We start from the raw sequence: 140,437 nt of genomic DNA, 5'->3' as shown, positions 1-140,437 counted from the left end.
AAAATCAGACACGATTCTGCTTCATAGAGTTGATTCTGATAAAGTGGTGAATCAAGAACATTCAGTCCCACTGGTGTGAAAATATGTAATCCTGTTCTATGTATATTTATATCATCTTTAGAAGTGTAATTTGCACAAAGGAATCTTTTAAGACATGCAGACAGACATCACAGAAGATTGCTGTATGACCAATACAATGTAATTTGTAAACCTTAAAAGTCAGCAACTCTGGTTGGCCGTTGATAACTTATTAGTCTGAAAATAATACTTAATTAATTAATTTTTTTAAAGAGAGAGAGAGAGCACGCATAAGAGAGAGAGAGCGCGTGCACAAAAGCGGGGATGGGGGGGTGGCAGAGGGAGAGAGGGAGAGAGAGAATCCCAAGCAGGCTCCATGTCCAGCACAGAGCTGGAGGCGGGGCTCAATCCCACGACCCTGAGATCATGACCTGAGCTGAAACCAAGAGTCAGGTACTTAACTGACTGAACCACCCAGGTGCCCCTGAAAAAAATCTCTTCAATTTCAAAAAAGGCATAAAGACTTATGAGATTGTTGTTTGTTTGTTTGTTAGGCCAGAGGAATACCTTTGGGACCGTCTTATCCTTTCAAGCATAAAGGTAAAATCTCATTCCTCTGTTTGTCTTTTTCAAAGAGTTTAAGAGTCTGTGATAATTTGAATTAACAGGGGGAATCCTTGCCATTTGATCTACCAGGAAAGCTGGGAATCAGCCTCATGGGAAGAGCTGGAAAAGGAGGAAGGGAAGCAGCAAAATCCCAAATCCAATTAACTGGAGGGGATCTGGAACGTGTGGCCCATAGCCACCCCGCCCTGGCAGTGACAGAAGGAAGACAAATGCCCTGACCATGATATTTGGGGTCACCATCTCCACCGTACCCCTATTACTTGAAGACCGTAAAAATTCTCAAGTTCAGTAGGCAGCGGCCTTCTCAAGCCAGAGACTCTCCAGGAAGAGGGGGTGACATGAGGCTTGGAGGAGAGGAAGCTGTCGGAGCTGAGGCTTGGATCAGGGAGGAGGAGGAAAGCAAGAACACAAAGGCCTGGAGAAAGGGAGGAAAGCAGTGGGGGTGTGGGACAAATAAAGGAAGAAGTAACAAAAAGGAGGAAAACAGACGACCAGGGACCTGAGCAGTGTATGGGCCCAGAGTAGAGGTTACTTCTGGAACGGGGGTGAGAGGACTTGCCTACTGAGCTCTCCCTTGGACTAAGGATGGAGGCAGGATGCTCTAGGGTAGAACAGAACGCAGAGGGATGGTGCTTGAGAAGGAGCCTGGTCATTTGGGGTGACCCAGGGAGAGCCTGGAAGGAGCTGCTTATTGCCATTACCGGGTTATACAGTATTACAGGAGTATACCATTTTTAGTATATTTTGTATCTTTAGATTTTTCTCACTCTGGTATTAGAGAGCTGTACTACAAGGGTATGTGTTTTGTTGCCTCTGCGGGGTAGGGGAGGTATCCTGCAGAAGAAGGGGAAGCAGCAGAAGTCAGGTCCCAGAAAGTGGTAGCAGGAAAGTACTTAGCAAAGTGATAGCGGGGCTGGAGGAAGGGGGATTTGAGGGTCAGTATGGGAGGGAAAGAAAAGAAGCCAACTAAGAGGCTTTCTACCCATATAGTCAAGATCCAACCACATGTGTTTCAAGGTCATGTCCATGCGCTAGGCACGGTGTTAGCGATCATTGATGGCGGGCCAGGTAGCCACAGTCCTGGTCTTAATGGAGCCTGCTAGCTGGCCTGGGGCACTGCTTGGAAGTGTCCCTAAGGGTTTCCGGAGAGCCTCTTGAACGAAGAGTGGACCAAGAGCACTGGAGTGGGTGAGGAGCCATTCTTAGCATACGGCAGCCTTTGTGGTGCGCGGAACTGGGAGAGAGACAAAGCCATCACATGTTATAATTCTGAGCCCCAGAGGTGTGCAAACCTTCTAGACGGAGCTGGAGTCCACAACAGGACGTGACCCTGTGCCAACCAATGCTGCAGATTTACCCCACATCTGCGGGCTTCCCCCCATCCCCTCCCCTTTCAGATCACAGCCAGGGAAGCTGCTTGGAGCTGGTGTCCCCACTGGCCTCCTTCTCTGGGCAGATCATGTCCTCAGGGAGCAGGCTGTTGCTGACTTTCCGCATACCTGCCTCCTTTGAGGACGGAACCATTGGCCTCCACAAGGGCTTCCCGCCCCTTACCAAGCCAGGGGTGAGTGTCTCTCCTGGGGGTGCAGAAAGGGCAGCCTCTGCCCCCTGCCATGGCCTCTGGTATCTGTCTAAAGAAGTCTGGGCAACCAGCTTCCAGGGGCTGTGGGCAGGATTTAAAAGGCTACCTAAGCGAGTGCTCCCCACCCATACTTGATGACAGAGGAGGAAGGAGCAGCTCAAGTTCATGGGTCACAAACTTCACTTTCTACAAGAGGCAGTCTGGTAACAAAATGAGGGGAAAGGTATGGCCCATTAAAGGTGACAGCCTTCACGCAGGAGCCACCCTCCCGTGTGATACATGCACGAGGTAAAAAATTAGTTTTAAACAGTACAAGAGTCAAGAGTTGGTGCTTTCCCGGCCCCCTGATACTTTCTGAGGGTAAATGGGGTTTGGGAGGTGTTTTTCCTGTGTATTGTGGTGGGCAAACTATTCCTGAATCAGACAGCAGGTGGCGCTCAACCCAGAGAATTAGGAAAAAGGGAACAGTGGAGAATTACTTAACTCATTTCCAGTAACTTCTTCCTCCTCCCCCGCAGGGCCTTCCCCAGCCCCACCTCCTGTTCCCTGGTGTGGGCCAAGTCCTCTCGCTGGTTCCAGATGTCCAGTTCCAGATGCCTGGTCTCAGAGTGGGGAAATGCCCACTGGAGAAGCCCCCACTCCACAAGCTGCCCAGGCAAGATGTGAGTGTGCCCACGGAAAGGCCTGGAGGAGAGGAAAATGGCGGGCAGAGGGAACGGTGGGACCCAGGGACGTGCACACACACGCACACACATGCACGCGCACACACACAGAACCAGTTACTGCTGGGGAACTGGAAAGTTGCCTGTAGCCTCTAGCAGCCTTCCCTGGAGTTGGTCAGGCTCAGAGCCAGGAGGACTAACATATTTAAACGTCCCTCCCTCCTACCACCATTGCTCCCCCAGATCCCAGGGTGGGATTGGGATTTGCCGAAGCAGAAAACAGCGCCCTACTTTGACTGAGACTGTCCTGGGACACGAGCAGTGGTGGAAAACTCAAGAGTCCAAGCTTAGGTGGGCTGGGAGGCGGAAGGAATCAGGGTGAGGAGGGGCATTAAGGGAGGAGCCAGCAGGTGCCCAGACCTCAGGGGCGGAGGCCACAGCGGCAGATGCCTTTGCGGGCCTCTCTATTTCTCAGCTTCGCCTGCCCCTGTTCCTCATATTTCCACAGGCCCCAGGCCATAGGCGTGTGGCCATATCTTGCTCTCACCCACTCACAGGTGGTGGCTACTCCTCTGGGGAGTCCTCCAGTCTTGCCCCACGCAGGGCTCCATGCTCTTGGCCAAGCAGCTACCCGAGCAGCTGACATCCCCTGGGTATCCGGAGCCATATCTCAAAGGCCAAGAAAGCTCCACTGACATCGAGGCTCCAGAGGGCTTTGCCGTGAGGCTGGTCTTCCAGGACTTCGACCTGGAGCCGTCCCAGGACTGTGAGCAGGACTCTGTCACAGTGAGCTATGGTGGGGGTCCTGAAGGGACTCTGGGAGGGAGCCTCCTGGCCTGGAACCCAGAGGCAGGGGGACGTGGCTGTGCCCTGAATGGCAAAGAATGGATGAAGAGCCCAAGTCAGGAGCCCAGGCAGCCTAGTTGGGAGGCCAGGTCTGCCCCAGGGCGCTGCCTTCCGCCAGCAGCCCTGCCTGCGCCCCTGCTACCATCTGGGCCCCACAGAGCAAGAGAGAAGGCGGCGGGGCAGGCCCTGCCTTTGGAAGTTGTACCAAGGGACACACACATACTGCAAAACCCTGGCGTCAAAGAGCAAGGACTCACACATCAGTCAGTAAAGATCCACCAAGTATCTGTGGAGTGCAGGCTCCGTCTGATCAGGAAGCTGGGCCTAAATAATAACAAAAGTTTAGGTGACTCTTCAAGCTGCAGGATAAGGACACTGTAAAAACAGCACTTTACATTATCTTTTGGGTTTAATTTCCTTCGTATCAAAATAATCCATGCACGGAGTTCTTGTAAAAAGTAAGTATACGACAAGGCTTATAATGAAAACAGCAGCCTCCAGCCTTCTTCCCAGCCCCAGCGCCTGTCCCAGCGGCAGCGCCTACGAGCCACGCAGCTGCTCCATCTGGCGTTTACTTCCATGTGTATAAATAGCATGCTTATTGTGTTACTTTTTTGCATATGATCACTTAATTTCCCACTATAGAAGATGAGGACTCGCTTTACGTCTCTTAGACCTTCACCGCATTGCCCCACCCCATCCTCCCAAGCTACCATTATTAGCATTTTTTGTTATTTTCATTGTCGTGACTTTAAAATATTCCCTTCTGAGCACATGGTGTACAATAATTATATGTCCTTGCTTCTCCGGCTTTTGGGTCTCCCAGGAGTCAGTAATCGCATAGAGTTTTTTTGGGTTTTCTGTTTGTTTTTGTTTTGATTTTTAGTTTGCTCAGTTCTGTCTGTAACTAAGCTCCCCCAACTCTTAATCTCCTCTTGACATAATCAACTACAGATCCCAAGCTCTTGGTCCTCCTTTGTATTGGTGACCTCCCACCCAAAGAGGTGGTGATGATTTATCTCCTCGATCTGAGTTCCTTGCTCTCTAGAGCCTGATGCGTTCTGGAAGTTCCCTTTTCTTTCCTTCTGGGCATTTCCTGTACCTGTCCGTGCTGGAACTAAACCCTGGTTTAGTCCCTCATTTTGGAGGAGCACATTCTGCTCCAGAAAGGGTATGAGGGAATAAGCTGTAAAGGATCTCACATTACCCCCAAATGCCTTAGTTCTACCCTCACAGTTGATGGATAATGGGTTGGGGATGCATTCTGGATTACAAGCCATTCTCTCTCAGAATTTTGATGAGACGGTCGGCTTGCTCTAGTGTTGTTAAGTCTGGTACAAGTATGATTCCTGGTCCTTAGTTTTTTCTGTCTAGAACTTTTGGAACATTTTCCTTATTGCCACTATTCTAAGTTTTCATTCCCAGGTACCTTGATGCAAATCTTTTTGTACTCATTGTACAGGGTTTTTTAATCTAGAGACCTTTTTTTAAGATTTTATGTAGTTATTTGAGGGAGAGAGAGTGAGAGAGAGAGAGAGAAACCATGAGAGGGAGGAGGGTCAGAGGGAGAAACAGACTCCCTGCTGAGCAGGGAGCCCCATGCGGGACTGGATCCCAGGACTGGATCCCAGGACTCAATCCTGGGCCTCCGGGATCATGACCTGAGCTGAAGGCAGACACTTAACCAACTGAGCCACCCAGGTGCCCCTGATCTAGAGACTTTTTAAATATAGTCCTTCAATTCTGGGAATGCTCTTGTTTTGTTTTGGTTTTTGGGTTTTTTTTGGTTTTTTTTAGGCTTCTGAGCCTATGTCTGTTTATTTTTTATTTTATTTTACTGAAGTATAGTTGACATACAGTGTTATCTTAGTTTCAATTGTGCAACATATTGACAACACAATTCTATACATTGCTCTGTGCTTACCCCAAGGAGTGTAGTCGCCATCTGTTATTATAATATTATTGATTATATTCCTTATGCTGTACTTTTCTTCTCATTTACTCATTTGTTTAAGTTCTTATTTAAATTCCAGTTAGCTAACACACAGTGTCATATTAGTCTCAGGTGTACAATATAGTGATTCAACACTTCCGTACAACCCCTGGTGCTTGTCATGACATGTGAACTCCTTAATCCCCATCACCTATTTCACGCATTTCCCCACCCACTGCTCTTGTATTATTTTTTAAATAAGTTCCAGATGTCTGCTTTCTTTATTTTCTCTTTCTGGAGAAAGAAAGTAAATTTAGCTCTTGTAAATTCAGGACTGATTCTCCAGTTTTATTAATCCATTCTGTTCTGTTTTCCATCTCTTTTTGCTCCACTTTCTGGGAGATTTCCTCGTTTTAAATACCAACTTTTTTTTTAAGATTTTGTTTATTTATTTGAGAGAGAGAGCAAGCGTACAAACAGGGGTAGGGGCAGAGGGAGAGGGAAAAGCAGACTCCCCACTGAGCAGGGAGCCCTACATGGGGCTCGATCCCAGGCCCCTGAGATCATGACCTGAGCTGAAGGCAGATGCTTAACCAACTGAGCCACCCAGGGGCCCCTTAAATACGAACTTTTTATTAATTATTTTCTGCTAATGTATTTTTTCATATCTAAAAGCTCATTCTTATCTTCCAAACATACCTTTGTATAGAATATTGTTCTCGTTTCATAGAGGCAATATCCTTTCCCTCCCCAGGGATTATTTTTAAATGTTTCTTCTGTTCCTTGTATTATCTCTACTTCATCCAGTTTCCCTTTTATTGTTCATTTGTTTTGGTCTCTGCTTATCATGTTAGAAACTTTCGTACAGTGTCTGAGAATCTTTGGCCGTCCATATTTAAGAGTGAAATACTCAGACGGCACTGGGTGCTCCATGTGGATACCTACAATTTGTGAAGTGATGGGTTTGAAAATAGAGTTCTCAACAAGGTGACCTATTTGTGCTGTTGGGGAACCTCCCAAATATTAGCTTGTAGCTGAACTCAGATCGGAATCCTCTGGTCTCCTGCTCAGGCTAGCCAACATTCTGGTAAACAAGCAGAGGAGGGAATCTCACTGCTTGATAATGTAGACTTTCACCTAAGCCCTCTGTTTCCCTCACTGGTCTTCACCTCCTCTGTTGAGTGTGCTGGGGGACCCCAAGTCCAGGGTCTGGCTCGTGCTCAGGTCATCTGCTAGCGTGAGCTGAGGGAGTTGCCTGGACGCACAGGGTGGGCAAAGGGACCTAGAGTTCTGAGGTCTCCCCACGCCGGCTTTCCATCAGCCTTTCCTCCATCTTCATCCTCGGGGGTGCCTGGTTACCCCAATTTCTGAAAATCCTTGGGTTCTGTGCTGAGAACCTGCTTGCTTTCTGGTGGCCTCCACCTTTGCAGGCTCATTGCCTTTTGTCCATCTCTGTCCCATCTTCCAAAATGTCGACACCCCTGTTCTGCTGTCACGTCCTCTCACTTCCTTGCCCTCGATTACGTGCACTGCTTTATCCCTTTGCTGTTGTGTGTGGGGGCTTTGAGGTGGGAAAGGAGATAAATGCATGTGTTTACTGCTTCAGATTTTCCTGGAAGTCGGGACTATGCTTCGTTTAATTCAGCCAATGTCTGTTGAGCACCTGGCTTGAGGCCCTGCTCTTCTCAGTCGTGGGCAGTTTCCATCCAGGCCTGACTCTTCCCTGTCATGGAGGGAGTTCAAGCCCAGGAAGAGGAGCCTTCCCTCCTCTCTGCTTCCAGAGCAAATCACACAGACACCATAAATGCAGAACTTAAAACCCTGGAGTCCAGTTCCATTTTTACTTTTCAATATACTCCACTGGCCTGTGGGCTCCTCGGTAGCAGAACTGTGTGTTCTTCATATCTGTACCCCCAGCACCTATCACAGTGTCTCACACATGGAACATACTCAGTACCTGTTGAAGGGATGAATGAATGAATGAATGAATGAATGAATGAATGAAATCCAAGCTTCTGGAACACACAACAGAATGAATTTGGGATGAGCAAGTGTTTAGCGTCCTCCTCACCACTGTTTCTTATGCAGACTCTGGACAACTGTCATGGGGCCTGATATTGTCCTGGCTAGAAGAGGCCTCATGGACCATTTTATAGGAGGAAACTGAGAGCTGGGGTTAAGAAATCCCCCCCCCCAATCGTGTCACACAGGGAGGTGGGGCAAAGTCTGGAATTTAACATAGGTCTGAGGACTGGGAGTCGGGTGTTCATTGTACTTTGCTTAGTTAGACTCCTAAGTCGTTTTAGTTAGCCAACAACTCATGCGGAAGGGTAAGAAGAAAACTGGAGCATTTAACAACCAAGTCTGTCAATAAAGGACAGTTTCCTAGAGTAAAATGCTTCTTCCCCATGAGGTAGGTCTCTTAAGTAGGGACATTAAATATGTTAATGTCCTAAGGGAGGAAAAGTATTGAGACATGCCCAAGCAAGACATTCTAGGTGATTGAAAACTTTTCTTTGTGCCAACTTTCCCCAGTTACTGTACTCATGGAGCTGGAGGGAGCCTTAAAGGAATTTGAGATTTGGGGAGAATGAGAGAACAAAGAGCTAGCAAGAACCCAGGATATGTAGGTCATTATGAAAGTCAGAAATCAAATGAGCTGACCAGTGAGCTGTGTGCCCAGAGAAGAGATTAGGCATGAAGCATGGGCCAGGGGAACTCCTTCCAAGCTGCCCTTCCTTGGGTTGGGGGACCCACAAGAAGGGATTTGAGCAGGAGGGAGGCAGGCAGAAGGAACAGAAGCAGAGACACCCTGCTTCAAGCATGTAGTAAAGCGACCCTAGCCAGGGTACACACACCGTGTACATTTTGTGTCCGTAGATTTCATACCTTGTCGGGGGCTTCACTTAAAGTTTCTGGGGTGAGAGGAGGAACATTCCAAAAGGAGAAGAGAAAAAGCTAGGAACCCAAGGGGCTCGAGTCTTTGCAGAGTCTTGCTGCTTCACAGATGTTGGCCACTGCAAGTTCTTTGGACGAGTGGAAGGTGATAGGGGTGGAGGAGGTGAGACGGGAAGGACTTACGTCTGCATATTTGTCAATTCAAGGCTGTTGTGCCATAGGCCCCATTTGGAGCATCAGGGAGTCCGTGGAGAGCAAAATAGACGTGGTTCCTACCTTCTTAGAATTTATAATCCAGCAGGCAGTTTGGAGAAACCCTGGAGCTTCTTGAAAGTAGGAAGCCCCGGTGGGCTTTACGAGATACTTACGGTAAGCTAAAGAAATACACTAGGTATCCGGTCACGGATAAAAGATACCTGGGGGTCAGTAATGGGACAGGATGCTCCTTGAGGAAAGCTCCCCGAGGGACAGCTTCTGAGCCCCAGAGGTGTGCAGACCTTCTAGAGGATGTGGCCCTGTGGTGCAGATTCACCCCACACCTGCCTGCCCCCCCTCCCTTTCAGATCACAGCCAGTGGGATGGATCCAAGCCGGTTCTGTGGGCAGCAGGGCTCCCCGCTGGGCAGCCCCCCTGGTCAGAGGGAGTTTGTGTCCCCCGGGAACCGACTGCGGCTGACTTTCCGAGCCCCCGCCTCCTCTCAGGATGGGACCACTGGCCTCCACAAGGGCTTCCTGGCCCTCTACCAAGCTGTGGGTGAGTGTCCCTCCTGGGTGTGCAGCCTCTGCCTATAGCCATGGCCCCTTGTCTCCTGAAGGGACAAGTGGAAGTTTGAGTGACCCCACCGCCCACCCCTGCTGTGCCCCTGCTGCTGAGCAGCCCAGTTAAAGGGGCAGCCGTGGCTCAGCTCCAGCAGTTGTTTCCATGCGGATGTACAGGCCTGATGCTTGCACATCATCTCTTCTTTCAAGAGAAGCCGCGAGTCCAGATTTTTTAAGTGAAATTCTGGATTTTCAAATGGTAACTCAGGTTTTTTTGAAAGATAATGCATGCACATGATAAATTTTTTTTTAAATAAAATAATACGGTAAATAAAAATAATATAATATGGGAATAGTGTAAGAAGTAAGTCTTTCTCTGATCTCTGGCCCTTAGTCCCTGGCTACCCTGTCTGGAAGCAACCCTGTTGTCCACTTCCTGGGTGTGCTTCCAAAGACATTCCATGCCATTCAAATATACATATTGTTGCATGAGGGGTGGGGGAGGGGTGCATAATATTCACAATGTCTTAAATTGAGCATTTTTTACTCAATAATATATCTTTTTTAAAAGATTTTATTCATTTATTAGAGAGAGAGCACGAGCAGGGAGAAGGGCAGAGGGAAAGAGAGAAGCAGACTTCCCACAGAGCAGGGAGCCCAGCTCAGGGCTCGATCCCAGGACCCTGAGATCATGACCTGAGCTGAAGGCAGACGCTTCACCGACTGAGCCATCCAGGCACCCGTCAATAATATGTCTTAACGATCATCCCATATACACGTGGCTAGCATTGCCTAATTCTTTTTAAGGACCACGTCGTGTCCATTTGCTGCGCGTCCTGTATTTCGCTGGTCCTCCGCTCCTACTCTGCAGCCACAAGCAGTCCTGCTGCGGATATCCCTGTATATACATCCTTGCGCCTGCGTAGGACGGCAAATTCTTAGAAATGGAAATGTTAGGCAAAAAAGCATTTGCAATTTAAGTTTTGGCATTGCTAAATTTCCCTGCAAAGAGGTTTTGCTGATAGGTACTGATTAGCCATGTATGAAAATGCCTGTTTCCCCATACCCTCTTTATCACAGTTATTTTCCATTTCTTTAATCATTTTTTGTCATGGATGATCTGATCAGTGAAAAATAGTTCAAATGTTCTAAATGAAAGACTGTGCAAATCACACTGAATATGGCCCTGGGCCAGAATCAATCCCTGGGCTGCCAGTTTGGGGTCCTCCTGACTACTGGTTTCCGACAGGTGTGACCCACAGTCGGCCCATCGGCCAGGCCAGGGGAGCCTCTGAGGCCACCAGCGCACCTGGAGACCACCCCTCCAGGATCCAGAATGCCTGCCGGGAGCCCTATTATCAGGCAGTGCCAACAGGTGAGTCCCCGCCTGCGTCTGCGGGAGATCCGGCTCCTATTGCCTCCCTCCCACCAAGAGGCCGAGGCGCTCTGGGCACCTCCCACCCCCACCTCCCAATTCTGAACCTGTTTCTCTGCCTCCCCTCATTTCACTCCTCAGGGACACTCACCTGCACACCCCAGGGCCCCTGGAAGGGGACACAGGATGGGGAGGAGCTTCCTCACTGCGCGCCTGGTGAGTAGTGACCTCTCAGCGCCGACCCAGTGGCCACTTCCTGAAGAAACCTCAGCTGTATGTGGGGCCCGTGGGAGCGGCACACGGAGGGTTAAAGGAAAGCCTTAGGGTAGACAGGGAGAGATAAAGGCAGAAGGGGCAGAAGAAGAGGGGAACCAAGAAGGTCCAGAAAAGGAGAGGCAAGAATCTTGTCCCTTATTCAGGATCAAGAGATAACTGAGAAAGTAAAAGCATAAAGGAAGTTCATCAGAGGGGACAGTAAAGGAGAAGAGGGTCAGAAGAGCAGAAGGAAGAGAAACCCCTCTCTCGGGATGGTCTGCGTTAAGGATACACAGGCTCTCTGTCCCCAAAATATCTCCCTACCTACACGCCGCAGGGCCAGGAAGTCGGCCATGTTCTTAAGACTTTTTATTAAGATAAAATGTATGTAACATAAAATGCACCATCTTAGCCATTTTAAAGTACACCATGCAGTCATTTTTCAGTATATTCACAAGGTCGCGCCACCATTACCACTAATTCCAGAACGTTCCCATCACCCCAGAAAGAAACCCAGCACCTCCAAGTCCCCCTCCCCCACCCCCTGGCAACCAGGAATCTACTTTCTGTCTCTGTAGATTTGCGTGTTCTGAACATTTTCTATAAAGGGAATTGTGCAGCATGTGGCCTTTTGTGTCTGGCTTCTTTCATTTAGCCTGTTTTCAAGGTTCATCCATGTTGTAGCAGGTGTCAGGATTCCATTCCTTCCCATGGATATACCACCTTTTGTTCATCCATTCATCAATTAAAGGACATTTGGATTGTTTCCACGTTTTGTCTTTTATGGATAAGGCCGCTATGAGCGTTCGTGTACGAGTTTCTGTGCGAACATATATTTTCTGTTCCCCTGGGCATATCCCTAGGAGTGGCATTGCTAGGTCACGTCGCACCTGCAGGCTTCACTTTTTGAGGACTTGCCAGGCTGTTTTCCACTGGGGCTGCATCCTTTTACATTCCCACCAGCAAGATACGAGGGTTCAAGTTCACCGTTTTTGAAATCCATTTTTTTGAGGTGAAGCACTGCCTTTCTAACCCAATCTGAATAAATTTCTCAGATCTCGCTCCTGACCCTCAGAAAGCTCTCAGGCCAGGCTGATGCAGTGTTTGGGGAGTGGGTTGGGGGGCAGGTGATGGCGGAAGACGTCAATGAGGAAGGAAGGACACAGAAAACAGAGGCAACAGGCACTGAGGACAAACTGCCTGCTGCATGATTTAGCTCAGGATGGCCCCACCAAGAGTCTGAAGAAGAGGCCTTACAATGTCCGAGGGATGGGGAAACAGGTGAGGGGACCAAGAGCACACTTACTGTGATGAGCACCGAGAAACGTGTAGAGCTGTCTGATCACTATATTGTGCACCTGAAACTAACATAACGCTGCATGTTAATGACACTGGAATTAAATTTTTAAGTCCTATTATTAAGGTAAAATAAATAAGAGTGATTCTTTTTTAAAAAGAAAATGTCTGGGGGCGCCTGGGTGGCGCAGTCGTTAAGTGTCTGCCTTCGGCTCAGGGCGTGATCCCAGCGTTCCGGGATCGAGTCCCATATCGGGCTCTTCTGCTGGGAGCCTGCTTCTTCCTCTCCCACTCCCCCTGCTGTGTTCCCTCTCTCGCTGGCTGTCTCTCTGTTACATAAATAAATAAATTTTAAAAGTCTTAATAAAAAAAATTTAAAAAGAAAATGTCTGGGGCAGGACGGGGGAAGAGACAGCTTCACAGAAGCAAGTCTTTAACAAATGCATCTTAATACAGCTGCTGATGTCCCCTGTACCTCTCTCTTCTCTCGCAGTCTGCGGCCGGCCCGTCACCCCCATCGCCCAGAACCAGGAGGCCCTGGGTTCCTCCAGAGCCAAGTTGGGCAACTTCCCCTGGCAAGCTTTCACCAACATCTACGGTCGCGGAGGCGGGGCCCTGCTGGGCGACAGGTGGATCCTCACGGCCGCCCACACCATCTATCCCAAGGACGGCATCTTTCTCGGGAGGAACCGGAGCGTGGATGTGTTCCTGGGCCACACAAGCATCGACGAGATGTTGCGGCTGGGGAGCCACCCAGTGCGCCGCGTGGTGGTGCACCCGGACTACCGCCAGCACGAGTCCCACAACTTCGACGGGGACATCGCGCTCCTGGAACTGCAGCGCGCCGCGCCGCTGGGCCCCAGCCTGCTCCCGGTCTGTCTGCCCGAGCGCCAGGCCCTCTACCGCAGCGGCGTGTGGGGCTACGTCAGTGGGTTCGGCGTGGACAGGGGCTGGTTAACCACCGAGCTGAAATACTCACGGCTGCCCGTGGCCCCGCGGGCGGCCTGCCAGGCCTGGCTGCTGGAGAAGCAGAGGTCTGAGGTGTTTTCTGCCAACATGTTCTGCGCTGGGGATAAGATGAGGCAGCAGAGTGTCTGCCAGGGGGACAGCGGTGGTGTCTATGTGGTATGGGATGAGCGCGCCCATCACTGGGTGGCCACGGGCATCGTCTCCTGGGGCGTCGGCTGTGGCAAGGGCTATGGCTTCTACACCAAAGTGCTCAACTACCTGGACTGGATCAAGGGAGTGATGGACGGGAAGGACTGACCCTGGGGGCGCTTGAGCAATGCCACTCAGCGGTGGAGCTGCTTAGGAGGGAGGGCTGGGCTCAGGGATGGGGACGGGGACAGGGAATCCCTATTCAAGTGACTGCTGCCCTGTCCCCTGTGCGAGAGAACTCCTCCTCCTTCCCAGCTCCCCTGCCGCTGCCGAGGACTCCTCATCTTCCTCCTCTTCCTCCTCCTCCTCTTCCTCCTCTTCCTCCTCTTCCTCCTCCTCCTCTTCCTCCTCTTCCTCCTCTTCCTCCTCCTCCTCTTCCACCTTCCTTCCGTTTTGCGCTTGGCCCACATCTCAGCCAGTTTCGCTTTAAACTTCATCTCCTGCGGACACGGCTTCTTCCCTACTCTCCCGGGAGACTGTCACCTTCTCATCCCCTGTTCAAGTGGGGTTATGGGGGATGTGGTCTTAAGTGCTTTCATTTCCGAAACATTCCAAAGCCCCTCTAGTTGGCCTTCACACATTCAAACTATTGGCTTCAGCCCGCACCATATCTCCTAGCTGCAATCCTAGTAAATAGCCCATTTTGACTTACATGTTCTGCATACCAGGCTCTTCACGGGTAATTTCATTGACTCCTCACAGCAAGTTTGCAATGGAGGTGTTATTATCCACATTTCACAAATGAGGAAACTGAAGCCCAGGGAGATAAAGTGACTTGCCCAAAACCCACAGCTGGGATGGGACCGCCACGGGCTTCCCAGGACACCATGATAGCTCCCGATTGTCTTCGAGACCTACTGTGCTTCCCCTTCCCAATCCCCGCATCCTTACAGGTCCTCCCTGAGAATTCCTGCTTCGGTGAAGATGACAACAACTGGCTCACACTTTCCTGCTGGCCCCATCTCCTGCAGACCCCAAGCTGAGCCCAGCCCTGGGCTCGATATTGGAGCTGACACCCACTAACGCTGCTGGACACCCGGGTCTGGGCTTCACCTGAGAAGACCAGCTCTTTGACTTTTAATAAGGCCTTAAGGTGATTTACAGTGAAAGACACAAGTAAAATACAATTGTTCAAATGGAAATAGAAAATTAATACCATAAAGCAGAAGAGAGCAAATTTGCTAGCATTGAAGGTCAAGTTAGCTACCTCGTTAAAGGTTAAATTGATCTTTGAAATACGGCAGGATTCGAAGTTGTACATACATGTGGTTCCTTCGATGTTTTAAACTGTTTTTAAACCTAGGTATAAAAGGCTATTAAAAACACCCTAGGGGCGCCTGGGTAGCTCAGTCAGTTAAGTGTCTGACTTTTGGTGTTGGTCAGGTCGTAGTCTCAGGGACGTGGGACTGAGCCTGTAGTAGGGCTCTGTGATCAGTGCAGAGTCTGCCGGGAATTCTCTCTCCCTCTGCCCCTCCCGCTTGTGTTTGCTCTTTCTTTCTCTCTCTAAAATGAAATAAATAAATCTTGGGGCACATGCGTGGCTCAGTAGGTTAAGCATCTGCCTTTGGCTCTGGTCATAATCCTGGGGTCCTGGGATTGAGCCCTGAGTCGGGCTCCCTGCTCAGTGGGGAGCCTGCTTCTCCTGTTCCCTCTGCTTGTATTCTCTCTCTCTCTCTCTGTGTCAAATTAATTAATCAATTAATTAATTAATCTTTTTTTAAAACACTTTAAAATACCCTATTTTTCTGCAATTACTAAACTTTGCTAAATTGTATTTAATGAACATGTACTTGTTTTATTTTATTTGTTTTTATAATTGAAAAAAATGATGTTTCTCCCTGCCAGGGCAGAAAAACACATACCTGTATCTATAGAGCTATATAGATCCAGCTGTCTGGATCTACCCACAGAAAGTAACATACCGTTACTTTAGTAGAGAAACTTTTTCCCCCAGAACCCAAACCTAAGAGGAATAAACAATAAAACAGACAATCTCTTCAATACTGGTCTTTAAACCAGTGCAGGAGTAATCTTCGTATGGCTGTTTCTTCTTTCTGTCCTTGGTGTAAGTCAAGGGTACACGACAAATGTGCAAGTCAAGGTTCTTTGAGTGGCCGGGCAGAGGGGAGGCAGGCCGGGACTGAGCTGATGAAGCCCAGGTTTGTCACTTTGCAGCCATGGTATATGATGCCAGGACAGAACTCAGAATCCCTGGGATGGACAGGAGAACTTCAGTGAAGACTTACCTTCTGGGACCACCTGCTCCTCACCTGTGGTCTCTGCCATTCTTTCTCCACTATGAACACAACACACACAGACACACACACACACACACACACACACACACAGTGCTGTCAAAATGCTAATGCGCAGTATTCCCCTTCTTGGGACGCCTGGGTGACTCAGTCAGTTAAGCGTCTGCCTTCAGTTCAGGTCATGATCCCAGGGTCCTGGGATCGAGTCCAACATTGGGCTGCTTGCTCAGCAGGGAGCCTGCTTCTCCCTCTGCCTGCCACTCCCCCTCCTTGTGCGCTCGCTGTCTCTCTCTCTCACACACACATTCTGACAAATAAATAAATAAAATCTTAAAAAAAAAAAAGAATCCCCTTCTCTCTTGTCTCCTCATCTAGTCCTTACCCTTCTCTATCTTTTGTCTTTTCTGACCTGACAAGGTGATGGGTCATATCAGGGAGTATGTCATGGATCAGCCCTGCCATCAGGTTCATTCCTCAGCTCTGACATTTAGGCCTGCTGGAGGAGCCCTCCACACCCTGGTTGACCTCACCCATTCCTGTACCTGCTCTCTAACCACATGCAGTGATGACTTGGTCACTGCCTAATGGTGAACTGCCCCATCTTCGTGAGTCCTTGCAATCCATTGCTTGGGAAAGTGCCTGGCGTATTAGATAGGTAGTCCATACATGGGTGAATGAGTGGGTAGGTGGGTGGGGGGAAGGAGGGATGAATCCAATTGGAGAAACAAGCAGGATAGACTATCAAGGCCTCCAAGTCGGAGGCCAGCTCTGCCTGAGCCTCCCTCTGGAATCCAGTGGCATTGGGTATTTGAGCCATGGAGACTTGAGCAAGAAAGGCTTCCACAGAGAGCAAACTTTTCAATTAGGAGACTATGGCCTGATGCACAGCAGAGACAAGAGCGCCCCCCCTCCCGGAGGCCTGGCTTTCTCTCAGAAAAGACCAAGTCACCGTTGGTCCACAGCCACACTGTCTGCCTAGCCGTAGGCAGCCATGACTCTCAGGGGTTCACACACCTGAGCAGATGCCCAGACGAAGAGGATGTCTCTACCCTCACTCAGCTTCCCTTGCCTCTCTAACAGCCAAGTTCACTGGCAAGTCTGAGTTCACTGAAGTGAGGAGGAAGGGTCTTAAAAGAGCCCCTAGTGCAGCTGCAGGGTCACCCTGACATAGCAATCTGTGTTCCATGTTTAAGTGTCATTCATGGGGAAAGCAGGCTGGGGCTCTTCCATTCTCTTCCGTCCGCTCCTGCCGTGCCCTCTCTGCCTCGTGCTTCCCGTCACACCATCCTGGACTTTAAAACGCTGGCCATTCCTGGGTGACTAAGGGCAGGAAGAACCAGATTCGTGGACCAGGGCAATGTAGAAAAGAGAGTCCCTCCTCAACTGCGATTTCCGTTGCCTTTGGCGTCAGAACCTTGTAAACACAGCAGCAGTTCCTGAAGAAAGGGAGAATTCAGATCAGATTTAGAAAACGAGAAGTCTGGGCTTCCGACCAAAGGCTTTCTCCATTCTGAAAACTCGGGCGCATCTCCTTGGCCCTTCCCCAGGCCGGCCAGCAGGTGGCACCACCATCAGGGATTTCAAAACCAAAACTACATTAAACTGCAAACAGATTTTTTTTTTTCGTTTTGTTTATGCAAATAGTCCATTCCCTACAACATTCCTCCCGGAATGGTCCCCTCCTTCCCCTCCACAGTCATTCCCTCCCCCTTGCCTCCCCTGCATGACCGCTCTCTCCCTCAACACAGAGTGGATGAAGACGCTGTCAGGAGAGTCCTGGATCCAAAAACTGGCCTTGAGAAATGTGAGTAAGGCTGATGGGGCCCTGGGAGGGAGGGAGGGAGAAGCCAGAGGAGAGAATCCTGGGCATGGGACGCAACCCTGCTCCCAAATTCATTCAGGGAGACAGGAACACCCCTCCTTCCCACATACCTTACCTATTCCCGTAGGCACACGCATGCACAGGCAAACACATACCCCCCCATCCCTCCTCCTGAGGAGGAGACCTTACACCCATGAGGCAATGGCCATCTTCCCTGCTTCCTCCCAGCTCATGGCAGGGGAGCAGCAAGATGAAGGGACCCACTGTGCCCACGAGGGGTGTGCTCAGTACATGACTCCATATTCCATAGGACCTTTCTCCCAGAGGCCTTTGCCTCTGGATAGGAGCCTTTGGAAGCCCCATCAGAGAGCCATGACTGGAAACCCTCGCCCTCCATTAACTGGTCCCAAGCCAGCCCTATTCCGGGAAGGGGAGGGGAGTGGTGGGAGAGGGCAGGGGAGGAGGATGGGGAGGGAGGTACAGGGCGTATGATGACCTCTAGACTGGACATTGCCCGAGGGGAGGACACCCAATGCCGCGGCTGCAGAGACCAGCCTCGCCACTTCACCACCCCCACCTAGAACATCTCTGCAAGGTCTAAAATGGCCAGAGAGGAAAATACCGAGTGGTATGACCATCCCAGCCCCCACCCCAGGCACTGCCCAAATGGCAGGGGTGCCGCACCCCTCCAGCACCAGACACCCACTTTCTTGTCGGCAGGTGGCTCTTATATCTCCTGGTGCTGATCCTGTTCTGCCGAGTGGGAGACTCCATCCCCGTTTCGCAGAAGCTCTTTGGGGAGGTGACTTCTCCTCTGTACCCCAAGCCTTACCCCAGCAACTTTGAGAAAACCACTGTGATCACAGTGCCCACAGGATTCAGGGTGAAGCTCATCTTCTGGCAGTTTGACCTGGAGCCTTCTGAAGGCTGCTTGTATGACTATGTCAAGGTAGGGGATCAGGTTGGGAGGCAGAGGGAGAGCTGGGTGTCTCTGGAAACTGAGGACTTGTGCTCTTATCAGCCTGGATAGCATTCCCCACCCACGGACATAGCCCCAGCCCTGCAAGAGCTGATGGCCAAGTGGAGTTCGGAGAGTCTGGTGACAGCATGGATGGGGCGTCCCCTGAACTTAGAGGCCCTTAGTGAGCACTGAAGGGAGAAACACAGGGGAGGGAACGCACAGGCCTCACTTCCAGGAAATGTACTGTCTATAGGAGTCAGAAAAACCTTCCCCATCGGCTGACTTGCTGGGGGTCTTTGGAAAACTGCTGTGCCTCGGTTTCCCTGTTTCCGTGTAGAATATCACCATGGCTGCCTTCCTAAACAGGAACATGGGGAAGAGAACCGTGTGAGGTGGTAGCTCAACAGAAGCCTCAGCAAGGTCCATGGGCTCAGTCTCCTCACCTCTGTAACAGCCAAGTGTGCTTTCCCAGTCTCAACTTTCCATATCAATAAAAAGGAGATTCTAGATTCGGGATTCAAGTAGAGTCTACACACATGCAGTAAATACCATTCCCAGGAGACCCTCTGGAGGTTACGAGAGAATAACATGAAAACGATACGTCTTCTACCCCAGAGGACTGGAGAAGTTTGCAGGGTTGGGGGGAGGGGTCTTGGTGGCGGGGATGGTGAGGGATGGGGTGGGGGCAGGATGTCTTCCACTTTTGAGGGGTTAAGGAACCTGTGAAGAAAGTGGGAAGCTAGGTGATGCTAGCCCATGCAGAGGCTGGAGAGGCTCCCACTTAGCTGAGCGTATCAGGAGGCACGGCTGGACGTGAATGGTTCGCACAAGGTGAGGTGGAGTAACTGGACAGAAAACACAGCAGACCACTCCGGTCCCCAGGAATGAATGGGTGCTAAGGGCTGTGTGGAGACAACCAGATTCCAGTGGAAGATGAGCATGGCAGGTGGTGGAAATGAAGAAAGGTCTGAAACATGCCAGGGGACAGAGAACAGGGAAGGGGTGATGTACCAACACAGGATAATATGCCAGGAGTTAGCCACTGAAGACTCAGATGAACGGATGAAAGTCACTGGGGGAACAAAAAGAAAGCAAGTCACCAAGGGGAGGTTTACAACAGCCAGAGCCCCGCGGGGAGAGACCAGGTGGAAGCTGGTCCAGCCGGGGGGTCACCACTCACTCCTCGGGACAGGAGGAGGACTTTGCTGACCTTCCACGTGGGACGGGTCTCCTCAGCTGCTCTTCTTCCCACCCCTGTCTTGCTCCACCAGATCTCTGCTGACAAAAAAACGCTGGGGAGGTTCTGTGGGCAACTGGGTTCTCCACTGGGCAACCCCCCAGAAGAAAAGGAATTTATGTCTCAAGGGAACAAGATGCTGCTGACCTTCCACACGGATTTCTCCAATGAGGAGAATGGCACCATTATGTTCTATAAGGGCTTCCTGGCCTACTACCAAGCTGTGGGTGAGTGGCCCCTAGGTGTCTTTTTTTCTGGCTGTAGGCATGATGCATGGGGACCAAAAAAAGGGGAATCTTGAATCCACTGAAGCAGGAAGCCTGTCCTTCCTTATTTTTCCCCTCAAGAGAGCTTTTTCCAGGAGAGGCCTGCCAACTTGGATTCTGTCACCATGGGCCAGTTCCCAGAAAGCATTAGAGTGGCCTGAAGCTGGGGCTCCTGGGTGGCTCAGGCAGTTAAATGTTCAACTCTTGGTTTTGGCTTGGGTCATGATCTCAGGGTCATGAGATTGAGCCCTGGGTCAGGCTCTACACTGGGCATGGAGCCTGCTTAAGATTCTCTCTCTCCTTCCCCCTCGGTCCCTTCCCCCACCCCCCAAAAAAAGAGAGAGAGAAAGAGAAAGGCCTGGAGTTCCAGGTAGCCAGGAGACGATTTTGTCTTTAGTGCGTGTCTCTGGTGCATGACCTTTCTGAGAGCAGAGCCATGGCAGAAGTCCCCCACAGGCAGGAATTTAACCCTTCCTTCTGGAATGTCTTCCAGACCTCGATGAATGTGCTTCCCAGCGCAACTCAGTTGAAGAGAATCTCCAGCCCCAGTGCCAGCACCTGTGTCACAACTATGTTGGTGGCTACTTCTGTTCCTGCCGTCCAGGCTATGAGCTTCAGAAGGATGGGCATTCCTGCCAGGGTAAGGTTGGGGCACTGTGGGAGGGAGGCAGGGGCCAAGCAAGGACTGCGGGGCCATCCAGAGAGTCCGTGGTGACCCCCACCCTCTCTGCTCTCACAGCCGAGTGCGCCAGTGAGCTGTACACAGAGCCATCCGGCTACATCACCAGCCTGGAGTACCCCCGGCCCTACCCCCCTGACCTGCGCTGCAACTACAGCATCCGAGTGGAGCGCGGCCTCACCCTCCACCTCAAGTTCCTGGAGCCTTTCGAGATCGATGACCACCAGCAAGTACACTGCCCCTATGACCAGCTACAGGTACAGCCATCCTACTCCCTGAGGTTCTCCCTTCCTCCCATCCCTGCTTCCCGCTAGATCCTCTGGCCAACTGGGACAGGAATGACCAACGTCGCACACGGGCTAGGCAAGTGGGTCCCGGGGATCCCTTTCCTCCTCCAGCTGAAAACATACACACAAAGCAGAGTTCCCACCACCACCACCATCCTGGCCCAGTGGGAAAATGTCTGAACTGGAGAGACGGCCCTCCCCTCTTCCCCACCAGATCTATGCCAGTGGGAGGAACATCGGCGAGTTCTGTGGGAAGCAGAGACCCGCTGACTTTGACAGCAACAGCAATGCGGTGGATCTGCTGTTCTTCACAGATGAGTCGGGGGACAGCCGAGGCTGGAAGCTGCATTATACCACCGAAAGTAAGGTTGCCTAGGGGCCTCTCTCACTGGCCAGCAACAGGGCAGAATCAGACGGGACAAAAGAAGGACAGTGGTTCTGAAATAAATATGTCCTCTGGTCTCCCCGACAGTCATCAAGTGCCCCCAGCCCCAGACCCTAGACAAGTTCACCATCATCCAGGACCTACAGCCTCAATACCAGTTCCGTGACTACTTCATTGTCACCTGCCAACAAGGCTACCAGCTTGTGGAGGTAAGAGCCTAGGGCCGACAGAGAGAGCGGACCCAGCCCTCCAGGAGCAGTTCAGGTGGGTAGGTTCCTACCAGATTTAGGCTGAGCCCCAGCTGGCTTCACACATGTTTGGGCTGGAAGATCACCTGGTCTACCTGCTCTCAAACTTGACCTCACATTGAAAACCCTTCGAATTTTAAAACACTGATGTCTGAGCCCCTGCAGAGACTGATTCCATTGGTCCTCCGAGGGCAGCTAGGAGTACTTACAGCTACCCAGGTGATTCTAATGTACAGAGAAGTTTATGACCTACTGGCCTAGCGTGATAACGGTAGGATTTAGGGACTGAAAAGGCAGGGTGGAGTGCAAGGAGTGACTCACTCAACATCACAATGATTTTGTACAGGAGGACTGGAACCAAATCTCCTAGTACATGCCCAGGGCTTTTTTATGCACAATGGTGTTCTCACCCTGGGCCCCCCACCCTGTCCTCAGCTTTGCAGGCTCAGGAAAGACCATGGTTTTATTGGTTAATTTCACGAAAGCTGGTAAACTAAAATACTATTTTAAAAAACATACAATTGGAGTGACCCTTGGGTCTACCAAGCTCGTGTTTTGTTTTTTTTTTTTAATTTAAAGTTGTGGGGTTCAGGGGCACCTGGCTGGTTCAGTCCATAGAGCATTCGACTCTAGATCTCAGGGTCGTGAGATCAAGCCCCACGTTGGGCCTGGAGCCTACATAAAATGAAATAAAACAAAATAAAATAATATAAAATAAAATAATAAAATAAAATAAAATAAAATAGTGGGCATCAACTGGACTGTAGTGGAAGCAGACAAGAGTCTGGAGAGAGAATTATCGGGTCTGACAATCAGCCCCTGCTCTGACTTTCCCCTGCGTGACTCAGTGCTCCCATCTGCAACTCTGGTTCGAGGAAAACAAAGGAGCCACATCCATGGGGGTGCAGAGGTCTGAGAGCCTGAGAATGTCTGACATTCCCCGCTACTCCAGTGTGGGAAAGGCAGGAAGGGAACCACAGTGCCTCCTTGTGCTAACAGCACCTCTACCTCTGTCTGCCTCTTCTCAAACAGGGAAACCAAGTGCTGCTCTCCTTCACAGCTGTCTGTCAGGATGATGGCACCTGGCATCGTGCCATGCCCAGGTGCAAGAGTAAGTCACAACTCAGCAAGTGCCTGCCCCTGGGGAGCTCCCACCCCCCAGCCATGGAGACCTAGGCTCTGAAAGGAAGAGCCCCCCAAAACACCCTCCCCCCTCACTTGTCCCTTGAAGCCTATGGCCCACCTCAGGAACCAGTCAGCAGCGCTGGTGGGCTCTACCTAGAACTAAATTTCACTCCATCTAGTTCCTATCCTTCACAAGCGCCCCCGACTGACCATATTTCCCTAAGGTTCTCAGCCTGTTCTGCGGGCAGAAAACTCAGGTTCTTCCCACAGACTTTCCAGTACCATCCCTCTCAGCTCTCATACTGCCCTGTGTTCTCTCCAAGTCAAGGACTGTGGGCCACCCCAAAGCCTGGCTAACGGGGCCTTCAATTACATCACCACAAAGGGGGTGAACACCTACCAGTCCCGTATCCAGTACTACTGCCAGGAGCCATATTACAAGATGCACACCAGAGGCGGCATCAGCGAGACCGCACGAGGTAGGGACCCATGCACATGGCAGCCTTCTCCCTTCCATCTTCTCAGGACGTCTTCTGAGATTTTCCCAACATAATCCCTAGGGGATGTATATTGAGGTATCTGCCCTGGACACTGGCTTCAGGGGCCTAAAGTACAGTGCCAAGGAGCATCTAATAGGGTTGAAGGAGGCAACTGAGCTGATACAAAGAAAGTCCTAAGTCTCATAAACAGTCGGCTCCCTCCCACCACCACCATGACCATTACTACTGCCACCCTCGCAAGCACCATCATCATCCCCACCTCCACCTCCACCAACACCACCTCACCATGATCACCAGCATCACCACCAGCATCACCACCATCATGACCAACCCCCACCTCTACCACCACCAGCAACACCACCACCCCACCACCATCATCACCACCATCATCACCATCATCACCACTGCCCAACCCCCCACCATCACCACCACCCCTACTATCACCACCATCACCACCACAACCACACTACAGCTAGATCACTGGACTTCCCCCAGCATTCTCCCCACATAGCCCCCAGACTACTATGTTGTGATTTTTTTGCGTTTAGGCTTACAAAATGACTCTCAAACTCATCTTCAAAACTTTTCTTTAAAATGAACTAAATCACATGCTTTGTAGGTTTGAAACATCCAAAGGAAAAAAAAATCTTATATATAGATTATATGGTATTATTTAAGAGCTTGGCTCTGAAGTTAGACAATCTGCAGTTTGCATCTTGGTTCTGGAACTTAGAAGTTCTGTGACCTTATGCAAATTATCTAAGTTCAGTTTCCTCCTCCAAAAAATGAAGATAATAATGCATCCCTGAAAGTGTCACTGCAGTGCCTAAATGAGATAACGTAGATAAAGTGCTTAGCAACATGCATGGTGCACTGTCAGCAATCAGAACATGGAGCTACCGCTACCGTCTACTATCCCACTACCAAGATGCAATCACTGATAAGATTTTCCTACGTTCCTTCCAGTTTTTATGTCTACTTTCCATAAATAGGGATCACATCAGAGTTAAGTGCTCTGATTTTTTCACTGGACATTAAAACAAAAATATATGTAGAGAGCCTCTCAACACTTTTGATATTCCATCCGTATGTATTTGAACCTTTTCCTTTGTCCTTGTCCATGTCGTTCCGAATCTCCTGCCTCCCTGTCCTGCACACTCAGTGCCCATTGGCCTCTGAGACCTGGTTTCCCTGTCCACAACCTCCCATCCTGATCATAGCCCCCTCTTCCCGCAGGGGCCTATACCTGCACCGCTGAGGGCATTTGGAAGAATGAATGGGAAGGATCGAAGATTCCTCGCTGTTTGCCAGGTGAGTGGAAGCCCTCTGGGGCCATCCCCAGTGCCTTTTGCAGCCCTGCAGGGCCTCAGGAAAAGAGTGGAGACAAAGTGAATGGAGAGACACTCCAGCTTGAGGTCAAAAATAGACAAAAGGAGTAAGGGAAAGAGGGGAGGAGATATTCCAGGAGAAAGGGAGAAAGGAATCCAGAGAATCAGACTCCGTCCTGACATTCCTTTTTCACTGAGCAGATGGGAAGTCTGGGAATAAAAAGAGCAAGAAAACCCCCAGGAAGAAATAAACAAGAACAAGGAGAAGAGGCTGACAAAAGGCCAAAGACAGAGGGTGTGTGGGAATGGGAGGAGAAAGAGGAAAGAGCCCGGAGCCGAAAGAGGGGCCCTAGGGGGAACTGACTGACCACAGAAGGGAAGAAGGCGGGCCAGGCCTGACTTGTCTTGCCTTCCCTGTCTCTCCTCTCCAGTGTGTGGAAAACCCGTCCACCCTGTGGAACAGAAGCAGCGCATCATTGGAGGGCAAAAAGCCAAGCTGGGCAACTTCCCCTGGCAGGCCTTCACCAACATCTATGGGCGAGGGGGTGGAGCCCTGCTGGGCGACCGCTGGATCCTCACAGCTGCCCACACCCTCTACCCCAAGGATCACGACGCACAAAGCAACGCCACTGTGGATGTGTTCCTGGGCCATGTAAGCGTGGAAGAGATCACAAAACTAGCAAACCACCCTGTCCGCAGGGTCAGCATCCACCCAGACTACCGCCAGGATGAGTCCCACAATTTTGAGGGGGACATCGCCCTCTTGGAGCTGGAAAATAGTGTCACCCTGGGCCCCAACCTCCTCCCCATCTGCCTCCCTGACAACGAGACCTTCTATGACAGGGGCCTCATGGGCTATGTCAGTGGCTTTGGGATCATGGAGGAGAGGCTTTCTTATGACCTCAAGTTTATCCGTCTGCCCGTAGCTAAGCGAGAGGCGTGTGAGAGCTGGCTCCGGAAAAATAAGAGGAACGATGTGTTTTCTCAAAACATGTTCTGCGCTGGGGACCCGTCTCTAAAGCAGGATGCCTGTCAGGGGGATAGTGGAGGGGTCTTTGCAGTGAAGGATGAGAACAATGATCGCTGGGTGGCCACGGGCATTGTCTCCTGGGGCATCGGGTGCAGCAGGGGCTATGGCTTCTACACCAAATTACTCAACTATGTGGACTGGATCAAGAAGGAGATGGAGGGGGAGGGATGAGCCCAGAATTTACTAGGTCAGAATCCAGAGAGCAGCGCATAAAAAAAATTATCTCACCAGTTATTGATAACCACTTAGAATCCATATTAAAATCACTGATGCAGAAAGATACCGTGTGAAATAAATGCTCTTTTCTATAACCCCATCCCTGCTCATCACCTAAAACAACCCAAAAGTCACCTTTCTTTCCTCCAAGGATTACAGAAGATATATTCCACAATCTCTACTTATCATTGTTCTCTTCCATTTTTGTACCTTTGGATAATTGAAACTCTTTCCAAATAAAATTTTATGAGAAATTCCAGTGTGAAAAATGAGTTAAAAGCAGTATTTAATCAATATAAAAATATTTAGTGAGATCATACTTAAAATACTTAGGAAGGTAGGGGCACCTGGGTGGCACAGTCAGTTAAGAATCTGATTCTTTATTTTTTTTTTTAAGATTTTATTTATTTATTTGACAGAAAGAGAGGGAACACAAGCAGGGGGAGTGGGAGAGGAAGAAGCAGGATCCCAGTGGAGGAGCCTGATGTGGGGCTCGATCCCAGAATGCTGGGATCACGCCTTGAGCCGAAGGCAGACACTTAACAACTGATCCACCCAGGCGCCCCAAACATCTGAATCTTGATCTCCGCTCAGGTCTTGACCTCAGGGTTGTGAGTTCAAGCCCTGTGCTGGGCTCCACATTGGGTGTGGAGTCTACTTAAAAAAAAAAAAAAAACAACTCAGGAAGGCAATGAGAACAAAAAAGTTTATGCACACATTTACAATTAGGATTATAGATTCAATATTTTCCTTTTTTTTTTAAGATTTTGTTTAGTTATTTGAGAGACAGAGCACAAGAGCCGGGGGAGGGGCAGAGGGAGAAGCAGACTCCCCGCTGAACAGGGAGCCCGATGAGGGACTCAGTCCCAGGACTCTGGGATCATGACCTGAGCTGAAGGCAGACGCTTAACGACTGAGCCACCCAGGCACCCCAATAACAATTTATTTCTAATTTTGTTTTGATTGTACAATGTGAAGAAAATCCTGATTTTCCCATGCAGGTAGTTGCAAATACAACAGGTTTTTTTTAAAAGCTTACTTTCTGATGTCTAAATATTCCTCTCTTTTTTTTTAAAGATTTTATTTACATAATCTCTACACCCAGTGTGGGGCTCGAACTCACAACTCTGAGATCAAGAGTCACACGTTCCACTGACTGAGCCACTCAGGGGCCCCTCTAAATATTTCGTAAGAGAAGGAGTGGTGTGAAATTTTTGTTTCCAAGTTGAAAGATTAACAATATTTTCACATAACTTGTATTACTTAAGACACATTTAAAGGTCAGAGAAGGACCTGAAACTTGGGATAAGCATTGTAGGTATTTATAATAGGAAATGGTCATGATGTTATTGCACAACTGACTCTTCTGGACTTGTTTGAACAACTTTACATGAACTGACATACACAGGCCTGAATTTTAAAAAACTAATGCAGGGGCACCTGGTAGCTCAGTCATTTGACCATCTGACTCTTGGTTTCGGCGCAGGTCATAATCTTGGGGTCTTGAGATTGAGCCCCACATTGGGCTTCGTGCTCGGCACAGAGTCTGCTGGAGATTCTGTGCCTCCCTCTGCCCCTCCCCCCGTTCATGCTCTCTCTCTAAACAAACAAACAAATAAATAAATAAAATCTTTTTAAAATAATAAAAAATAAAAAGACCAGTGCAGAGTTAAAGCCTTCCCAAGGAATGAGAATTTTTAAGTCCAAATGCAGGTCTGCAAACCCTTATCTGACACTCTCAGGGCCAAGTGCCTTTCAGTGCTCAAGATCTTACAGGTTTCAGAAACATAACATACTGTCTATTCTGTAATGTCCCCAGCAGGGTCTAGGGCAGCACTCTAGGGCGACAAAACAGAGGAATAATTTTTTGAAAAACATCTGAATATTCACAGTATATGAGAGAAATAAAGACTCTAAATAGCTACCCATCAGGTCAGGTTTTGCCACTAAATAACTTTTGGTGCCAAACTATTAAAACACTCTTAGTTTTTGGGGCGCCTGGGTGGCACAGCGGTTAAGCGTCTACCTTCGGCTCAGGGCGTGATCCCGGCATTATGGGATCGAGCCCCACATCAGGCTCCTCCGCTATGAGCCTACTTCTTCCTCTCCCACTCCCCCTGCTTGTGTTCCCTCTCTTGCTGGCTGTCTCTCTCTCTGTCAAATAAATAAATTTTAAAAAATCTTTAAAAAAAAAACACTCTCAGTTTTTAAGAGCACTTTAGATGTCAGGACTGTAGACTTCAGGATTGCGGACACGGCAGAAATGACAGGAAAATGTTTTCTTGTATCGTCTACACAGAAACATCTGCAAGTGGTGTGCAGCGTGTTTGAAGAGCACATGCTGATTTCAGTAATTTAGTATTTTTCAGAAGTGAAGCACCTCCCATCTAATGGAGATGGGAATGGAGTGGGTGGAGGAAGTGATGAGAACAAAAACTGAAACGAAATGAAAATATTCAACTATTTCTAAGTTCCTGGCAAAGTTAAGATTCTGAGTCCTTTGTCCTTATAGTCATCATCAAAGGTGATCCCAGCAGAGCCCAGTGATGGCTCTGATCCCCCTGGTTCCCACTCCCCTCCTCCAAAGTCTTATGCGGCTTATCCTTCAAGGGCACCGGAATAAAAAAAATAAGGCTAAAACCAATGTCCTATGAATAGACATCGGAAAAGAAAACACAAATTAAGGTTAAGGTTTGGGGCTTAAGCTAACTCATAGAAAAGAAAATACTTAAATTAAGACACCATCTTTTTAGCTGTAGGATTGGCAATGACACTATACTAGCTGGTGAGGATGTAGAGAAAACAGTCACTCATGCATTCCTTGTTGGAATGTGAGTGATACAAACTCTGTAAGGAGCAATTTGGCAACATGCAATCAAAACCACAAATGCACATGCCTCTGACCCAGCAATTCCACTTCTAGGAATTTTTCTCGCAGATCTTCTCACATGTGAGATAAATGATATAGGTACAAGGTTAGTCATCGAAGCATTGCATATGATAGCAAAGCATTAGAACCCTGAATTCTGAAAGGTCTGGTACCAAAGTTTCAAGTATACTATGGAATATCCACATAATGAAATACAATGTAGCTATTCAATCTTAAATGAAAAACATAAAAAGCAGGGCAGTGTGTATAAAATACTACTATTTGTATAAAAAGAGGAGTGGGTATACATTGCTTTTATAGGTATAAAATATTGCTGGAAAGATATACAAGACACAATGGTGGTTTCTAGGGAAGGGCAGGAGTAAGAAGAAAAGTTATCACTCTATACTCTTTCGGTCTTTCAAGTTTTAAGTCATGTAGATGCTTTATCTAGTCAAAAAATAGATGGAGCTCAATTAAAATATTCTTTAATTTAAAAAATTTTCAAAGGGGTGGGGTGCCTAGGTGGCGCAGTCGTTAAGCGTCTGCCTTCGGCTCAGGGCATGATCCTGGCGTTCTGGGATCGAGCCCCACATCAGGCTCCTCCGCTGGGAGCCTGCTTCTTCCTCTCCCACTCCCCCTGCTTGTGTTCCCTCTTTCGCTGGCTGTCTCTCTCTGTCAAATAAATAAATGAAATCTTAAAAAAAAATTTTTTTTCAAAGGGGTAACTTCATTGAGAAAGTGGGCATTTGGCAAAGATTGAAGGAACTTAGATATTCAGAGATCTAGGAAAAGGAATTCCAGGAAGAGAAAACAACCAGTGCAAAGATCCTGAGGCAAGAATATGCTTGATCCATTAGAGAATTGCAGAGACAGCCAATGCAGAATAATGTGAATTTACATTTTCAAAGGCTCACTCTGGCTGCTGAATTGAGGTCAGATTGCAGGTGTGAAAGGCATAAAGAAGACCAGTTAGGAAGCAATTATGGTAATCCAGGCAAGAGGTGATGGTAGCTCAGACCAAGAGGTAGCAGTGGAATTGATGTAAAGTGGTCATATTATGGATAAAATTTGCAGGAGGAACCAGTAGGTTTCCTGATGGAATAAATATTGGAGAGAGCTGAATGAGAGAAAGAGAGAAGTCAACTAGATGCAGAAGATTACAAGAGGAGCAGATCTCATGAAAAACAGAAGGAGGTCCCTTTTGCACATGTTGAATTTCAGATGCCTATTAGATTAAGGCCAAAATGGAGTAACAGGGATTAGATTTACCCGCCCTCCTGTAACAAACAAGCAACAGCAACAACAAAAACATCAAATATATGAAACAATAGTTCTCGAAACATTAAATTCCAAGTAACCATGGACAATGATGGCTCTATGATTGCCCCAGCTTACTGCCTTGAGAGAGTTTCCAAGATGAGGTACTGGAAGGAGAAACCCAGGTAGCACTCAGCTGACTCCCTAGTTGAGCCAAAAATGCAGGGAGACCAAGGCTACTGAAGTTCACAGAACTGAGGATCAGAGAGAGGAAAGCCACAGAGAGAATTCCAGAGATCTGCAGAAGAGCCCTACAATTTTCTCACCCATACGTGAGAAAATTATTCAAGGATAGAGAAAAAAAGCTTTATGACATGATCGTATGGAACAGTAGCGGGCAATCAGTAAGGCTGGGCAAAGTGCCTGATCCCACCAGCCTGACTGAATTCATGGGGCATTAGGTAGGGGATGCAGAAGGGTCTTGCCTCAGTGGTAAGGAACAATTAGCCCTAGATTAAACGCTGCTCCGGTCCTATCTAACAAATGTTAAAAGCAAGACCCAAAAGGATCAAACTGTTTCCAAGTAACTTAACTGAGTCCCAGAACAACACTCCAGAATATTTATAGAATTACAAAAATATCCAGCACCCAACAAGATAAAATTTACAAAGTCTGGCAACCAATCAAAGAATATGAGGCATACAAAGAAGCAGGGAAATATGATCCATAATGAGAAGAAAAATGCATCAAAACCAAGCAAAAACTCACAGGCGTAAGAATTAGAAGACTGAACATTAAAACAATTGCTATAACTTCATCCCGTGTGTTCAGAAAATTAAATAAATATCCACTAGACACCCAACAAGAGATGCTGAATACGCTGTTTGATGTATAAATTTGGAGTTGAGGGAACAGGTCTAAGATAAAAATGCAAAGTTTGGAGTCATTGGTGCGTATATAGATGGGTGTTTAAAGCCACAAGTTTGAATGAAGCCACCAAGGGAGTACAGATGGATAGAGAAGAGAAAAAAAATCAATGCCTATGCCCTGAGGCATGTCATTATAAAAGTCTGGGAGAACAGGAACGATCAGCCTAAGGAGGCTCAGAAATTGTGACTGTTACGGAATAAATGTGACTCCCAGTATGATGGAATTCAGAGTTGGAGTCCTTAGGAGGTAATTACGTTTAGATGAGGTCATGAGGGTGGGATAAGAAAAGGAACATCTCTCTCCACACTTAGGCACCAATAAAAGGCCATGTGAGCACACAGTGCAGCAGCTGTCTGCAAGCCAGGAGGAGGGACCTCACCAAAACAGAATCTGCCAGCACCTTCGTCTTGGACTTCCCAGCTTCCAGAACTGTGAGATATTGTTTAAGCCACTTAGTCTATAATATTTCATCACAACAGCCTGAGCTAAGACAGTGACCCCTGAAGTAGGAGGAAAACCTGTAGAGTTCAGAATTTTGAAGCAAGGAAAGAAAATGCATCAAGGCAAAAGCGTGATCAATTGATTGAGCAAATGTCACTGATGGGTCAAGATGAAGACTGAGGATTGATCCTGGGATAGAGCAATGCCTAGGTCACTGGAGAGCCAGAAAAGCAGTTTGGTGCAATGATGGGGGCAAAGCCAGACTGGAGTTGGAGAGAGAGTGGGAGAAGAAGAACCAGAGACAAAAAGTATAACCCATTATTTTAAGGAATTTGCTGCAAGAAGGAACAAAGAAACAGGGCAAGCTATTGGAAGAACTGGAGTCAAAAGAAGGGTTTTTATTTAATTAGAGAAGTAACAACATGTCTATAGGCTGATGGGAATTACATGATAGAGAGGGGAAATGATGATGGTCGGTGGAAGTGGGGGAGAGATAGAACCCAGTTGGAAGCACGGATGCATTATCTCTGCTAACAGAGAGGCAAGTAGAGTTTAAGATGCTGGTATTTCCATAGGTGTTCTTCTCTAATTCTTCATTTGTCTAATTCTTCATCTAATTCTTATCTTGTTGGGTGCTGGATATTTTTGTATTCTATAAATATTCTGGAGCGTTGTTCTGGGACTCAGTTAAGTTACTTTGTCTTGGTGAAGTAGAAAATAAGCTTATTGGCTAAGAGTGTGGATGAAGGATTTGGGGGTTTGAGGAGAGAGAAGAAGGAATGAAATAATCACCAAGGAGAGTGGGAGAAAGAATGGATTGGGGAATTTTGATTGCCTGGGAGCATTAGGATCCACTGGGGATTCATGGTCACGAATTAAAATGAGATGGTTGTTCTCACCTTCGTGAGACCGTTATATGAGTTAGCTTGTATGGTTTCCACCAGCCACTATCAGCTGCACCAATACAGGCATAGAGGAGGCGGGTTTCGTTCTGCCAGGTGAATATACTGAAGCCACAGAAGGGGACAGGAGTCCAAGTTGTATGCAAGAGAGTTATTATATTGAATTTAAGCTGGGTAAAGAGGAGACCAAGTACAGAGAGGGTACTGGACAGTAAATATGCAGTAGGATTGATGTATTAGGGTTTCTGGTATTGTAGAATATAGGAAGTGTAGACCTATAGGAATTGACTTGGAAAAATAGGAGGTGGTGCAAAAGAATGGGATATGCAAAGCCGGGATAATAGAAGAGGTTACAGTTACCGGGAATGAGAAGGTCTATCGAAGCATGACCACGAGAGTGTGTGGCTGAGATAAAGTGGAAGGTTAAAAGTGTTGAAGATTTGTGGAACTATAAGGCCAAAGCTTTAGAAGGATCGCCTATCTGTATTTTGAAATTGCCAAAAATTATGACAGGAATAGTGTTAGAAAGACAGTGAATCAGGAACCAAGATCATTGAGAAATGAGGGGAATGACCCAGGTTCCAGGAGAGGACGACAACACTGAGTAGATGTAGATGATACAGTCTGATGCCATGACCTTCAACACTGAGCGGCCGGGGAAACAAGAGAATGGTCTGTACATGGTAATGAGGCTGGAGGAGTCACACACTGCCAGGCCCTGTAGAAAGCCGGCCTGGGGAGGAAAAGACAGTCACCCACTGAGTGAGCTGCAAGAGGGTATGGTCGTTCAGGGAATTCGCTCTTGGGTCAAGGGGCCTAGTCTCTTTCTACCCATGGTAACTTAGCAAGCTGCTTAACCTCTCTGAGCCTCAGTTTGTCTATAATAGTATCTCACACCAATTTCATTCAATAGTATCTCATACAAATATTGAAGTTAAATGAACAAATACATGAAACAGGCTTAATGAAGTGCCAGGCATTATTGTGGGCTACGCTGGGGAGATGTCCTTCTGGTATCTTGCAGCTTTAACTTCTATAACCAGAGGGCAAAGTCTTTCTCTGTGACTGTGATCTTAGAATCATACTTTTTATCCCTTGACCCTCTCAACACACCTTTCACTCAGTCTGATGTAATGCAATAAAAATTACTATTATCATTAAAGGGATAGGAGTAGGGAAGTGGTATGATTTCCAGGGTCTCAGGAAAATTTTGAGCCCCCCCCCCCCCGCCAAGAAATCCCTCCCATTTCTGGCTAATGATTGAAATGTCATTAACAAGGAGCAGAAGTCCCTCAAACCTTTAGATATAGGTCAACCTGATGAGTTGATTTATATCTATTTGCACTGAAGGATAAAGGATGGTAGCGAGGACAGTACAGGATGCCCAAAGGGGCTCCAGCAGTAAAGGACCAGGAAAGGTGGTCAGGGCCGCCTAAGACAAACTAACACAACATCGTAAATTGCTGGGGGGAAAATGTTTGTCATTAAATTGTGTCACAAGTAGAGACCTCCAATCACACACTCCCAAAGTGGAAGTAGAGTTCGCCTAGGCCCAACCGAAATGATTATTGTTTTCTGAAATCTCTCTCAGGGTTTCTCTGGCCAGCCTCTAGGGTTCAGCTTTTCCCCACACTCATCGCCTGTGCTTCGTTCCACGAGAAGACCAGAGTCTCTCCTTTGGGAGTTCTTTGGGACATTGGCATCTAGTGATGGCAGGATTTTTTGTTTCTTTTGTCCTGGGTTTTTCAACCATTACTCAGGGACTTTTTGCTTCTTTTTTCCTGGCTTCTATAAATTTTTATTCTAAACATTCTCTCTCTCTCTCTCTCTTCCTGTTGGAAACCTTAGTTCTTCTTGCTTTTTATCTAAAAGAGATCAAGAAACATTTTTATTTTACCCATGAATAGAAGGATACCCAGAAAAACCTGAGCATATTATGCCAAAAATATTTCACAGTCAGTCCCAAGCAGTGAGGACAAAAAAAAAATAATTTGCTTCCACGCTAAACATAAAGGGAGACAGAGATTGCAAACAGCCTATTTAGAGGTCAGACAGAATAAAGTGACTAAAATTAGAACTAGAGCCTTACTGGCATTGTTGGTATCTTATGTTCTTCCTTTTCCCTTGTAGTAAAATAAGAGATTTTAAAAACAGAACCTGCACTCCAGGAAACAAGACCCATTATGGGACTCTCACTTTAAGTTTATGCTCTCCGCTTTGGGATTCCCCCACTGTGGTTCCTGTTACCACAATTTAATTGCCCTCCATCATTTATCTTGTTGCCCTCTTTCTCTAGCTGAAGGGTGGGCACACCAGAAGTCCTATTCCCTCAGCTCCTTAGCACAACTGAGAAAGGTTGGATCTTTCAAAATTGTCTTTTTTTAACTGAAAAAGAAAATTAAGAAGAAAAGAGTGTGACTATAAAGGGGTAGCCTAAAAGAATTCTTTGCAGTGATGAAACAGTTCTGTATCTTGATTGCAGGGGTGATTATGAGTCTCCACAAGTGATCATTTCAGTATGTTACAATCTCTCACAAAACTATACACACACATTGTGCCAATTTAAGTTTTTGTTATTGTGCTGGAGTTAACACAGGATGTAGCCATTAGAAGAAACTGATGGAGGCTACACAGGACCTCTCTGTGCTATCTTTGCAACTTCCTGTGAATCTATATTTCAAAAGGAAATAATTTTTTAAGCCATCATTAAAATATAATGGCAGAGTTCATGAGTTTGATCAAGATAAATCAAGTTTCTCTACCCCTTTTCAACAACAGATCATCCCTACAGAAAATCAATAAGGAAACGTTAGATCAGACATTTACAGAACAACCCATCCAACAGCAGCAGAATACACACTCTTCTCAAGCACACATGGAACATTCTGCAGCGTAGATCACATGTAAAGTCACAAAAGACCTCTTAATTGAATTTAAGAAGATTGAAATCATAGCAAGCATCTTTCCTGACCACAATGGTATGAAACTATAAATTCGTGACAAGAAGAAAACTGGACAATTCACAAATATGTGGAGATTAAACAACATGCTTCCGAATTACCAGTGGGTCAAAAAAATAAATCAAAAGAGAAATCAAAAAATACCGTGAGACAAATGAAAATGGAAATACACCATGGCAAATTTTATGGGATGCAATAAAAGCACGTCTAAGGGGGAAGTTCATAGTGACAAATGCCTACATTAAGAAACAAAACAAACAACCTAACATCAAGGAACTAGAAAAAGAAGAATAGACTAAGCCTGAAGTTAGTTGAAGGGAGAAAATAACAAAGATCCAAGCAGAAATAAATAAAGTAGAGACTAAAAAGGCAATAGAAAATGAAACTAGGAGCTGATTTTTTGAAAAGATAACCAAAACAGATAAACCTTTAGCTAGCTTTACCAAGAAACTAGGAGCTAGTTTTTTTAAAAGAAGCAAAACAGACAAAACTTTAACGAGACTTACCAAGAAAAAAAGAGAGAGGACGCAAATAAATAAAATGTTCAGTGAAAGGAGACATTACAGCTGATACCATACAAACACAAAGGATCATAATAGACTACTGGGAACAATATATGGCAACAAATTGGACAACCTAAGAACAAATGGATACATTCCTACAAACATACAATCTACCAAGACTGAATCATGAAGAAATAGAAAATGTGAATATACCAATTACTAGTAAAGAGATTGAATTGGTAATAAAAAACCTTCCAACAAACGAAAGTCCCAGGACCAGAAGTCTTCACTGACAAATTCTACCAAACATTTAAAGAAAATTAACACCAATCCTTCTCAAATTCTTCCAAAAATAGAAGAGGAGGGAACAGTTCCAAACTCATTTTATGAAGCCAGCTTTTACCCTGATACTAAAGCCAGACAAGACAGTACAAAAAAAGTTCAGACCAATATCCCTGATGAAGAGATGATGCAAAAATCCTCAGCAAAATATCAACAAACCGAATTCAACAGTACATTAAAAGGATTATACACCATGATCAAGTGGGATTTATTCCAGGGTTGCTAGGATAGGTCAACACGCACAAATCAGTGGAATACACCACATTAACAAAATGAAGGATAAAAATCGTATAATCATCTCCATAGATGCAGAAAAAGCATTGACAAAATTCAACATGATTTCATGATAAAAACTCTCAAACTGGGTATAGAAGGAATGTACCTCAAAATAACAAAGGCCATACATGACATGTCCACAGCTAACATCATACTAAACAGTGAAAATCTGAATGCTTTTCCTCTAAAATCAGGAACAAGACAAAGATGCCCACTCTCATCACTTTTATTCAGCATAGTACTAGAAGTCCTAGCCAGAGCAATTAGGTAAGAAAAAGAAATAAAGGGAATTCATATTGGAAAGGAAGAAGTAAAACTATCTCTATTTACAGATGACATGAAATTATATTTAAAAACCCTAAAAATCCCACCAAAATAAAATCGTTAGAACTAATCAATAAATTCAGTAAGGTTGCAGGATATAAAATCAATATACAAAAATCAGTTGTGCTTCTATACACTAACAACAAACTATCAGAAATTAAGAAAACAATCTTATTTACAATAGCATCAAAAAGAATAAAATACATAGGAATAAATCTAAGCACGAAGGTGAAAGATCTATACGCTGAAAACTATAAAACATTGATGAAAGAAAATAAAGAAGATACAAATAAATAGAAAGCTATTCCATGCTCATGGACTAGAATTAATATTGTTAAAATGTTCTTACTGCCCAAAACCATCTACAGATTCAATGTAATCCCTATCAAAATTCCAATGGCATTTTTCACAGAATAGAAAAAACAATCCTAAAATTTATATGAGACCGTGAAAGATCCTGAATATCCAAAGTAATCTTGAGAAAGGAGAACAAAGTTGCAACACAACACTCCCTGATTTCAAACTATATTATAAAGCTGTAGTGATTAAAACAGTATGGTATTGACATAAACACAGATGCATAGATCAATGGCACAAAATAGAGAACCCAGAAATAAACCAGGAGCCAAGGGGCGCCTGGGTGGCACAGCGGTTAAGCGTCTGCCTTCAGCTCAGGGAGTGATCCTGGCATTATAGGATCGAGCCCCACAACAGGCTCCTCCGCTAGGAGCCTGCTTCTTCCTCTCCCACTCCCCCTGCTTGTGTTCCCTCTCTCGCCAGCGGTCTCTATCTCTGTTGAATAAATAAATAAAATCTTTGAAAAAAAAAAAAACCAGGAGCCAAAAACATACAATGGGAAAAGGAAAGTCTGTTCTATAGATGATGTTGGGAAAACTGGATTGCCACATACAAAACAATAAAATTAGACCATTATTTTACACCATACACAAAAATCAACTGAAAAAAGGTCTTTAATCCTAAAGACTTGAACAGAAGACCTAAAACCATAAACCACCTAGAAGAAAATATAGGGGATAAGCTCCTTGACATTGGTCTGGCAAGGACTTTTTTGAATTGCCACTGAAAGCCAAGGCAACAAAAGCAAATATTAGCAAGTGGCACTACCTCAAACTAAAAATCTTCTCAGCAAAAGTAAGCATAAAGAAAATGAAAAGGCAAACTACAGAATGGAAGAAAATATTTGCAAACCACATATCCAATAAGGGGTTAGTATCCAAAATATACAGGGAACTCGTACAACTCAATAGCAAAAAGGGAAATAACCTAATTTTGAAATGGGCAAAGGACCTGAATAGACATTTTTCCAGAGAAGAGATACAAGTGACTCTCAGGTCCATTGAAAGGTCCTCGGCATCACTAATCACCAGGGAGATGCAAACCAAAACCACAATTAAATGTCACCTCACATCTGTTAGGGTGGCTATGAAAAAAAAAGACAAAAGATAACGAATACTGGCAAGGATGTGGAGAAAAGGGAACACTTGTACACTGTTTTTGGGGATGTAAACTGGTACAGCCACTATGAAAAACAGTATGGAGGTTTTTCAAGTAATTAAAAAGAAAAATACGTATGATCCAGCAGTACCCCTTTGGGGTATATATTCAAAAGAAGCTAAACCATATCTCAAAGAGGTATCTGTACTCCAATGTTCCTTGCAGCATTATTCACAATAGCCAAGGTATGGAAACAAGCCTAGTGTCTGTCAAGAGATGAATGGATCAAGAAAATATGGTATATATTACACATAATGGAGTATTATTCAGCTTTTAACTTTTTTTTAAAGATTTTGTTTATATTTTTGACAGAGCAAGAGAGCACAAGCAGGGGGAGCAGTAGAAGGAAAGGGAGAAGCAGGCTCCCTGCCGAGCAGAGAGCCCCATGCAGGGTTCAATCCCAGGACCCTGGGATCATGACCTGAACTGAGGCAGATGCTTAACCATCTGGGCCATGCAGGCGCCCCTTATTCAGCTTCTTAAAAAAAAGAAATCTTGTCATTTGTGACAACATGGACAAATCTGGTGGACATTATGCTAAGTGAAATAAGCCAGACAGAAAAAGGCAAATACTACATGGTATTGCTTATATGTGGAAACTTTTTAAAAAGTTTTTTTCAAGTCAAACTTATAGAAAGAGAGTAGAAAAGCGGTTGCCAGGGGGTGAGGTGTAGGGGAAATAGGGAGAGGTCGGTAAAAAGGTAAAAGCTTTCAGTTATAAGATAAATAAAGTCTGAGGGTCTGATGCATAATGTGGTGACTATAGTTGATAATACTATATCATATAATTGAAATTTGCTAAGAGAGTAGAACTTAATGTGTTCTTGCCCAAAAAAATATTTTTAAGGGTAAATATGTGAGGTGATTAATTAATTAATGTGATGGGGGAATCCTTTCACAATATATATGTATATGAAATCATCACATTACATGTTTTAAATATTTTACAATTTTATCAATTATACCTCAATAAAGCTAAAAAAAACAGCTTTCTCTTATTTTTAGTTAAAAAATATTTTTAGTTAAAAAAAATACAGGTATGCGGAAAGTGTAATGTCACATTTCTATGGAATATGTTGCTGATTCTAGGTATCACACTAAAAGCAATTTTAGAGGGTCCCGAAATCCTGCCAGAACCTTCTGTCTTAGTCCACTTTCAACTAGGTTCCTTCCATTAAGTCCTCTTGGCCCCTGGGTACCATCTTTTCTCCCTGGCATGAGAAACGGATCCACCAGTCCATTTTCTTCTGACCAAAGAAATGTGACAATTCACCTGCTTTTAAAAGTTGTCTTTTCCCAAGTTTCAGGTGAAGCAGACACACATTGTTCCCAAGTGACGCATGAGGCAATATGATTGATACCCTTTAAGTCACAATGAATAATTCCTTAGCCCTTCCAGGCCTTGGCAATGAGTCCTTCCTGGCTCTGAAGTCTCTGATGGTGATTCATTTAGAACCCCTCTCTGCCATTCACTCAGGGAAAGGATCTTGTAGTAAAGTTAACCATAACCATCCTACTGCATAAGGCAGTAACAGTGAGGGGATTCTGTCACTAATACCCCAGGTCACCTGCAAATGAATAAACCAAATAGACTGAAGACCCTGGCATAAATGGATTTCCTTTGTCTGATTTCAGGTTATTTTTTTTCTATTATCTCAATTATTTAAAAAGGACAGTTTCTGCATCATGAGGAAATTTCTTAATATTTTTCCAATTCTTTTTTTCTCCCACCCAAAACATTGTAGTCCAGGTTATACTGTCAATTCCATTGATTTGTAATGACAGGCAGGTAGGCAAAGGTGGTTATGAGGTACACGGTCAAGGAATAATGTAAATGGCTTTATGCTGCTTGGTTGACTTGACACGGTGCTTCCAAGGTTCCTTATTATAATTCTCCTTTAATTCTTCAGAATTTCAGTTACAGTTCTGTTTATTTCATCATGTGCTAACCTCCAACCTAAGGTCAACTGTTGAATTTAGCCCTTTTGGTCTATGAAAAATCAAAGTCCTTTCCTGATGGGCCCCAAATACACACCTTTTGGCTTCTGATAAAAACTGCTCTCCTGAAACCTCATGTCCCATCCAACAGACCAGAGTCTTCCTGAACTCCAACTCTTACTCTTAGTCCACGGCTTTCATAAGACACCCTGTTGGGGTAACTGCCACCCTAAAGAGGCTTCCTGTCCACAGTTTAAAAAATAATTAGTCTCAATTGTGTGGTCATTTTTCATTACTAATCAATTTGTGGTGAGGAAGAAGATTTTGTTTTTTTGGTTTTTTTTAAATTTCCATTCCCTTGAGAAAAAAAATAGAGGGGAGAGGCTTTGGGTGCATCCTCACCAGAATTTTCAGCTGCAATGTCTTGCCACAGAGTTTAACCCAGAGAAGACATTGTTGCCTGACTGACAAATTGATCAAAACCACAAGGAAAGCAGATGAGAGCATGTTCGATTTCTTTTTTTTTTCCTTTTTACAAAGTTGTAATATTGTACTATACAAAAAAATATTGTGTTATACAAATGTATTAAAAGAAAATTAATTTTCAGAAGACACTGAAACAACTTATACCTCAAAATTTTATGCTTAAAGATCTTAAACAGCCAATTCTGTATGTGGACTTCCGAAGGAGGTTCAGGTTTATTTCATAAGTTTCAAAAGCAAACTATGGTACCTTGTGTTGATGATGTTCGTGCCGATCCACAAGAAATCTCAATTGGAAGAGAGGAGAAAATCTGAATTCCCTGTTTTCATAACAATTCAACACGAGCTGCTAGCTGCCTGAATCTCCATGACACGACAGCCTTTTATCAACCTTCTCTGGGGCTCAGGTCTTGGTGTGGAATAAGACAAGTCAGCCAGAACTGGGTTATAACCATGATTTATTACAAGTAGATAGTAGACACTGAGTATGATAAAGCAAAGGGAACTTCAAACAGGGAAAGGGGAAACAAAAAATCAAGGGGATGCCCAACAATAAATTTCAGAGTCAGAACTGTAACACCAGACATCATCAGGAAAGGGAACTCCCTACGGAATATTGTAAGATAGGAGCACCTTTCTCATGTTGTTATTCATAGTTGGAATTCAGGGGAGAGGACCCCACGATTCAGACCACACCAAATGACCAATACGATGTAATGATCAAACACTACTTCCGGCTAGGTATCCCAATAATCAAGTTCTATTTAAATCATATTCCCAAGTCTTCTCTCAATCACGGTGAAATAACGGGAATATTGAGAAGAACAGAAAGCAAAAGATTGGTCATAGCCCTTAGAGAGACCGGTGGTGTATGTATGGATTAGTCCATTCTGGGGGTACTATTTTCCTGTATTGTCTTCATTATCCAGTCAACGTAGTTCTGCACTCGTGTGTAGATTCCATACGTTCCACACTGGGGGCCCCAGGACACCAGACCAGCTACATAGTATTTGAGGGTCTCTTCATTGGGAACCCGTAGAGCAAAGGCCCCACCACTGTCCCCTTCACAGCTATCAACACCCTTCTCTCCTCCAGCACAGATCATGTTATTAGTAAAAACATAGGAATTTATATCCACATTGACATTTTTCCCTTTCACCTCCCGGCATTTTTCTAAGGGAGCAACAGGTAACATTGCCCCTCGGAGCAGGATCACATGATCTCTTACCATGGTTCGGCCCCAGCCTGAGATCAGTCCCAGGTCTCCCACTGAGGGGTTGTATTCTGAGGAGGTGCTTGGCAGGCAGATGGGGGAGACAGTGGGTCCCATTTTCACTGGCTCTTTAAGCTGCACAAGAGCAATGTCATTGTCGAAATTCTTCCGTGTTTCTGGGGCATCCAGGAATTCCCAACCCGGATGAATAATCACACGCTCAGCAGTGAGCATCTGGGCTTTTGCCCGTTGTGAGGCGACCACTGAGGTGGACCCAACGTACATTACTGGGTCACGGTTTCCCTCCACGACGTGGGCAGCTGTCAGCACCCAGTACTCATCGATGAGAGCCCCACCAGCCCATGGGTCCAAAAAGAAGACTTGCCAGGGGAAATTTTGAATCTCTGCAACGATTCCTCCAAATATCCTCTGTGTTCCTCTAAAGGGCTTGCTGGGAACACCACAGACTAGGGAGGAAAAAGAACAAGGTGGAGAGAGAGCAAGAAATAAATTGCCGGCCTCCTGCAAATCCTCCAATGACTCAAAAACTTGCCAGGCTTCAGAATTCTCTAGCACAGGGCGCCTGGGTGGCACAGCGGTTGAGCGTCTGCCTTCGGCTCAGGGCGTGATCCCGGCGTTATGGGATCGAGCCCCACATCAGGCTCCTCCGCTATGAGCCTGCTTCTTCCTCTCCCACTCCCCCTGCTTGTGTTCCCTCTCTCACTGGCTGTCTCTATCTCTGTCAAATAAATAAATAAAATCTTTAAAAAAAAAAAAAAGAATTCTCTAGCACAATAGAGCTAACCCTGTATTTGGTCAACCACCTCAGTACCAGATTCATCCTGAAGGTAATCACCAAACATCTTGCTTTTCCAAAGCCACAGGCAGGCTTGTGGGAGAGACTGGTTAAACTGAAGAGGTGTGTGACTTCCTGAGTCCAAATGAGCTAGGGCCTCACACCATGAACAGCCCCTCTAGAGGTGCTCTTCATCCTAGGTTCAGCCCATGGGGACAGGGCCCAACTGAAAACAGTGTTGGGAAACTCTTTCCTCAAACAGATGGTGGAGGAGGCAAGCATTCCACCTTCTTCTGATACCCAGATGGAGTGTTTATCACCTTCTTTACTGAAGTCCTAATTGCAGCTGAGTCCCTCCTAGCAATCCAAAGGAAGTAGGACAAAGAGAGCGTTCTCTTTTTTCGTCTTTCATCTCATTCCCCACAGATTCCAAGTTTGATCACTTTGCTATTACCAAATACAACTAAAACTGAATTATATTCCAGATGAAGTCAGCTTACCTAAATCTCTCAGTAGTCAGCCTGAATAGACTCTGAGGTAAGCATAAAAGGATTTGGACTCAGACAGACCTCGGTTCAAGGTCTACTTCTCCCTCTTACTAACTCTATGACCTTGTACTCAGTTCATTCATCTGTGAAATGGGACTAATCATATCTCAAAGGGTTGTTGCAAGAACTTGAATGAGATAATAAATGCAGTTAACTGGCTGAGCCCCTAGCTCTCAATAACAGTGTTGTTACTACCAGGATTATTATTATTATTATTATTATTATTATTATTATTATTACTATCATTATGGCTTTGCCTGAAAGCCTTCTTCTATCCAATTCTGATCTGTCTGAAACTCCTCATTTCTTTCATTGCTCTATATCTTGTTGCCAGACAGACTTTTACATAATAAGAGGGCTGGTCAACTGGTCTTGTTTCTGTGTGTGGACTCCTCACTCTCAATTTTCAGGTCCTGTTTTTAGCAATTCTACATCCCCTTACTACTACAGCTACGTTACCAAACCTAACTGGCCCCGAATCTGATACCAACTGTCACTGGCTGATTTTCTATTTCCTGTCAGTTGGCCTGACTCAGTGCGTTGGAGGAATTCCCCCAAGGTCCTGGCAGGCCCACAACCCAGTGTTGACTCCACCTTACCAAGCTAGACTCTGCTAGGCCAGACTGTTAAGTCCTTTCCCAAAAGGACTGCACCTACTTTCAGAGAGTGGCCCCACACACCAGCACCTGCATCTATGGTCTCTCCCCAAGACTGAGCCCTGATTACCTGGAACACATTTTGGCAGCTCCGTGCCCAGCAATTTGTTCACCCAGCTCCCATTGCCTGCGCAGTGATACTCTCCTGGAACGGCATAAGAGACACAGGACACACTCACCACCACATCTCCTCTTTTCCATTCCCCCTTTCATGCAGAGCCTCAGCTCCTCTAGGATTTGAGGAGGGGATCAAATCAAATCAACTAGAAAAGAATCTTGAGAACACCTTCTACACAATCCCTCTAGCCTCTGTCCTGCCAAGGGAGGGGAAGGAACAGTCTCCGAAGCAGAAGAGGGTTACAGAAAAAATTAGAAAAATGCTTCAGGTGGGAAAATACATTAAATTAAAAGTGGGGTGCCTGGGTGGTGAAATCAGTTAAGCGTCTGACTCTTGGTTTCGGTTCAGATCATGATCTCAGGGTCGTGAGATCGAGCCCCGCAACAGGCTCTGTGCTCAGCTTCACATTCTCTCTCCCTCTCCCTCTGGCCCTCCCATTCATGCTCTCTCTGTCTAAAATAAATAAATAAATCTTTAAAAAGTAAAAACAAATTAAAATCAGTGAAATGGTACATATTGTGCCTTATGCAATCCTTCATCTAGTACGACCAAGACCTCTCCATTGAGAAAGCCAGTCATATAGTATAGTGACTTGACACCGGAAGCATTACTCCTGTAGGTTCTACATTAAATAATTGGTCAAAAACTGGGTAACCACATGAAAATGGATATTGTAGGGAGAATTCCTGCCATAGTTGTGAAGCTGAGCTCGGTGATCTCTATAATTCCCTATGCATGATCCTATATCCCCATAGGAACATCTTATCTTTAGACTAAGCCAAGAGGATAAACAAAGTCCATCTCATCACCTTCATTTCTCTCCAAACTCTCTTCAAACCCAGAAAGACTGTTCTATTCCCTCTCCAGCACTCTTATTCTTTCTCCTCTTTTCTCTAGTCAAAGAAACCTACCGCTTTCTTCATCTTCCATGTAGTAATATGGCTCCTCACAAGTGTAATGAATGACAGAACCAAATAAAGTATGTTCTGGATCTTCGACTTTACCATTCGGAATGGGTTCAGGAGAGCCACAGTCCACAGCTACAAGAAGAAGACAGGTGAATGATGATCAGGATAGCCACTCCCTTCTAGGAAGAGTCACTGAACCAGTTCCATCCTCCCAGCCGTGTCCCTCACTCCTTCCCACCCCTCACATCCATAAGCGCATCTGAGATGAATCTCCCCAGACCACTGACCAATTCAGATAGCCCCTTCAAAGCTACAAGGAGGAACCTGCTTTTCAGTGGTTGGTGGAGGCCTCTGCAGAAGCCAGCAATGGACATCTATGGTGCTACTAACTCTACCAATCCCACAGCCTCTTTCTTTGAAAGAAACCTGCTGATCTGGCCAGTCTGGGACCAGATCTGGGCTGGCACTTCATGGATGGATTCCCTTCAAAAAAAAAAAAATCCATGGGGCGCCTGGGTGGCTCAGTCGGTTAAGCATCTGCCTTTAGCCCAGGTCATGAGCCCAGGGTTCTGGGATCAAGCCCTGCATCGGGCTCCCTGCTCAACAGGGAGCCTGCATCTCCCTCTCCTTTCCCCATGCTTGTGCTCTCTCTCTCTCTCTCTCTCTGTCAAATAAATAAATAAAATCTTTAAAAAAAATCCAACCCACTCTCTCACAAGTCTAAGAGGAAAACATTAATTTGAATCTTGATGAACTGATCTTTTAAATTCCATCAAAGGGGGGGAAAGAGTCCCATTAAAAAAAATACATACGTTGACATTTCAGTTTGGAATTACTCCACTTTCCATTACTTTGACAAGTAGAATAGAAAGATGTCGAGCCAACACTTCCCTGGAGAATAATACACATCACCATTAAATTATAAGGAGAGATATGGGAAATCAAAATCAAAAATGAAATCGATCTCTGGCCTTGGATCAAGGAGGAGTCCTGACCACAAGAAGCTTGGGGACATCTTAGTAGAATGACCCAAAGCACCCAGGAGTTGAGGCTAAAAGACAACATAGCCCCAGCATATCAGATCCCCTTCCCCAGGAAGACTAAAGGCAGAAGGAGAGTGTCAATCTGGCCAAGAAGCTCCATGACTCACAAGGAAGGACTGACAATCCTGAGGTGTTCTGTTTATGGAAAAGGTGTTAGACCTTGCTCAAACAAGGACATTCAGTGAACCATTAGACAATTCCACTATGCTCATCCTGATGTAGAGATTGGGGAGAAGACCCTAATGGTACTTTACCTGTACAACTTCAAACCCTTCCACACAGGTTATCTTTACCACATCTTTGAACACATATTTTGCTTTCTCGGGCTCCCAAACAGAATTGGCAGTGACTTCTTTGGGACAAGGGATTGCTTGGAAAGGACAGGAAAAAAAATTACCAAAGAGCTGGAGAATCTCTATTCTATATATATCATCCTCACACTTTCTGAAATCATTCAGTAGTCCTTAATCCTGATGCCTACCATTCCAATGGAGATGTCTAAAATAATATGGCACTCCAGGAAGAGTCATTGAGCCAGCTCCATTCTCCCAGCCATGTTAGTACATACTAACCAACCACCCCAAATTGTCTGCACCTGCAGGCCCAGTTGAAGGATTCCTAGAGGTTCAGGCATTTTACAACTACTGACAGGTTTAGATCTTGCTGAAGAAGTGAAGTCTCTCAGGATACCTAGCCATATAACAATCTACCTGTTGGCATTTTACATTGTACGAGAAGCAACTTCTAGGATACTCACGATCTCCACGGTAACGAAGTTTCCAGCCCTTTTTTTGCCCTGTTTGGTCAGTTTGGAAGATGACATTAACAGTGTTACTCTTGGTTTCAATATTCAGTGGCGCAGCAAGTCCATTACCACAGTAAGGACCAAATTGCTTGTCTCTTGCAACGAACTGAAAAGAAACGAAATGATGGAATCAGAAGAGAGAAAAAACTAAGAGAAAGAGGTAAAATGGAGGGGATAAAAGTAAAGGAGGTAATAAAAGAAACATAAAATAAGAAGGAGGGGAGGAAAAGAGAGGACAGAAAGAAAGATAATTTGTCTTTGAGGAGAAATCTCTCTGTGTGGGTTGAGAGGAAAACTAATCATTCATCACGCACAACTAAACTGTCAGGGCAGTGGCCCTTTGAATCAGCTGGTTCCACATCAAAATCTTCTCTCCGCATAGTCACTACCACTTGGTATCCCTCCTCCAACAGGATCTGATATTCACACCTTGAGTTCTCTGGGTATGGATTGGGATAATTGGGACTTGCAATTTCCCCAAGCAGTGTAGTGAATACATCCCCACTGCAATTGACTAAGGGAGAAAAAGAAGAAAAGAAAAAAAAAAGTATCAAATATAGGGTCAAGCAAAGGAGATCCTGCCCCATTCTGTGACTCTTCTCATGAACTGACCATTCCTGACTGGAGCCCACATGCCACAATTACACATCGCATACAAATCAACAGAGATACCCAGTGCCTATTGGGTTTCCATCACATGGCTTATGATGGAGCCCTCGTGGTAATGAACAGTCCCAGGTAGACTCTTCACAGGCATCTATCTCTCCTCTCCTTTAACTTGACCCTGCAGCTTGTCTTCCTCCACTCTTGTGGCTCCTCTGCAGCTTATGGGTAACTAAAGAGATGTGCCAAAGCAAGGCTGAAGCTAGTCAAAATTGGAAGGGTCAACAAAGCTCTAATTGAAGCCTTAAGCCATTCCAAATCCCAGGGAACATGCACTCCACTTGATGCCAAGCTCACCTCCGCAATTCTTCATATCATCATGGAGGAAGTGTTCTGGGGGGCAGGAGCAGAAGTAACCACCAATGAAGTTGTTGCAGAAGTGGCTACAAGGGGCATCTGCAAAGTCTGTGCACTCATTTATATCTAGAAAAAGTAGAGAAAGATTGAGGTCAAGAACAAAGACCTAGAAGGAAGAACGAGTTTAAACCCAAAACTGCAAGGGTAAGAAAAAGTAGGAAAGGCCTGTTGCTAACGTGAATAAATGCATCACATTTCAGGATGGTATTATTCTATATTACTCTCCTAAAATATGATTCTGGAGTTGTGCCCTGCCATTGCATGGCTCTAAGGGAGCTCTCAATGCCAGAGACTCTTGGCCTTCCTCACAAACAGAGCATTTCAGGATTTGGGCATTTCTGTCAAATCTAAACAATAGTTTGGCTTTATGAGATGTTCTAACTTCACTTTAACCTGGAGTTAGGTGTGGAAGCACACAGAATTTGAAGGTTTGTTTGCCATTGGATGGTTTTGAATATCATGCATTTTTAGTGTGATTCTTGGCAAATTACTTATCTTCCCTAGCCCTCACTTTCCTTATCTTTAAGTATCTTTAAGTAAGGAGATCATTATACCTACCTGGAAGAGCTGAGGTGAAGATTAAGTTAATAGAGGTAAAATTCCTAATACAGTGTCCTGTTTATAGTGGTTCTCAATAAATTACTATTTCTTACCTATTTTTACCATTATCATCATCACCACTGAGATACAACCTTGTGTTTGAATTTCACAAAGGCAATTCATGGATAGACCCAAGTCCAGTCAACACTTCGTAAGAGTTTTAATTATAAACGGAATCCTCATTCACAGAATCACTCAGTGTTTATTCTGCTTCTAATCTTTTGGCTGGATCACTAAGGCACATAGAGAAGGGTGAGCCTTACCTACAGCAACATAGTATGCAGCAAACCCAGTGAAACGCTCTTCATTGGAGAAGTCTGACTTAAAGATCACCTGGAGTTTATTGTATGGGACTTGGAACTCTTCCACAATTTGGGAGTTGGGATTCTTGCTGGTCCTCTGTCCACAGAGTTTCCCTTCTTCAAAGTCTCCTGACATTATCTAAGAGAAGAGTCGAAAGGAAGCTAAGAAAGGGTAATATTTTGGCATGGAGGTCAGAGAAGGGGACAGAAAAAATAGAACATTCCACCACCACCCCAACCCTATCCTGTATGTGCTTATTCTAATATACCTGCACCGAGTCATATGCACAGTTCTCTGACAGCTCTATGTCCAGATGGGTGAAGTAGAGATGGATCCCGTACCCTTCAGGAACTTCTATATCCCAAGATTTCTCTATCTCATTGGGGTATGCCTGAGGATAGTTAGGGGACAGGATCTCTCCATACATAGTAGGCTCAGCATAAACAGATGCCAAAAGGGAAAACAGGACAATGCACCTGAAAAAAATAAAAAAAAAGACATATGGAGACGGGGGTGACCCAGCTACTGGCAGACTAGTATAGTGCCCTAGCATTTGTCATGAGTAAAAGGGAGGGGAAAGAGAGGGAAACAGGTAGAAGGGAGGAGGGCAACAGCACATGGAGGAGAATCTTAGGCTGGAATAAAGCAAAAAGGCTTAGGTCAAACCAAAACCTGGGCTTCAGATCTGAGCTGTTTTCTTGAGAAGATAAAGGGAATAGAGTCCACGTACATCTCTGCAGACTCATGATCACTTACCACATCTCTGGAAATTTGTTCATCCCTGGTGAACAGCACACCTCAAGGTCCTGGCTCGCAGCACCTCTGGACTTTGGAGCAAAGGGGTGGCAGGGCTGGCTGTATTTGTCAAACAAACACAAGCACCTGCTTTGGTGGTGGGGGTCACCTGGCGTTCAGTGTCACCTCCATAACAGTAACACACAGGTTAAACAAAGCCATACACTGGTCACCACAGGATGCCTGTCCTCTCACACCATCCCTGGTTCTACTTCAATTCATTTTCTAGACTAAAACTAGATCTTACCCTTCTCCCATTGCGCCTCTGGATTGTCGCCTAGTTTTTCTCCCAGAAAATGAGCGCTTTCTCCCAGTTTTCTTCCTCTTCCCTCACCCCCACCCGTATGACCCCTGCCCCCTCTCTATCAGTCTCTCTCCTGCCCTCACAAAACAATATCCCGATTTCCACTCAGGTTTTCAGGAGTCTTTCCCCATCACGACTATCCATCTAGGACATTTCTCCCCCTCTTTTGGCAAAGATCCCCTTTATCACTTCACACCAGCTCTCTTTACTAAGTTTATTATTGTGCATATTTCTGTTGGTGCTCCCAATGACCACCAATGGAGGGATGAGCTTCTTTTACTAGGGGAAGGCGGTGACCTTGGGAGAAGTGGTCTGAGACAGGGTTGGGTGGGGAATGAGACAAAGGGCAGCTGAATGACAAGAAACACAAAAGGAAAGGAAAGGTATCCCTTCAATTTCCTATGTGAATTTTCCAGGGTTTGGGGTTTTTTCCTTTACTAAAAAGATGAGCTATCTTTCCACAGTTCCTCAAAAAGTCTTGCCAAAAATGTGTCTAACCCTGCAAACAATGGTAAGTAGTGAGGTAAAGAGGTTGCCTGTATTCTGCCTTCTTTTATTTTGCTCCTTCCAGCCCTCCATCTTTGCCCTAAACCTTCCCATGTGAAGTTCTCTGCCTTTCTCTCTTCCTCCATCAAAGCTCTGCTCTTCAATTTTTAAGTTTTTTTACCTTCAGAAGCGGATGGGAACAAGTGGGTCAGTCCCTTCTCTGGTGCCAGTGGGCATGCTGGGCCACCCTGCCAGCTCCCCGGGAGAGCAGCACCGGGCCTGGACGCTCCCTCTGCAAGAACCTCCGCTGGCCTCCCTGTCCTGGTTCTGTTTCATATGATTCTCTATCCCAGTGTGCATGTCTGAAATTCCCTGATCTAAACAAAGAGGGGGCTGGGAGACCATGACAAGGGAAGGGGTAACTCAGCCTTGATCTTGGAGCTCCCTCTGCTTTTGAAACAAGAACTGCATACTTCTGTCGTGCCTGAAGTCCTTCCATCCAGGGCTCCAGGGGGAGAAAGGAGTGGGGAATTCCACCGATTGCCTAATGTTCTTTTCCAGCCAAAGGGTGTGTTAAGTTTTCAGGGAAGTCAGGTGATTTGTGGGAAAAGGAGAAGATTAATACTGTGGGGGGGGGGAGCCAAACCCAGAAAGTCCAACCCTCCAACTGTGTATGAATCATGACTTAAGGGAGAGTACTTATCAAAAATGCAGATCCTTTCTGTTCTTAAAGTAAATTTAATGGTTGGATAATGACTTAGACCTAGACCCAAGCTGGTGTGGGATGATGCTCTTCCTCTTCCTAAAATCCCCTCCACATCTCCAAACATCTAAATTCTATCCACCAATCAAGCCCCAGTTCAGATACAATCCAGAGTCCCTTACCCATAACCATTGGGTCTAAATGGGTTTCAAAATTCAGAATTTTACATATTTTAAAAAGACAGTGCAGTAAATGGACCCAATATTAGGTAACACCTCCCCCTCTCCCTCCCCTCGAGGGGCTGGAATAATGCTTCATTATCAAACATTAATATTTCTGCAGCTACACATATTGATCTTCACAGTAAGTAGAATAATTAAAATTATAACTTGGTTATAATTATATATTATATTTATGTATCCCTTATAGTTATAAATTACTTCACATCAGGTTAGGTTTTGCTGACAAATGAGTTTTGGTGCCAAACTTGGAAAAAAAAAAAGCCTTTTGGAATTCAGAGTTGCAGATAAGGGCCCAAGGGATGGTGGGCTGTACGATTCCCCAGTCTTCCCTGATCTCTTGCATCACCTTTATGTCCCTTATTACTTTACTTCCTACCCCTATCTAATGACTGCATTCCAATGAAGCTACACCTTATCAACTGAAGATGCTCCCTTAGTTTACATATCACTAGGAATAAAGGGCTGCCAATTAAACTATAATATACCATTAATTATAAAATGCTTCCTGATTTCGGGAGTATTAAAATGTGGGGGAAGGGTGCCTGGGTGGCTCACTGGGTTAGGGATCAGCCTTCAGCTCCTGATCCAGCCCCCTTCTCTAATCCTCCCCCTGCCTGCTCTCTCGCTCTCAGATAAATAAATAGAATCTTTAAAACAAAATGGGGAAACCACATGCCTTGGAATTAATTGCTGGTTGACTCACTCAGCACTGAGCCTGGAGTCAGAGGACTGGCTCATTACCTAACTTTGTAGCTTCTTCAAGTATAAAATGGAGGTAACATCAGTTCTGTGCTGTCAGAAGGATCTAATGAAATAACGAGAGTGAAAGAGCTTTGCAAACTATGGGGCTGAATAATGCACACATTAAAAGGAAGAGAATTATGGGTCTATAAGGTCTCTGAAGGCAGGTTCAGGGTCTGATTCATCTCTGCGTTCTCCACCATGTCTAGCAGTGCCATTCGTACAGTAGATGTACATATGACTGATGTTCCTTTGGCTGCCCAGCTTTTGAATGTCCTTACCATATTTGGGGAGTTCCTGGTCATATGAGTCTTGGAAATAGAGTCCACCTCCCAGGGGAGAAGATGGAAGCGCAGGAAGTGTATTGCTCCCCACTCCAGCAGCTCTGGACCGGGCCCATGCAGTCCACTTCACTCATCAGAGGCATCTGCCTAGGCTTTGAATCCAGAGGTTGTCATACCAAGAAGCAGGGACTACGGAGCCTCTAAGGACAATGATGGCTGCAGTAAGATGAAGGGGTGCCTGGGTGGCTCAGTCGGTTGGGCAGCCACCTCTTGATTTCAGCCCAGGTCATGATCTCAGGGTCCTGGGATTGAGCCCCTCAAAGGGCTCTGTGCTCAGCGGGGAGTGCGCCTCAGGATTCTCTCTCCCCCTGCCCCTCCCCCCACTGACACGCATGTACTCTCTCTCTCTCAAATAAATAAATAAATCAAAGATGAGGGAGGAAGCAGTGCTCACAGGCTGCTTCCAGTGTCCAGCCCCAGTGGATGAGCATCACAAACTGAAGTGTCTAGGGCCTGGCAAAGACAGCGGCCTCAGAGGCAGCCATATTCTTTTTTCTTTCTTTTTTTTTTTTTTTTTTTTTGTCAGAGAAAGCAAGCACAAGCAGGGCGAGTGGCAGGCAGAGGGAGAGGAAGAAGAAGGCTCCCCACTGAGCAAGGAGCGGTATGCAGGGCTTGATCTAAAGACCATGAGATCACGACCTGAGCTGAAGGCAGATGCTTAACCAACTGAGCCACCCAGGTGCCCCAAGGCAGCCATATTCTGACCATTTTGCTGCTGTGAAGCTTCCACACTTGGTACTCCCGTGCTCCCGGCATTTCTGTGAGCAATCAATCCAGGATCCCTTTAATAAATTTCACTTCTGCTCAGATCTACCAGAGTTGGCTTCCACTGCCTGCAACTAGGAATAACTGCTGATACAACATGCTCAGTGAGTACCTGAGAAATGACTGACTGAATGAGCCAATGAGTTCAGACCATTTACTAGCTGCTTTTGGGAGTGTGACCTTGGAAAAGTTACTTGATCCGTCTGAGCTCCAGCTTCATCATGTGTAAAATGGGGATGATATCATCTCCCTCAGGGACACCTGGGTGGCTTAGTCAGTTAAGCGTCTGCCTTGGGCTCAGGTCATGATCCCAGGGTCCTGGGATCGAGCCCCACATCAGGCACCATGTTTAGGGGGGAGCCTGCTTCTCCCTCTGCCTGCCGCTCCCCCTACTTGTGCTCTCTCTCTCTGACAAGTAAATAAATATTATATATATATATATATATAAATCTCACTTCTCTCAGAAACAGCAATCATTGTCAGTGAGTAAGGGAAGAGTTAAGGTCTAGGCAGGGAGAGATAGGAGGCCATGATTCCCCTGACCAGGCTCACAGAAATCCCAAATATGGAGAAATGCTGAGGCATACAAAACCAGAAATAAGGGAACAAAACAGACCACCTGGACCTGGGTGTTAAGGAGGGTGGTGTGGTTTTTTTTGGCAGCTACACTGTAATCATGGAAAATGACCAGACCTCAGAGAAGTGAGCCATTAAGGATGTTATCAGCAGTCCTTGCTCAAACAAAGATGGCACAAGAATTTCAAGGCCACAATCTTCCCCGTCAGTTCTCAATAAAAGACTCCAGTGACAGCCCACAGTGGTAACCCATTCAGGACCCCTTTCACTCTAGGGAGCTTTTCTCTTTCCTTTCTGCTCTCACTTTCACTTAACAAACTTTCACTTTACTTCACCCTTTTGTGTCCATGAAATTCATTGTTTGACTCCATGAGACAAGAACCCTGCAATCCTGTAACATCAGGACCTACAGTAGCCATGAATAGACGAGATAGCTAATATCTAGCATATAGATATATATCAGCATATATCTGGTGCTTAGTAAGCCCTTCATCAATAAACAGCAACAGCGTCATCTCCAAACACCAGCAGCAATAGCAGCATCGGTCTCCTCAAGAGCTTCCCAGCATGCATCGGTACACAGCACAAAAAAAGAGCATCTTACTCAATTGTCCAAGCTTGCTTCTCCTTTGCCTTCTGAATTCAACACTCACGGGAAAAGTTAGTGGCTCTCCTACCCTCACGTGTGTTTTGACTTCACCATCTCCAATTTTGCCATCCAACTACAATATTTTATTTTTCTCTCTAAATCTCAAGAAGACAACACATGTAATGGCATCTCTAGGCCCTGCCACCTTCCCCAGTTCACCAAGAACTCAAGCCAAGACCTCTCACAGTGACAGCTTTGAAACTGCTACATAATCTGCTCAGTATCATGGGGAGTCATAAAAATGATGTTGCTTATTGTCACCCTCAGGGTCATCCGAACCCCAGCTGATGTGATAATGCTAATACACAAACCAGAAATTAGAACCTTACATTTAGTATTAAATGTAATTAACACATGTGTGTATAAACATGAAAAGGACATTTTTTTTAGATTTTTTTTATTTATTTATTTATTTATTTTAGAGAGATTGAGCAGGGGAAGGAGCAGAGGGAGAGGGTCAAGCAGACTCTGCACTGATCATGGATCCCAGTGCTGGGCTCGATCCCACAACCCTGAGATGATGACCTGAGCCAAAATCAAGAGTTGGATGCTTCACCAACTGAACCACCCAGGCACCCTAGATTTTCTTTTCTTTTTTTTTTTTCAAGTAGGCTACACACCCGGCCGGTATGGAACCCAGTGCAGGGCTTGAACCCTGGGATCAAGACCTGAGATGAGATCAGAGTAGAACGCTTAACCAACTGAGCCACCCAGGTGCCCTAAGGACATTTTAGAAAATAATCACGAGTGTTACTTAGAATCATAAGTATCATATTCACAATTGTCAGTTACCATCCTTCTTTCTGTTCCAAGGTCTAGAGTAATTGAGAAATCAAACAAAAGCAACAAATGGAGCTCAAAATATTATCTTTAATAGCAGTAAAGCCAAGATAGAGTAAGTAGCCTAGTGTAAAAGCTAAATGGTGGCTAATTAAACCCCAGAATTAGAATAACCCTTCTAGACACAGACAATATTAGACCAGGGAAGGCTTTCTCAAGCAGAGAATATACACTCCCTGTGGGCAGCTCACTCCCAAGAGGAAGAAGGGCCAAGGTAAGGGCAGCGCGCCCATTTGTTCTTCCCATCTTTACCAGTTAGATAGTCACTCTTCCTCCCCAGCGCTAAGTGAGAGATGGAATGGAGAGGCCACAAGAGTCATATGAGGCTCTCTCCATCAGGAAGCATCTATCAGAGGTGGTACAAACATCCCCCCCACCCTGACATTCCCACGGCTTTTTCTCTTTAACCTGTTAGATTTAACAATTAAGCATATCATCAACTAAGGATGTGGCAGTCCACGTGGGAGAAAAGATCAGGAATCTGATTAGGGCTCCATTCACCCGAGGTCAACCACTGCTCCTCTTTTGAGCTCTCCAGCACTACTGGCCCCAGAAACCCCCAAAATGATTCTGAGCAATACATTAACGTTAAATATATTCTGCACCCAAGATTGGAAATTCACCTCTTCCATTCCCATCCCAGATTACATTCAGCCTTGTTAACCACGATAGCTATCTGAGCTCAGCAATGAGATTAAATGAGGGTGTTAAATCCTAACAATAGACACTGGGCCCTACAGCCAGCCCGGCCGTGGCCCCCACGCCTCGGTGTAGGCCTTCTCTGCTAGCGTCCTGGCCGGCGGGGAGCGGGGGAGCCTGGCGTCCCTGCGGGACAAGATGCTGTCATGGAGAATGTGGCCTCGCTCTGAGGCCCAAAGGTCTGGGACTCCGCCCAGATGAACGAGCTAGCTGCGGCAGGGCCTCGGGCTCTAGGGACTGGTCGTTGCTCGGCTTCCCGAGCAACCAGTTCCTGCATCAGGAGAACGCCAGAAACCAAGAGATCCTGAATCCCCTCAAGTACGTCGGACCCGGCAGCTGGTTCGAGCCCACCTTGACGCTTTTTGACAAGTGCGAGGTGAACGGCGCGCAGGCGCACCCCTCTTCGCCTTCCTGCGGGGGCTTTGCCTGCTCCCGGTGACACCGCCACTGCGGTCAGGACCGACCTCAGGTTCATCACCTGGTCTCCCGTGTGCCGCAACAACGTCGCCTGGAATTTAGAGAAGTTCCAGGTGGCCCAGTTGGTGTGCCTGTGCGGAAGTACAGCTGCTGATTCTAACCAACAGAAGGCGAGCCTGACATCCAAGGGATCAGGGGCTGTCCCAGGAGCCCAGCTGTGCCTTCGGGCGCCCTTCCTTTCCCTAGTGCTAGGCGGTCACAGCATTGCCCTCTGGAGATTTCAACCACGACCGAGTGAAATCTGCATGAGTTAGTTCCTGCAAGATTTCGGAGACCGTGCTAGCTCCCAGGCCAAACTTTCCTGAGCCCCGTTTTGAAAAGTCCGAAGAGTTCATGAAACACAAGAATATCACACCAGCCCCACAACCACAAAATTTCTAAAACCAGCCATCCCCAGACCCCAAAGCAGACATCCCAGGAAAAATTAAAATTTTATTTCCAAAGCCCAGTACTTAATGTTGCCAAAGACTGAATAAGAAATTCAGTAGTATTAAGGGATGGAGAAAATGTTCGTTTTTGACCTCACCTTAAGGCCCCTAGGTTTATGCCAACCGTTTGGAATGCATGGCTCGTGAACTTAAGCACAAGTAAAAGAAATCATTTAGAAAAAGGTAAATTTGAGCATTGTGTACTTAACATCTGGGGGTCCCTCTGTATGGAACATTTCATTTCCAGTTCAGCCCTTGGTGCCAAGCTTCTGGCGCCCAGTGCCGCCTTGACAGGTGAGCTCTGCCTACAATCCAGACTCCACAATGTAGAGGACAGATGGTTTCCAATCAGCGGCTTTTGCCGCTTGTATAGAATCTCTAAGATCTGAAGGCTTTCTCTTGGTCCCTGCATTTGTTTCAGCTGGAGAAAGGACCCTCAGTAGATTCTTGAAACTGCGGTTCCTCCTGAAGTTTCAAACCCTGTGCACTTAGCTTAAGGACCAATACCTCTGCCAGACAGACCCTCTGATGCCAGTTTTTCTTCCCCTTTTTAATTTCACTAACAGATTACAGTGACCACAAATTAGGGCACAGGCAATGCCAGCAAGCCTACCCACAATACGTATTATCACCTTGAAACCCACCCAGCAATTTTTTGAGACTTTGCCACTCTCCAGCCTGTGAACAAGCCGCTTGAATTCCAGATCAGTGTTAACAATTTCCTCCTTGGCCCTGAATGTAGAATGGCATTGGCCAAATTAGCACTGCCTCCCTTAGCCAGCCACTCCAATAGGAAAGCTACAATCGCCCCAGGGCTCTGTAGCCTGTGTAGAACTCCGCTTCCTTACAGGAGGATTCCTATAAGGAAACGCCAGGAGTCATGAAAAGAATCCCACCACTACAGCATACAGGGTATCTGCATTATTGTCAAAAACTCTAATATAAACAGTGCTTGCCAAAATACCAATTCGTTTATTGTTCAGTAAAACCAAATAGTGAAAAATCCCGACATAGAAAAATCCTAAGAAGGGGCATGTGGGTGGCTCAGTCGGTTAAGCGGCTGCCTTGGGCTCAGGTCATGATCCTGGGGTCCTGGGATCGAGTCCTACATCAGGCTCCCAGCTCAGCACAGAGTCTGCTTCTCCCTCTCCCTCTGCCCCTCCTCCCTGCTCATGCTTTCTCTCTCTCAAATAAATAAATTAAAACTTATTAAAAAAAGAAAAATCCTAAGAAAAAAAGTGTAGCTATATCAGAACAAATAAAGTGTAACTGAGGGAGAGGGTTAAAAGAAAGTAAATGTGGACAAGAAGCAGTAACTAGTCTGATTATGTCCCGCCAAATTCACAGGTTGGAATCCTAATGCCCAATGTGCTGGTGTTAGAAGGTGGGGTCTTTGGAAGGTGATCAGGTCATGAGGGTCAAGAATGGGTTTAGTGGGGGCGCCTGGGGGGCTCAGTCTGTTAAGTGTCTGCCTTCAGCTCAGGTCATGATCCCAGGCTCCTGGGATCGGGTCCCACATTGGGCTCCTTTCTCAGCTGGGAGCCTGCTTCTCCCTCTGCCTGCCGCTTCCCCTGCTTGTGCTCTCTCTCTCTCTCTCTCTCTCTCACTCTCTGTATCTGACAAATAAATAAATAAAACCTTTAAAAAAAAAAAAAGAATGGGCTTAGTACTCTTTTAAAAGAGACCCCAGGGGGCAAAAAAGGAGAGAGAGAGACCCCAGATAGTTCCCTAGGCCTATGTGAGAACAACGAAAATTCTGTGACTCCAAAGAGGGTCCCCGCCCAACCATGCTGGCTTATAAAGTACAAAGTGCTGTATTAGTTCTGTCAAGATAAACTGACCAGAAAGAACTCTAATATGAGCAGAAAAGAGAGAGTTTTTTCCGAGTCCATATTAGGACAGCTGCCCGGGAAACACAGTCTTCACAGGGAAGAAAGAGTTCCAGGGAATGAACAGTTTTTATGGAGTTATATTCTTCTTTACATAAAGAGCCATAAATCAATATGTCAGAGGTACCGTCTCTCAAAAAAGTTCTAGATTAATACGTAGGCAGGAATCACGAGTTTTAACATCATAGAACAGAGGGGGTAGGAGCATTGATCAACATCTTAAGGGCAGGAGGACTTCCTTCAGGCTGCTCCTTTGTAAAGCCGATGCTTGGCAGGCCTTAGGTCAGGCTTTTGGTTTAAACAAAGTTTGTGTCGTCATGTTGACTCCGGAAGAAATCTAAAATGGCGTCTCTCATATCAGGGCTTTTAGAGAGTCTTTTTCTCGTTGCTTCCCCGCGCCCGCCCCACCCGCCGCCTTTGATCAGTAATCTTCTGGCAGAAAGCACTGATGATCATTAATTTGTCCCTTGATGTCAGGGTGATTCCTTATCTGCCATGGGTCCATTCTGTCCCTTGATGCTAGGCCTGATTTAGGGGGCCTAGGAGTCTATGTGGGAATAGGGATGGGGGTCAACAGTATGGCTTTTAATAAGGAATATTACCGCTAAATTTTCTCTTCAATGTGATCAAACCGTCGTGCAAACATTGTAGCTGTGCTTTGTGGTGAGTTTTTCCCTTTGCCTTTTTTGTAACATTCATAACATAAATACATAAATAGCAATAAAAATCCAGTTAATAGCATCGGAAGCAACCAATGCAGAGTAGGTACAGAATTAGAAAGACAAGAGATGAATCAAAAAAATCCATTACAGATATTTGGATAATCTTGAATTGAGTATCTTCTTTATCTATGGTTATTTGTGCTTTGTGGTATGTTTGAGCTGATTGGTTTAAAATAGTAATTAAATTTTCTGGTTATCTGTAATGATTTCTCTGGCCAGTTCGTTTCCATAGATATTACATCTTGTGGTGGTTGTAATTCTCTCTCCCAAAACATTTGGTCATCAGTATCAATATTAGTAGAATTTTTGTTAGCATCAGGCAACTCTATTTGGGTTGCAAAGCCAGTATTACACCGTATAGCAGTGACGTTATGATGAAAAGTACTCCCATTACAAAATAAATCAAGGAGTACTACAGAAGTGTTTTACAAATCTTCCCAGCAAAGTCTTCTTTTCCCATACACCACGTTAGTGTGTATAGGTATAGCCCTTATAGGCCAAGTTGGAGTGAATTCAGGGTTCCCTTGTTGTTCAGGGCATAACTGTGTACTTTGCCTGAATTCACAGATATCAGTAGTATTGGAATCCAGTAAGAATCATTGGCTATTAAGGTCCATCTTCATCCAGTGGGAAGAATTCTGGTGGTATTTACAACAGTTCCTGTTCCTACTAATTAAACAACATCGTAAGTCTGGTCGGCCATAAGCTTGAGTACTAACGCAGTAACTGAACATTTATATAAGTTACAAGAGACTTTAATGATTTTCCACAGATTAGGAGAGCTATATAATTTGCATAAACATATATTTTCAGTTTCTGCAGTTAAGAAGGCCATTGGCCCATAGATATCTCTGCTTCCATTTGGATTAGCATGGCTAGGAACCCTTCAGTCAAAGTACATGCTTTTCCCTATCATTGGGTACGAGCATTTTTGGTCATAGTATGCTGTTTGATTTAGCCATTTAATTAATGCTAGATTAGCAACCCAAGCAGATTTCCATCCTTTACCTTCTTTCTGAGATAAAATCTTTCTAATTTTCCTTTTCGGGCAAGAGTGTTTTTTCTTTGGCATATCTTTATTAAAGGCAAATTCAGCTTGACCGAGGATACCCAGACCTGATCATATGACACCCAGAGCTCACTTTCTTCACGGGGGCCGATGTTGAGTTATCCACCAGATGTGTTGTTGCCATTGTAAACTAACAGCTTTAGTACAATTGGGATGAACATTTTGAACCCAAAAGTGTTGGGTTCCCAGACTAGTGTTAAATGAGTAATAGGAGCTCCTAAATGTAATGTAGTCTAAGTATGCCGTAAGGCTTCTCCTAATCTTCTGGGTCATGTGGTGAAGTTTGAAGTTAGATTTAGAAGGTGGATGAATCCACCTAGTCACTCCTAAAACAGCATCTTTGATAGATACGCTTTTTTATTTTTCTATTTTTTATTTTTATTTTTTTGGTCTTAGGCCATTCCATCCACAAAAACATGGTTTGTGAATACCTTGGGTATTTTGGCATGTTGGACAAGCTGCCCTAAGTTTCTCCCATTGTACCCAGGAGACTTTCTTAATAAATCATCATCTAAGTTTATAGAGACACAATGGTCAGTCTGTTAAGTGTCATAAACAATGCAGGTTAAATTTGAGTTAGGTAGTACTTTTTGAAAGCCTTTTCCTAACAGAAGTCCTTTATAATATATATATCCTAAAAAAACAAGCATCAGAAGCTAAAGGAATATTAGAGTCTGTCCAAGGAATCACGAACATTTTTTGTAAGTTATCATCATAGTAAAGCACAGGGTTGTATTTGAAGTTATATTAGTTAAATCCACAGGTAACTATGATATTTTATCAGGATGTAATAAAGAGGGAAGTGAATGAAAACAAATAGGTTTATTATATTCAGTGCTACAAATCAAAAAAGAAAGAAGAGTAGAAATATAGGCCTGGTCCCAAGTCTTGGGAAAAGTAGTCTACCCTGATGTCATCTACTTTCATCCTGGTCTGGCAACCATTGCTTAGTTAGTTGGAGCCAAGTATAAGAGACAGAGTTGAAGTTCACTCTGGTGAAGGGGATTTATGAGAAATGTGGGTTATGAGTTTACACCTTTTAACATAACAACACAAGGATTAGTTAGTAATACTTGATAAGGTCCCTTCCAGCAAGGTTACAAAGACTTTTATTTGATGTCTTTTCCAATAAACAAAATCCCCTGGTTGCAATCCATGGTCTTTGAAATCTTCATCTCCCCAGAGCTCACTATAAAAGAAACTGTTAACCAAATTTTCATTTTGTTTAAGAGCTATAATGAGACCTTGAGAGTAATGTCAATAATTTTAATAAAGTTGGTTCATACATTCCTTCATCTAACCTCATGGGTTGTCCAGTTGTGATTTCAAAAGGGGATAATTAATACTTTAGAAAAGTAGTAGATCCCAGACCTAGAAGTACTAGTGGGAGAGATTTTGGCTATGGAAGTTTAAATGCTTTTGAAAATTTTACCAATTAATTCTTAATGGTACCATTTTTTTCTTCCCACCAGTCCAGAGGATTGCAGATGGTAAGCACAACAAAAATGTTGCATTATCAGCTAAGTATTACAAATGGTTTTAATTATGTGTCCAGTAAAATGGGAACCTTGATCACGATATAGTTCAGGGGGAAATTCCCCAAACAGGAATTATTCTTTCTAATAATAATTCGCCTACTGTTAATGCCATAGCTCTCTTTTGCAAGGAAAAGATTCAAACCAATGTGAAAACATGCCAATCATAACCAAAACATATTAATATCCTTGAGATGGTGGCATCTGGACAAAATCCAACTGCCATACTTCAAATAGTCCTTTGGGAAGAGAGAAATGGCCTTGTGATCCACGTAATAGCTTTTCAGGATTATATGTTGGGCAAATAGTACAACAAGCATACCCTTGATAGACTACTGTAGGAGAAAGTTTCCATATATATTGTTTACCCCATAAAATCCTTTTTTCAGGTCTCCAATGAGTCAACTCATGAGTATGTGAAAGTAAAGGTATTTGTGCTCCAAAGGGAACAACAGGTTTTTTGTTAGACCCAACCCATATCTGAGTGATGAGGTTGAATTTTCCCCCTTTAAGTCTGTAAAAGAAGATCTTTTTTTTAAAGATTTTATTTATTTATTTGACAGAGAGAGACAGCCAGAGAGAGAGGGAACACAAGCAGGGGGAGTGGGAGAGGAAGAAGCAGACTTCTAGCAGAGCAGGGAGCCCAATGCAGGGCTCGATCCCAGGAGCATGGGATCACACCCTGAGCTGAAGGCAGACACTTAACGACTGAGCCACCCAGGCGCCCTAAAAGAAAACCTTTTAATAGAATTAGTATCAAGGATCAATGAACATTCTTGATGCTGGACAAAATTTTTGTCTAGAGGGGCGCCTGGGTAGCGCAGTCGTTAAAGCGTCTGCCTTCGGCTCAGGGCGTGATCCTGGCGTACCGGGATCGAGTCCCACATCGGGCTCCTCTGCTGGGAGCCTGCTTCTTCCTCTCCCACTCCCCCTGCTGTGTTCCCTCTCTCGCTGGCTGTCTCTCTGTCACATAAATAAATAAAATCTTTAAAAAAAAAAATTTTTGTCTAGAGCTGCTTATTTGTCAGTTACATCAATCAAATTATTTCCTCTTGCTTCTATGGTATCAAATTTAGAATGTCCAGGCATCTTAATAATGGCAAGTTGTTTTGATTGTTGTATCACATCTAACAGCTCTGCAACCTGCTTTCCGTTTTTATAGGTTGTCCTGAGGAATTAAAAATCCTCCTTGTTTCCATAACATTCCAAAGTCATGTGCTACTCCAAAGGCATAATGACTATCAGTATAGATATTTGCTATTTGATTTTTAGCCAATTGACAAGCTCAAGTTAGTGCAATTAATCCAGAGTATGAAGATGTTATTTTGGATAATAAGAACTTTCTATTATATCTGTTACAGAAGTAATTGCATATCCAGCTCAATAATGTTCATCTTTAAGATATGATCATCTGTAGGGGCACCTGGGTGGCTCAATTGGTTAAGTATCTGCCTTCAGCTCAGGTCATGATCCCAGGGTCCTAGGATCCAGTCCCTCATCGGGCTCCCTGCTCACAGGGAGTCTGCTTCTCCTTCTCCTTCTGCCCCTACCCCCCCCCCCAATTTGTGCTTTCTCTCTTGTTCACTCTCTCTCTCTCAAATAAATAAATAAAATCTTTTTTTTTTTAAAGATGTGATCATCTGTAAACCAAATTAAGTCAGCATTACCAATGCGAGTCTTACACGAGTCATTTCTAAGGGTAAGAAGATAATTGGTTAATGAAGTACAATCATGATCAAGGTCTTCCATGTAGATCTGGAAATAAAGTTGCAGGGTTAAGGTTATTTCATCAAGCTAGAGTACTATTAGGTGTGGAGAGTAACATTACTTTTTAAGGGGCTATCTGACTTACAGAATAATGTTGAATAAGATGAGAATATAGAAGAGATTCAACTGAATGTGGAACATAAACAGTTAAAGGGAGCCCATTATTATTTCCTCAGTGGCCTTGCATAAGAGTATGATTGCCAAAATTGCTCTCATACAAGGTGGGAGTCCTTTAGCCACGGAACCTAGTTGTTAGCTATAATATCCTATAGGTCGAAGATGATCACTACATTTCTGTGTTAACACACTTAGAGCATTTCCTTTGTTGTCATGTACAAAAATGAAAAAGGCAGGACATAATTGGGGTGTCTTTGGGCAGCAGCTTGAGTTAATATGAATTTTAATACATCTACAGGACTACTGAAGAAGGAGCTACACAAATCTATCACATGAAAAGTAATGAATTTGTTTGGAATCGAGGAGAACAAAGTATATGGATTTGCAACCACTGAATGCCAAGGCACCACAATACAACTTATACCTCTCAGATGTTGAACAAATCTCCAACTTTTTCCATTTGGTTTTTTATTGGGAAAGAGATGTGTTACAAGGGCTAGAACAAGGAATTATAATATGCTGGCTAATGAACATAATTTTAAAAAAAAGGAATTATAAGCCCACCTTTTAAGATCTGCTTGGATAATTGTCCTGTTTTGTTTAATGCTTCTGATTTGAGTGAATATTATCAAATATTAGGTAATGGCTTAGTGTTATTGACAGTCACCTTAATAGGAGTTGCTGATTTAATTTTTCCAATATCAGAAGGAAAAGATGACCATAATTTGGGGGAGAATTTGTAATAACAAATGGTTATCTTCCTGCTGGTTTGTTTGTTCTATTTGTTTCGGTAATCATTCAGTTTTCAGACACCAGATTGTGGTCTGTCATCTACGTCTTCTAAACCTAAAAACATTTCACCTTTTTGAGAAAAGATGATATAACTATCATATGTTTCTAAAAGGTCTTGTCCCATAAGATGAATTAGGACACAATTGGCCAGGAAAAAGACATGATTTCCTGTAATATTTCCTAACTATAAAGTTACTGGTTCTGATTTAAATACTCGAATTGGCAGTTTTGAAATCCCTGTCACTTGAATTGAATTTTTACTCTGAGAACAGATGAAGAAAGGTAGGGTTGAGATATCCCATTTAAATTTGCAACAGTCTCACTTGAAATGTCCAGGGTTTGTGTTTTTTTACAATAATAGCAGAGACAGTCATTTTGCTTCTGATTGGGTCTTTGGAAAGGCAGTTTAGTGGAACCATTAAGCTGTTGTGATTGTAAATTCACAACTTTAGCTGTGTTTTTCTTTTCTTTCTTTTGTAAAGCCTTAGAAAGTTGATCCTCAAGGGAAACAATTGCATTAACAGGTAATGTTGCCCATACTAAGTCATATTGCTTTACTAATAAAGCCAATTCTTCATCTAGACCTTCTAGAAAGACTGAATTTAAGATAGGATTGCTTTAATGATTCCGAAGACTCTCAGGATTCATTCCAGAGTATTGTTTAAATGTTTTTTTGAATCTTTCAAAGTAGTCAAAAATAGCTTCTCCAGGCTTTTGTTTACATTGCTGGATTTTTGTCCAATTTACTTTTTGTGGGAAAATCTCAGGGATTGCCTGATACACACTATGGGCAGTTCTACAATTTTCAAGATCAATCACTTCATGTCTACGGAAATCTCCCATCGGTGTTTTCCATTCTGCCTAATTTATCCATCCCTTTGCTTTATTCTCAGATAGGAGTATATGCGCAAGCTGGTATAAGTCAGAATATCCAGGCTCATATGCCCTAACTGTTAAATTGAATTCTCCATGGGGCGCCTGGGTGGCACAGCGGTTAAGCGTCTGCCTTCGGCTCAGGGCGTGATCCCAGCGTTACGGGATCGAGCCCCACATCAGGCTCTTCTGCTATGAGCCTGCTTCTTCCTCTCCCACTCCTCCTGTTTGTGTTCCCTCTCTCGCTGGCTGTCTCTATGTCTGTCGAATAAAAAAAAAATCTTAAATTGAATTTTTCAGCAAAGCTATGGCATCTTATAAAGCGTCTAGGAAATCTTCATTTTTTTTTTTAAGAGATTGTATTGATTGGGCACGTGGGTGGCTCAGTTGGTTAAGTGTCTGCCTTCAGCTTGCGTCATGATCCCAGGGTCCTGGAATCAAGCCCCATGTCAGGCTCCCTCAGCCAGGAGCCTGCTTCTTCCTCTCCTCCCTCCTTGTGTTCTCTCTCGTTATCTCTGTCACTACTTGTCTCTCTCTCTCAAATAAACAAATAAAATCTTAAAAAAAAAAAAAACCCACGGTGTTGTTAAAAAAAAAAGATTGTATTTATTTGAGAGAGAGAGTGCATGAGCAGGGGGGAGGGGCAGAGGGAGAGGGAGAAGCAGATTCATCCCCCCCCCATGAGCTTAATGGGGAGCCCAACACGGAGCTCATCCCAGGAAGCAGATTCATCCCCCCCCATGAGCTTAATGGGGAGCCCAACACGGAGCTCATCCCAGGAACCTGATCCCAGATCAAGACCTGAGCTGAAGGCAGAAGCTTAACTGACTGAGCTGTCCAGGCATCCCAGGAAATCTTTAGTTAAATTTTTAAGCTCTGTTGTGGTCCAGGGGGTATAAGTAAGTGCTGGCTCAACTCTCCCTGACACATGTTTTTCCTTAAAGGGAGCCACAGTAATTGCTAATCCCCTGAGTTTTGGGGGGTTCTTCCTTTGGGAAAGGAAGTAGAGGCAAAGCAGGTAAATCGGGGCAGGGAAATTCAAAAAGAAGGGGGTGTAAAGGAGCAGAAGAGGGTGAAGGTGGGAAAGAGAAGCTGGCAGTTGTTTCCGAAGTTTTCTCTAGCAATAGAGTATAAAAGTTTTCTGTTAGTTTCCTGTAAGGAAGACATCTTATCCTTACCATGTTTTGAAGCTTCTAAATACCACCTAAAATAAGCTTCCCATTCGTTTTATAGTCAGCTTTTTCCGATTGTGCTCACAAGAAAACTATTTTTGGTAACTCAAACGAACCTCATTTTGACCATCTAAGACTTAGATTATCTTTTGTTAAGTTCTCCCATTTAGTCAAATACTTGCGAGTAGAAGTCCTGTATGTATGCTACATAAACCGGCAGGAGTTCCTGTGGGTGGCTGTTGTGCATTCCGGAGGAGTTTAGCTTTAATAGTATGATTTCCCATCTTCTTTTGGCTTTAGTTTCTCTCTCCTGGGAGAGAAGAATATAGTGATTGAAGTGTATAATTTATGAGCGACACTTCCAGGAGGCTGTGAAACATTCTGAGGGGTCTCAGGGTTTCCCACTCGTAAGCCAAAACTGCCATGGGGGCTCCAGCACGGAAGAGCAATCCTCATGTGTGCATCTCCAGGCAAGCCAAACTTTATTCACTCTGTGAAGAAGATGGAATTCCCTGTGGGACCACTTCTCATCTTGAGGAATAGCCTCAGATACTTCCATTAGGTCCTCGGTCGCATGAGAATAACTTTTGGTTAAAAGGAGCTAGTGTCCCTTCTCTTTAGAGCGAAATAATTCAGTGTCTCATTTTCTGACTAGTTAGCGTTACCCAGTCTTCAAAGTTTTATTGCCAAATCAAAACAAAATATGAAATAGGCAACCCAAGTTTTATGCCTTTGTCCATAGGTTTCCTACCCAGAAAAATCTTACTGGTATAAACAAAATCAGTCTAAAAACAGCTTGAATAAAAGTCAGGATTGTCAACTTCAAATAAGGAGGTCTGGATATCAGAACTCACTGATCCCCTCAAAGGTTGCTGAGAAGCCACAGGGGTACAAAGGGCCCATGCTGGTACCAAGTGCCAGGTTCTAGCAGACCTCAGGTGGCCTCAGGTGGATTTCTCTGATGTCCTACCAGCTAAGCCAAGAAATGTCCATGAAAGTTGACCAGAAAGAACTCTAATATGATTTTTTTTTTTAAAAATAGAGAGAATTTCATTCTAACACAGATTAGGACAGCTGCCCAGGAAACACAATATTCACAAGTGCTCCAGGGAATGAATAGTTTTTACAGGGTTATATACTTTTTTACATACAAATTTGTAAATTGGTATGCCAAAGGTAAATGCTTTCAAAGAGATTAGATTAACATGGAGGCAGGAACCACTAGTTTTAATGTCATGTAATGTGGGGAGTAGGAGCGTTGATCAATATCTTAAGGACAAGATGTTTTCCTATAAGCTACTCATTTATAAAGCAGATGCACAATGCATACTTGATGGGCCATAAATCAGTCTTCTGGTTGAAACAAAGTTTATGTACAGTCATGTTGACTTAGAAAGAAATCTAAAATGGCCTTCCTTATATCAGGCCTTTATTATTTTTTTAATAATATTTTATTATGTTATGTTAGTCACCATATAGTATATCCTTAGTTTTTGATGCAATGTTCCATGATTCATTGTTTATGCATAACACCCAGTGCACCATGCAATATGTGCCCTCCTAATACCCGCCGCTGGCCTATCCCAGTCCCCCACCTCCCTCCCCTCTGAAGCCCTGTTTGTTTGCTAGAGTCCATAGTCTCTCATGGTTCATTCCCCCTTCTGTTTACCCCCCCCCCCCGTTCATTCTTCCCTTCCTTCTCCTACCGATCTTCCTGCTATTTATGTTCCATAAATGAGTGAAACCATATGATAATTGTCTTTCTCTGCTTGACTTATTTCACTTAGCATTATCTCCTCCAGTCCCGTCCATGTTGCTGCAAATGTTGGGTAATCATTCTTTCTGATAGCTGAGTAATATTCCATTGTATATATGGACCACATCTTCTTAATCCAGTCATCTGTTGAAGGGGATCTCTGCTCTTTAAGAGTTTTTCTCTCATCAATTCTACATGGGACTCAAAGGTGATAGGGTCAGAATCCTCATACAAGGTAGAGGTCGTTAAGCAACATGACAGAATATAACCAAGTGACAAGGAGTAAGATACTCCATCTGGCTAAGGAGAAATCAGAAAAGCTCCACAGAAGAATTGAGATTTCAAATGGTACTTGACGGGCTAGCATTTCAATTATGGTCCTACTCTGCCTTCCCTTTGCCTGTTAATGACCCTACAATTTTCCCAGCCATCGAGATTCAAATTTTAATTATCTTTCATTCTTCCTTGCCTCACCCCCAGTTCTTGCTGAGGCTTGTTTCTGTCTTTTCACTGCCATTCACCCACTCCCCTAGTCCAAGTCAGAGCCTCTACATCTCATGTGGATAGATGCCTTCAAACTTCCCCGGTCCTCTTGCTCACCATCCCTAAATCTGTATTACACAAACTAAAAAATTAATCTTCCTTAATGACAAGTCTAATTACATTTTTTAAAACTTTAATGGCTTCCCTGTGTCTTCAGAATTCAATGACAGAAGGCAGTTCCTCTAAATGTTTTACTTCTCACAAACAGAACATCTTCTCTCTAATGATAGCTTATTGAAACCTCCAATATTGCTATGCTAATTCATTCATCCATCCAGCAAACAGCTGTTGAATGCCTAATATTTGTTGAGAAATCTGAACACTAATGAGAATCCCAGTGCCTTCAAGGAACTTACTTTCTAGTAGGAGAGGAAGACAAGAAAATTGCCTCAAAGTCCTATGATCCCAGTTGTAGTGGTTTTTCAATGTGTCCCCAAATTCTTTGACATTCTACGTCTCCTCCGCCCCAAATGTGGCTGAGGGCTTGTGACTACTACAACAATAGAGAGTCCAGTGGGATTGATCCGATATGACTTCTAAAGCTAGGTTAGAAAAGGCCATCCTGAACCCACCTGGTCCTCATGGCATACTCACTCCTGGAACCCAGAGGCCATGCTGTGGGAAAGCCCAGGCCATATGGAGGCCACAAGTATGTGTTTCGGCTGAGCTTACTGAGGTTGCAGCTGTCAATCAGCATCAACCGCAGCACCAGACATGTAAAGCGACAAAGCTTTCAAGATGACTCTAGTCCCATCTGACTGTAATCACATGAGACACCCTGGTGCAAACTGCTTAGCTGAGACAAGTGAACATCCAGAGCTATGAAAGATAATAAAGAAAAAAAGCATTTTTTGGTTGATATTTTCGTTTATGTTAATAAAGCAGAAGTAAAAACAAACAGAAGTAAGACATAATTCAGAACTTCATTCATCAAAAATGTAAGCACTTACTTGTTTAATCAGATAATAGTTTTCAAATACTGGAAGAATATGTCATCACTTTTTTTCTCCTGTATACAATGTAACAGCTATAGTTTATTCTGTATTATTAATATTTTTCCATCACTCTCTTAAGTCTAGATAATCAACAAAGCAATAAGTCAAGCCCTGATATGTAGTGTTTGCCAATTTCTAGGATGTAAGGCTCTCCACCACAGCCAATTTCAAGGTACCAACATGATATTACAGAACATAGAGTTGAGAAGGATTGTGCATAGCACACCATTACATACTTTCATACTTTCACCATATACTTCCAATAGATGGAAAAACTTCAAGAGCATAGATAATAGTGAAAGTAAAACAGTGATTTTAATATAATTTATTAAACTATAAGTTCATATGCATTAATTTTATATAATAATTGCATTTAGAAAAAAAAAGTATTTTTATTAGTTTTAAGTCACCGAGTTTTGGAGTGCTTTAATTTTTCTTTTTTTTTTTTTAAGATTTATTTATTTATTTATTAGACAGAGAGAGACAGCCAGCAAGAGAGGGAACACAAGCAGGGGGAGTGGGAGAGGAAGAAGCAGGCTCCTAGTGGAGAAGCCTGATGTGGGGCTCGATCCCAGAACGCCGGGATACACCCTGAGCCGAAGGCAGACGCTTAACGACTGAGCCACCCAGGCGCCCCAAGGAGTGCTTTAATTTTTCTGCAATAGCTAATTGGAACAGCAGTAGAAATGAGATGTTACACAAGTGCATGGAAAGGATTTCTATCCCAGATTTGAGTGCGGGAAGAAAATAACTCCTGAGTCCCAGCATCTCTGAGTCAGGGCACCCATCCTCAGAGAATGCCCACAACTTCATCATTTCCACAGTAAGTTGAGCAGCCTTCCCCACTGCCCAACGACCCAATATGCAGCCTGTCTTCCTGGTGAAACACTCAAGTACAGGACTCTGGTCTTGATCCCAAATTCACACTTTGCTCCATCTAACACTTTGTAAGTCTTTTTCTAGGAAGATCTTTGCTCTTTTTTGAAATTCATTGTCTGAGTTAGAGCCCTTTTGATCACTTTATAGGAAGCCCCATTTCCTGCTGCTATTCATCGGAAGCTCTATAAACTGCATCCATATTTTCTTTCCTTTTGAAAATCTTGCCAAGCTCCCTACACCAGCCCAGGGCATCTCTTCAACCTTAGGTTCTTTACAGCTAACAAGTATTCTCAAAATCTGTAGTGATCTCTGAGCCTCCATTTCCATTCCAAACACCCATGTTGCAGGTATATACAGTGGCAGGACATACACAAATATTAGATGAACCCCTCTATTAATTAGGTAGGCTAATGCAATAACAAATCTAAAAAACTATATTTGCTCAAACACAATGGAAATGTATTGTTTAACCACATAAACAGTCCAAAAGGGTCCCAGGTCAGCAAGACAGCTTTAAAGGCCAGGCCATCTTCAGTACATTCTTTCCAGAGCCATTGCAAGAAAGAACATGGAGCATCACACAGTGGGAGATTTCTATGGGCCAGGCCTGGGTGTGGTCCACATAATTGCTACTCATGTTCCATTGGCTAGAACTCAACCACGAGGTCACACCTAACTGTGGGTTGTGTGCCCAGAAGGATGAAGAGATTGGAATTTGGAGAGCAGCCAGTAGTTTCTGCCAGTGCCTCCATATACAATGCATATTTCCCCAAGCTATGGATATAGATGAGGTCCCAGTAACATTTTTCTGGTTCTTGCCCTCTACCCACTTATGTTGGATCTCCAGCGCCATGTTCATAAACACTCTTATCTGCTCTCACCTGGCAACTTCGTCCCTATATACTATAGGGACCGTAACATCTCATGGAAGGAGCCTCCTGCTATCACACAGAAACCCATTAAAGGCTAAATCTGCACAGTAATGTAAAGTGAGGAAAGTGAAAAAGTTAATTCATATTAGTGAGACCCACAAAATGGGAGCTGCCCCTGTGGCCGGGCCCAGATCACAAAACTACACCTAAGTCAGCCTTCACTTACAGAAATGCCTCACTGTTGGAGCACCTGGTGGCTCAGTCAGTTAAGTATCTGCCCTCAGCTCAGGTCATGGTCCCAGGGTCCTGGGATTGAACCTTGCGTAGTCAGGCTCCCTGTTCAGCTGGGAGCCTGCTTCTCCCGCTCCCTCTACCCCTCTTCCCACCTCCCCCCCACCCCACCCATTTTGTGCTCCCTCTCTCTCTCTCAAATAAATAAATAAAATCTTTTTAAAAGAGAGAGAGAGAGAGTTTCCAATGGAGATATTTTGTGTATCTCTATCGTCAGATCACACCATGGGCTGTCAGTGCTGTCTCTTCTACTGGAGTCATTTCTCCCTCTTCATTGGCAATGGTTTTTGTTCATAGGTATCATTTCAGATTTGTTTGTGTATTTCTTTTTTTTTTTAAAGATTTTATTTATTTATTTGACAGAGATAGAGACAGCCAGCGAGAGAGGGAACACAAGCAGGGGGAGTGGGAGAGGAAGAAGCAGGCTCATAGCAGAGGAGCCTGATGTGGGGCTCGATCCCATAATGCCGGGATCACGCCCTGAGCCGAAGGCAGACGCTTAACCACTGTGCCACCCAGGCGCCCCTGTTTGTGTATTTCTTATCTTGGCTCTCAAATAACGTTGGAGAAGGAGTGAGGGATGTTCTTGGAGGGAACTGACAGTTTCAATGCAATCTTGTTGCACCAAGACATTTTCTAACCAATTTTGATATATTATCTGCTCTATCACATCTCTTATTACATCTCTCTTCCTCTTTTTTTGCATCTCCCCCCACCCCACCTTCCTCCGCCTTACTTTTGGAAAAGCACATCATTTGGCAGTGCTCCATATGGTGGTTCTGCATATAGCTTTCAGAGTTTACAGGTATATTTTATTTAGATATTTGCTGTTTGGTTATCTCTGTTCAGCTGTCTAAAATCAACAGCTCATAAAATTGGCTGATGCAGGCCTTCCTTATTCCTGCCTCGCTTCCAGGCAATTTTTTCCCAGTGAGAGTCTGGGAAACAGCAGACAAAATAAAGATGGCACCCGCATTGCCTCCCCAGCTGTGGTGCATGCTGGGACTTTGTTGAAGAGTGTTCTCTGCTTCAACCATGACACACCTGTGCTCCTAATCCTCATTGTCCTAGCAAAGGATGCTTAAGTAGGTCTCTTAGGGCCTTCTCACTTACTTTTAGAGAAATGTATGACTCTTGATATTTGGGAGTATCTGTTTTAGGTGTCCTTTCTCGTTTTAGTTCAACTTTTTGCTGTACTTAGCAGATATTCCTTATAATCAATGATTTGGGCTGTAGCCACATTCTAATTTTGTTGCAGATGGAATGTTCTTTTCTAATATTCATCTTATTGTTAATTGTGGTGTTTTAGGAAGTAAGTGAGGAAATCTTTACTTTATCATCTTTTATTAGAACTCACCTATCCTTGGGGCGCCTGGGTGGCACAGCGGTTAAGCGTCTGCCTTCGGCTCAGGCCGTGATCCCGGCGTTATGGGATCGAGCCCCACATCAGGCTCTTCCACTATGAGCCTGCTTCTTTCTCTCCCACTCCCCCTGCTTGTGTTCCCTCTCTCGCTGGCTGTCTGTATCTCTGTCAAATAAATAAATAAAATCTTTAAAAAATAAAAAAGAACTCACCTATCCTTAAGCCCTGTCTTCTTTTGACCTTCCTGGTATTACTGTGTCTTGATTTCCTGCTTACTGCTTGTGCTCTTGCTTGGGCTCCATCTCAAGCTCTTCTACCTGCCCTGTACATTTTTATGTTCTCCAGGATTCTCTCCTTGGTCCTTCTCCATGCCTTCAATGTAATACCACCAGGCAATTCTCCAATTCTCAGTGGACGCTGATTGGGTGTCCTACAAAACTTAACTCAATTCTAACATCATCTATCTGGAGATAGTGTCAGATCCCATAGGTGAAGGCTCAGTCCCGAAGGACTGCCCCATTAATTGCAACCTGTGCTTCTGACTGACTGACTATAAATCAGAGGTTCCCAAAACCCCTTCTTAGATTTGATTAATTTTCTAGAGTGCTTCACAGAACTCAGAGAAACATTTACTTCTGTTTACCAGCATTTAAAAAACAAGTCAAAAACCAAGTAAGTTTGAAGATCTAATCGGCTTTATTAAATAACTCATGAATTGGGCAGCATCCCATATAGCGAGTAGAGGGGAGCTCCACTGACAAAAGAAAGGTTTTAAAGGCAGAGAGAGTGGGGCGCCTGGGTGCCGGGATTGAGCCCCATATCAGGATCCCTGCTCGTCAGGGAGTCTGCTTCTCCCTCTGCCCCTCACCCCACTCGAGTGCTCTCTTTTTCTCTCAAATAAACAAACAAAATCTTTTTAAAAATAAATAAATACAGAGAGAGGGCATTTTAAAAAGAAGAAGAAGAAGGGATTTTATTAGCAAGGAATGCATTGGTTAGTAAAAGTTGCCCTCCTAAGGGGAGTGGTAAGGGTCTATCAGTGAATTTCCTAGTATTGACCAGGAAATTCCATGTTGACTGACTAAAGCTTACATTCCTGGGGGGTTGAAACTGCAGGTAGGTTAAGTATTAATTGTTGGTTTTACTGACTTGGAGCCTTAACCTAAGGGACACCATGTTGGGTCTGTGGTTTTCTTTTTAACACCGGTTTATTATGAAAGATATTATGAAGAACATAGATGAACAGCCAGATGAAAAGGTACCGACAGTGAGGTCTGGAAGAGTCCTGAGTGCAGGAGCTTCTGTCAGGACAAAACTGGGGTGCACCGCCCTCTCTAAATATGGATATGTTTACCAGCTCCGAAGCTCATCAAATCTTGTTTGTTCAAGAGTTTGGGTTTTTTGGGGCGCCTGGGTGGCGCAGATCGTTAAGCATCTGCCTTCGGCTCAGGTCATGGTCCCAGGGTCCTGGGATTGAGCCCCGAGTCTGGCTCCCTGCTCAGCGGGGAGCCTGCTTCTCTCTCTCCCTCTGCTGTTCCCCTTTCTTGTGCTCTCTCGCTCTCTCTGTCAAATAAATTTAAAAAATCTTTTAGAAAAAGAAAGAGAGAGTTTGGTTTTTTTTTTCTTATTGAATCACTGGTTTATTATAAAAGGACACAATCAGAAACAGCCAGATGGAAGAGATGCATAGGGCAAGACATGTGGGAAGTGGGGCACCACTCTCCCAGAACCTCCACGTGTTCACCAACCTGGAAGTTCTTGGAATCCCAGCCCACTGGGATTTTTATGGAGGCTTCGTCATGTAGGCATGATTGATTATTAACTCTATTTTCAGCCCTTCTCCCTTCTTAAGAGATGGGAAGTTGGGGCTGAAAATTCCAAGCTTCTAATCATGGCTTGGTCTTTCCTTGGACCAGCCTTCATCCAGGAGCCCTCGAGGAGCCCATCCAGAGTTGCCTCATTAGAACAAAAGACATACCTGTTATCTAGGAAATTACAAGTGTTCAGGGAACCCTACATCAGGAAAAGAGGTCAAAGACCAATATTAGAACAAGAGATGTTCCTAGCGTTCTTATCACTTAGAAAATTACAAGGGTTTTAGAAGCTCTGTGCCAGGAACTGCAGGCAGAGACCAATACACATATTTTGTATTATCTCACACCATGGTACCTTGTATGCAGCTATTAATCCGGCACACACTTTTTTCTTGATACCAGTTAGTAAAGACAGTCAGAAGCAGTTTGCTTTTAGCTGGCAAGGCCAACAACTCAACCTTCATTGTCTTACCCCAGAGGCATATCAGCTCTCTAGCTTTATGTCATAATTAAGTTCTCAAGGATCTTGATTGCCTTTCCCTTCCACAAGATAATCATACTTGTCCATTACATTGATGACATTATGCTGATTGGACTTAATGAGCAAGAAGCAGCCACCACTCTAGACTTATTGATAAGACATTTGCATGTCAGAGAGCAAGGCATAAATCCAACAAAATTTCAGGAGCTTTTTCCTCAGTAAACTTTCTAGGGGTCCAATGACGTGGGACATCTTGAGACATCCCTTCAAAGGTAAAGGAGAAGCTGGGTCTGGCTTCTCCTACAATCAAAAAAGAGGCGTGACCCCTAGTGGACCTCTTTGGATTTTGGAGGCAACATATTCCACATCTGGGTTTGTTACTCTGGCCCATTTACCAAGTGACTCCAAAAGCTGCTAGTTTGGAGTGGGGTCCAGAGTAACAGAAGACGCCTCAACTGGTCCAGACTGTTGTGTGAGCTGCTTTATCACTTGGGCAGATGATCCAGCAGATGCAATGATGTTGAAAGTGTCAGCAGCATATAGTGATGCTGTTTGGAGCCTTCAGCAGGTCCCTAGAGGAGGATCATAGTGTAGGCCCTCAGAATTTTGGAGCAAATCCCTGACATCCTCTGCAGATAATACTTTCCTTTTGAGAAACAGCTCTTGGCCTGCTACTGGGCCACTTCCAGCCACCGGACCTCCAGTGGAAGCCCCCTGAAACCAGGACCCAACTGAATTAAAATCCATCCAGGGACTGTTTCCTAGGGAAGCTGCCTGTAGAGACTACATGTGTTGGAATGTCGTTTAGAACCATGATGGATTTATCTTTATGGTTTTCTGTCAATGTCCACTACTAACTACAAAAGCTACAAAATTAGGTAATTTCCCCTTATAAAACGTTTCTAGTGTTTTCCATGGGTTAAAAACAGTAGGTTCTTGAAGGCAAGGAAAAATAAGGTGTGACCCTCAGGACAGGAGACATCCCGTAAGGTATCCCAGTTCATTCACAAGGCACCCATCTGTAGCCTAGGGTGTGATGGGTAAGGGGAAGAACACCAGCATCCCTCCTATGGCGACTTTTACAGCAGGAATGCCTTCATCATAAGGCAGAATGGTGATCAATAGCAATTTTGTTTGAGGGATGCCTTCAGTCACTTTTGACACACGGAAATTCTGACATATCCTGTGTGGGACCCAGGAGTCTGGTTTGGGGGCGGGGAGGTTGATTTTTGGTAATGGACCTTCTCTGGCATGGCCTCAGTAGGCTTCTTCTTCAGTTCCCAAGGACTGAGGAGGATCTGTTGGTTAGATCTCTTCTGCAGGAAACAGGGCTGTAGATCAGGACCCAGACCTAAGGGCCTCTTGTAGAACACGTTTGATCAGTAACCAGGCCAGTAAACTCCCTCCTGACATATTAGATGATAATTATCTAAATAGGCCTCCTCCAAATAACCCCAGGTTGCTGGAGGAAGCACAGCCCATCCCTAGCAAAGGGGATGCTGACTCTCTCACTACTCCTCCTCCTAATAGATGTGGGGTTAATGGCTATAATCAGAGCCAGCTATGGGTGGTCTACCTTGGGACAGGGACTTAAAGGAATATTCCCAAGCAGCTGCCAAAACTCCCTTTGTTAGGGGGGAATTCCCTGTCTTCTCCGGCCTGACATGGACTACCTAATTCCACTTTGGTGGAAAAAAACATGGCATCTGCTCATGTGTCCGAGCTGACAAGGTTTAGAACCAGGAACTCTTTTTCTCTGCTTTCCAGCAGCACTTCACCTCTTCTGCCTTCCCCTCCCCCTCCTCCTGTTTCTGCACCACCTGGGGTGCAGCCTGCATAACTGACTTCTGCACCATCCTCGGTGCCGCCAGCACCATAGCTCCTTCTCCCCTCGCTGACAAGGAGCAAGAGGAGCACCCCCTTGACTTAACACCTTCTTCTTCAGATTTCCCCACCAGCATCTCAGGTAAAAAAAATTGACAATGGGGGTGGGCGGCGCCTGGGTGGCACAGCGGTTAAGCATCTGCCTCAGGCTCAGGGCGTGATCCCGGCGTTATGGGATCAAGCCCCACATCAGGCTCCTCCGCTATGAGCCTGCTTCTTCCTCTCCCACTCCCGCTGTTTGTGTTCCCTCTCTCGCTGGCTGTCTCTATCTCTGTCAAATAAATAAATAAAATCTTTGGGAAAAAAATTGACAATGGGGAACATAATTGATTGACATTTAAGTGGACCCAGGTGAAACATGTTCAATATTTAAACTAATTTAACTTTGTTGGTTTAATTAAGATAGACATGTCTTTCAAGTTATCAGCATTAGCCGGGTGAGGGTATTAAGGAGGGCACATGTTGTGATGAGCACTGGGTGTTATATTCAACTAATGAATCATTGAACACTACCACAAAAACCAGCAATGTACTATCCAGTGGCTAACTGAACATAATTAAAAAATTAATTAATTAATAAAAAATAAATAAAGTTATCAGCATTAAATGTGAAACTTTTATTCTACCAAGGTTTGCTAAAGGTCAAATAAGCTCATGTTATATCTGTTGCAATTTGTTAGCAAAAAGATAACTTAAAATGATGGTTAATCTCGTCTGTCTCAAAGTTTTCGTGGGTAATTGTTAAGATAGATTTCAAAGTCTTTGGTAACCTGAAACTTTAAAGTTTTGCTTGAATGACAAACGGGATTAATTTATTGGACATCTAGGTCTTTTCCAAATAAGATAAAGTGCTAAAGCATTGATTCCTAGATGTTGGTTTGTGCTTTTGACTTTTTTTTTTTTTTTTGACAGAGAGAGAGATAGCCAGTGAGAGAGGGAACACAAGCAGGGGGAGCAGGAGAGGAAGAAGCAGGCTCCCAGCGGAGGAGCCTGATGTGGGGCTTGATCCCAGAACACCAGGATCATACCCTGAGCTGAAGACAGACGCTTAATGACTGAGCCACCCAGGCGCCCCAGCTTTTGACTTCTTCTTGCAGAGAAACTAAGGATATTTGAGTTCATTGGTAAACATGATTTGTACCTAACTGATTCATAAATTTGCCTAAATTTGTCTAAAGAATTCTGGTGTAACAGTTTACGATCGGTTACTATTTAGTTTTCACTGGAGACTAAGGTCTCTAAGAGTGCAAAATTCTGCTAAATGTAATTGAGACTGATGGAAATAAGGAAAACAACTTTGTATGTGTAAGAAAGATATAGGGAATGGGAAAACGTTTTTGTTGAAGGTAAAAGAAAGCAATTTTGTCCTAAATAAGACTGGTTGTTTGGAGAGAAATGGCTTGGGACAAAATCTGAATGCACAGGAAAGTTGTGGAAAAGTTTGTGATGGGAAAACTTTGGAAAGGAATTTTATGTATGGTCAGGACAGACTAATATTGAAATGAATGGATTTTCAAAGTATACTGGTGTAAGATTTAAAGTCTGCTTTCTCTGTGTTAAAAAGACACACTGGATTGTTGGTCTGCTCTTGATAAGAAAATGTAAACAGTTGTGTTCTCTTTGCCTGCCCAGAAAAACCAGTTTCTATGTTTTGCCTTTATCAGGTCTTTAATGATCCCTAATCTTATTTAAGCATGTGCTTTAAAACTTTCTAAGGTTTTAACAAACTTCCCCAAGATTTAAATCGTGAACAAAGTCTCATTGACTGTGTTACATTCTGGCATAAGGTCATCACTCGATATTTTTTTTAAGATTTTATTTATTTATTTCAGAGAGAGAAAGCATAAGCAGGAGGAGCAGAGGGTGAGGGTCAAGCAGACTTCCTGCTGAGCAGGGAGCCTGATGCAGGGCTCGATCCCAGGACCTTGAGATGATGATCTGAGGTGAAGGCAGACATTTAACTGACTGAGCCACCTAGGCGCCCCATCACTCAATATTCTGATTATTGAAGTGTTATTTGTCACAGAAATAACTGAATTTCCTTGTCAATTGCATCATAATGAACTCTCATATCAGATCACTAACAATGTCCATTTTTGAGTTTTTGTCATTTCTAATTGTTCTTTTTCTCTTGCAAAATGAGTTTCATCTTCAAGGAGAGTCGTATAAAGGACTTTTAGGACAAATACAGGTGTTTAATATCTTTGAGATCATAAAATTGAAATGGGTAAGAATTTTCAGAACTAACTGAAAGGCTGCATTCAAACTGAACAAGAGTTAGTAACATAGGACTAAATAAACTAAAAAGATGATTACAGTTTTTGATTCTTGTTGAAACATTGCTGGTTCGCTAATGCTTACTCTTCCAGGTTAAGGACAATTTCTCTTAAGATATCTATAATTTACAGAAATATGATAAAGTGTTCATTTGCGAACAAATTGAAGCATTTAACTTCTCTCTCTACCTGAACCTTCTGAAATTCAAAAGGTCTCAGTAAGTATTCTTTCTTCCACGGCAATCATAGTCATTTGCATAAGTTCAATAATAATCTGTTCTCCTTCTAACAGGACACCATTGGGAACATCAGTTATTTTACCAAGGTTTTGACTAGAATGTCATATTTAAGAGACATGCATAGACTCAGATATGACCAGACATCTTTAAGGAACTAAGGTTGATTTTATGAAACATGGAGCCATAAAGCCCCTTGGAACTGTTGGCCTGATCCCTTGCTTACAGAGTACCCAGCAGCCTCAACCAGGTGAGTAAAGAATGTCACTTCCTGGCAGGTGTAGGAACCTCAGGATACTTTGGGGACCTCATGAAGAGGAATTCACCCAAATCTAAGGGTACTGCGGCATGTCTGAAGGCAGCTATTTGGCTTGGCTTCTGGCCTTGAGGCCACTAAAAGTTCAATATAGATTCTTTATAAAAGTTCCAGCAAAGCAGATTTTAAAAGATCTATATGGCCAATTGCTATTCTTGCTGAGCTTATGTAAATCATTAGGCCAAATTTGTTAAAATTGGACTTGTTTTGTAAGTAAATTGGTCTTGATTTGGCTATCTCTAGAAGTAAGGGCTATTTTAGAGAGAAAAATTATGTTTCAATAACACACCTTTGCAGATGTTAAACTCTAGTTCCGATTGTCTTTGAATGTTGTTTACCTAAGCTAGACAACTTGAGGTAAACTTGAGAAAAATTGCCACAATAGCTCATGTATATACAATCTTCTTCCTTGTTATTCTGTGGGGATAATAACAGGACCCCATGACTATTTGTACAGCTGAAAAATGGGATTGATTCCCCAACAACTGTATAACTCAGCTATCACCTTGACCAATTTTGTGTGGCTGGGATGAAAAAATTGCTCCTTAAAAGCCAGAGTGTACCCCACTCTATGGGGTTAACTATGGACTTGTGGAGATAATGGATGACCCCAATTTCTTTATGATTAGATTGGATGATGCACTTGGGGATGCCCTTATCTCTTGAGACAAGTCTTCTCCCACTTGCCAGTGATTCCTTGTAATTAGGACATTGTTAAGGCTGGACCTCAAAGAAGGCTTCTTGATGGTTTTATGCCTTAGTCATATTTATCCTGGAAGCCACCTCTGTTGATATAAAATTGCAAGTAAAGGCTTTAAACAAGCATAGAACAGCCCTCCTAGTAGAAAGAACCTCAAAGCTCACTATGGTACGTCCCTGACTGTAATGACTTCACATCAGGTCCAGAGTGTCTTAGAGACCAAAGGCCACCAATGAATGATGGGAGGCTGACTAATTAAATACCAGGCTACACTTATAGATATGCCTGAAATAATACTTAAAACCTGTCAAACTTTAAACCCAGCTACCCTTATGCCTGGACCTGACCTTCGTACTTCTGTAGAGCATAACTGTTCAAAGGTTATTGATCTTGTTTATTCTAGTCAACCAGATTTAAAAGATATCCCAATTGAAAATGCAGACAGTTGGTTTACTGATGGCAATAGTTTCATGGGAAGGGGAATAAGAAAAGCTGGGTAGGCTATAGCGCTCACTCCTGCTTTACAAATGCCAAAGCCTTAAAAATTAGTATTTATACTGACTCCAAATATGCCTTCCTAGTCCTTCATGCCCATGGAACAATTTGGAAGAAAAGGGGATTTTTATCAAGCCATAACTCCCCAGTCAAATATGAGCCTGAAATTATGACTCTTCTTGAGGCTGTATACCTACCTAAGGAGGTAGCTGTAATTCACCTCAAAGGACATTCAAAGGATATGACCTTAGAATCTAAAGCAAACAATTGAGTAGACTGTTCAGCCAAGCAGGCAGCACAAAATAAACAAATATTAAGTCTTTTACCAATCTTAACTCCAGTAAAGTCTGTAAGTCCAGTCTATTCAGACCAAGAAATTCACATAGCCTGGGAATGAGGATATTCAAAAATGCACAGGACTGACTTGTTAATAATGAGGGAAAAAATCTTTATACCTAAAAATAACCAATGGAAGGTAATACAGGGTTTACACCAGGCTACTTATTTGGGTAAAAAGGCCATGGAGGTGACAAAAATGTTGCTAAGAGAAATTGTCCCTAGATTTGGGCTCCGTTGGTCCCTACAAAGTGACAATGGACCATCTTTTATTACACAAATTCAAAAGATGGCCCTCCAAAACGGAATAGCCCTTAATATCTTGACTGCAGTTAAAGGAGGCCCAGAATTGGATGACTGTCTTCTAACAGGACCCAATGGCTCTAACTTGTGTCCACAGCTTCCCCCAGGCTGGATAGGCCACTATACTCTGGGTTTTGCCTTTAATAAAACCATGCTTTAATAAAACCACCTTTTTGCACCAAAAACATCTCAAGAATTCTTTCTTGGCCGTTGGCTTCAAACCCTAACATCTCTCCTTCATCAATTTCACCAGGTGAAGAACCACTACCAACTGAGTTGCTTGCTGAAGGCAAAGAGAATACAGAATAGATAACGGAAGAAGGTAGTTACAAATAGCAGCTATGACCATGTGATGTTACAGAAATGAAGACTGTAATACTCATGAATATTCCTCTTTATTTTGTTATAAATATATACATATCAAATATCTTTGTTTTCTTCCCTCTCTTATATCATAGTATTTAAGTATTTTTAATTTTATATCATAGTATTTAAGTAATGAGATATCAAGGAGAAGAGTAAACATCACTCAATGACTTCACCTCCTCTTCTGGTGAAGAGGTTGGTGTATTTTCAGTTGTACACAGGATTGTTGTATTGTGTTAGGTGGAAATATGACCTTCCTGTGGTCTTTATTTGTAGAATAAGTATGGTTTAAGGAGATACATATGGATGCCAAGTTGACAAGCGATAGACGTGATGGTTAATTTTATATGTCAACTTGACTAGGCCTCAAGGTGCCCAGATATTTGGTTAAACATTATTCTGGGTCCATTAAAGTGTTTCTGGATGAGATTAACGATTAAATATGTAGACTGAGTAAAGCAGATTGCCCTCCCCCAAGGAGGTGGCCTTCATCCATGCCTTTGAAAACCTGAATGGAACAAAAGGCTGAGTAAGGGAAAATTTGCTCTCTCTGCCTGTCTTCAAGCTGGAACATCAGTCTTTCCCTGCCTTTGGACCCAGACTCAAACTGGAGCTTACACTATTGGTTCTCCTGGGTCTCCAGTTTGCTGACTGAAGATCTTGGGACTTCTCAGACTCCATATTCACATGAGCCAATTTGATAGATGATAGATAGATAGATAGATAGATAGATAGATAGATAGATAGATAGATAGATCCTACTGGTTTTGTTTCTCTGCAGAACCCAGACTAATACAGACACCTAAGCATGTTCTTTAAAGATATAAAACTATTAGAAAAACTGGTTATCCAAAAGTATTTTTTAGGGACACCTGGGTGGCTTGGTCGGCTGAGTGTCCAACTCTTGATTTTGGCTGGGGTCATGATCTCTAGGTTGTGGGATTGAGCCCTGTGTGGGGCTCTGTGCTTAGCACGGAGTCTGCTTGAGATGCCCCCTCTCCCTCTCGCCTTGCCCCTCCCCCCCAAATAAATAAATAAATAAATAAATAAATAGAATCTTCAAAAGTATTTTTTATTGTTTTTTAAGATTTTATTTATTTATTTGAGAGAGAGAGAGAGACAGCCAGCAAGAGAGGGAACACAAGCAGGGGGAGTGGGAGAGGAAGAAGCAGGCTCATAGCGGAGGAGCCTGATGTGGGACTCGATCCCACAATGCCAGGATCACGCCCTGGGCCGAAGGCAGACACTTAACGACTGAGCCACCCAGGCGCCCCCTCAAAAGTATTTTTTAAAGTAGACTATTTAGAAAAATGTTTTTAAATTTTTTAAAAGATTTATTTATTTATTTATTTATTTATTTATTTATTTGAGAGAGAGGCAATGGGGGAGGGGCAGAAGGAGAGAATCTTCAAGCAGACTCCCCACTGAGCACAGGGCTCAATCCCCTGATCCATGAGATCAGTCATGACCTGAGCCAAAACCGAGTCAGATGTTTAACCAACTGAGCCACCCAGGCACCCCAGAAAAGATATTTTTAAATCAAAGAAGGAGACTGCTGATAAAGCTGGCAGATTGACTTACGTAAGATCCCACTAAAATAATAGTGAAGGGTAGAATGGGGAAGATATAAATCTATGAGGACAAAGTGAAGGTGAAAGAGGACTTCTACTTCCATTTTGATCTCAAACTTTCTGATTAAATTCTTCTTTCCAGCTTATCTCTTAACTCAGGCGAAAGACCCTGTGAACAAAACATCCTGTGATGGGAACCAAAACTAACCCCTCAAGCAAAACCCCCTGAGCCAGGAAGACCCCAACCATCCATGATTGACCCTAAGGTAATGATTGACCTGGCCTCTACTGCTCGCCTGCATGTACCCACCGACGCTACCCCCACATTTGCCTTATATAGGTGCAGAAATACTTTCAGCACTTTGGAGACTGTCATTGAGACATTAGCCTGTGTCTGACTAGTGTTGGCCTCACTGAAATGAATTCCTTTCTAGTTTCACCACCACTCATCTCTGTGCCTTTGGATTTTGTCAGCAGCAAGCGGCTAAACCTAGTCTGTTTGGGACCCCCAGAATCAGATGCTCTTGCACCCCTGCACCCCAGTTTCAGATGAATATTTAAATACATTTTTGGACAATGGACAGATGGTGGGGGAGGGGAGCTAGATGATACAGCAAAGGGGAGTAGCCAGGAGCCAAAATTGGAGGCCTGAAAGCCTAGACTCAAGTGCCCTCTCCCACTACTCACAGCTAGGTAAATACCCAACCCCACCAGCACCAGGCAGATAATTGATGCTATAATGTGAAAAAATGGATGTGAGAAACTCTGGACTCTGGAACAGTAGGCATTGCAAAGAACAAGGGAGAGATATGGAGCTAAAAACAGACACATGCCGGGGCGCCTGGGTGGCACAGCGGTTAAGCGTCTGCCTTCGGCTCAGGGCGTGATCCCGGTGATCTGGGATCGAGCCCCACATCAGGCTCTTCTGCTATGAGCCTGCTTCTTCCTCTCCCTCTCCCCCTGCTTGTGTTCCCTCTCTCGCTGGCTGTCTCTATCTCTGCCGAATAAATAAATAAAATCTTTAAAAAAATAAAAATAAAAACAGATACATGCCTTCCTGGCAGGAGACTGGCAGGTTGCTCTGAAGAAACTGAAGAATCCTACAGAATAAACCCTCCACATACTGACATTTGGGAGTTTCTCAACTGAAAGAAGGCTCCCAGCCCAATCATTTATATATATATATATATATACATATACACAATATATACACAATCATCCCTATATCCAATCAACTTTGTAATTCCTTGTTTGTATATGAAAGGACAGTCACCATCATAAAAGAGATAAAAGAAACAAAGAAAAAAAATCCAGAGGAAAAAGGGGAAATGCAGGGAATAAAAGGATAATGACAAATGTAAATAAACACACACACAAACAAACCTTCCTCCCAAATCCCTAATTACGTTTTGAGGAGGCTAAGAGAGCAGATCGTGTACATAAAACAGAACTGCTGGGACCCGGCTGGCTCAGTCAGTGGAGTGTGTGACTCTTGATCTTGGGCTTCTAAGTACAAGCCCCACGTTGGGTGTAGAGATTACTTAAAAATAAAATCTTTTAAGAATGCTGGAAAAAAAGAAGTTATTCCAGCAATTAAAAAAAAAAAGAGCTCTTGGCAGGGCGTGATCCTGGCGATCTGGGATCGAGCCCCACATCAGTCTCCTCCGCTGGGAGCCTGCTTCTTCCTCTCCCACTCCCCCTGCTTGTGTTCCCTCTCTCGCTGGCTGTCTCTCTGTCAAATAAATAAATAAAATCTTAAAAAAAAAAAAAGAGTAAATAAGAACAGATTTCTCCCCTCTAGGAACTTACAGTCTAATCAAGAAAACAGCAATAACAACAATAAAAAGTTAACAGCTAAAAAAAAAAAAAAAGAGCTCTTGGAAATTAAAAATCTGAGACAGAGAAGGGAAAGTAAATATAACTATTAAGGAGTAGTTGGTGGTCTTTGGGTGATTAGTTTCATGAATGGTGAAAATGAATACCAAATTTTAATCGGGATAAAGACTGGTGGGTTAATGTGTTAGTTGGGGTAAGTTGAAGCAGTAACTTTAAATCTTGGGGTTTAACACCACGAAGGCTTATTTCTTACTCAAGCCAAGTCTAGAGCTCCTTCTTCTTTTTTTTTTTTTAAGATTTTATTTATTTATTTGACAGAGATAGAGACAGCCAGCGAGAGAGGGAACACAAGCAGGGGGAGTGGGAGAGGAAGAAGCAGGCTCATAGCGGAGGAGCCCGATGTGGGGCTCGATCCCATAACGCCAGGATCACGCCCTGAGCCAAAGGCAGACGCTTAACCACTGTGACACCCAGGCGCCCCTAGAGCTCCTTCTTCTACCTTATAACAATGCCGTACAGAACATATGGCTTCTGCAAGGTTACTATAGCAGGGAAGAGAGACATTTGGGAGTCACTCTGGCTCTTTACCACCTTAGCCAGGAAATGACACTTCATTTCTGCTTATAGTCCATCTGCCATACCTAGTCACATGCTGACTGCAAGGGAGTCGAGAAGTCACGGGCACATGCATGGATATTGAGTGAGTACCAACCATCTCTGCCATGATGAGAATGCGAGATTGTTTTCATGGAATTACGGTAGGGAGGAAAAGGAAAAAGAGGGCAGTAACTTCAGAGAAAGCCAAGGTGTTCTAAGACGGGAAACCCTAGTGATGATAATAGACAGAAAGCAAGAAGCCAATGGGAAGGAAGGAAAGAAGGAAGGGAAGGAGGGAAGGAGAAACTGAAAGACATACTGAGATTGCAGTAGAGGAAAGGGAAAGACAGGGAAAAGCAGCAATAAGAGAAGAGTGATCTCACTAATACGTTTTATTTCTATATGAACATTTCCACTTAGTTTTACAATTATCTCTTCACATCTCTCTTCCCACTAGTCACAGAGCTTCTTGAGGGCAGGGACTGTCCCTTATTCATCTTTGTATTGAGGGTCCAGCACAGAACCTGACTTAGTAAGCCCGTAATGAGTGTGTTTAATTACAAAGTGAGAGGCCATATAATCTTCTCTTCCACTCACCAGTTACTGTAACTGGAGAAAGAGGTGCTGCATTGGAGCAGTAGGAAGAATGAAGAGAATGTGGCTCACCAAACACTTCAGAAGAAAGGAAAATAGGCACCTGGTGTGTCAACATAGACACAGCCTCTGTCCCATGCCCACCCTTCTCTGGGAACACCAAAAGCGCAAGAAGGGGCAAACATGTTATCCAGTTGTATAACACAAACAAAAAACAACTTTCTACATTTTTTTTAAAGAGTTATTTATTTATTTGAGAAAGAGAGAGTGTGTGCTCGTGTGCAAGGTGGGGGAAAGAAGGAGAGGGAGAGAGAATCTTAAGCAGACTCCCCACTGAGTGTGGAGCTCTATGGGCGGACAGAGGTCAATCTCACGACCCTGAGATTATGACCTGAGCTGAAATCAAGAGTTGGTTGCTCAACCAACTGAGCCATCCTGGTGTCCCACACTTTCTACATTTTTACACAAAGTCTAATTGACTAGATTCTTTAACAAATATATTTTACTGATTCAGCAAATCAGATGTTTTAAGGATCTTAAATAACATCTAGCCAAACACTTCAATTCAGCAAAATCTAATAAAGTTAAAAGTGTGCATAACCTACAACCCATAATTCCCTTCCTGATTACAAACACTAGGGAAGTCTTTTCTCAATGCAGATCACGAACTACTGGTAGGTATTGATACCAAGTTAGTGAATCCTGAATAGCAATTTTTTAATGAATTAAAAGAGCGTAGAAAGTATCCGAGAACACACACATAGTATGGCAGCGTGTATTGTGGGTATGTCTGTGTGAGTATTATATGTATTTGTGGTCTAGTGTATGAATATGTGTGTATACTGGATAGCAATGTGTTTCTTACAGGAGAGCTCAGTTAATTTAAAAAAAAAAAAAGGTTTGGAGTCATAGTCCTAGAGAAACTTTCACTCTTGCTTAAAGAAGAATGCTCACTGCAGCAATGTTTGTCATAAAACAATACATAAATAAATAGGAAATGATCCAAGTATTTCTCAACATGACTGTGAAAAATTAAATGTAGTATAATCATACAATGGAATATTACATCACTGTAAAATGAATGGATTTGAGCTACAGGTAAAAACATGAATATCTCAATAAAGATATTAAGCATAAGAACAACCTGCAAAGTGATCCATTCACTGTAATACCATTAATATAAAGTTTAAAAGCATGCAAACTTACTGTATATTCTCTCTAGATGTGCACAGTATGTAAAATATAAAAACAGGCATGGGACTGATAAATACCAAAGTCAATAAAGTTTTGACCTCTGAGAAGGGAAGGAGGGAAATGCCACGGCGTAGGGATATACTAGGCTCTTCAATTGTATATACGATGTTTGTTTCCTAATCTGGAGGGAGGGGGGATCTTATTCCCAACTGTTCCGAATATTTCATATTTTTTATTTTTTTTCCTTAAAAAAGGGGGGAGGGAAGTGAAATTTAACAGATTTAAGTTTAAATTCTGTCTCTGCCACTTAGTGGATAAGGAACTTAGTTCCTGGGGCACCTGGGTGGCACAGTGGTTGAGCGTCTGCCTTCGGCTCAGGGCGTGATCCCAGCATTGTGGGATCGAGCCCCACATCAGGCTCCTCTGCTATGAGCCTGCTTCTTCCTCTCCCACTCCCCCTGCTTGTGTTCCCTCTCTCGCTGGCTGTCTCTATCTCTGTCAAATAAATAAATAAAATCTTAAAAAAAAAAAAAGGAACTTAGTTCCTTAATTTCTCCAAGCCTCTGCCTGTAAGACGACATTATAATAATAAACATCCTATTTCACAGCCAAATTAAGTGAAATAATATGGATATAAGTACTTTGTGAAGAGCAAAGTGCTACAGAAGTTTAAGCTATAATTGTACAAGAATGTTCCACAAATTCCAGTTATTACAAGAAACTCTTAGTGTTCTTTTGTTACATACTCTGCTAGAACCTTGCTCCTTTCCTTCAGAGCACTTACTTTTGCTTTCAATTACACATGCATTAACACTACTATGACTGCGCATCATCCCCTCTCCATAGCTTTGGGCTCATCATTATATTCCCCGGAGTCCAGCACAGTCCCAGGCACATGCTAAGTGCTCGACACATTTTTGTTAGTGCAATCCGAACGGTGGTTACCTGTAAGAAGTAAGAATGGGAAGCAAGGTGGGAGGAAATAACTCTTATTTTATTTCTCTAAACTGTTTGAACTTTTACCATGAACCTGTACTACTTAAATACAGGTTAAATCGTTTATTCCAAATGAACCTAATAAGGACTAAATCGGCATATCTTAGTTTCCTCGCCTCTCGGGGGAAGGTGAGGGTTTAATATAGGAAATTACGTGAAAGGGCTGCATGAACTAAAAGGAGCCGGGTTCTGGGGTTCTGGGCTCTCCCGAGACCCTTGCGGAGTGAAGGCGGCGTGCCTAACGGTTTGAGAACGGCCGGGAGGTGCCGTTAGGAGGCGCTCGCGAAGCTGCTCCAGGAATTCCCGCCCTCTCCGTTACATGCCCCAGTAACCCCGGCGCGCCGGCGACCGAGAGTAACCTCGCAGTCGGGTGACGGCTCCCCCCCCCCCGCCTCGACTCTCGCCTGCTCCCGCCTCAGCCAATGGGAAGGCAGCGCACGGGCCGGCCGGACACTCGCCCTCACCGACTCCTCCCCCAAGCGGTTAGAACCGAGTTGTACAGTCACCTCGCCGCAGGCTTTAGACTTTTCCAATCGCAACTCCAGTTCCCGATTCCAAGCCCCGCCCCCGGCCTGCCCCGCGTTCATTCTCGGCGGGAGTCACCTTTTGCTTTACAAACGTTCAGACCCGCCCTCTGCCTACCTTGCTGCGCTAGGCACCGCCCCCTACCCGAACCGACCAATAGCCGGGGGAGCCTGCAGCCGCTGGGCGGGCCCGCAGCCAATGCGCACGCCGTGGGCGGGCTCCGGGCCGGAATTGGGGGTGAAGCTACAGCCTTGTGCCCACATTCGGGGCGCGCGGAGCTAGGGGGTCCCTGGGGGACGCCCGGAGCAAAGATGGCGTCCGCAGCTGAGGGGGATGTGGGAACGGTGGCGGAGCTGGCGAGGGTGCTGCGGTGGGGGTTCGAGGAGCTGAGCCTTAACAAGTTGGCGACGTCCCTGGGCGCGTCGGAACAGGCGCTGCGGCTCATCATCTCCATCTTTATGGGTAAGGACCCTCCTGCCTCGCTCCGCCCCCTCGCGGAGTCCCCGGGGAATGGGGACGTGACCCCCCCCCTCACTTTCCGGAGCCACCCAGAAAGGCTTTGTGGGGTGCGGATGTGAATCTTAAATCATACCAACCAGCTATCGAGAGGAAGACAAGTCTTTCCTCGAGTCTGGGGGCGCCGTGCCCTCTGAACCTCTTTACCTTTCTCTTTGACCCCTGCTGTACCCTTCTGGCCCCTATTTGGCGCCACCACCGTCTCATCATGCCATAATCTACCCTGTGTCCCCACGACCTATCCTTATTTGTCTCTCTTGAGTTCTACTCTGTCCATGTGTACTGCTGTCTGTTATTAATATCAACTCTCACACATGCGCGCTTCTTGTCGGTAGGCATAGGCCCCCTAACTTAGGTATTAGCTTTGTGGGCCCCTAAGCCCCGTATTCTGTATTTGCATAGTCGAAGTTTTTTTCTGCATTGTCAGCTTATATTACACTTTCTTCTCTTTTCTGTCCTGTTAATAATATTTTCTTCTTACACCGTATTGCTTTTTTCCCCCTCTTAACCTTACTCACTTGTCATTTACCCTGGGATATCATTTTAATACTGGGCATGGGAAACAGGACTGACAACCCCCTTTAAAAACTATGCTACTCCAAGCGTTTATTACCTATATGGTTCAAAGGATGTGATGTGTCTACGTTATGGCACAACAAGCTGTATTACAACTGCTTTATAGGCGTTTTTACTGCATCCTTCCTCCATGGATTTTTAATACATGGAAGCGGCATGGCACAATGTGGGGGGAAAAAAAGTGTGGACTTGGAAGGCAAGCAAGTCAGACCCAGCCCTGCTGCTGCTTGCAAACTGTGGGACCCTGGGCAAGTCACTTAACTCCGCTGGACCTCAATTTGCTTATCTATGAAATGAGGACAGTAATGCCTATCTAATAGGACAGCTTGTAAAGTCCTATAGGAATTCAAAGGTCAAAATCTGGTGCATAAATATTTGAGTAGTTGGAAGGTTTTATGAAGTTTATGGGACTTTAGCTAGGAGAGTAGGGGTGGGGAAGAATTAAGCAAACAGGACTGGGACAGGAGCAGATTAGAGACCAGAGTCATAAGAAGTCTGGGATAAAAGTTGGGCAGATGTGGAACGCCTTAAATGCCAGAAAGAAGTTTGGAATGTATCCAGTAGTCAGTAGAAACGTTGACATATAATATCACCGAAGGGTGTTAACTAGATCTAGACAATGTGAGAGGCATTAATTTATATTTAAATAACCTTAGCAGCTAACTTAATTGTTACTTGCCTTTTACATACAAAACCAAGCTGATCTTCCTTTCTTCCAACTAAAGGTCACCTTTTCCCTCTCTTGTAGAATTATAAAATTTTTGAAGCGAAAGACACCTCAGTATCTCTCAGATCTAACCCAGATTTATCAAAACCCCCAGTCTAGGATTCTTCACGCCACGGCAGCTTTGAACTTCTACTCCTTGAGCCTTGTTTCTCACCCAGTTATTTGTTGGGGTTGTAATTGGCAATTAAGAGTGTTTACATTCATTCGCTTGGAAGCTCAGTGTTGATTTCTCAACTATAAATTGAGAACATAACACAAGTAACAACAAATTATTAGGGGCAACCTGTTAAATGGATCTAGGGCTGGAATTAGGACTTGAAATTTGTCCTTTTTCTGCTGACATGATCGAATAGTGTCTGTGCACTCCTGGTGAGCTACTCCTCTGCTATCATCGGGTATACAACTGACGGGGAGATTGTTTTCTCCATATCCTTCACCTCTACTCTCCTCCCATTACCATCAGTCATCAAGTGATAAAACACTTGGTATAATACATCTGCTGCAGCCTGAACCCCCTTGCCATTCTACCATTTCCCAGATCCCCCCCCCCCTTCTATCTCCCATATGCTGTTGCCTTCAGTAACTCAGTATTTCTTGTGTTTAGATGGACTTAGGGCTTCACGTTACCTCCTATCAGGCCTAGCTCTTCTGCATGGGTATATAGGTTTGTGTTTTCTAGGTATGGATTAAATATATACATGCAAACATAAACTGATAAGCTTGACACGTGCATGGAAGAAAGCGTGCACTCTGGTTGTTAATGTTTTCCTTACAAAGGTATTACCATTTCTGTGTACTGTAACCTAGTGACCCATAGCCTTTCAGCAATGGAGTTCCTGGTTCCAGAATCCCCGCTGTCTTGGGGAATTGGGATACTGGAGGAAATCCTTGTTAGATGTACCAAGAAGGCCTGTAGTCCAAAATGATTCTGACCCACTTTCTACTAATTCACGATTGATCTGGGTTAAAGACACTTTAATGCAGACACCCCAAGGGAAGAGTTAGGTATATCAGACATTCAGGTTTTAAAGTGTGAATACCTTTTTTTTTTTTTAGAGTTTTTGGTTTTGTTTTTTAGTGAGTTATTGGGGTGGGGAGGAGAGAAGGGGCAGAGGGAGGGGGAGAGAGAGAGAATCTTAAGTAGGTTCCATGCTCTGCTCAGAGCTGGGCCTGATCTCACAACCCTGAGATCCTGATCTGAGCTAAAAATCAGGAGTCAGACACTTGCTTAAAGGACTGAGCCACCCAGGCACCCCTGAAGTGTGAATGACTTTTAATTAGGTAGTCTCATTGCTATTTTCTTCACATCTTACTTTTCCTACTTGGGTTCTGTGTATTGATCTTGGGGTAGGCAGTAGATCATTAATGCAGTAGCTTTCAAACCTTTGTGACTGGGACCCATGGTGAGAAGTATGTTTTAATCATGACGTGGCACACAAATATGTGTATATATGTATTTGAAACAAAAGTTTCAGGGAAATTACTTATCCTTATGTAAGCTGTGTGTGTAGCTAGTTTCTGTTTTGTTTTTTAGTATTGCTTATGACCCACTAAATTAGTTTCATGACCTATTAGTGGGTTACAAGTAGTTTGAAAAATCCTGAGTTAGAGGCTGTAATTTTTAATATTCAGTACTTCAAGGAAAGGATAAGCTTATGAGGACTGTTGCATTGGATTATCTCGAACAGCCAGAAAACTCCATTAAAGGGATGTGTATATGTTTGTCTTTTGTAAGATCACAAGAAATTCGGTGGAAGGTGAATTTTGCTATGGTGCTGGCAAATACTACTGGAAGATAACCTCCCCTTCAACACCTGGGGTCTCGTCACTCCTTAGGATTCTTAATGGTGTAGTTTTGGAATGTTGGTGAGGTCCAGAGCCGACAGCCAAGAAAGAATTCTCGAGACATCTTTGTGCAAAAAGGTGATGTTATGAAAGCACAGGGACAGGACCTGTGGTTAGAAAGAGCTGCTGCGCTGGGGTTGTGAGGAATGGCGGGTTATATTCTTGGGAGTTGGGGGAGATATGGAAAATGCAAGGTGTCCAAAAGGACTTTGATATGCTAAAGAAGACCCACAGGGTACTGGAGGCCTCGCTATTATCAAGCTAAGGTTTTTTTTTCCTCTAGCAAAGCATTAACATTTAGTTGGAAGTTTCCTGGAGGAATGTCACACTTATCCCACCCAGGAGTGGGGGGATGGGAGAGCTTAGGGGTGTCAGCTTCTGCTTTGTCCTCAGCTAGCCTTCTGCTCCCTCATCAATAACACGAATTGTTCGAAATAAATTCAAAAAAATGTACCTACTGTGAGTTAAACCCTACTTTTGACACTGCAAGGACTTGGGCACTGGTGCAGTATGAGTAATCGAGCCAGGCACTCCACAAAGAATTGCCTACGGTTAGGGGGTAGGTAATGGGCAGGAGATAAATACTCACATAACCACAATAAAAGGCAGAAATCTAAGTGCCCTAAGAGAATTGCAAAGCTTTATGAGATTGACAGATTGGACCTTTAATGAACTTTGAAAGCTGAATAAAGTTCCAGCAGACCGAGATGGTAATACTGAAGGGAAGGGGGAAATAGCATGAGCAAAGGCATTGAGGTAGGAATGTGTGGTGACTTGGTCAAGGAACGGGAAGTAGCCCACTTGGACTAAAACAGGACTTAAATAGAGAAGTGGTGGATATCAGACTGGAGGGGCACCTGGGTGGCCCAGTTGGTTGAGCGTCCGACTCTTGATTTCAGCTCGGGTCCTGATGTCGGGGTCCTGAGACGGAGCCCCACGTTGGGCTCTGCACTGGGCATGGAACCTGCTTGGGATTCTCCCTTCCTCTCCCTCGGCCCCTCCCCCCTCAAAAAAAAATAATAAAGAAGACTGGAAAGGTAGGTCATAGGACCTGGAGAGCCAAGGCAAGGGGTTATTGCTTAATTAAGTGGGTGGTAGGTAACCTTTGGAGGTATCTAAAAGGGAAATAACGTGGCCCGAGCTGTATTAGGAAGATAACACTGCATGGGGTGATTTGAGGTAGGCACAGACAAGAAGTAGGGAAACCAATGAGAAAGAACAATGATCCAGAAGGTTATATTGACTTGGAGGCAAGGCGGCTGCACCAAGAGGAGAAAATAGGGATTTTGTGTGAGGTGTTTTAGGAACACAGAATCTTTTGAAAGGTAGCTTCTGCATACACTTGAATCTACACGGCTGCTTGTGCCAGAAGTCGAAGAATCAGCCTTGCCACCTCCCTTTCGGTCTCTCCCCACATCCCAGTCCCCAAGCCCTATCAATACCACCTCCCAATTGTGTCTCCAGTACGTCCCCTTTTCTCCTATCACCACAGCCGCTGGGCATTTGTCATCAGAAACACACGAGTAGCCTCCCAACTGGTCTCTAATTCTGCTCTTGCCCTGCCCAAAGCAAAGCGGTCCGATCCCGTGCCTCTCCTGCTCAGAACCCTTCAAAGGCTTCTGTACACGGTCAGTAAGCCCTCGCCTGATCTTCCGCCTCATCTCAAGCAAGTTCACGACTTTTTAGCCACACGGTCTTCTTTCAGTTCCTTGGAGAAAGGCATTAAGCGCATTCCTACCTCCAAGCCTTTGTACCTGCTGATGCAGCTGCCTAGAATGTTCTTCATTCATTATTCACCTGACAGACTCCTTTCATCTTTCGGGTCTCAGTTCAGATTGTCACTTCCTCTGATCTGAGAGTTCTTTCCCGACTCTCATTTTATATGATGTCCCCTGTTGCACTTTCTCATACCGACTGAAATTTCCTCTCACATGTATATTCCAATTGGTAATTGCATATTTGTGGATGAGAGCAGAAACCATGTCAGTTTTGTCCACCACAGTATTCCCAGAATTGAACACCATACCTGGCTTCTGGAAAAGGCCCAAGAAGTATTTGTTGACTTAAGTGAGCATGTGAGTGAATGACTTGGCAACTGATTAAATGGAGGATAAAGAAGCAGTTTAGAAACAACAACAACTCAGTCCTTCTGCCTGGGTAGCTGGAAAGATAATGATATCTCACAAACCAGAGAGGTCAAGAGGAGTGTCAGATTTTGGATTTGCTCTAGGTTCCCAGGGCACCTCCAGGTGTCTTAAGAGTTGTGAAACCCAAGCTTGAGCTCAGGAGAGAAGTTGGACTACAGATACGGTTTTAAGAGTCAGTGTTGGTATCATAATTGAGTCAGGGAGGGCATGAAATGCCATGGAAAAGTTTAACAGAGAGAAGAGAGCCCAATTCTTGTTGACGGAGTATGTTAACATTCGCCACACCTGGTCAATAGTAACAATTGCTGACGTTCGTGAACGATTTGGTATATGCGCACACATTGTCTGAGGTGCTCAATAATACCCCACCCACACCTGCCAAGTTACTGATGAGATCATTGAAGTACTGTTATCCTCACCCTCGTGCAGATAGGAAACTGGGGGCTTCAGAGGTTAAATAACTTGTCTAAGGTCAAGCCTGTTTCTACCCAACTCTAGTCCCTGCTCTTCATCACACTGGGATTGCGAAGACTGTGTGGGGGTGGAAAAGATAAATGCCCTTGGTGTTCTCTTCTCTTCACTTATGTGGGTAAAGCAAGATGCAATCAGCCTATGAAATACCTCTCAGCGTCCAAAGCTAGAGCTGGCCAAATGGACTAGAGGGCCACCTGCTTAGGATGAGTGTTCTCTGGTGTTGGCCGTGACTGTGGCTTGGCTGTTAGACCAATCAGAAATTGCACTTGGGTGGTGCCTGGGTGGCTCTGTCAGGTGATTCTTGATTTCATCTCAGGTCATGATCTCTGGGGCGTGAGATTGAGCCCCATGTTGCGCTCCCCGTTCACCAGGGAGTCTGCTTCAGGATTGTCTCTCTCTCCTTCTGCCCCTCCTCTCTCTGTCTTAAATAAATAAATAAATAAATAAATAAATAAATAAATAAATAAATAAATAAATCATCAATCAATCAATCAATCAATCTTGGAAGGAAGGGGAGAGAAAGAATGAATGAATGAATGAATTGCACTTGGGTGGTAAGTATTCATTCCTCAGAGGTTCAGGTTAGCATCACGAAGGTTAACAACCTTTAAAATCAAAGTAGGTCCTGCAGTTCAGTTCCCTTTGGACCAAAGTTAGGTCTGGCCCTTCAGAACTAAATCTGTTATCCAGTGCAAAAAGCTTTTTTCAGGTAGCACTGAAATTACGATATAAAGAGACCAAAGCCAAGCTAGATGGAAATTAAACAGCATTAACTAAACGAATGCAGCTTCTGACCATAATACAAAACAGGGTGCAGAAATTCTACTACTAGAAAATAAGGGGGTTGTCTTAGATCACTTTCAAGCCTTCTTCCAATTCTAGAAGTCTAGGTAGATTCTACATTTTGAGACTTTATTCTAATTCATAGCCACAGTTGTTATCATAATCTTTCTGTTTGAAGTTGTTTGTTTTTTGTTTTTGTTTTTGTTTTAGAGAGGGGAGGGGAGTGGGGCAGAGGAAGAGAGAGAATCCCAAGCAGGCTCCACACCCAGTACAGCGTCTGATACGGGACTCCATCTCACAATCCTGAGATCAAGACCTGTGCTGAAATCAAGAGTCCGACGCTTAACCGGCTGAGCCACCCAGGCACCCCTGGCAATTTCCTTTAAATACGCTTTTTCATCTCCTTTTTATCTGCACCCCAATATCTTACATTGCACAAAACTTCATGTTTTGGTTTGGTTTGGTTTTCTGGGGGTTTTTTTGTTTGTTAAAGATTTTTTATTTATTCTTTTGAGAAAGAGAGACTGGGAGAGAGAGGGAGGGCACGAGCAGGCAGGAGGGGCAGAGGGAAAGGGAGAAGCAGACTCCCCACTGAGCAGAGAGCCCGAAGCAGGGCTGTATCCCAAGACCCCAGGATCATGACCTGAGCTGAAGGCAGGTGCCTAACCGACTGAGCCACCCAGGTGGCCCAAAACTTCATGTTTTGAATGCCAGTATAACTTTAATGTCAAATAGAATCATTTATTTACAGAGGCATGTGGAAATTTGGGCCCATGAGATTATATGTACAAGCTAATTCAACGAAAATAATTATATACCCACTGACATTAAATCTGTCTGGGCAGCCATCAGGACTCCCTGGAGGTGTTCAGTGCAGCAGCCTTTCAAACATGGGATTGGTCTTCAAAAAGGAAATGGTATTTCAGCTGGACCTTAAAGGTTATAGAAGATTCTTGTAAGGTAGAGATGAGAGAGGAATCTTTTCAGCTACAAAGAATAATGAACGTATATGTGGAGATCAAGAAAAGTGAGAAGGATCTGAGGAAGAGCAAGTGGTCCAGTTCGGTCAGAACAATAGAGGATCCATAAAGGAGTAGTAGAGAAAAACCGGACAGACCCGTCAGGTAGGTGGGGGTGAAATGGCGGAGTAAGAAAGGATGTGCGTTGTTTTCAGACACCTACTGGCCCAGGTACAAATTGTGTTCGGATTAAATATGTACTAGTTGCATCACCATAGACTAATAATTAAACTTCAGCCATCCATTCCCTCATGTTCCCAAAGGGCAGTTTTACTAAAGGACTGAGGTTAAGCGTTAAGCAGTTGATCTAATAGTTATTTAAATTGGATTAATTCATAACAAGCAGCAATATTTGGAAACAGTGCGAAATTTACATGAATTTTTAAAAATAATGTAGTTGTCAAAGAAATGCCTTACTTCTAGGGCACCTGGGTGGCTCAGTCATTAAGCGTTTGCCTTCGGCTCAGGGCGTGATCCCGGCGTTCTGGGATCGAGCCCCGCATCAGGCTCCTCTGCTGGAAGCCTGCTTCTTCCTCTCCCACTCCCCCTGCTCGTGTTCCCTCTCTGGCTGGCTGTCTCTATCTCTGTCAAATAAATAAATGAAATCTTAAAAAAAAAGAAAAGAAATGCCTTACTTCTAGAGAACTGCTCAGGCATACCCTTGGCGCGGACTCGTTCGTTCTCCTCTGCTCTGGAAAAGTTGGGGGCGCAAACTGGGAAGCTCAGTAGGAGCCTGTGAGGTCTGAATGAGATAAAATGTGTAAACATTTGACCAAGTCTGACCCAAAGTAGTTTTGTTTTGTTTTGTTTACGATTTTTATTTATTTATTTGACAGAGAGAGGGAGCAAGCACAAGCAGGGGAGAGGGAGAAGCAGGCTCCACACCAAGTGTGGAGCCCGATGTGGGGTTCAGTTCCAGGACCCTGGGATCTTGACCTGAGCCAAAGGCAGTAGCTTGACCGACTGAGCCACCCACGTGTGACCCAAAGAAGTTTTAAATAATTGTTCCCCTCCTTCGCTCAATAAATACTCATCTCCTCCCTTTCCAAGTGTGCTCTTGGGACCAGCAGCATGAGCACCTCCTAGGATCTTCTGGCTTGCGTCCTAGGAACTTGTGAGAAATGCCATTTGCTAACATCATTTGTTGTTCTTCAAATATTATTATTCTTACTGAATCCTACTGTTAATATTATTGTAACAATGATGTCATTGTCATCTCTGCTGTCTAGCTCCTATCCTTACGTCCACCATCTGTTTCACACTTTTGATGAAAAGGTTAAATATGGAGGAATTTTTTTTCATAAGGTGGTTGGACTCCTGGTTCCATCTTTCCCTTTCTGGCCTGTGTCAGCCACCTCGAGCACTCCAGCCTTCTCTTCGATTGACTCTCAATCTCTCAATCTCATCGATTGACTCACATTTCTGAATACAGTTAATAAACTGTGACTTGTAGCTTTAACAAAAATGGGGTGCCCTAGTTGCGGCTGCCAGGGAAAGCTGTTCTAAGCAAACTGCCCTTCTCAAGCATAGAGTTTTAAAGGTAGGGGTGTGTGTGTCTGTGTGTTGACATTTTTTCAGCAATTGCTGAAGTCCAGGGCCAGGAGATTTAGGACCCACCTGGAGTTCGCGTGGTGAAGCAGCAGTAGTTCCCTAGAGACCTTCAAAGCCTATCCATGATTCATGCAGCCCAAAAGATGTTGTATGCATCTTTATTTTTCCCTGTTCTCAAAATGAGAAGGGGAGGTAGCGAGTAAGACACTAAAAATAGGGATAAGTAATTTCTGGATAAGAATTGCCTTTGGGCTTAAAATGGACTGGTTTTTTAAAATCCAAGTTCCTCTCTATTCAAGCACTGGCTTTGAAGATAAAGTCAAATTCATTAAATCCCGGACACCTTGAATGAAGTGTTCTATCTAAGCACCATATGTACCAAAGTTGTTAGTAACAGAGGCTTCTGGTAGAAATGTCATTGCTTTCTAACTGTAAGGACATTGGTCAGAAAGTAGGTGGAAGATCAGGCCAAAAATGATCAGACCCAGGTTCTGTTCTTGGCTCACATGAAGTCATCAAGTTGACTATTTAAATGCCCCACTCTAAGCATAAGCTAAGTTTAAATCAAAAATAAAAAGCTTTTGTCAATTAAAGATGCTTTTCAGTACCAAGTATTCATGTTGCTATGGCATTTTCAGAAGAAAAGCCTACATGGTCATTCTGCTACATAAAATTATAAATGGTGAGATAGTGATTTTGCAGGCAGTTCACTATAAAAGAAAAATAAAGGATTCATGTGCACATGTCATATGTAGATCTGAGGAGGATATGAGATCCCAGGAGGTTAAAGTTTTGATATATTTGTGTATGCTGTAATGAAAAGTGGCATCCACATAGACCTGGTAAATACCTTCTAGCTACTGAAGTTTCCAATTTCTGCTGTGATAGCAATTCTAAACTCAGATGGACTTGGACACCACTCTGGATCACTGTCCATAAATACAAAACTTCTGTTTGTAAGCCAATAAGCAAGCCAACTGGAGTGGTGCCCTGTAAGTCTCCTATGGCATATGCCTCCGACAAAAGGGGGAAAGATTGATTATAGTTCGAGTACAAATATACTGGGGCCCTGACAAAAAACGTTGAACCGTAAGCGCTTCTAGAAATCCTCATTCTCTAGCCAAAGGATAATCTGACTCTACTTTTTAAATCTTCATTGGTTCTTCTGAAAGAGTAGTAAAGAGGGGCGCCTGGCAGCCTCAGTCAATAGAGCATCCAGTTCTTCTTGATCTTGGGGTTGTGAGTTCAAGCCCCGTGTTGGGTGTAGAGAGTATTTAAAAATAACAATTTTTTAAAAATGAAAAATGTAAGAGTAGTAAACAGAAGCAAAAGAAGGAACTAGATGGCATGCATTTATATTATTTATACTAAGAACCTAACATAATTATGGGGACCCAGGTCATCATACCACCAAAAGCTCCCAATTTTTTCAAGCCTTACCCTCCTGTTTTATAAAGTATTTTTTTATTCTAAAATATATCATTTTTAGGGGCATCTGAGTGGCTTAGTGGGTTAAGCATCTGACTCTTGATCTCAGCTCAGGTCTTAATCTCAGGGTTGTAAGTTTAACCCCTGCATTAGGCTCCATGCTGGGTGTGGCGTGTACTTTAAAAAAATAAAATGTAAAGTATATAATTTAAAATGTTTTTCTGAATTCTTCCCAAATCTTCAAGTAATATAGAGATGCTGATATAGAAAGAAGATCATTTCCAACTTTTTTACATCAAAGGACACTACCAAGAAAATGAAAAGATAGCCCACAGAATACAAAAATATTTGTAAACCATGTATCTGATAAGAATCTAATATCCAGAATGTATCAAGAACTCTTATAACTCAATAATAAAAAGTTAAATAACTCAAAAAATGTGCAAAGGTGATGAATAGATGTTTGTCTAAGCAAGACATACAGATGGCCAGTAAGCACACAGAAAAATGCTCAACTCATTAGTCATTAAGGAAATGCAAATCAAAATCACAGTGACATACCACCTCACACCCACTGGTATGACTATCATTAAAAAAAAATGGGGGGGGGGCGCCTACGTGGCTCAGTCGGTTAAGCATCTGCCTTCGGCTCAGGTCATGATCTCAGCATCCTGGGATCGAGTACCACGTTGGGCTCCCTGCTCAGCCCGGAGTCTGCCTCTCTGTCTCATGCTCACTCCATGCTTTCCCACTGTCTCTCAAATAAATAAATAAAATCTTTTTTAAAAATAGAATAAGCAAATGTTGGTGAGGCTGTGGAGAAATTGGAACCCTCGTGCATTGCTGATGGGAATGGAAAACAGTGCAGCCACCATGGAAAATGGTTTAGCAGCTTCTCCAGGTTAAACAGTTACAGCATGACCTAGCGATGCCACCCCTAGTTATATACTCAAGAGAACTGAAAGCATACGTTCACACAAAAACGTGTACACAAATGTTCATAGCATTATTATAAAGGCCAAAGAGTGGAGACAACTATTTGTCCTCCAACGGATGAATGAATAAACAAAATGTTATATTCGTGCCGTGGAATATTCTACAGCTAAAGGGATGAAGTGCTGCCACATGCTACGGCGTGGATGAACCTTGAAAATATTCCACTAATGTTTTCGTGATGTTAATATAATATCATACTAAGGAATGGCCACATTTGGTATGATTCCATTTATGTGAAATGCCCAGAATAAGCAAATTCTTTTTTTTTTTTAAGATTTCATTTATTTGTCACACTGAGAGAGAGAACACAAGCAGGGGGAGCAGCAGGCAGAAGGAGAAGCAGACTCCCCACTGAGCAAGGAGCCGGATGAGGGACTCGATCCCAGGACCCTGGGATCATGACTAGAGCCGAAGGCAGCCGCTTCACAACTGAGCCACCCAGGCGTCCCCAGAATAAGCAAATTCTTTTTTTAACTTTTTTTTTTTAAGATTTTATTTATTTATTTGACATAGAAAGCCAGCGAGAGAGGGAACACAAGCAGGGGGAGTGGGAGAGGAAGAAGCAGGCTCCCAGTGGAAGAGCCTGACGTGGGGCTCGATCCCAGAACGCTGGGATCACGCCCTGAGCCGAAGGCAGACGCTTAACGACTGCGCCACCCAGGAGCCCCCAGAATAAGCAAATTCTTAAAGACAGAAGGTAGATTGGTGGTTGCCAGGGGATGAGAGGAAGATTGAATTGGGAGTGACTGCTAGGAGGGGTGGGGTTTCTTGTCCGGGTAATTGAAATGTTCTGGCATGAGATACTGGGGATGCTTTCACAGCAATGTAAATAGACTAAAATTCACTGAATTCTACACCTAAAGAAAGACTAAAGAGGGACTGTGTATGACCTCAGGTAGCACGAGAACCCAACAATTACACCTGTTCAGATCCATGAGGACAATTACAGGGTGTAATGCTGTTATCTTTCCTCCGGTTAGAACGTTGGCTGTAAGAAAGCGTTTATTGTTTCATTTGCTGAAATGGTTGCTGAGAAAAAAGTCTCACCTACCTTGTTTGTATTTACAAAGACTAGATTTGGCAACTCGAAACACAAGAAAGAAATTCTCATGACAAGTATTTGGGAGGGTTGGAGAAAGAGCAGCTAATTAGCCGCTTGGCAGTGGGACAGGGCAACCCTTGGGCAGCCCTGGGCCAGATCAAGTCACAACAGGAGCAAAGGGCCATTTCTCCACTGAAGACCAGGACCATACATTAAAAGGGGGGAAAAGCCCAGGTTACTACACACTAGTTAGACATTTTTGAGAGAGAACCCATAACGTGTAAAATCCAGAAAGCATTAAAAATGGGGGCTAAGGGGCGCCTGGGTGGCTCCGTGGGTTAAGCATCTGCCTTCGGCTCAGGTCATGATCGCAGGGTCCTGGGATTGAGCCCCTGCTCAGCGGGGAGTCTGCTTGTCTCCCTCTCCTTCTGCCCCTCCTCCCTGCTCGTGTTCACTCTCTCACTCCCTCACTCTGTCCATCTCAAATAAACAAAAAAAAAATTTTTTTAATGGGGGATAAGATACTTCAGGTCTGTACAAGGGAAGGAAGAGGAGAAAACAGTAACAGAAAGGGCAGGAAAGGAAAAGAAGAGGCAAGAGGAGGGGCAGACCCATCAGAGAGCAGGGAAGGGGGGTGCACTGTGGGGGTCCGGCCAGCCCACTACTTCTCACTGTGCCTGTAAAGGGCCTGTTTTCCCAGGTGATAAACATCTATGCTGGATGATTTCTACAATCCTCTCCTCTCCTGGACTTAAGCAGATGCCCTGCTGTCTGAAATACACTGCCTCAGCATGTGAAACACAGGGCACTTCACCCCCCCACACCCCAGGGCCCCCCTTCCCTTTCCTTCCCTCCCCTGCCCACCCTTACTCTGGCTGCATTCCCTTGCCTGCTGTAGCCTCCGATGTACACCACATTTTAGCCACCATATGTCAGACTGTTAATGAACAAGGAAGAGGGGTTGTAGGCACTCCCTTACTCCAGACATTCACCTAGGGGTGACAGAGTATCTTGAAGTCCACACTGACAGTCTTAGTGCCCCTCTTCCTCTTCAAAATTTGCTTCCCACATACCACCCTTGCATCCCACGTCCCAGCTGGCTCTCCCTGCCTACCGGTCACAATCCTGTCGGAGCCTTCTCAGCCTCACCCTCCTCAGGCCTGTGCAGCCACTGACAATCAGGATCCCACTGCTGCCAAATGCCCCACCCCAACTCCAACCCCAAACCCCTCACCAGAACTTATCTGGGGAATATGCCTGTCGTTTGGAAGACCTCGGATGAAGCCCTGTACCCACCGGATTCTGGGAGTAGAAGAATTTTCTGACCTATGCCTAGTTTTGTTGTGGTGGTTGATCCAAATCTTGGATTTGGGACCTGAAGCTTATATAATCTTGGGGACCTTTTTTAAGAAAAAGGATACAAAAATAGCTTATAAGTTTCCCAAATACATATGACCATGTGAACAGGTTGTTAGCTCCCACCTCCACCACCGCCCCAGCCCCTAGGGACTTAAAAGGGGCCTCTGCAAAGGAAGGGCCTCTGCAAAGGAAGAGCTTTATTAGCTCCGTGGCCAGTGGGCTTCTTCCTGGGAGTATGAGGTGCAATTCACAGACCTTTATTTTTGAAACTTGCTACAGGTTTAATTTAGTTTAATCTTAATGAGGTGGGCAGTCTGCCAAACCAGTTAAAAGAAGACTCAAAGTTTAAGTCAGGTATAGATACGCTTATATAAAAATATTTGCTCATGTGTAAATTATTTTAAAAATAACCTCAAGGATGTCCACGTATGACACTTTCACAGATATTTTCTCTTTTAATCTGTGCAACAGCCTGCGGGTATGGCTGGCACTTCCCTATTTAACAGATGAAGACATTAAGATACAAAGCATCTATTTGCCCCAGCTGCAGAGCTGAATGTCTGAACTAGATGACTCTCGATTCCTGAGTCCAGGGATATGCGAGTTGATCAGATAATCTGGCGGGAAGTTGCCACCATGTGGTTCATTAATTTACAGAGAAAATGTGATAAAAATGCACTGAATACAGGCGACAGGGGTGTCATTTCATCTTTGCTAGTTAAGGTATTTTGGTGTCTTGAAGCGCCTCAAAGTCAGTCGTGAACAGCTGTTGCCCCTGTTCCACTAAAAGGGAGAAATGCCAGTCAACAGCCTCTTGAGTTTTAACAGTCTTTCAGTCTGTAAATTTTTGTAGAAGAAGTTTTAAGAAAAAACAGTTCTCGAAAGTAACAAAATAACTACATGACCATTCGAACAAACTAGTAGTATAGAAAAATACTATAACCAGATGTTCAGACCTGTGGATTATGTGCTTGGTCCCTGCTGCCCTCTAGTCGGACTTGAAACGCTCAGGAGGGCTCGCCATGATGGATGGCTAACTCCGGGACTAAGAAGCTGGTTAGAAACTTGGCATGTCTAACTCCCTGTGGCATGACACACAACAGCATTGGTGACATCAAAGTCAGTCTTGTGTTGTATCATAACTTTGCAGCTTCTGTGGCAGGTTTTACCAGTTAGCCCACGTGTGTCTATGAGCCAGCAGCACTAAGCTTAAGATGGCCTGACTTATTACTAAGAGCACTTGACTTAAATGGGACCATTGAAGAATTGCTTTTGGTAGGACTTTGGGACAGTTCTGGCGTAGGTGGCTTGGTTGGGTTAAGTGACTAAAAAACAAATATTTCTTAACCTTCATAGCAAACCCTTTTTCTTTATCACAAGTAACAGCCATCCACTAGTTTACCTTTGAAATGTCCCCTCTATTATCCCCAGGACATTTTGATCACTTGCCCCAGTTTTCTTGAATCCTGTATCAGAGTTGTCAAAATGTTTGAGATACTCAGCAGGAAGAAACTTTCAGAAAGGAACTGCTATATTCTTACTGCACTGCATGCGGATAAGGATGGGGAGTCCCCAGAAGTTAGATTAACAAAGCCAGTACAGGAGAGCCCCTAGATCTAACATTAAAATGTAGTTTTGGGGGCAACTGGGTGGCTCAGTCAGTTGAGCATCCAGCTCTTGATTTCAGCTCAGGTTGTGGTCTCAGGGTCCTGGGATCGAGCCCCACTTTGGACTCCCTGCTCAGTGGAGAATCTACTTGTCTTCCTTTCCCTCTCCCCTTCCCCCTACTTGCTCTCTGTTTCTCTCGGTCTCTCTCTGTCTCTCTCTCTCTCAAATAAATAATCATTGAGAAGGAAATGTAGTTTTTAATTGTTTTTAGATGAGTGTGCATGTGTCTGCAAACAATGCTTGAACATAGATTGTAGCTTTAAAAGCACACAGCTAGTTATTAGTGATTCCCTTGCAGGTCACGGGCAGGTGCCAAGGCATGTGGCAAGGATATCAGAATGGAAATCAAGTGATGTGGATTCTAATTTGAGCTGTTCTCGGTTAACCTTGAGCGTGCCAGCTTTCCCCTTTGGGCCTCCGTTTCTTATTTAGTGAAGGTTTTGGAGTCAGTGATTTCTAAGATTTCTTCAGATTCTAAGAATCCGTATATCCCGTGAATAACCATTCAGCATATGACTCAGCCCGAGCTATACAAGATTGTCAGAGGGTGGAAGGTGTGCTGGCAACCTGCCCTTACTGTCAACAAGCTTAATCTGGTGAAGAGACACAAAGGACGAGTTCTGAACAAATTCCAAAGGTGAGAGCTTCATCCTCACCTAAATGTCCGTAATCCACCAGCACTCTTCCAGCTACAGAGTGATCAGTAACTCAGCAGAGGTGCCTAAACAGTCACTGATCAATTAAATAGACAGCGTCAAGCAATGTCCTTCCTATTTCTATGTCGTCCTTCTCTCTGCATAGTTGTTTAGCACAAGGAATTTCCACTTTGGTGGAAAAAGAATTGAGTGGCAGATCTCCAAAATCAAAGTAATTATGATAAAACTATCGTGTGAAAGTATTTGATAAAAATTAACTACAAACAAAAATAAAAAATAAACTATGAATAAGCTGGGTTCAAAAGCAGTCCTATATTCTGGTCTGTGATTCTTAAAGAGATTCTTTTTTTAAAAAAGATTTTATTTATTTATTCGACAGGATAGAGACAGCCAGCGAGAGAGGGAACACAAGCAGGGGGAGTGGGAGAGGAAGAAGCAGGCTCATAGTGGAGGAGCCTCACGTGGGGCTCGATCCCACAACGCCGGGATCACGCCCTGAGCCGAAGGCAGACGCTTAACCGCTGTGCCACTCAGGCGCCCCTCTTAAAGAGATTCCTAAATCTCTTCAAATTTAACTGAAATTTGATAAATTCTTCCAGTATGGCCTTTCAGTATTGCCCAAAGCAAAATACCCATTATCTATGGTAACCTTCCATAGTTTAGAAAAATTACAGCATCCAGGTGAGATAAGGATGAAACTGAGGGATTTTTTCAGCCATCTCTAACTGGGAATTCGAAAGAGTTGCCGTAATCTTGTCAGTAAATAGTCCCTAGGAGCAGTGCTGAAGGTTGAGAAAGAAACTGGTAGGCAGGAAACAGAGACAATGAGTTAAACCAGGATTCTAGGAGATTGACAACAAAAGGATTAAGTGGAATTGAAGAGTAGCTTGAAGCAGCAGCAAAGGGACAGAGGCGGGAGGGGGCGGGGGCTAGAAGGGGAAAACCGAGAGCCTGTGCAGTTTGAAGGTAGAGGAGGTCATGTGCTAGGGGCTTGAGTCCTGGACCTAGAGGTAAAGCTAGAGGTTAGCATCCAGCTGCATCAATTACTCGCTGATGAGCACAGACCGGTTAGCTAACTGCTTTGATGTGTTTGCTTATTCAGACACTGAAGACAATATTATTTCTTACTTCAGACAGTTATGAGGATTAAGGGGGATAATGTGTGTAAAGTGCTTAACTCAGTGCGTGGCGCATAGTAAGAATTCAGTAAAGGTTCATTGGTATGAACTGGTGTCAGTGACAGTAATAAAGGAAGAAGGGAAGAATAAGAAAGCTAGCGAGAAAGACCGGAGAGGGGTATAACTCCGAGGATCGGGGTACCCAAGGGGAGGAGATGTTTAAAGAGGAGGGAGGGACATCTTCCTCTGAATCTGGAGAAAAGGATGTAAAAGCATAGATTTCAAGTGGAGCTTCTTAAGTTTTCTCACGGTCTGTTCCCTGCAGACCATGGTGGAAGACGCAGTAATGTGTGCTTTCGGGTTCAGGGGTCCTTAGCAGACGGCGGCTGTTCACAGAGATGCCATTGAAGTCGCATATTGTGTCTTTAGGATACAAGGCAACTGCACATTCTATTGTGTGTGATTTGTGTGTGCTCATATGATGAAGTTACTCACCAGTTAAATTGCGTGGAATCGCTTCTGCAAAACTTCTCGTAGAGCGGATGGGCCACATTTGTCTCGCAGCCTCCATCAGCGCCCCAGTTGGAGCAGCTCGTATTCAGACAATGATAGGCGTGAACTGGCAGCGATGTTTCCAGTCAGAAGTCAGAGCTCTCTGCCGTGTTCCTATAGAATTGACAGCTTCTGGAGAATGAAAACTTCGCCGCCAGGGAATTGCCCACTGCTGTTTTCAGTAACCTTCCCAAAGAGAGAGGCTGGCCTCGGGTGATCGATGCCCCGGGGCTTGTTTCCCCTCCAACCCCCCCCCATCACATTGTGCTTCACCTGCACTGCCCTTCTTCCCAAGAATGGCCCCCATCACCCCTTTCACTGAGGAGATTAAGGTTCTATTCATGAACTTTCGCCTCCGCCTTCCGTGTTTCTATGCCAGCCTCCTCACCTGGCCCTCCAGCCTCAGGGGAAGAACCAGGGTTCTTTCCTCCCTTCTAAGTGAAGCTTTCTTCCATAAAACACATGTGGACAGACGTCTCTGTTTGAGAAATGGTTGACTTCACTCAGCGGCCATGCTCTGGCCAATTGTTTACTGCCAAACTTCCTGTCAGATAGTCTTCATATCCAGTCTGCATTTCCTCTTTATCCACTCACTGCCTTCTTAGCTGGCCACCTTCTCCTGGTCCCCACATCCATCATGCTGCTGCCATTGCAGAATTCCTAATGACATCACTGTGACTGAAGTGACCTTGTCCTCTTCCTCACCCTCCTTGGGCTCTGTAAGGCCTGATGCGATTAAATTCCTTTCCTACTGAAACACTCTTCCTTTCTCACATGTCCACTATCCTGACTTACCTCCTTATTTTCCTGTGTTATCTCCGTTTCTTTTGCTTGCAGTCCTGTGAATCACAAGCATTTTCCAAGACTCAGCCCTGGGCCCGCCCTCTTTCATGGCCCGTCCCTGGGAGAGCTTCTCTTTATTCCTGGCTCCTGCTCTCACCAGCAGCAGCACCACCAGAGCCAGCTACCCCCTCCAGTCTTTGTGTCTCTGTCAGTGGCACTGCCTTCTTCTTAACCTCCGAGGGAAACCTCAAGGTCAGAAATCTTCATGTTGGGGTACGTGTGCTCTGGGGATACACAGAGGCTTCACGGGCATGGATAAGGAATCAGTTTCCAGATTTCAGCTTCCATATATACTCTTGTCTAAAACAGATATGCTTGAGACTGTCTGCTCCAAAGGTTGTCCTTTCCCAACTCCCTTAAAGTCACCTTTAGCCCTTAGACAAGGGAAAAAAGGCACCGTGGGTTGCCCCACGGTATAAAAACGTCACAGGATGCCACAAAAGTAAAGCAAAGAGGAGCAGCCCCTTATTCTTAAGTATAATTAACATAGAACATCGTGGAAGCTGAGCAGCCCTTGTTTTATCTCGGTGACAAATTCATGGCGACCATAACTATCCATCTTAAAACTAGAATTCAGAAATAAGGTGGTTGTTCGAGGGGGTCATGTTAACATGTTCACTGGAACTTAAAAATGAGCTTAGACCTCTTTTGACAGAAAGGAAGTCTGATCGAGCTGATTAGCCTGCCATTGGCAGACATTTTCCATGTGTACTAACAACACAGCTTCAACGGACTTATAAAAAACACATCATTTGCTCTTGTTTAAGCTTATAAGTGACAGATGGCAACTTAAAAATATGACAGGGGATGTAGAGTTGTTCATATTTTAGGGCCATTCCAGCAAAAATCTTGAAGACCATCACAGTGGCTCACTCATCTTTAATGTGTCCTTTTCTGTCATCCCCCACATCCAGTCAGTCCTGTTTATTTTTTTTCCTCGTGTGTCAGTTTCAGACTCTGCCCGGTTTTCCAGACCTGCCTGTCTGCTCTGTTATGCCATATTGCCCCTCTGGTAGTTAGCCCTCGTGAAGTGACTCTTCCAGGCCCTTTCCTACCTCTGTGTCTTAATTACATTACCCTCGTCCGGCGGAGTGCTCTTTCCTTAACGTTATTCGTCCTGACTGCTCTGGTCAATATTGATCTCTCGCCTTTCTGTCTTCTACAGCGTTGACTAGTCCGTGCAGTTAGCACTTACAGAACAGCAGTGTTTGATACCTCTTTTCTCTCTCTCTAAAAAGCTCCTTAAGAGTTAAAAAACATCTCTTCCGATTCTGCCACATCCCCCCTTTTTGCCTAATGCAATGCTGACCACATAATGGATGCTTAATAAATATTTTATTGACTGCCTAGAGAATAGAGTATTCCCTCATTCATTCTTTCATTCTCTCACCCATTCAACAAATATTTTTGAGACCCTTTTTTGTACCAGGATTTGTGCTAGGCACTGGGGTACAGCAGGGGAAAAAATAGACAAAAATCCCTACTTCCAAAGACTGATAAATAAATAAAATACACAGTGTGTAAAAGAGTCATAAGTGCTAAGGGGGAAGAAGAAAAGTAAAGCAGAGAAGAACGGGAAGTATGTGTTGGTGGCGCGTGAGGAGGGTTGGGGGGGCGGGGAAGCATGTGCAATTTTAGATAGGAAGGTCAGGGAAGGCCGCACTGATAAGGGGACGTTTCAGTAAAGACCTGAGCGACTTGAGCTTATCTGTGCAAAGAGCATTTCAGGCGAGGAACCTATTAACAGGAAGGCTCTGGGGCCAGACCTGCCGGACTACCCAGAAGGGAGAGCTTTGACTTGGGCAGAGTTCTGGAGATGAGGCAGAGAAAGCTCGGGCTGGGAAGGGCAAACAGATCCTGTAGGTTCTGGTTGGATTTTGGCTTTTGCTCAGTGAGACTGCAGGCCTTCCGAGGGTTTTGAGCAGAGCAATGAGCTGATCTGACTTATGTTATAATGGAAGCCCCGTGGGTGCTGTGTTACAATAGAAGCAAGAGGTTAGTCAGCCAGCAGACTATAATAACACAGGCCAGAGATGGTGTTGGCTTGGACCAGGGGAAGAGGTGGTCAGATTCTGGGTTTATTCTCAAGATAGAACAGACAGGATTTGTTGACTGATTGGGTTTGGTCGGAAGAGGGGCGGGTCAAGAACGGAGGCAAGGATGCAGGGATTCAGTCCTAAGGGAACGAAGGCTAAGTTGACATCTGCAGAAACGGGGCAGGCCAGGGGGGAGCAGCTTTAGTGAGAGAGGTTCAGTCAGCAGTGCCTGTCGAGTTTGAGGTATCTGTTTAGGCATGCGCCTTCTTGAAACGTTGAGTAGTGCATGCCAGTGTGGGGTCCAGGGGAGAGAGAGATATAGGCTAAAGACAAAAATTTGGGAGACATCGGCAAACAGATGCTATTTACCGGCATGCGACTGGACGAAATCGCTGGGCCCTTTACTGCTAAAGCAGGCATGGGGCAGTCTCACGTTTTCTGAGCATCTGATATGTACCAGGCTTAATATACAAACCCTAAGCAGCTAGCTTTCGTTTTCCTGAGGAATGAAAAGGTTAACAGAAACTGAGGACAACGAGGTTAACGATCAACCAGCCTAAGGTGACAGTAAGTCGCAGACCGGGGATTCAAACTGAGATATGTCTTAACTCCAAAGTCCCTGTTCTTCCAACCATCCAGCGCCTTAATTCAACAGTACGTTGCATTTTGGAAAAAGTGCTCTTGGCCAGCCAAAATCAGTATCCTTATAAAGTAAATATGCTATGAATCTTCTTTTGAAATGCAGATGAAAAGGAAACCCCTTAGTCATTTGGTTGTCACATGGAATAAAGATTAGATTCAGAAGCTCTGATACCCATTTGCCCCAGAATTTCTCAGAAAAGGCCTGCTTTTCTTCCCACTAACCTTTTTTTTTTTTAAACGAGAAATACAAGCTAAGGAGTGTGGTAGGGGTCTGAGGATACAAAGGGGAGAAAGGCCATTGTCAGGAAGGTGAAAGGAGGTGTTTGGAAAACAAAGGTTGCCCCGTTTCCCTCCCTCTCACTCTATGTGAACGCGCATCTGTACAAGTCTGTGACCACTACAATATTTAGTTAGCACTGTGCTAACTACTTTATATGCGCTGTCTTCTCTAGTCCGTAGAACAACTCATTGAGGCAGGTGCTATCCCCCATTACACAAATGAGGGAACCGAGGCTGGAGGTCAAACAGCTATTAAGTATCCATTACTGTTGATCTGTCAAACAAGAAGTCAAGTGTACAGGATGTGTGCTCTGGGAGATCCAAAGACATAGGAGGCCTTGTGGAAAAGAGATTGAACATACAGAAATTTGTAATATAAAACAGAAATGTAAGGAATGGCATATTCTAGTATATAATGATTTACCAAACGAGTCTTAGTCCTAAGTGCCATGTATTTAAGGCGCGAACCCATAACACACCGGGCCACGAGTTCATTCTAGCCTTACAGAAGGAAACACTTGAGCTGAGTTTCCGAGAATGGGTAGGATTTCACTTGGTAGAGGAGTGGTCGGAGGAGGTGTCCCACACAAAAGGGATTGGCGTGAGAGCTGAGGCCTAGAGATAAAAGACCTAAGACCTGTTTGGGCAAAAATGAGCAGATCCGTTTTAGCTGCACCAGAGAAATGGAAGCTTTAACTAGAAATGTAGGTTAGAAGATAGACCTTGAGTCTCAGGCTTAGGGACTGGTTCTCTGGTGAGGAGTGATCTGGGGGTCACTGTTTTCTTTTTTTTTTTTTTTCTTTTTTTTTTTCCTAATGATTTTTTATTATATTATGTTAGTCACCATACAGTACATCCCCGGTTTCCGATGTAAGGCTCGATGATTCATTAGTTGTGTATAACACCCAGTGCACCATGCAATACGTGCCCTCCTTACTACCCATCACCGGTCTATCCCATTGCCCCACCCCCCTCCCCTCTGAGGCCCTCAGTTTGTTTCTCATAGTCCATAGCCTCTCATGGTTCATTCCCCCTTCTGATTACCCCCCCCTTTTTTTATCCCTGTTTTCTGAGCAGGAGTTGAAGGAATGGTACTCTGGTGGAGGATGGCTGGCAGCTGGAGGCTGCTGAGAGATCAGGTGGGAGGTCACAGCAGGAGTTCAAGGGTGAGTGCTTAAATGCCCTACCTGCAAACAGAAAGCAAACGGGGCGGAGACAGTGCCGAGAACTGTTGGAAAGGAGGGCTGTCCAGGGAACCAAGGACAGGGAGGAGGCAAAGACACCTTCAGGCTTTTGAATGTGGTTGTGTGACCTGGAGAATGGTAGCCCCATAAATTAAAAAAAGAAGCCAAGAGAAAGCCGAGTAGGGGGAAAGTTGTGTTTTCCTAAAGACAGAGATGGAATGAGATACCAAACTAAGAATGCCCTGCTAGGAAGTGGGAAATGTGGAACTGAAACTTGAGAACTTAGGATTAAAGATGAAGATGTGTTTGTCTTTGGCATGAAGAGCCTATTAATGTACAGGAGAGTAGATGCAGTTTCCAGAGAGGCCGTGTAGCAAGCACGGTGGAGGGTCAACGCCAAATCCTGGAGATGAGCCGTATTTAGGAGCCAGAGAAATTTTCCTCAGTGAACGAGTAGAAGAAAGATAGGTCATCGGTGTGATCTATTCAGATTGTAGCCAGCCGCCCCTTGCCAGTCAAAGCAAGGGGAGAAAGTGAGAGCAAACGTTTAGGAACTTTTGTAGCCTATGACTTTGTATTTTACAAAAGTACTGGTCCACAACAAATGGGAAATTTAAAAAATTGGTCTGCACCACCGACTGATGTGCAGGGGGTGCAGGGTTAGCGGGTCAGAGCCCTGGGAGCCCCGCTGTCAGGTACATACCTAAGAGAACAGAAGATAGCTGTTCACACGTAGACTTAGACACGAATGTTCCAGGGCAGCATTATTCAGTAATACCCGAGAAGTGGAAACAACCAAATGCCCATCAACTATTGAAAGGATAAATAAAATATGGTGTATCCATACAAAGGAATATTTTTCAGCCATGAAGAAAGAGTAATGCACTAGGAGCATAACTTAACATAGAGAGGAGTTGGATCACTCTGTTGTATACCTAAAACTGATAGAACCTTGTATGTCAACCATACTCAAATAAAAAAAATGTTTTAATGAAGTATTGATATGTGGTACAACATAAATGAACCTTGAAAACATTATGCTAAGTGAAAAAGGCCAGACATAAAAGTCAGCATATTACATGACTCCATTTATATGCAATCCCCAGAATAAACAGTCCATATAGACAGAAAGTAACCCCGGTGGCTCCCAGGGTCTGAGGACAGAAGCAAATGGAGAGTGACTGGGTAACAGGTACAGGTTTCTTTTGGGGAGACGGAAATGTTCTGGAATTAGATAGTAGGATGTTTGCACAACCTTGTGAATATACCAAACACCACTGAATTCTACACTTTGAAATGGTGAATTTTATGGTATGTGAATTATACCTCAATAGAAAAAGAAATACAGGAGGGCGGTGAGGAGAGCAGGGAGGAAGCCAAGGCATGGATCTGGGTATTATAAGAAGGAAGATGAAGCCAAAACATCAATCCATATGTCAGCCATTCAGCGGTTCCCCAAGTGTAGTCCATGAACCCCTAGGTTTGCTGCGTTGACATTTGCTCTGATAGTACAAAAGCAGTGGTGGGTAACTGCTGATGCCTTAGCGTGAGTCAGGACAAGGGCACCACGCTGCACTAGCAGTCCTTGTGTTCTTCAGTGCTCCCCCCAAAGAGGGCCAGGTTCACTTAAGAAGGTCCTTGATGGGGGTGTCTGAGTGGCTCGGTCAGTTAAGCATCTGCCTTGGGCTCAGGTCATGATCTCAGGTCCTGGGATCAAGCCCCAAGTCAGGCTCCCTGTTCAGCGGGGAGTCTCCTTCTCCCTCTGCCCCTCCCCCTGCTAGTGCACGTGCTCTCGCGCTCTCTCTCTCTCTCTCAGATAAATCTTTAGGGGCGCCTGGGTGGCTCAGTGGGTTAAGCATCTGCCTTCAACTCAGGTCGTGATCCCAGGGCCCCAGGATCAAGTCCCACATTGGACTCCCTGCTCAGCAGGGAGACTGCTTCTCCCTCTTCCTCTTCTCCTCCCCCCTGCTCGTGCACTCTCGCGCGTGCTCTCTCTCCCTCTGACAAATAAATAAAAATCTTTTAAATAAATAAATATATCTTTTAAAAAAAGAACGTCCTTGATGAAGCATAAATATTGTGCATTTTATTAAATCTCAGCCCTTGAGTACACGTCTTTTTAATACTCTGAAGAAACGAGAAGTCTGCACAAAGCACTTCGACATCCTGAAGGGCAGCGGCTGTCTGAAGGCAGAGCTCTTGTGCTGTGCTTGAGCTGCAGGGTGAATGAACAGCTTCTTTCTTCATTAAATACCATTTTTACTTGAAAGAATGACTGACAGGCCAACCGTGGTTGTTTAGACTTGGGCATTTGGCAGGTAGTTTCTTGAAAATGTACAAAGTGAGTCTGTCACTTCAGGGAAAACAACTGGCAGCATTTGTCGTCAGTACTAAAATTCAGGCTTTCAAGTGAAAATTCGAATTTGGGAAAGCTTGTATCCGTCACCGTGAGCTTGACAACTTCCCAATATATGAAGATTTTGCTGCTGGAAATCAGTGGTGATATTAAGAAATAGGATTTTTTTGTGGGGCGCCTGGGTGGCTCAGTCGTTAAGCATCTGCCTTCAGCTCAGGGCATGATCCCAGAGTCCTGGGATCAAGCCCCGCATCGGGCTCCTCCGCTGGGAGCCTGCTTCTTCCTCTCCCACTCCCCCTGCTTGTGTTCCCTCTCTCGCTGGCTCTCTCTCTCTCTGTCAAATAAATAAATAAAATCTTTTAAAAAAAAAAAAGAAAGAAAGAAATAGGATTTTTTTGGTATCATATTCTAACGACATAGGTCAATATTTGGAAGATCTGCCTAACTCAGTGAACCAGTATTTTCCAAATGACCAATGCATGGTGTTACCAAAATGACGCCTGGGTAAAAGATCCATTCAAAGCACATGAGAGGCCAATGGATTTTAACGTAACGGCGTGGAAAGTTCACCAATATGGTTGCAGATCCCACATTGCAACTTAACCTTTAAGAAACTACTTGTCTGGTTTCGGTATCGTATCAAAGAATAATATTCAAAATTGTGATGTGAGAAGGCTATTAAGATTCTCTTTCCAACTGTATATCTGTGTGAAGCCAGATTTTCTTTGTATGTTTTAACCAAAACAACATATTAGCAGACTAAATGCAGAAGCAGATTTGAGAACCCAGCTCTCTTCTACTGAGCCAGACAAAGGCCAGAAATTTGTAAAAATGTAAAAGAAGGCCATTCTTCTCCTTAAATGACTTTATTTGGTTGTTTTGGAAAAGAGAGTTGTTTTCATTAGAAGTGTGTTATTTATATATTATGTCATCAGTTTACTGGTTTTGAATGCGTAATTAAATACTTTACATTTTTCTTAGTTTTGCTTCCTCACACAGGAGATACTGATAGATAGTATCCACACTAACCAATGTCGGTCGAGGTCCTCAGTTAGTTTGAAGAGTCTACAGTGGTCCCGAGACCAAAACGTTTGAACACCCATGCCGCGTGCGGTGGAGCTTTCAGGTAGTTGTCTTTGACAAAACTGGTATTAGTATCAGAGAAAGCCAGCACATATCAGTCCTAATCCTGTCTTCTCCCACACACTTGGCCAAAAACGCTCTATTTTCTTTTCACCGGGGTCATATGAACCACTGACTGATCAAACAGGGTCATATCCTTCTCCTCCAGAGTCCAGAAATAGCTGTACGGGTTGAAAGGTCAAAGAAATGTATCAGACTGCAATATAAACAGCTCATTTCTATTTCTTGAAATGAAACTTCAGAACCTGTAGGATGAATAAGTAATTTTACAACTATTAGACAGAGAATAAGGAGTCCCACGAGCAATCTAGGTTGTGACAATCCCAGTTTCTGATGCAGCTGGCTCTTGGACCCCAGTAAACATCCAGTGACTGACTGGAGAGTGCAGCTGGATCCTCCGTGACTCCCGAACCACTGAAGATGAGCCAGTTCAGTGCACTTTGAGGTTCACAGTATTTTGAATGCCCTAGTTTTTGCTGTTGGAACGTTCCCATTCCAGAAGGGGATCCTCAGGGTTAGCATGGATGTTACATCATCATCCTGCATCTGCTAATAAGTTTCTGAAGCCCCCCCTCACCCTTTAAAAAAATAATCAGAAAAGAAGAAACAGTTACAGTATAGCCAAGCAAGGTCTTACGTGTTTCATAAACAGTGTACCTGGTATTAGTGGGCGTTGAATGAACATTTGTCAAAGGAATGAATGAGCCGGTGATCCATAGGGTATCTAGAAAATTAACTAGTTGCATGAAGCTATAAATTTGTTTATAAAACAGGATGCCTGGGTGGCTCAGTCAGTTAAGTGTCTGCCTTCGGCTCAGGTCATGATCCCAGGGTCCTGGGATCGAGTCCCACACACTGAGCTCTCTGCTCAGTGTGAAGTCTGCTTCTCCCTCTGCCTGCTGCTCCCCCTGCTTGTGCTCTCTCACTCGCTTTCCCTCTCTGACAAATTAATAAAATCTTTTTAAAAAATTGTTTATAAAACACATTTCTGCTTGTTTGATACTATAACCCCCAGCTAACAAGCTCAGAATTTCATTCTCAGGACCTAGTACAGACCCCTGCCTTGCCTTCAGATTTTTAATAAAGCATTGTTTCTTAACCCCGGCTGCACATCACCATCCTCACACCTCCTGAATCAGACGCGGGCAGTTGAGTGAGAGGAGGCGCTTTCCTTGGCTTTTAAGGGTTCTTCAGGTGATGACAGCCATTGTATGAAGCATTGGCTCCCACGAAAAAGCAGCGTTAAGACTCAGAAACAGCTTGTAGGACAACACCTCCCCCAAAACAGCACATCCCTGCAGGGCAGCCAGGCTCCGAAGCCCGCTGAGCTGAGCGGCAGCCAAGAGCAAGGTTTGATGTTTACACACTCAGAATCAGCTCTGGGTTGTCCCAGCAACTTGCCCCGCACAGTTCCTTCTTCCTCTCTGCGGCTTCACTCTGGGCTTTGCTGTTCTCTGTGATGATCTCAGTGTTTTTGGTAACCTGGCCTGCCGCGTTCTTATTTTCCTGCCAACTGCTCCATCTTCTTCTGTTCACTAGTGTGCACTGATACTTCACTTACCGTGTGGAACTTACCAGCCCCCACCACACTATATTGCTTCTATTCATTTCTACCGCTCTTCCTAAACCATTAAAAAGCAGGGCGCCTGGGTGGCTCAGTCGGTTAAGCGGTCACGATCTCAGGGTCCTGGGATGGAGTCTCACGTCAGCGAGGAGTTTGCTTCTCCCTCTGCCCCTCCGCCCTTGTGTGCACGCTCTCTTTCTCTCTCTCTCTCTCAAATAAATAAAATATTTAAAATAAAAAGCAAAAGATTTAAGGCAATCAGACCCTATTCTATATACTTTCAAGTACCTGGCTCTGGTTCTTAGCAACACTTGCTGCTAACCTGGTGCGCTGTCCCTGCCAGATTTCTGCCCATGTGATATGTAATGAGACTCAATCCTATTTCTTTGCTCATTCATCTGATTATGAAAGGGTCATAAATGTCTCCCTCTCCCTTGAGCTAGTAATCCTGTATTGCTTCCTGTTAGCTAGCAAGAAAATAAACTGTTACATGCCACCTTCTCCCTCATCAAGTGCTCTGTAAACAGAATACCTGGCATACAGTAGGCATTTAACAAACATGTGTCAAATGAATGAGCCAGCGATGTACAGGATGTCTTTAAAATGAACTTCGCCCAAGAAAAAGAGCCTCGCCCAAGATGAGAACAGCAACCCGAGAATATCAGCAGATCCTGGCACCAAGGAGATCCAATAGTTGATACACTGTTACATGCAAAAAAAACAAAAACAAAAAACCAGGATACATAAGTAGGCAGGCTGCGTTGGTAAATTAAAAGAAAAAAAGTATGGGCAAACAGACTAGAAGGACATAGGCCAATATATAACATGATTATCCATCTTTTATTCACTCGATAAATAGTTGAGCATTTTCTCTGTGTGTAATACTTTCCTGAGCATTGCAGAGTTAACCAAGCTCTGCAAAACCACCGTATTGCCCATGAAAAACTAACTGCCATCTATAATTTGATGGCAAGAATTGCAGCAACTGTAAACCATGAGCAACTCCAGAACACTAATTATGCGATGATAGCATAGGTGAAGTGTCCTTCCAGAAAGACGCAGGGATTCCAATTCTTTGCACACACAGTACTGCTGTAGGAGTGTTGCCAAGCACATGAGCCAGGCTTCTTGCTAGAACACTGAATATGAACCTGGGGTATAACCTTGGAACATGCTCCCTGTAGTTGAGGAATACCAAATGTTACTGACCCTTTTTAATTCAGCAGACATCCTCTCGCTAGTTTACGGCCCAGCCCGCGATATCTCTTGCAGTTCAGTCATGGCCCTGGGACCGTGCCAGGAATCACAGCTTTAGGTGACATTTTCCCAGGATGATCACACGGATTCATAACACAGTTGATGCCCAGACCTCATATGTGAGGAGTATGCAACTATATATGCGGTCAGGAATCTGACTTTGCAGCCTGGCATTACTTTACGTTTGTCCTCTTAAGAAGCTGATCGTACTCTGCTAACAGGACAGCTGATGAAATCAGATCACAGAAGTGTAAGAGAGTGTCCCCGGACATAGTTGGGCACTCTTAATTCCTTGAATCATTTAGAAAAACGCAAGAGAAAATTCCTAGCAATATTTAATAGGCTATAAGGGAAACCTAGTCTGAGGACCCAGTTGTGTACTGACTCCATATAAAACTCCTATCTTCAGTTTTAAACTGGTATTTGCAAAGAGACTTCGGATTCTTGGGGATGCTGTCATCTTCTCTGCCGACGTCCACATAATGTACGGATTCTCCACTCTGGGCTGCATTTCATGCCAGCTAAACTTCCAAGGCAAACCCAGGAGGGCATCAGCATGGGTAACACTCTTACCGATTTTTCTCCCCTCCAGGCTACCCCTTGGCTGTGTTTTTTCGGCGTTACCTTTTCTTCAAGGACAGCTACCTCATCCATCTCTTCCACACCTTTACAGGCCTCTCCATTGCTTATTTTAACTTTGGTGAGTGAACTCAGCAGTGGCATAGCAATTAGAGGGAAGCCAGGAAAGAGCAGACTCGAACAGAATTTCTGGAGAGACTCTGACGGCTAGGGAAGTTCTAATGCTCTGCTTGCAAAAAGAGGCTTTGTATGCGCAGGAACAGAGCTTAATTTTCCTCTTACGTACATTCCTCTCCCAGATGACATTTTCAGAGCGGTTACCTTGGCCAGACCCTATCATTGTCTCTGCTGGGGCTGTCAGCGGATGACTGATGCAGGCAGCCTTCAGCAGCGTCCCTTTAGCTCAGACATTCAGAAATACAGTAACCCCGCGACAGTCCCTCATGTTTATACAATTCATTTCCTTCCCTCCCTCCGCAACATGAGTCTCTTTTCAAAGAAAAAAGCCTCATACCCAAGTTTCTTATTTAAATTTAATTCTCCTTGTGTTTGGAAGGTTCAGGAAGGGTGGGAATGTAAAAAACAAAACAAAACAAAACCCCAACAACCACAGGCTAAACCTGCTCTCCGCTCTGCCTGCAGGAAATCAGCTCTACCACTCCCTGCTGTGCATCATGCTTCAGTTCCTCATCCTCCGACTAATGGGCCGCACGGTCACTGCCGTCCTCACTACCTACTGCTTCCAGATGGTAAACACGCCGCTCGCTGGGCAGGCCGCTCAGATCACAGCCGACAACGCCTAAGGGGTGGGGGGAGGTCAGGGACTATGGCGCAGCACAAGTGAACTAGGAGATCCAGTTTCTAGTCCTTTCTCCCAACATCACTTTAGCAGCCCGACTTCGGGGAGGTCACTTTCCACGGGCACCAGGTGTCTCTGCAGATGGCAGTGGTGATATTTTACCTGCCTCCAGGGAGAGGTGCCAGCTAACCCCCTTTGCACAGGACTGGGCCACTCGGGTTCTTTGATTCTGACCAGGATTCGCCCAGCTGGCTGGCCGTGAGGCGTGTCGCATAAAGGCAAGACAGGAAATCAGCTTGGAATGAGCTACGGACTCTAAGTTCTGAATTCTCCGTTCAGCCATCATTTTGCCAAGAAACCTTGAGCAAGTGTCTTCCCCTCTACGGGTTCAGTTTCTTTCACTTATAGGAAATTAAAAGTCTTTAAGGAGGAGACCAGGAGAAAGGAAAAATGAAAGAATACAGTGGATTTCAGAGCAGGGAGAAAATAAAGAAACCCTTGCAGGTGGTAGAATAAATTCTCCCCCCTCCCCCGCCCAGGCCTACCTTCTTGCTGGATATTATTACACGGCCACTGGCAACTACGATATCAAGTGGACAATGCCACATTGTGTCCTGACCTTGAAGCTGATTGGTGAGTGCTAGCTCACTGCCTTCCCCTTTTACACCTGGGCTCCTCCCCGTCCGACCGTAAACTAACTCTGTGTTCCCCTGGTCCACTCCTGGCTACACTCAGTCCACAGGCCACATCCTCAGTGCCCTCCCTCTGCTCTACCCACGCCTTCTCTCTCTGCTCAGGTTTGGCTGTTGACTACTTTGACGGAGGGAAGGATCAGGTAAGTACCCATTCCTCTGCAGAGAAGTTAAGGAATGTAACCAGAGGGAAGGAGACAGGCTGTTGCTACCAAAAGACTGCACCCAAATGCCAGGGGCAGAGCCTCTCGCCCATGCCCAGCCTGTGTGAGTTCTGTTTCAGATAGCACTGAGCAAGGATCAGCAAATCTAATTTCCCAGGATCCAGCTCGTGCACAAAGTCCAGAGATCAGTGCCAGCCTGGCATTTGGAAAAGCAGCAGCCAACTGTTGCTAAGTTACCCCCGCACATCCTCATTTCCACGTGAAGCAACTCCTTTTCTCCATATCGTGCCCTCAAAGAGACGGCTATCTGAGGAAGCCCGGTTCCGTGGGGCACAAGGGTGGGGAGCATGCAAACTGGCTCTTGGGGGGAGATACAAGGCTATCCTGAAGCATTCATTCTCTTCTCGGCTTAGAATTCCTTGTCCTCTGAGCAACAGAAATATGCCATACGGGGTGTCCCTTCCCTGCTGGAAGTTGCTGGTTTCTCCTACTTCTATGGGGCCTTCTTGGTGGGGCCCCAGTTCTCAATGAACCACTACATGAAGCTGGTACGGGGAGAGCTGACTGACATACCAGGGAAGATACCAAACAGGTAAATGCCCTTCTTGGTCAAGACCTCTGTATAGGCGTCTCACCCAGCACAGAGCCCCTTACAGGCGACTTCCTGAAGGCCAGTCCCAGCTGCGCTCTCCAGCGTGGCCGTGGCTCACAGGCCCGGCCGTGGCGGGCGTGGACTGTCATAATGGGCACTCCATACCTGCTCATCGCGGCTAGTGGGCCCTTTTCAGTTTGGGCTACTTCCAGCCATCCATTCTGAGCCTGTAGTACAAACATAAAAATTCACTTTTATGCCACAGGATTTTGCCTGAACAGTCATGCCCCTGCCTTTAAAACCACTTCCTCAGTTAAAAAAAAAAAAAAAAAGACTGTTATATATATAAATATATATATCACAGTAGAAAATTGAAGTTACCAGAAAAACCCCTTTCCTGGGAAGTTGCCCGGCCTGTGTTTGAGCATCGATTCAGCCAGGGTCGGAAGGAGCAGATTGCACATCGGTCACTCTCCTGTCCTCCACGTTGGCCTTTCAGTCCCCGTGTGGCCGGAGAACGCCCGCGAGGCCGTGAGATCCGTAGCACGCCCTTGCCGCCCTGCCGTTCCCCGTGACTTGCGGGGTTCTGCAGCCACCCCTCCTCCAAGCCAGCCACACAGAGCTGTCTCTCCCTGACATGAATGTGGGCTTTGGACAGAGAGCTCCCCGTCCCGTCCCGGGCGGATAACCACCCTCCGAGACACTCCTCTCCGTAGTTGAAGGTCGGAGGGTGAAGGGAACGGCCTCTGCGCGCTGTGACCCCGCGTGTTCCTTTTTCCAGCACCATACCTGCTCTCAGGCGCCTGAGTCTGGGCCTTGTCTACCTCGTGGGCTACACCCTGCTTAGCCCCCACATCACAGAAGACTATCTCCTCACTGAAGACTATGAAGTGAGTGGCGGCTAGCGCGGCAGCAGCATGACTGCATCAGAGCTAGAAATGGACAGGCGAGGACCCCGTAGATAGCCAAGAAGTGGGTAATACCATCTACAAATGCATGTTGGTTTTGCTCTAGATCTGGGAGAGTTGGTGTCCATGCCAGCCGGGCCGGGACATGTTCATCAGCCGGCATTGAACGACCTTCGCGGGCACAGGGCTGTGCCAGGTGCACGTTTAGCACCCCTTACCTCCCTCGGGAGCAGCTCGTAGCTTGATCTGTTACAGCCAGGGACTCCTTGGAGCCTAGTAGCTTCCGGTCCTCTCCAGCCTCTTTTCTTCTCTTGATAGATTGGGGGCTTCTAGGGAATTCAAAAACCGAGGGAGGGGGAAGTGCTGGCTTATGCTCCTGCCCAGCTGAAAGGCTTGCAGCAGTTCCCTACGCACTCTGGGTAGGTTTGTCTCTTCAATTAACATTGACCGTGGATATCTAAAAGTCCCTCAGTACTTGGTGTCCCGAATGCTCGGTGCTTTAGAGGAGTCAGGGACAAGGCTGTTTCTGGGACTCTTCAAAGGCAAAGGTGAATGGATGTCCGCTGGGTTCCGTGCGAACTCCTCTTAGCCTGCTAGAAGGGCAGCCCAGCAGACCGCCAGGTGGCCGCGCAGTAGTCAGCCACACGTCTGGAAAGGAAGAACGTTAAGGGAGATTTGCGTCACCGGAGTCGCACTCCTCACGTGTGGCCGTTCTTTCTTCTCTCAAGAACCACCCTTTCTGGTTCCGCTGCGTGTACATGCTGCTTTGGGGCAAGTTCGTGCTGTACAAATACGTCACCTGTTGGCTGGTCACGGTGAGTAGAAAAGGTGAACCCGGCTCCTGGTTCGACAAGCCGTGGGGCGTGGTGGGGAGCAGCGGAGCAGGAAGGCTCACGGAGGCGCTCCTCCCCTCAGGAAGGAGTGTGCATTCTGACGGGGCTGGGCTTCAATGGCTTCGATGAACGGGGAAAGGCGATGTGGGACGCCTGTGCCAACATGAAGGTGTGGCTCTTTGAAACAACCCCCCGCTTCACCGGCACCATCGCCTCGTTCAACATCAACACCAATGCCTGGGTGGCCCGGTAAGCCGCCGGGGGGGAGGTCTGGGCCCCAGCTCCCTGCTTCCGCTGCTCTCCCACGTTGGAGGACACGGATGTGCTCTCCGTCTTTTCCCCCTTTGGGTAGAACCTCCAGTCACCTTCACACCTCCCCACACATACTTAGTTTGGTCCCCGCTCCCATCCCCCCAAAACCCATTCCTGTCATATTTGTAAGACCCAAGAAAGACCCAGAAGTGCCTTGAGTTTTCTGTTTACTTTTTAGAGAGGGGGGATGGGGAGGGGCCGAGAGAGAGGGAGAGAGAGAATCTTACACAGGCTCCATGCCCAGCACAGAGCCCCACGCGGGGCTCGATCTCACGGCCCTGAGATCATGACCTGAGCTAAAATCAAGTCAGATGCTCAACCCACTAAGCCACGCAGGCGCCCTAAGAAGTGCCTTGAGTTTTAATCCCAGTTCTGCCACCCACTGGTTTGACATTCCCCATTGCCGTTGTTTACTTGTCCCCCGCGCACGAGTGTGAGCCGCACTGGAGCTCGTCTGTCCTGCTCACCCCTGCCCCTGAGGCAGCTGTTGACGGCGTGGCTTGCCCAGGCTCACCCGGCTAAGCTGGACGCCTGTCTTCTGTCTCTGAACTGAGCTGTAACTTCACCTTCTTTCATCTCTAAAGCTAATCTGATGGCACTGCCTCCCTTACCCCGGGTGGCCCCGAGCAGGAGCCAGCCACCACCACTGCACACCTCAGGGTGCTGGGAAGCCAGAAGCAAGTTGGTGGCCGTGTATAGACGGGTCTGAGGCTCATCCCCACCCACCCTTTTCTCTAGTTACTTCTTCAAACGACTCAAGTTCCTTGGAAATAAAGAACTATCCCAGGGACTCTCACTGCTCTTCTTGGCCCTCTGGCATGGACTACACTCAGGATACCTGGTCTGCTTCCAGATGGAATTCCTCATTGTTATTGTAGAGAGACAGGTAGGCCTGAGGGGTGGTGGGTGAACGGGGAGTATGAGAAGGGGCAAGACACTGATGACCTCTCCCCTCGCTCCCCAGGCTGCCAGTCTAATTCAGGAGAGCCCAACCCTGAGCAACCTGGCTTCCATTACTGTCCTACAACCCTTCTACTATTTGGTGCAGCAGACCATCCACTGGCTCTTCATGGGTTACTCAATGACTGCCTTCTGTCTCTTCACATGGGACAAATGGTTTAAGGTAAGTGAGGGCCTTTTGGCAAAGATGGGGGGGGGGTCGCTGAAACCACAGGCGGTAAGGGATAGTCCCTGCCCTGTGTCTACCTCAGTGGCCTTCGTCTCCCCACAGGTGTATAAATCCATCTATTTTCTTGGCCACGTCTTCTTCTTGAGCCTACTCTTCATATTGCCTTATGTTCACAAAGCAATGGTGCCAAGGAAAGAAAAGTTAAAGAAAATGGGATAATCTGTTTCCCTGGTAAGTAAATATGCCTGTAGCTAAGCTGAACTACCAAGTGACAGAATAGAGCACTAGATGGGGGCTGGGAGGCGGGGAGTATGGGCCATCGGGAGTGAATCTGAAGGTAGCCTGGCTTCTAGGAAACCCAGTGTGGGCACAGACTACTCAAACTTGGGCTATAGACCAGGCACTAGAAGGAGTGACTCTGACCAGCCTGCCAATCAAGTCTCTTCTCTTGCAGGTGGCCTAGAGCAGGGCTGGTGCAGAAACGACTTGTATCCCTCTCCACAGCACTCCTTCGCCTCAGAGCACAGAGCCCGTAGAAGCCAGGGAGTGGGAAGACATGGTACTCCTAGCCGTGCCTCTGCTGCCAGCCAAGTCTTCATCTGGGGCCAAAGGGGAAACTCTCGTGGGAGGAGTAGAGGGCCCATGTCTCCCCTCTGGGCTCCCCCATGCACGTTGCCTTATCTTTCCCCCTCTAGCCAGGAATCTGTTGTGTTTTTCTTCTGCCAATTTACTATGATTGTATATGTGCCGCTACCACCCCCCCCCCCATGGGGGGGAAGGGAGGGTACCAGGCCCCACCTGCTCCACTTTTTCTACCTTGGAACTGTACCAGATAAAATCACTTCTCTTGTTCAGTTTTTCACTGCTAGCCTTCCTGGCTGCTTTCTTACAGACAGTTCTCCGTGCTCGCCATAGCTGAAATAAGCAGGGCTTGCTTCTTGACCTGCCCAAAAGCTTGGAAGTCAAAGCCTACCTGCAAAGCCCGGACCCAAACTGCAAACACTGTAACCTCACCTCTTTTCCTGAAGTCTGAAGAGAGCAACCAGTTTACACCATTAGCTACTGCTCATTTTAGAAATCCTCAAAAGAACCAGGTTTGCAAGAACAGTATTTATAGGATAAACAAATAGCAAATGTACAGCCTCGCTTCCCCAAGCCCCCCCAGTCTCGGTGCAAGAAGGTCCCCTCCAAGCAGTGAGGTGAAAGCAGGGTCGAGGTATGGCCACAGTCTCTGTCCCAGAACCAGGTGCTACTGTCAGATGACCCCCCAGACTTCTTCAAAGGCTGTGGTGAGTTTTGCACAGGTGAGGGCTGCAGAAAGGGGGTAGTTGCTGATGGACACCATCTTCTCGGTATATTCCACACGGACCTAAAGAAAGAAAGCGTTCTGTGTGCTGGCTGTCACTCTCTAACAGGCGAAGCCCTTCTTTGGGGCAGGAAAAACACGGCTGAGCTAGTATTTCACAGATCTGTTTAGTATCGATTTTGTACAAAGGATGAAGAAGGTCCTGACTTCTCACTGTCATAAATATGCCAGCAGCCCTCAAAAGACACAGCCTGGGGCAGGACGTGGAGGCCCCACTGGTCTTCCAGCTTTGTTCTCACCCTCTATTTCCCAAGGTCATCAAAAAACGCCAGCTATTCTCAGAATTCCGTACTAAGCCTCAGCCCTGTGAAGAACCCAAGAGTTGAGCCCAGACCTTACCTGGCCATGCGCAAAGGCCCCCACCACAAAAACAATAGGGTCACTACTGGGCACCAACTCTCGTACATCACTGACGACTGGGATGGAAAAAGATGTGCCAATCTTCATACATCCAACCGGGAAGTGATCTGACACTGGATTCTTAATTACCTAAAAAAAGAAAGGGGGGGGTGGAATCAGCCCCCAAAACAATCTTAGAACCCTACCTCCAACCAGTGGGTGCCAACACCTCACCTTCAGGAGCTTCTGGGGGCCATCAGCTGCTCGAACACTGAGTTTGTGTAAAAGTTGAACTGGGTGGGGGGTGAGGGGAGAGAAAAGAGTTCAGAGCTAGGTGGTAACCCCATTTGTTCTGCCCAGAAATTTAACCAGAAAAACTCATAGTTAAGGTGGGCTCCATGTGTCCTTTACATCCACACCGCGGTCCTAAAATGTTCTGAACAAGAAGCTGTCGAGCAGATGACTAGCTGGATGACAGTGAGTTCTCTCTCCCTTTTCCACTCAGCCAGGAGCCCACGTGGGCTTCACCCATGCACCTGGGAAGATTATGAAGTGCCCTTGTTCTGGTATCAGACATGTTCCCCACTCCCCCCACTTAGAAAGTTCACATTTCATTTCTCCCGTGTCCTCTTCCTCCCTTCTTCACTACTGCCGAGTTCACTCTGAACTGGAAGTGCTCAAGATCTCACCCATGAGGCCACAGAAGCGGTCAAAGGTTCTTGGAATTCGAGTCTGGGGGTTCACTTCAATCAGCACATTCTTCTGTGTGTGGATATAAACCTGTAGCAAGCCAGCTCGGTTCAGGGGACTGTCCATCAGCATCAGTAAACTCTGAGGGACGCAGAAACCAAGGCACAGTTCAGACTGCAGAGAAGCAGCATGCAGCTGCCCAATCTTCCTCCCAAAGGCTCAGGGGTTGCAAGCTGCGTCCCAGGAGTTACCTGGTGAGCTATGTCTGGTCTCACTTCGCCAGGGTCCCGTCCATTCTTCAACAACACCGATTTGTGCTTGTCACAGTTGAGTAGCTCATATGTCTTCCCTACCTAAAAAACAGGGAATATGACCGCAACATAACCTTCTTCTATCTAGACCAGTGGTTCTCAAAGTGTGGTCCCCAAGTCAGCATCAGCATGAGCATCTTCTAGAAACTTGTTAGATTCTCAGGTCTGCTCCAGAGCTTCTGAATCAGAAACTCTGGGGGTGGGACCCATCAAGCCCTTCAGGGGGTTACTGTATGGCCACTGACCCTTTCTCCCCTCCCACCATAACTGTTCTTAGAGGGAAAAGGAAAGGACACAGCCTGTGATTTCACATGATCTAAACTTCCGCACAACAAAGGAAACCAACAAAACAAAAAGGCAACCTCAGAACAGGAGGAGGTATTTGCAAATGATACATCTGATAAGGGATTAATATCCAAAATATAGAAAGAGCTCACATAACTCAGCACCAAAAACCAAACAATCCGATTAAAAAACAGGGGACCTGAATAGACATTTTTCCAAGACCTACAGATGGCCAACAGATACGTGGAAAGATGCTCAACATCACTCATCATCAGGGAAATGCAGATCAAAACCACAATGAGACCCCACCTCACCAGCCAGAATGGCTAGCATCAAAGACAAGAGCTAAATGTTGGTGAGGATGTGGAGAAAAGGGAAGCCTGGTGCACTGCCGGTGGGAATGTAAATTGGTGCACCCGCTGTAGAAAACAGTATGGAAATTCCTCAAAAAATTACAAATATAAACACCATACAATCCAATTACCAAGGAAAACTAAAATACTAATTTGAAAAGACTTATGCAGCCCTATATGTTTATTACAGCGTTGTATTTACAACAGCCAAGATTTAGAAGCAACCCAAGTGTCCCTTGATAGATGAATGAATAAAGAAGATGTATCTTAAGGGGAGCCTGGGTGGCTCAGTCAAGCATTCAACTCTTGATTTTGGCTCAGGTCATGATCTCCCTTTTCCTCTGCCCCTCCCCTCTCACCAGGTGTGTGCGCACGCTCTCTCTCAAAAAAAAAAAAAAAAAAGTATATTGAACAGTGGTTGTATATGAAACTGCTCTGTAAACTGCAGGTTCCTCAAGTATCATGCACAAAGCCAGAAATAATCCTGGGATAAAAGGCATGAGTGAGCGAAGGATATTATCCTGGCAACTCTGTATACTAGAAAAGTCGCTAGCTAGAAGTGTGACACTAAAGACCTGGCCTGATACATCAGCAGCTAAAAGAAACTGCAAATTGCAATTTGGAGTCATAAGGAACATTAAAATGGTCAGTAAAAAATCTTTAAAACATACCATTAAATAGAAATACTGGGTTCAAAAGGCTGGTATGTATCAACAGAACATTTGTACATCTGGCAACGACTTAAGATATATAACTCCGCAAAGTTTGGGGGAAGAGGCATGTAGATTTCGAAACTAACTGAAATGACAAAAACGCCGGAGTAATAAAAAAAAAAAAAAATGCCGGAGTAAGCACAGGAAAAGAACAAAGGACCAAGAAGCTCCTCCATGGGACACACTTAATTATTGAAGAAAAAGAACCTCTTGACTAGAACAATCCAGTTTCTACCCGTTAGTTATAACTAGGGGTTTTGTTCTTTTAATGAAATAGAGATGAAAATAGTATGTTACATGTAGTAATGGTAGGTAATGGCTTGTGAAACTTTGGGTATCTTATAGTTGCCTGTGTGTACTTGTTCACAATGTAATTTTTTTTTATTGTGGTTTGTGGTTAATAAGCTTGAAAACCACTAACTAGAATAATCAGAGAATGAATACTATGTGTATTCATTTTCTGTAACAGGTATTGGAGATACAAGAATTTTTAAAACCTTATTCCCTGCCCTCATGGGGCCTTCTAGTGGAAGAGACAAACGGTAAACAACCACATGAAACCACAACCAAATTTTGATGAACATTATGGAAGAAAAGTGAACTATCTGGTTCATTAAAGGATTATAACAGGAAGGCCTGATTTATACCAGGAAGGGAGTCACTTCTATGAGGAAATAACATTATTAAATGTTATTGCTGAAGAATGAACAGCAATAATAGACTCAATAATTGTTAAATGAATGAACATTAAGTAGGAATTAATGAAGCAAAGAGCTAAGTAAAGGGAGCTTCCGTTAGAGAACATTATGTGTAATGGCCTTAAGATATCAGAGAATTCAGTGCTTCCAAAGAGCTTAAAAAGGCCAATGAGTCTGGAGTATAAGGAATAAATGGGAGAGGGCAGGCTCAGTGAGGCTAGCAGAACAAGAGATACCAGCACAAGACAGGGAAAAGATAATAGTACAGATTTCAGCTAGCTATGAATTCAGTCACCCCTGGAGTAATGTTAATGACAATTTAACCAAATTCTTCCAGCATGCTCTAAGAATTTTAATTTGGCCTGATATTTTCAGCTTCTTTTTTCTTTTCTTTTTTTTTCTTTTTTTTTTTTATAGACTGTACGAGTGAGGCATGGGAGACAAAGAATCTTAAGCAGGCTCCATGCTCAGCGTGGAGCCAAACACGGGGCTCGATTTCACGATCCTCACCTAAGCCGAAATCAAGAGTCAGATGCTTAACCAACTGAAGCACCCAGGTGCCTCCTTTTCACGTTCTTAGTAAAAAACCTAGAATCAATAACAATAGTAATAATTCCAAGTGACAGACATTATTCTAAACTCTCTACTGATATTACCTCCTTTTAACCCCTCAACAACCCAGTAAGGTAGGTACTATCATCCCCATGGAACATATGAAGAAACAAAGTGGTTACATGACATTCAGAATTGATACGCTGGAAATACACCAACCAATTAAGTGAGAGATGAATATCAGATCCTATAAGTTAGAAATATCAATTACCTAAGAAAAATGAAAAAAAGGGGTGGGCTTTCTAGGCTGCAAGCTTAGTATAGTAACAGAGGCTGAGGAAGTAAAGATGGAAAAGAATCACAGCATACATTACTATCAAAATAATACTTGCAAAGCACTTTCAAAGTATTAATCCCCACTTTACAAACTGAGGACAAACTTGTTTCACAATCAAATTCACACACTTAAAATAAGAATAAAAACCAAGATTAAAACCTAAGTATGACTTATAAACCAGGGCTATTTCTTCTGGGCCTACTCATTACACAAGTTTAGGTCTAAAGGTTAAAAGAAACAAGAAAGAGAATGAGAACACAGCAGTTTTAAGATAGGGAATTTCTGGATTTATTCAGGAAAACAGCCGAATGACAGTTAAAAAAAAAAAAAGATTTAAAAGATAATCTGATCCAGTGTTTCGAAGTGGACAGTAATATAAAGGAGGGTGACAATAGACGCATGTTAAGAAAATAAAACACAAAGTCCTGATGAACAAAAGGTTAGGCAAACTGAGCTGCAGTAACTACCTTTCTTCTTTGCTCAAGAACTTGTCTTAGGATATGGGATGACCCGTTGGACACACACACACCCTCCCCTCCCCTCCCTTTCGATGACTTTATCACAGAATCCTAGTAAATCAATTGGCAACCAGAACAGGATTGCTGCGATGGGATTCAAGGACAGAGGAAAACGAGTGATTCCAAGCCAGGATGTTAAACCAAGAAACAGTCAACTCGGCCACTCTTCCTCCAAAGGGATATTTCGCCTCTCTCTGCCTCCCCAACCACTTTGAGCCTCTCACCCGCATCCCTCAGGGTCCCATCCTATCGATCTATTTCTCCGCTTCCTTGTCCCAAACTACCTTGACTGTCTCCAGACTGGCCCCTTCCAGCACCACAATGAGCCTTCGCCCTCCGATCTTGTTTCCCGCCCCAAGTCGGGGCCGCTTGGGAGCCACAGCATCCCAGCCTTCTTCCTGCTCCGCACCGCGCCGTTCACGAGGTTGGAATCCGCCACTGGGCGCAGCCATCTTGCCACCGGACCGGAAATTGCGCTAAGGTCCTTAAATTAAACCTCGCGCTAGCCCTAATCTCAAGCTTTCTTCCGGCTGCCATTTTGAAAGTGGGCACTCGGAAAGGGCTACGGCTAGCAGTTTCACGCTACTGAAGCCTCTCTGGAAGGGCAGAGTTCCAGAAAGGGGAGGGAACTTCCGAATGCGTAATTCCTGTGCGCGAAGTTGGGGTCCGCTGTGGGCGCCGGGGAGGATTTAGAAGGAAGCGCACTTCCGGTGCCCTTTCTCCCGCGAGCACCGCGGGCTCCGGACCCTCGTGTGAAGGGTGCGTTCTCTGAACTGGAGTGGGGTCGAGGTGGTCCGGCACCCGCTTCTGACCTCTGGTGCCGCCGGCCTCAGAATCGGACATGGCCCAGAACTTGAAGGACTTAGCGGGACGGCTGCCCTCCGGGCCCCGGGGCATGGGCACGGCGCTGAAGCTGCTGCTGGGGGCCGGCGCCGTGGCGTACGGCGTCCGCGAATCCGTGTTCACCGGTGAGCAACCTCTGCCCGCTCTCCGGATTCCTCCCAGCCCCCTCAGGTCCCGTGCCCGGTCCCGCCGGGGCCCCGCGCACACCCAGCCCCTCTCCCTGCCCCACCAGAGGGTAGTAAATACTCTCAGCGTTTCGGCCTGATCCCCACCCCTCTCCCCACAGTGGAAGGCGGGCACAGAGCCATTTTCTTTAATCGGATCGGTGGCGTGCAGCAGGACACCATACTGGCCGAGGGCCTTCACTTCAGGTAATGGCGGGCAGAGCGGACTGACCCTGACCCTTCACCCTTGAAAGCCAACCCACCGGTGGCTGCAGTAGGGCTTCAGAGGACTCAGCGCTGCCCTATACTTCTCCTGGATATTGGGTGCTGCCCCAAACTCCTGTTCTCCAGAGAGAGAAGAGAATTTCTGCTTGTCCATGGTCATGAAGAGGTGGAACAGGCCAAGAAACACGTGGGGAGGTAAAACCAGGCAAAACTAGTGACACTGCGGCATCCTAATACCTGTCTGTGTTCCCTCCTCTGCAGGATCCCCTGGTTCCAGTACCCCATCATCTATGACATTCGGGCCAGACCCCGAAAAATTTCCTCCCCCACAGGCTCCAAAGGTAGGTCTGGGCACTTGGTAGCCCCTGGCAGATGACTACATAAAGTAAGCAAGGGAGCCTGGCAAGAGATTCTAGGGGAAGAGGATAGCGTCAATCTCTTGGGCCTTGGTTTCCACATCTGCGAAAGAGCTGTAATAAAAGTATCTGCTTCTGAGGTTAAAGCAGGACATTCTGGACATACTGTGTGTTCACCCATGTCTATCAAATGTCCCTCCCTGCTAACGTAAATTCAGTGAGAGCACTGTTTGTCCTTCATCTTATTCACTGGTCAGATCAAAGCCTTATTGTAAAGCCTTGTTTTCTTTTAACTGCTTGACTAATTCTGTCCGCTAGTGTCCCCTGTCCTGGGGAACCTTTGCCCCACTTTGCACCGGATTACCTGTTCCCGTCTAGACCATACACAGAAGTTGTGTCTGAGATTCCCCAGACTCCTTTTCATACACGCACACACACAGAGGCACGTATACCGTAATTCAAGTAGCTCACCTGTAATGTACTGTCTTGTACTGTTTTTAGTGCAAGTGGCATAACATTCCTTGAATCCTGGGCCCTGGGAATAAAGGATTCATAAAACGCAATCCTTGCCCTCAAGTGTATTCAGTCTAGTAAAGAAGGCGGGTAATTATGATGCAGCATGAGAGAGCCTACAGTAGAGGTTGAACACAGTACAGAAGCAAGATGAGAGGTCAGCTCTACTGGTGGAGCTGGCGGGTCGACAAGACTTACAACGGCAGAGGCCACCTTTGGCCTGTCACCCTGCACAGCACTGCACCAGGTGTAGAGAGCGGCATGTGGAGGGGAAAATGCTTGGGGAAGGGTGCGTGGCTAAAAGGCCAGATGAGGCCCCGGAGCCTTGACCAGCCACTGCTGACCTCACTCTCAGACCTGCAGATGGTGAACATCTCCCTGCGAGTGCTGTCCCGACCCAATGCCATGGAGCTTCCCAGCATGTATCAGCGCCTAGGGCTAGACTACGAGGAGCGAGTGCTGCCGTCCATTGTCAACGAGGTGCTGAAGAGTGTGGTGGCCAAGTTCAATGCCTCCCAGCTGATCACCCAGCGGGCCCAGGTCTGACCTGTCACCATCTACGTGGCTTCCCACCTTCCCTCCTAGGCCCAGAGCAGTGGGTATTAGGAAGAGCAGCTTGTTAGAAAAGGGTCATGACCCTAGTTCCCTTTTCGACTTAAAGCTGTGCTAATGGCCACTGTGGGAAATGAGCCGAGACCGGTGCTCAAGAGCGCTAGGCAGTAGGAAGCATGGGAGAAAACACGAGCAAGGTCTAGAGGTACATATTCTGTGGGGGAGAGCGGGAGATGAGTCACTGCGGTCTGCTGGAAAGACTGGACCAAGTCCTTTCCAACTCAGATGTTCTAGTTGAGGAACCAAGAAAGGGTCGTTTCCTGCCATTTTCTGGAGAGCTGGTACTCAAGACGATCACAGCAGTACCCCTCTCTTCCAGTTCCCCAGTCCCTTCAGTCTGCCCCTCCTTGACCCCCAGGTATCCTTGTTGATCCGGCGGGAGCTGACAGAGAGGGCCAAGGACTTCAGCCTCATCCTGGATGATGTGGCCATCACAGAGCTGAGCTTTAGCCGGGAGTACACAGCTGCCGTGGAAGCCAAACAAGTGGGTGAGTTGCGAGAGGACAAGGCCAGGGTCTCTGAGAATGCAAGAGGAGGAGTGGGGTCCCTGATGCCTCACATCTGTGATCCCCTGACACTCTCCCACCACAGCTCAGCAGGAGGCCCAGCGAGCCCAGTTTTTGGTGGAAAAGGCAAAGCAGGAACAGCGGCAGAAGATTGTGCAGGCCGAGGGTGAGGCTGAGGCCGCCAGAATGATATCCTTCTGCTAAGAGAGGTGTCTGCCCAGCCCTCGGAGCACTTCGCTTCCCTCTTCTCCCTCCTGGGCCGGCTGATGACACTAAGGCGAATGCGACTCCGTGCTCTCTGGTCCTTGGCTCCCTGGGGACGGAGGTTTTGAATGGGATCTGAAATCTTAGTGGGGTGCCTAAGGCCTGGCTCCTCACTGTAAGGCAGGTCCATAGCACCGCTGGCCTCGCCTCCATTTCTGCTGCTGCCTCCAGTTCCTGGCAGCTGCCTGCAGGGGGGCCCACAGGTGGGGACCAAAGCGGGACAAGGCACGAGCTATCTGAGCGCAACCTTGGATCTGACAGCCCAGAGAAGGGCTGCAGTGGTAAGGATGGGGCCAGGGGTTGCGACCGGACCTTGTGTGAACCCTTAACCCCAACCTGCTCACCTTGGAGAAGCCCTGAGCAAGAACCCTGGCTATATCAAACTGCGCAAAATCCGGGCAGCCCAGAACATCTCCAAGACGGTGAGTCTGGGAGCCCAGCGTTCCCTGCAAGGCAGCCGTGAGCGTGGCATCGTTTTAAGTGAAAGCATGTTGAAGTGAGGGGATTAGAATCTTGCTTGTTGGGGTTTCTACTCAAACTGGCTTCTCCAACATGCTTGCTCCATGAGACATGATTCCTGTGGGCTCCCTGGCCTTTTTATGCCTCTGTTGACGGTGCTAATACATCACAGTTGCTCGCTGCCCTGGATCTTTGAGAGCAGAAACCGTGCCTTCGCTCGTTGCCATAGCCCTGTTCCTAACCCACATGGATTCCACAGTGGTTATTGAATTGCAAGGTCGGGGTCCAGGTGTGAACACTAGCATCTGTTTTTTATTTCCGGCCCTATAGATCGCCACATCACAGAACCGTATCTATCTCACTGCTGACAACCTCGTCCTGAACCTACAGGATGAAAGTTTTACCCGGTAAGACATGCAACCCACACAGTGGGGTGTCACAGAGAGCCTGGGACCTGTGTCTGGTTGCTTGAAAGACACCAGTTGTCTGAACCAAAGTTAGAGAACTGGGTGGTTGACTGCCCCTAACTTGACTCTCTTAAGATTGGGTTTATGGGATCAAATAGGATTATTCATGTGAAAAGCACTCGAGCAGTGAGGCTTGGTCCTGAGAAGTAGTGAAAGATGATACTCCGTACTCGCACTTGAAAGCCCTAAAGTTGCTGCTCGAGGGTGTGGAAGGGTGCTAGAAAGGAGAGGCGAGAAGTGGCGTGGCCAAGGGAACCAGCCTCTGCCCAGAGTGAGAGTCCCGGCTTCCAACCATTTGTCTTTTTCTCTTGGAAGCGAAGGAGGGTTTAGAGCAGGTGGGGCCTGAAACTGTCAAATCACCTGTGCATTTCTCTTCTCTTTCTGTGTTTCCGTTCGTCTGGTGACCTGGTCTCCACAGGGGCAGGTAAGTTGTTGACACATCCTTGTTTCTCTGGGGTCTTGCAGCTCATCTCCCCATTCTCACCTCACCACACGCGCCCCCTCACTCGGGGAGGAGGGGGTGGCCTGAGGTGCTCTGCCGCTCACATTTCTGTTCTCTAATAGTGTCATCCGTCTGTCCCATTTCCACAGTGACAGCCTCATCAAGGGTAAGAAGTGAGCCTGGTGACCAGGAACTCCACTCCCAGAGAAGAAGTGGGTCTGTTCCTCCCCTGGTTTTTGAGGAGCCACCTTGGGGTCCAGCACACCCCCATCCCACCCCCAGTATCACGTGATGGTCCCTCCTACATCTGTCCTCCCAACCCTTGGATGAACAAAGCCCGACCAGTTTTCCGGGGAATGATTTTGCTCCTCCCTGTGTTGGCCAGAGGTGTTGGGACTGTGTGATTTCGGAGTGATTGCCTACAGTGTTGCTTCCTCCCCCCAGGTCGGGAGGCAATAACTACCATCCCAGGAATTCTCAATAAATTTTTATAACTGAAGTCTTTTTGCGTCATGTGTCGGAGCTGGGTGAGGGGAGGCACGCATGCGCAGGTTTGGATCACGCACTCCTGGGTCTTTCTTCGTATCCGCCAGCAGGGGGCGCAAAGATTCTGACCAGGGCAGTTGAGGAGGCGTTAAGGGCCTGGGCCCTCCTGCTCACCCTGGAAGCCCAGCTGAGTCAAATCCAAAACAGGACCCAACCTGGGAGCAACAGGTCCTCGGATCCTGCGGCCCAGCTGCACTTTTGACTCCACCCTCCACTTCTACCACATCACCAACGTTTATTCACCAACATTTCCTTTTTTAAGGCTGGAGCAGCTGTGGCTTTGCTGAGCTAGACCAGAAAAAATCTGATGACCCCGACACACGAGCTGCTTCCTTGGTAACAAGGTTCCATGTAGCTGTGGGGGAAACCATTTGTGCCTGTCGAGGGACTTTGTGTTCAAAAGCTCAGCGGATCATGTTCCTTGCTGGGGTCTACCCACACTCCATTTCTCAGTCGCCAGATGTGAGAAGCCATTTATGGAACGGGATTTTACCTACAGAGGTAGGCTCTTGACATGAGCAGCCCTGGGCCCCCAACAGAGCAGATGCCCCTTTTCAGTCCCTACACAGCTGCCTCATATCCTTCCCATGACAGACCCTGGTAACTTGAGCAGCAGAGAAATGAAGCCACTGCTTGTGCCTGAATCACACCACAGCCCCAATTTCCCATCTCTTGTCTTTATGGGGAGACAAGGAACATTGGGAACCATTAGCACTGGGGCCAAAAGTATGTACAGGAATTACAGAGTACGTGGTAGGGGAGGAGATGACAGGGTTAGAGACTGGGTTCGTTTTCTGCTTCTCAGATTGTCAAAAGTAGATTAACGTTCCCCTGCTCTGCAGGTAAGTGTCATAAAAGGGACAGGGACATGAAGCAGGTATGGCTTCCCACTCAAGAGCTAGGAGCCTGAGATGAAATCGACAATCAGACAAAAGCCAGGTCAAATGACCAGAATCAGTCCGCCATGAGTTCCTATGCACACTTTATTTCTTGCCCCTTCCCAAGGCGGGAAGAGAATGGAGGTACCTGGCGAAGAAGCATGTTTCCAAATCCTGCTGTGGCTCTAGGGGCAGCCATTTTGTCTCCTCCCCATTGTTCCCCTTTTCCAGTGATTTATACCCCCCACTCAGAGGGGTAAAGGTCAGAGGTGGTTCATCAGGAGGCCTCCATGGTCTTCAGGGCTCCCTGAAGGTCACTGCCGAGGGAACCAGCCCGGGGGCCATCTTTACCAGACAGTGTTAGGAGCTTCATGATTAGACCATCCAACACTGTGCTGGAAGATGGGCCCAGAGCCGGCGGACATGCAGCTCCAGGCTAGAGCTGACCAGTTGCTACAGGGACCCCAGCCGCAGGCCAGGTGAGGTCTCTTGAGAGTGTGTGAGCCAATCCCAAGCTCAAGGTTGCCTGTGGGTTCTGGATCCACCAGATGACAAATCACACTGGGGTGGGGGAGGGGCTCGGGGCCATTGTGTCCCTTCAGTGGGCAGCCAGCCAACCGAGAGCCACCTCTCTTGCAGCACCCTTCGCTCAAGACGAAGGGGCTTCCACGGTATGCGGGGAGGTTCGGGAGAGGGGATTGCAGCCAGCGGGGGTGGGGGGTGGCGGGAGGCGATAGATGTCGCTGACACAGGGACAGGGGCCTCCATCATTACCCGGCAGTATTAGAGACTCCCAACCAGCACCCAAACACTGCTGGGTAAGACGGGGGCCCCCACCCAGCCTGCTCAACTCCAGGACAGGCAGTCCTCCGCCCAGGCTCCCTGCGGAGAGGCTGCAGAACCCTGGCTCCCATCCCCCCACCACCCGAGCCCCTGGGGACACTTCCGGGTGAGCCCTATAGCCCGCCACCAGCCCCACCCTGAGCTGCGGATCCACTGAGACCCAGGCAGGTCTTCCGCAGCCCCCTGCCCCTCTGTTCCCCACCTCGGAGCCCCTTCCCCCACCGCCCCCACAGCCTGTCCTGCCCCCGCACACACACACCAATGCATCGGCCCTCAGCCCCACTCTGCGGTCCCTAGCTCGGCCCCAGAATCCCTCTCCCAGTGGCCTTTACCTGTCACCGGACCGCCTGCCCCCCACAAAGTGAGTGCCGAGGAGAGGAAGGGGAGTCAAGGCCCAGGATTCAAAGGCCTAGAGCCCGCCTGCCCCGGCCTCCACTCTTCCTCCTTCCTTCTCCGCCTGCCTGGCAGCGCAGGCTCCTCACCTGGGCCCCGCCCGCCGCCCCTGCGCACAGGTGTGTCCTCCTGCCATAGGCTGCCCCCCCACTGCCTTAACCCCTTCTCTCCCAGGGCCAGCCATAGGCACCTCCTCTGAGGCCTGGCCACCTCGCTAGGCCTCCCACCCTTTCCTACAGGTCCCTTCTCTCCTACCTGCCTCCCTTGCCCCCCCCCCCCGGGCCTACACTCAGAGCCTGGTCTCCAGCGGGAAAAGAGAGGGGCTGTCTTCCAGCTCCTTTGCCTTCCTCCTTGGCCTCTCCCCACAGCTACTCCTGCCCTGGCTAGCCCCTTCCTCTGAGGCCTTCTACCCTGCCCATGGCCAGAGAGCCCTGAGGTCAGCAAGGGGTCAGCTCGGCTGGGATTGGGTTGCGCCCCCAGCCTATGCTGGGCATCCCTGCCTCTTGAAGAGCAGGCAGGTCCCAGCGGGGTGCCTCCCTGTCCTCAGCCCTCATGTTGGGGAGCCCACCCCACCAGGAGGCCAGAGCTAGCCCGGAGCACCAGCATGGACCCCACCCATTAAAGTACTGAGCTGCTCTCCTGCAGCCCTCGCTGTCGTCCCGTGGGAAGAAACGGCCACACTGTTCTCAGGGGGGCGGGGGAAGGGCTGGTGAGGGGGACGGTGCCCCCGGAGGGCAGATCTGCTCCTGGACCCACCTCAATGCCCTGGGTCCAAGTCCCAGCCCACAGGCAGTTAGCCCTGGGGTGGTTAGAGGGGTGGGACCCGCCTTTCTTTTGTGCGGCTCTAGGCGTTGCTGGGAGAGGAGCCCTGAGGCCCACAGGTGGTGCCCCGCCCACCCACCCCCAGGAGGGCGATGGCTCCAGGGCCCGCTGTGTGGCCCAATCCAAGCTCTCGCGTGTGTGTGTGTGTGTGTGTGTGTGTGTGTGTGTGTCTCTCTCTCTCTCTCTCTCTCTCTCTCTCCTTTGTTTGCGTCCTTCTTAACGCCTGTCTGTACGTATTTGCTGTTCGTGGCCTGTTTCTGGGTCTGTCTCCTAGCTCTACAGCGACAGGAACTGTCGTGTTCACGCCAGGCCCCCAGCACTGCCACGGGCCTGTGACGCAGTGGACACCCAGCAACGAAGCACACGCTGTGGGGCAGTAAGGGTCAGCCCACTCCGCAGCCTCTCCTGCCCCAGGGACCCTCGCAGGCTTCCCCGGGAGACGGGCCTTTTCAATCGCGATAAAGCCTTC

General features: G+C 45.5%; 6 protein-coding genes, 1 long non-coding RNA gene, 1 other non-coding gene and 1 pseudogene across 11 annotated transcripts in view; 6 read left to right on the top strand and 3 right to left on the bottom strand.

The window, feature by feature from the left end:
* C1RL (complement C1r subcomponent like) overlaps positions 1-15,446 on the top strand; it is an 18,521-nt gene extending 3,075 nt beyond the window's left edge. Inside the window, exons 2-8 of one of the 2 annotated variants that reach the window (XM_045781085.2) lie at positions 573-618; positions 2,746-2,889; positions 3,447-3,675; positions 9,130-9,319; positions 10,574-10,699; positions 10,841-10,915; positions 12,744-15,446. In XM_045781085.2, the coding sequence (XP_045637041.2) occupies positions 2,807-2,889; positions 3,447-3,675; positions 9,130-9,319; positions 10,574-10,699; positions 10,841-10,915; positions 12,744-13,516 (1,476 nt within the window). In that variant the 5' untranslated portion in view covers positions 573-618; positions 2,746-2,806 and the 3' untranslated portion in view covers positions 13,517-15,446. The remainder of the gene's footprint in view (positions 1-572; positions 619-2,745; positions 2,890-3,446; positions 3,676-9,129; positions 9,320-10,573; positions 10,700-10,840; positions 10,916-12,743) is intronic. The other variant, XM_045781082.2, reaches the window with a different exon arrangement.
* Positions 15,447-17,309: 1,863 nt separating this feature from the next.
* Positions 17,310-26,016, top strand: C1R (complement C1r). 2 transcript variants are annotated; one of them, XM_087855578.1, is made up of 12 exons: positions 17,310-17,467; positions 17,988-18,113; positions 18,206-18,434; positions 19,718-19,910; positions 20,443-20,589; positions 20,689-20,885; positions 21,130-21,277; positions 21,388-21,509; positions 22,581-22,659; positions 22,997-23,152; positions 24,410-24,484; positions 24,933-26,016. In XM_087855578.1, exons 2-12 carry the CDS (start codon positions 18,088-18,090, stop codon positions 25,700-25,702), a joined length of 2,142 nt encoding a protein of 713 aa, XP_087711704.1. In that variant the 5' UTR covers positions 17,310-17,467; positions 17,988-18,087; the 3' UTR covers positions 25,703-26,016. The 2 variants fall into 2 exon arrangements, with proteins under 2 accessions (XP_087711704.1, XP_045637261.2); XM_045781305.2 differs by lacking the exon at positions 17,988-18,113 and having other exon boundaries at positions 17,311-17,467.
* A 14,915-nt stretch (positions 26,017-40,931) lies between these two features.
* C1S (complement C1s) lies at positions 40,932-50,433 on the bottom strand. 2 transcript variants are annotated; one of them, XM_045781297.2, is made up of 12 exons: positions 50,267-50,433; positions 49,257-49,421; positions 48,769-48,976; positions 48,461-48,638; positions 47,538-47,663; positions 46,892-47,091; positions 46,530-46,683; positions 46,027-46,142; positions 45,542-45,620; positions 44,733-44,861; positions 43,774-43,848; positions 40,932-42,170 (listed from the first exon to the last, which is right to left on the bottom strand). In XM_045781297.2, the coding sequence occupies exons 2-12, from the start codon at positions 49,277-49,279 to the stop codon at positions 41,371-41,373; spliced, it is 2,088 nt and encodes a 695-aa protein (XP_045637253.2). In that variant the 5' UTR covers positions 49,280-49,421; positions 50,267-50,433; the 3' UTR covers positions 40,932-41,370. The 2 variants fall into 2 exon arrangements, with proteins under 2 accessions (XP_045637253.2, XP_045637255.2); XM_045781299.2 differs by having other exon boundaries at positions 49,257-49,355.
* Positions 50,434-52,267: 1,834 nt separating this feature from the next.
* On the top strand, positions 52,268-56,307 carry LOC123781595 (glutathione peroxidase 1 pseudogene; annotated as a pseudogene).
* Positions 56,308-89,926: 33,619 nt separating this feature from the next.
* Positions 89,927-126,335, top strand: LPCAT3 (lysophosphatidylcholine acyltransferase 3). Its single transcript, XM_045781068.2, has 13 exons — positions 89,927-90,166; positions 120,058-120,165; positions 120,687-120,793; positions 121,383-121,476; positions 121,641-121,678; positions 122,113-122,291; positions 123,073-123,181; positions 123,928-124,014; positions 124,115-124,281; positions 125,083-125,230; positions 125,309-125,467; positions 125,576-125,704; positions 125,928-126,335. The coding sequence occupies exons 1-12, from the start codon at positions 90,016-90,018 to the stop codon at positions 125,690-125,692; spliced, it is 1,464 nt and encodes a 487-aa protein (XP_045637024.1). The 5' UTR covers positions 89,927-90,015; the 3' UTR covers positions 125,693-125,704; positions 125,928-126,335.
* On the bottom strand, positions 115,210-120,058 carry LOC148107747 (uncharacterized). Its single transcript, XR_015721595.1, has 2 exons — positions 118,741-120,058; positions 115,210-116,805 (listed from the first exon to the last, which is right to left on the bottom strand). It is a non-coding gene; the product is annotated as an uncharacterized LOC148107747 (long non-coding RNA).
* Positions 126,336-126,568: 233 nt separating the features above from the next.
* Positions 126,569-132,116, bottom strand: EMG1 (EMG1 N1-specific pseudouridine methyltransferase). The gene is made up of 6 exons (XM_045781070.2): positions 131,920-132,116; positions 128,120-128,221; positions 127,868-128,009; positions 127,413-127,471; positions 127,179-127,328; positions 126,569-126,842 (listed from the first exon to the last, which is right to left on the bottom strand). Exons 1-6 carry the CDS (start codon positions 132,085-132,087, stop codon positions 126,729-126,731), a joined length of 735 nt encoding a protein of 244 aa, XP_045637026.1. The 5' UTR covers positions 132,088-132,116; the 3' UTR covers positions 126,569-126,728.
* A 200-nt stretch (positions 132,117-132,316) lies between these two features.
* Positions 132,317-136,985, top strand: PHB2 (prohibitin 2). The gene is made up of 8 exons (XM_087855576.1): positions 132,317-132,603; positions 132,765-132,849; positions 133,129-133,208; positions 134,092-134,276; positions 134,707-134,836; positions 134,940-135,043; positions 135,463-135,540; positions 135,908-136,985. The coding sequence occupies exons 1-8, from the start codon at positions 132,477-132,479 to the stop codon at positions 135,986-135,988; spliced, it is 870 nt and encodes a 289-aa protein (XP_087711702.1). The 5' UTR covers positions 132,317-132,476; the 3' UTR covers positions 135,989-136,985.
* Positions 135,114-135,378, top strand: LOC123781702 (small nucleolar RNA U89). The gene has a single exon (XR_006776797.1). It is a non-coding gene; the product is annotated as a small nucleolar RNA U89 (small nucleolar RNA).
* Positions 136,986-140,437: the final 3,452 nt, after the last annotated feature.

This window comes from Ursus americanus, chromosome 25, assembly GCF_024610735.1.
Source record: "Ursus americanus isolate L20-20 chromosome 25, mUrsAme1.1.p, whole genome shotgun sequence".
Lineage (NCBI taxonomy): Eukaryota > Metazoa > Chordata > Mammalia > Carnivora > Ursidae > Ursus > Ursus americanus.
The sequence above is the reverse complement of the archived record's forward strand: the minus strand, read 5'-3'. Positions and strand labels throughout refer to the sequence as shown.

Bases quoted from the DNA above. Each gene is read 5' to 3' on its own strand.
- C1S (XM_045781297.2), bottom strand. From the start codon at position 49,279: ATGAACAAATTTCCAGAGATGTG. The intron at 44,862-45,541 runs GTATGTATTTTT...TTCTTCTTGTAG, and splicing joins TTCCAAACTGAAATGTCAAC to CTGTGGACTGTGGCTCTCCT. The intron at 43,849-44,732 runs GTAGGTTTCTTT...ATGCCGTTCCAG, and splicing joins CATGGAAGATGAAGAAAGCG to GAGAGTATCACTGCGCAGGC.
- LPCAT3 (XM_045781068.2), top strand. From the start codon at position 90,016: ATGGCGTCCGCAGCTGAGGGGGATGTGGGAACGGTGGCGGAGCTGGCG. The intron at 120,166-120,686 runs GTGAGTGAACTC...CTCTGCCTGCAG, and splicing joins CATTGCTTATTTTAACTTTG to GAAATCAGCTCTACCACTCC. The intron at 120,794-121,382 runs GTAAACACGCCG...TCCCCCGCCCAG, and splicing joins CTACCTACTGCTTCCAGATG to GCCTACCTTCTTGCTGGATA.
- EMG1 (XM_045781070.2), bottom strand. From the start codon at position 132,087: ATGGCTGCGCCCAGTGGCGGATTCCAACCTCGTGAACGGCGCGGTGCG. The intron at 127,329-127,412 runs GTGAGGTGTTGG...TTCTTTTTTTAG, and splicing joins GCCCCCAGAAGCTCCTGAAG to GTAATTAAGAATCCAGTGTC. The intron at 126,843-127,178 runs GTAAGGTCTGGG...TTCTTTCTTTAG, and splicing joins GGGCCTTTGCGCATGGCCAG to GTCCGTGTGGAATATACCGA.
- C1R (XM_087855578.1), top strand. From the start codon at position 18,088: ATGGCCAGAGAGGAAAATACCGAGTG. The intron at 20,590-20,688 runs GTAAGGTTGGGG...CTGCTCTCACAG, and splicing joins GGATGGGCATTCCTGCCAGG to CCGAGTGCGCCAGTGAGCTG. The intron at 21,278-21,387 runs GTAAGGTTGCCT...TCTCCCCGACAG, and splicing joins GCTGCATTATACCACCGAAA to TCATCAAGTGCCCCCAGCCC.
- PHB2 (XM_087855576.1), top strand. From the start codon at position 132,477: ATGGCCCAGAACTTGAAGGACTTAGCGGGACGGCTGCCCTCCGGGCCC. The intron at 133,209-134,091 runs GTAGGTCTGGGC...CCTCACTCTCAG, and splicing joins CTCCCCCACAGGCTCCAAAG to ACCTGCAGATGGTGAACATC. The intron at 134,837-134,939 runs GTGAGTTGCGAG...CTCCCACCACAG, and splicing joins CGTGGAAGCCAAACAAGTGG to CTCAGCAGGAGGCCCAGCGA.